A 144179-nucleotide genomic window follows, 5' to 3' on the forward strand; every position below is an offset into this window, starting at 1 on the left:
TGAATGAGGTAGAAAACCATTGGCAGGATTCTCAGAAGAGTGACATCATCTGCCTCCCATCTTGAAAGGAATACTTTACCTGCAGTTTTAAGAAAAGCAGGTGGACAGAGAGTGAAGAGACACACCAGTCAGAAGGCTGTTACATCATCTAGGAGGGAGTGGTCTATGGCTAAGATTAGGATTAGAGCAGTGTAGAGCAGTGAGTTTTTGTTTTTTTTTTTTTTTTTCAGATTCTCAATATATTTGGAAAATACAGCCAACGTGACTTGTTGATAGATTGAATATGTGGAATGGAGAGAGAGAAAAAAAAAGAGTTGAATAAGATTCTAAACTGCAACACTCATAGTGATTGATCAGCAGCATTGGTCTTCTTTTCAGACTGATGGTCAAGTTTATTGGATACGTTTTATTAAGCATCACCTTTACTTGGCTTTAAGAAAGGATGCAGGGTAAGAGTCAATGTAGAATTCATGACAATTGTATTTCAGAGATCTACTGACTCATATAGCAATTTCTGAAACGCTTAAATCACTTTGCACTCTGCATGCACAAGTTCTTAAGAGAAGTTGAGTGGGACAGGTAGATGTCAGCTCAGGGAAACCATCAGCTCTGTGGCCCCTTCAGCTTTTATATTTTGTGCTCATTTTCTGCTGCAGGTGTATCTCTTAAATATCAGTTAGTCATTACTTGATAAACAGTTTCAATAATGAGGTACAGGTGCTTGGTCCTATACATAATAACCTTGGCCAGAAACTCACTCCGTTTAGATCTGCTATACTCCTATAAATTTCATGAGTTACTGTAGAGGGGGAAGATTTGATCAAGATTTGAATCATCAATTGTCCCTGAGAATAAAAGATGGCACTAATCAACCACTGGCACTTTCCTCCCATGAATGATTTGGCCTCAACACCCAGAAGGAAGGTGTTGCCATCCCATGGGAACAGTGGCTTTGGAAAGCATAGGAGGAAGAATATTAGGAATTCAGTTTTGCACACATTAAATTTGAGATGTATTTTATATATCTAAGTGGAGAAGATGAGTGGGAAATTTGAAACAAGAATCTGAATCCCCTAAGAGAAGGTTGATATAAACATGTATATTTGAGGGTTAACACCAGATAAATGGGTTTCCTTGGTGACTCAGATGGTAAAGAATCTGCGTGCAATGCAGGAGATGCAGGTTTGATCCCTGGGTCAGGAAGATTCCTTAGAGAAGGGAATGGCAACACACTCCAGTATACTTGCCTGGATATTTAAAGCCATGAGTTTAAAGGAGAACAATGAGATTCAAAGAGCTTTATATAGATATCTATTTATATAGATAAAGTCTTAGAGTATTAGAATATTTTGGTTGTTGAAGCAATAAAAGAAGATGAGCAAAGGACACTGAGATCAAAAGCTCACTAAAATAAGACAGAAATCAAGATTCTCCCATGCTCTATAAACCAAGGGAGGAAAGGTTGAAAAATTAAGGACATAGCAATCAGCTGCAAATTCTGATAACCAGATGGCTGGAATCAGGACTTAGCTTTAGTCACAAGAAGGACAGTGCCGACGTTTACAGATGCAGTTTTGTGAAGTGGTGTAGAAAAACTGATTAGAGGTGATTTAAGAGAGAATAAAAGAAAAAAGGAATTAGAAACAGTAGGTAGAGATAAGCAGGATCAGAGAATTATAGCAATAGATGAAGAGACAGGAATCAAATGAAAATTCTTTAATAGTTATTTTTATTTATTTTATCTGGTGGCACTGGCTGTTAGTTGCCACATGTGGGATCTAGGTTCTTGACCAGGGATCAAAACTGGGCCACCTGCATTGGGAACAGAGTCAGCCACTAGACCACCAGGGAAGTTTCTGAGGTTTTTGTTGTTATTGCCTTTCAGATGACAGATATTGCAGGCCTGGGAGAACAATCTGCTAGATAAGGAAACTGAATAGTGAAGGAGAGAAGGAGAATTACTGGGATGATGTTCTTAAATGGGTTGGAGAGGATGGGATCAATGCACAGGTGGAGATGCTGACCCAGTTAGGTGTGCACACAGTTCTTGCACATTAACAGGAGGAGAGGAAGAAATACATGGGCAAAGATGCCAGTTAGTGGGTGGAGATTCTTTTCTCAGTATCTATTTTCTCAGTGAAATATGAACACAAGGCAGGTGTCTGAGATGGAGGAGAGAAGAGGTGCTGAATGTTTAAGGAGAGAAGAGGTGAATGAGGTTCGTGGAAGAGTGAATGGGCAGAGAGATGCAGTTACGCTTGCTGGGCAGAAGGAAGTCCAGGGAGAACAGTGGCCAAGGGTTTACAGTGAGACAGAGAAGGTGGTTGTGTTTTTCTCCAGCTATGTTCAGTTGTGATGTTTAGTCCAGCTATGGGAAGAGTTAGAGATAATCAAGATTAGAAATTTGTCAGGTGAGTATATAAAGTGAGACAGGAAGCAAGATAATTGAGGGCGTGTGCAAAGTGATTGCAGTGATGGTCCATGACAGTCAAACTGTTCAAGGATCAAAATAAGGACACAGAAGGTAGGGGCAATGAAGGTCATTAAAAATGAGACAAAAATCAGAAGACTGAGGGTCCTGGTAAAGCAGAAAATTTCTTAGTCAAATGCTCCAAGGAGCAACTTAGGAAGGTAAGAGGCAATGGTCTAATTGCGGGATGCCTACAATTTAGGCTACAGAGAGACTGCCTTTATAGGTCATATCCTGACCTAGGATATGACTTTGGCAATAAGTGCTTAATATAGTGGAGGGCATGTTTATTGAATCGGAGAAAGTTAAGAATTTATAGCCCAATATAATAGAATGGCTGCAATACAGGAGGCCTGGGTTCAATTCCTGGGTCAGAAAGATCCCCTGGAGAAGGAAATGGCAACCCACTCCAGTATTCTTGTTTGGACAATCCTATGGACAGAAGAGCCTGGCAGGCTACAGTCCATGGGGGTCACAAGAGTCGGACACGACTTAGCGACTGAACCACCACCACCTAATGGAATGCTCATCCTGACAGACATTAAAATCACTAACAGTTATGATGAGATATTGTTGGAGACTGAAACAGTGAACCAAGAGCTAGAATATTCAGAGTTAAAGACTGACCCAAGAGACTGGAGGTGAGGACAACAAGGCTGGATAGTAGGACTGTGTGTAAAGGCCGGAGGAAGAATTGTCTGGAAACAGCAGTTGGGAGCAGAGGTTATATACTGCTGTTCCAGCCCAGAGGTGGGCTGCAGGGTATGCTGTGTCACATGGGAGCAAGCACATTACAGATTTAATGATCCAGAGACCACCCCATTCACAAGCAATTCCAAATTCTGGCAGAAAGAGGCATATTTGTCTGGTTTATGTTTGGTGATCACTCTTGATCCACAGAACTGTCACCGGGAGGCAGTCACAGAGGACTAATGTGGTTGCCAGGGGCTTCTTCTGTTACCTTATAAACAGAGACCAAACACCGAAGCATATTTCCTAGCTTCTTTCCACCACGGAAGAGGTGCCTCCTAAAAGATCATTAACCTTTCCATTATAGCCCCTCCCCTTTTTCTTTTCCTTTTCAAAATTCAGAACCAGCAATTTTCTATCCAGGAAGAGCTGTGTCAATGGTCAAGCAATGGTCCCAACAGTTGAGTTCCAGTTGAACATCACAACACACTATTTGGAATGACACCACTATCCCACAACTAGAAACTTCTCAGCTTGAAATGAGCTCAGAAAGACGCTGCAGCAACTTACCTGGCACTGCCCCTGTTTATAGTTGTGCAAGCAGCCCCGCTTGACACAGGACATCTTGATTTGTGTTAACATCCTAATGCACTAATCTTCCTAATACACCTTATATTTATGTATGACATAAATCAAATCCTTCTCAGAACTAAGCTGTTGCTGCCTCTTTTTTTTCTCCTACTTTCCTGCTGGGTGTATTTATGTTATGCAATGTTGTGTTGCTACCCTCGCTGCAAATTTATCTGAGCTTCGACTTTTACTGCTGATTTAGCAAACATTTTATATTCTGCAATGAACTGTAAACATTTTTTTTCCGACAGATCCATTATGACAAGTGTTATACACTCTTCACTGCAGACTGTATCTCTTCTATTGAGCTGCTCTTTATATCAATTTTACTATGCACAGAAAATGATGCTGGTAATATTGCACCTGTCTGAGCTCAGCCAGGACAGTCAGTGAGTCCTGCAGCAGACTGCATCTATATACTTAGTTTTATTACATCTGTTTCTCATTTATACAGTAGTTAGCGGGAATCAAGTTTTAGGAGTAGTCAAATGAGCTGAAATGACCCGTGAGCTCCCATTTCTTTCCATTTAAAAGTTTGTATATAAACATACACAATGTTTTTAAGTAGCTTATAAATTTCTCCATTTCCCATCAGGTCTAAAATGGCATAAGGTATCTACATTAAACTCAAGTTACACCTGAGAATACACATTGATCCCAAAGAAGAACCTTCATTCTGCCAAGTCATGCCCATAATTTGCTTAGCTTCTGTGATGGTGGTTGGGGTGTCTTTGATTTACCAGTAGCTTTCAATGGATAGGAATATCAGAATTCTATCCTCCCAAAGATGAGGAGGAAATAAGGAAGGGAACTCAAGTGTTGCGGGCTGAAATGTGTTCTCTCAAATGTCATGTGTTGAAGTCTTAATTCCCCAGTATCTCTGAATGCCACTCTACTTAGAGGTAGGATCTTTAAGGAGGTAATGAAGTTAAAAAGAGATCATTATAGTCAGTCCTAGTCTAATATGGAGGAGAAAACTAGAACACATACCTAAACACAGAGAGAAGACACTTGGAGACACACGGAGAAGACATCCATCTCAAGTCACAGAGATTGGGCCCAGAGGAAACCAACCCTACTGACACTTTGATCTTAGACTTCTAGCCTCCAGAACTGTGAGAAAATAAATCTCTGCTGTTTAATCCACCCAATCTGTGGTACATTGCTATGGTAGCCCTAGAAAATTAATATACCATATTTGATATCTCTAATCTTCATTGAAATTTTCACACATTATTTTATCTAACTTCCACTATAATCCTGAGATATATCTAAACCTTCATTTTTAAGGATGAAGAAACAAGCTCAGAAAGATTAGTCAATTTACTCTAAGTCACCCAGCTAGATGTTAAAAAGCTATGGGTAAAATCCACATTCTATGTGCCTGAATGCTCACTCAGTCATGTCGGACGCTTTGTGACCCCATGGATTGTAGCCCGCCAGGCTCTTCTGTCCAGGGAATTTTCTAGGCAAGAATACTGGAGTGGGTTGCCAAGTAATCCTCCAGGGGATCTTCCTGACCCAGCAATCAAACCCATGTCTTCTGCATTGCAGGTGGATTCTTTACCATTGAGCCACCAGAAAACCCACTTTGTTCTGACTCAAATCCATGTTCTTTTCCCTTTACATGTTGCCACTGTGTGTAGCTCTCCGGTTAATGTTCATCAATAAGACTGAAAGGAATGCCATGTCTGGGCTATATGCAAATCTTCAGAGAAGTTTTCCACCTGTAGTTGTCTCCTATTCTTGCTGAGTAAGTGAAATTTTCAAGTCTAAGGACAACTCATTTACACCAGACCAAATTACTAACATTCATGGAATTGCCTCTAAGGAAGGAGAGTAATCAGTATTTTATTTGAAAAAGGAATTTTGGTTCACAATACTACATACCTTGAGAATACTTTGAGAGTTTCACTTTTCATTCACTAAATTAAAATTGAACAAATAGCTGTTGATGGCTTCCTGCATTTTGGCCACGATGTGTGCACAGAAGACGAAAAGTGGATACAACAGACTTAGTCCCTGCCCTCACACAGATTTCATTATAATAGTCACACTGAATTTGGTGGGTGTGCCTGTTTGGTTCGCTTTTGTTTTTAAACATGTCTCTCTCCTGTCTAAACGGAAAGCCCCGAGGTCATGAACTGTGTGTTGTTTGCCTTGGTGGATCCAGTGCCTGGCAGAGTGCCTGGCACATATTAAGAGCTCAATAAATATTTTTAAATTAAATTGGGATTCTAAATTTGTAGCTGATGAAGATGAATGAATATCCTGTTACTTGACAGGAGTTCAAGTGACATTCTGAAAACTGCTGATGGCAGCTCAGCCTTTGTGCTCCACACATAAATACCAACTGTTCAAATGGTCCATAAAGCCGCGCTCACATGAAAAGGTAATCTTAAACCCCAGATCACTAATTGTTGACTTCTCTCTACTACTTCCTCCACTCCTATTTTTATACCATGATGTGGTTTTTACAATGTTTTTACTTTGATTTAAGAAGAAGAATTATAGAAATGATGAAACATACTAAATATAAGCTGATTCATCTTTGTGCCATAACCTAGATATAACCACTGTTACATTTTTTAAAAATTACCCTTCTAGTTTCCTATGCCTATAGTTATCCTAAATGTATTCTTTTACATGCGGGCATCAGACTATACAGGGAATTCTACAACATGCTGTGCGGTGCTTAGTCGCTCAGTCATGTCCGATTCTTTGCAACCCCACAGACCATAGCCTGCCAGGCTCCTCTGTTCGTGGGGATTCTCCAGGTAAGAATGCTGGTGTAGGTTGCCATGCTCTCCTACAGGGGATCTTTCCAACCCAGGGATCGAACCCACTGCAGGTGGATTCTTCACCATCTGAGCCATCAGGGAAGCCCAAGAATACTGGAGTGGGTAGCCTATTCCTTCTCCAGGGGATCTTCCGACCCCAGGAATCAAACCCGGGACTCCTGCCTTGCCGGCAGATTATTTACCAGTTGAGCTACCAGGGAAGCCCATGCTACAACATGCCTCTTTCACAAAATCTTTATTGAAAATATCCATATCATTAAACATTCAAGCATGATTTGATGGACTTAAATGGACTTAATGAATTTAATGAGTAGTACTTAGTTTTCATTCATTTACTCAGTGCATATCTACGGTTTACCAGACACTGTGGTAAATACCAGAGCTACAAAGGTTATAAGGCATAAGACCTACTCTTAAAGGTTGTGTTATGACCTTTGAATGTTTTCTCTTCATTGTATGAAGTTAGTGTTAGTCACTCAGTAGTGCCAAACTCTTTGAAACTCCATGGACTGTAGCCTGCCAGGCTCTTCTGCCCATGGATTTCTCCAGGCAAGAATACTGGAATGAGTTGCCATTTTCTACTCCAGGGGATCTTCCCAACCCAGGGATTGAACCTGGGTCTCCAGCAGAGAAAGGCAAATTCTTTACCATCTGAGCCACCAGGGAAGCCCTGAAGTTATGTTATCTAAAGTATGAAATTATGTTATCCGAGGTATGAAGTTATCCAGTACAAACTTATTTCTTTGCCTGTACTAATTTTTTCAGTATTATTTATTGACCATAACTTATTTGTTAGCTCTCACTCTTTCAATCCATTTTTTCATTCAATAATATTTATTGAGTATCTAAAGTAAATGAATATTTGAATTTGGACTTTAATGTATGAAAGTCTCTATTCTAAGCAATAGGAAGATATCAGTGAATAAGGCTATTCACATTTCTGTCCTCACAGGGTTCATTTTTTAGTGGGGGTATAGAAACAAATAAACAGGATAGCAAATATAGCCTGTGATAAGGGCATAGAGAAAAATAAATCAGATTTGAGGGGATATAAAACTGTGGATAGAAGATACAGCTCATACAGGATAGCCAGGGCAGACTTTAGACATAAGGAAGCAGTTCAGCTGTGACCTTAATGTTGTGAGAGAACAAAGTACTTCAGAGGATTGGGGAAAGAGTTTTGAGTCAGAGGAAGCAGTAAGTGCAAAAGCCCTGAGGCAGGAATATAGACTTGCTGATTGGAGGAACACTGAGGAGGGCTGCGTGCTGCGTCTGGAGTGAGTCTGGTAGCGGACAGAAGGGAATAAGGTCAGACAGGGGTCAAGGAGGGCTTCCCAGGTGGTGCTAGTGGTAAAGAACCTGCCTACCAATGCAGAAGATGTAATAGATGAGGGTTCGATCCCTGGGCTGGGAAGATCCCCGGGAGGAGGGCATGGCAACGCAGCCCAGTATGCTTGCCTGGAGAATCCCCATGGACAGAGGAGCCTGGTGGGTTATAGCCCACGGGTTGCCAAGAGTCGGAAATGACCGACGCGACTAGCACGCATGCACACATGGGGATCAAGGAGTGGCGGCGCAGTCGCTAGGTAAAATGGTAGAGGGACCTTCTGGAAGTTCTTTTATAGACACTTTTATTTTCTCAGTGAAATAGGAATTAAAGCCATCATTTGAAAGCGGGGAGAAAAATAAGAAAACGAGTCTTGGGGCGGGGGTGGGGGTTCGGGGGGGAGGAGCTTTCCTGATAGCTCAGAGTAAAGAATCTGACTGCAATGCAGCAGAAACAGGAGATTCAGTTCAATTCCTGGGTTGGAAAGATTCCCCTGGAGGAGGGCATTGCCTGGAGAACCCCAGGTACCGAGGAACCTCGCAGGCTACATTCCAGGGGTCGCAAAGAGTTGGACAAGACTGAGTGAGTATGGACAATGCAGGAATGCTGGAGAAGGAGTCTGTTGGATGACTGGGGAATGGAATAGGCCTGCAGAGAAGCACTAAGATCTCCCTTTGCAGCTATGAATCTGTTATCACTTCCTCAATGGAGCTTTCCTCCTGGTTTCTGCCACGATCAACTGATTCTCCCTGTTTTGTATGCAGGACTTTATGCATTACTTGTTTACAGGCCTGTTGCTGCAATTAGTCTTAGCTGCCTTCTTCCTCACTGAAGAGGCTGTGAGATTTCAGTGGCAAGGATAATGCTTGATTCACCATAGTAACCACAGCACAATTTTAAACACCCAGTAAATAACTAATAAATCTCTGTGGAATGAATGTGTGTGATGAATGAATGTTCTTAATGACCTGTTTTATTCCATTTTTTGTCAAGTGTCTCAGCAACCAAGACCAAGCATAAATACCAAGATTTACCATCATTGGAAAAAATCTTAACCTTTTTTAGAATTATCTAAAATGGCACAGTTTTGTCAGCGGCAGCTTTTTTATACTTCCAAAAAAGTAGTATTCATGTGACAATGTAGCACAAAAAAACATGAACCTAGGAGAGGTTTAAGAACTTTAAATCACTGGTTTTGATTTAGTCTGTATAATCAAGGACATGGGCGAAAAATAAATTATTTCCCAAATGGCAAATGCTGGGAGTTGGAAGTAGCTGCAAGTTTAGAGGAATTATAAAGTCTTACATGGATTGAGAATGAAGGAGTAGCATCATTGGTTAGGGACATATACATTGGTTGTGGCATTTATGGATGACGGCAGGCCTGCTGTGAAATATCAAACATGGATTAAGGTATTATTAGTCGTTTGCTAAACCTAAGACAGCGTTTGCTACCTTTCAGTTGCTTACTTATTCGATACTATTTATCGAGAACGTTTATGCTTCTTGTGCTTTGTCCTGAGACTACATTGATGAATGACTCTAGATTCTTCATATCTGTGGCACAGAAGCAAGTGAGCCTAATTATCATCCAGTCTGAGGGGAACCTCTTAGAGGAAGTTTACGGTGCAGCAGGAACACAGGCAGTGTGTGTGCAAGTAAATAAAAATCGGGTGAAACAAAGAGTATTTGTCTAAATAAGTAACTTCTTAGTTGTGGTGTTGTATGTAAAAGCTTGGAAGTCTCCACTCCATCTTAACAAGTGAAAAGCTGAACAGACTGAAAATCAACAACTCTTCTGGGATCATTAAGAGAGGGAGGGACTTCCCTGGAAGTCCGGGATTGAGTCATGAGTTCAATCCCTGGTCAGGGAACTAATAAGATCCCTTATGCTGTGACCAAAAAAAAAAAAGAGTGAAAGAGAGGGAAGGATACAGGGAAAATATCTGCCCCCTGAAACTGGAGAGACAGGTGACTACAGGAAGTCATGGCTTCCTGGAGCATAGACTTAGGAGCAGAGACTACCATGAGAAACCAGAATTGAAATTGATGAACTGGGGGATGCTCAGTGGCGGACAACTAAGAGAGTTAAAATGCAGGCGGACACAGTCATGGGGACTGTGAGGTTGTGAGACTTACCTTCAGGAGCTCAACCATATTCTCACAGTAAATATCTGAGAAAAATTCCTTCAGGCTTCTGGCAGGAGGAGGGAAAAGGACACATTTTGCAATATGCAATATGAACAGAGAAAATACTGTGTTCTTTTAACAAGGCTTATTCCAAGGAACTAGTTAACCAGAGACTAATCCACTGGGGTATTATCAGAGCCTAATTTACCTGAGGGAAGGGAAATTCCAGCTGCTCTAGCCTTCCTGTTCTACCTATGTGGGGAGAAAAACACTGACACTCGTGAAATTCACTGCCCAGAGTCATAAGGTCCCTTAAAGACTGAGTCCTAATTCAGAGGAATACAGACTGCTCCACCTGCCCCCCCACTCCCCGCCACATCTGACCAACACATTATTAAAGGACTATGCATGGCAACTCCTTTTACCCTGCTCTTCAAGAAAAAAAATTGCAAGGCATACCAAAATAGGCAATTTCTGAGAAAGAAAATAAATAATAAAGAGAAGTTAACCAATGAAAAGGTAGAGGCATGGTTCAAATGCAGATAAGAATGCTTTAGGGAGAGGGCAGACTATATTCAAAAACCCCAAGGTAGGAAGGAGCACGGTAAGTTTGAGGAAAACAAAGAAGGACACTGAGTCTAGAGTTAGAAGCAAGGGGAAGAACAGTGTGAAAAATAAGCAGAGATAAGCAAGTTCCATATTATAATTCTTCAAATTGGACTAATAACATCAGAACTGATTTTAAGAGCACTGGAAAGGCTTCAAAGAGTTTTAATAAGAAGAAAAACAAAATTAATTATGCAAGTTAAAATTACCTCCTGCCTACCTTAGGCAGGGTGAATTGTCAAGAATCGGGTTTGGGGATAGACAAGTAGATGTTACAAATATCAGAAAAGAGATAAGGGTGGCCTCAAATGAGATAATGTCAAGGAAGAGGTAAATGGAGTCGAATAGGATTTATTTAATAAAATCAACAAGACTTGATACACAATTAGAAGTTGGTATTACAAGAGGAGGACACATGACCTTTAGGCTACTTATCTGACCAACGAGATGAATTAAACTAACATCAATTGAGATAGGAGAATGAGAAGCAGGTCTGAAGAAGATAGATTAAAACTTGAATTTTACAGACTGAATTTCTGGAGTTTGTGGAACATTTAATGGGAGATGCCCTTCAGGCAGTTAGATATATATGTTTAAAGCTTATAACCACATATAGTAATTAAAATCATATATGATGATAAGATAATCCAAGGAAAGAATATAGGATGAAATGAACAACTGACATTGTTTCAGACATCTACCTGATTCTCCAAGTTCCACTGATGTTTTTGATTGTGGGGGGAAAAAAAAGTTCTAATCTGAATTGCCACTGTATTCCAAACCCATGGCTCCTTCCAGGCCCATGGCCTCTGTATTCCTCCTCATATCTAGTGCATTCTTAGCTCTGCTCATTATCAACAAACTTCAGCATTTTTTTTTTAACTTCATATGCAATCCCCATGCTCCTATAGCAAACCATAACATCTGTGCCGGCATCCAATATCTTTTTTCTGAATCTATTTATTATTTATTTTTGGCTGCTCTGGGTCTCTGTTGCTGCATACAGCCTTTCTCTAGTTGAGGTGATCTGGGACTACTCTTCATTGAGATGCAGGAACTTATTGCAATGACTTCTTTTGCTGCAGAGCTTGGGCCTTAGGTGCACAGGCTTCAGTAGTTGCAGCACTTGGGCTCAGCAGTTGCACCAGACTTAGCTGCTTCGTAGCATGTGGGATCTTTCCAGACCAGGGATTGAACTGCTATCCCCTGCACGGGTAGGTGGATTCTTAACCACTGGATCACCAGGGAAGTCCTGGTATCCACTATCTTCAATAGACCCTTGAATTAGGGTGACTAGCTGTGGAAAATAGGTGGACACTTTCAGAGAAGAGATTTGACTCGCAGAGTTTCTGGTAATTTCTTAGCCCTAACGTAACTGTTTATACCATGGGCAACAAGATCCTCTTCACTATTGAATGTTTTAGGTAGTTTTAAAAATTGCATTTCTGACCTCTTATCAACAGGCATTAGCATTGAGAATTCTCATCAACTTGAAACAATCTCTTCCTTTAATTTTATGCCAAAACATACTTTACAATTCATTGTGGCCTCTCTCGATATCATTATGGTTTTCACCCTCTCTACTTAAATATAGATCAAAATCATTCAAGGTTATTTACAAAATTTACTTTTCTCTTTTTCCATTTTATTTCAAAGTCATCTTATCAGTTTGTATGATTTCCTTCTCTTCCATCACCAGTCTTTGGTCATGTACCAAGTCCTGTTGATTTTTCCAAGGAAACCCTGACTCATCCCCATTTCTTTATCTTCCTCTTCCTTGACATGATCTCACTCTAGCCATCACCTTGTCTTGTCTTCTCACCGCAGTACCTGCTAGGTATGTCAGTGAGGCATAGGAAACAAGTCACTCCCGAATCCATACATAGTCAATTTAAAACAGCTACATTTTAGTCCTTTCTTTTTCAAATGCATTACTTAATTAATGAGTTAATATAATTCAAAATAAGTTAAATTTTTAGACTTTTCAATTGCCAATTGTTTTATATTTTCAAGGGAAATTATTTTACTAACAATATGTATCACACAAACAGCTCAGAAGTGCATTATGAGTAATTATATCTCAAGACAATTTATACTCTGGCATAAACAGTCTCTTGCTGCATTAAAGCCCCTTAGGAAATGATACTATTGTAATATCAATTCCATTTCATAAAACTCTAGTAGATGTCATTGAGATTATAGCCAATACTCTTCTTGTTAAACAGTAAGTCATATTAATGTGTGTATAAAGCATGTTTTGACAAGGCAGTATAATATTATTATTATTTATTATGTCCAAGGCACCTCTCAGCCTGTAGGAAATTAGCTTTAATATCACATTATAGCTCCTCTAGCTTCTGCTTTAATGGGCTTCAGACAACAGCCTGTTTCCACTCCTTCAAGATGGCTTAGAGTCTAACTGCTCCTGCTGAGCTGGTCTCTATGAACTGTGAAGTTTTTAATCTGATCTCTGCTCAGCCCCAAGCATTTAATTTGTAGTTCAGGAATTAGTAGAGGTCTGCTATGCAGATCGACAAGGGTAAAAATTGTTAAGCTTTATCGATACACATTGCAGGAAGTTGAGTAGGGAAGAGCAAACCAGTACACTGGAGGACACTGTAAAGACCTGAATGACTGAGTCTGAGTTTGAACTCTTCCTGCACTGCCCTGAGGCACGGCCCCATGCTCTCTTCACAGAGGAACCGAAAGTGGGGAGTTAGTGCAAGGACAGCTTGATTTCCTGCAGCTCAGGAAAAGAACAGGGCAATTCAAACCAAAAGAAAACAACTAGAGAACCAACCAACCAACCAAACGCCTAATAGTTACCCAAGTGTGCAAGCTGGCAACTTTATCATCATAAAATGAACACTCATGCACAACTGTTGCTGGTTCTTATCTTTTGACGAAGAAAGAAAGGTCAGATCATCTACACTGGGGATAGTGGCACCAACCCAACACAACAGCCAGTCTATTCACGATGCTCCACCTAATATCCCTTCCTACATCTCCCAGTTATTTAAATCCTACACACCACTGGCTCAAACTACATACGTCCATACTTATACCTTCTCAGGGCTTCCTTGGCTAGTCTAAAATTATACCACACTCATTTCTCATTTATTTCACATTTATATATGTTAGGTAAATTGTATATAAATTTAATTTCGTTATTATTTTACATATATACCAACACACATAAGATTAATTCAAAACAAACGATATGGTATGTGACACTGATTATAACTACATTGCATCACTTATTTTGAATTATCTCACATACATTGGTTCTTCCTCCACATTTGGGTTATAATTTCATAAAGAGTAAATACCTTCTCCAAGGTTGAGGTGTTCTGGATCTTAGCCCTCATTTTGATGCCAACTTGCTTTGAGATTTGGTCAAGGCTGTCACAAAATTAGATGGAAAATTCATATAATTATATAGAAAGGTTTGTTCCTATTACTTGGAACCTCCATTTCTTACCTTCATAAAGATAATGTTGGAGTAGATGGATTTATTTTTTTACAACACATTTTTGTTTGCTTTTTTTTCCCTCATATTTTCCACAGAATTTCCTATAATGCTGGATGTATTGTAATTATTCAACAAACGAATTTCATTGAGGTGGCTGGCTGGCTGGATATATGGCTCACTGAATAGCTATCTGGATGAATTTGTAGGAGAGAAAGTGGTCTCCCCGTCCTACTCCTCCGCCATCTTGGCTCCTCCCCTGGATGGGTGAATGGATGGATAAATAAGTGCGATGTGCTTAGTCACTCAGTCATGTATGACTCTTTGTGACCCCATGCACTGTAGCCCACCAGGCTCCTCTGTCCATGAGATTTTCCAAGCAAATACTGGAGTGGGTTGCCATGCCCTCCTCCAGGGGATCTTCTCAACCCAGGGATCAAACCCAGGTCTCCCACATTTCAGGCAGATTCTTTACTGTCTAAGTAACCAGGAAAGCCCAATAAGTGGAATAAGAGAGGCATATATTTATGAACTGGCTGTCTGGAAGAATTCTATTTCCTTTTGGTATCTAGTAGAAGGCATAGACTGATTTATAACTTGAGTGTTTGCTTTACCCAACATAGAATTGTTATGAGTAGAACTCTGAGACTCTTCTCTCCTGGAGACATCACAGGACAGAAACTATCTGCCTAAGAAATGAACTTCTCTCTGATCAATTTCCCTGGAGTACTAATCCCCAAGTGTTTCAAAGTAGTACCCAATACTGAAAATTCTTTGGATCCCTAGCTAGGGAATAGAAAAAGAACTATTCCGAGCCATTTATTTTTTTCAAAAGGAAAAAGGTGCCCACTTTTCCCCATTCAACTATTGTAATGAAAATGTCTCAGACATCATCAGAGTCAATTGAAACTCATAACCCGCAAGGTCATTTTTCACCTTGTTTCTGGCTGGTCTATTTTTCACTTTGCCTTAGCCTTTTGATAAGTCACATAAAAGAAAGGGTGAGAGAATGTCTCTGATGTCAAAGGCTGCTTCTGTCTCTCTCTGGAGCATATCATGTCATGTAGGCAGGTGAGAAATAACCCTATTACTATTGCTTCCAAGAACTAAGAATGACCAAGACTTTCCAAAGGAGCTATTTGCCCTGAACAAGAACATTCCACAGACGGACAGTGCCTACTTGGCCTGTTTATGTTGAAAGGCACATATGCCGTTTAATCACATTGCCTGATAGAGAAGAAATAACCAGGTAACCTTACACAGTTGCTAATTCCTAGACAATATAGTCATTTATATTTTATTAACTGGTTGAAGAACCACAGCTTAATTTTTGAGGAATCTAACTAAGCCTACATTGGAACTTTCTATACATACTGGCTGCATTCTTAACTTTTCATACTGAATGGAGTAGCATAAGGTAACACCAATTGGGATCACCTAATCGTTTCTAGATGACTTCATATCCCTTTTCTTAACAGCAATCTCATTTTTCTCTTAATAAGATAGATAAGACAAGCTACCTTGTAACTTCCTGTTCTTCCTGTTTACCCACTGACAAGACAATTGGACAGGACCAATTAGAATACCAAGCTTTCCAATTTAACAGAATCTGTTCCATTCTAGAACAGTGTTGGGTTCTGTGGTGGAAGCATTCTTACTTTGAGCATTAAGATGTCTGCACTAATAAGAATCAGAGTCATAGATTCTAAAAGCTAATAAGTGTAAATCTATGGCTGATTCATATCAATGTATGACAAAACCCACTGAAATGTTGTGAAGTAATTAGCCTCCAACTAATAAAAAAATTAAAAAAAAAATAATAAAATAAAATAAATGAAAAAAAAAAAAAAAAAAAAAAATAAAAGCTAATATGTCACCAGTAGGAGTTCAGATTAATGATACGTGGAATGACATCTAATTATGTCCTTTGGTTCCTAGATACATGTACACATACTAGACTGTACACATCTTATATCACACCATCCTCACATTATAAGGCACTATCTCCAAGCTAGAGCTTACATGAGATTCCCTTGATATTCTATCATTCTAAAAGTCTAGCTCCTTGAGTGATGAGGATATGGTAACTTTAGTGATTTCTATAGATATCATTGCTTCATTATTTATCTGAAAATTGAGTTCACTTTGCATGGGAAATACGATAAGGCATTCATTAAGTTTCAGATGGCATTTCAGGCAAAAAAGAATGATGAGCTAGAAGAAGCAAATATCAATTCAGGTATATTTCAAGTTAGGATAAATTGACATTTCCTACCTGATAAATGAGAGTTCACTAAATTCAAACTGTTTCTGTGTGGCTTCTTTACTTTGTTAAGTCATAATATTTAGGGGCCAAAGTTTAACTGCAATTGCTTACAAGTTGAACAATAGCAAAAGGGAAATCAGCCTTGTGAATGGAAGCTCATGTTATTGAATCCATGCAAGCTTTACTTGTTCATAAGCCCTTTGAGCAATCTCAGAATTGCTGAGGAAAGAAGCTATTATCTGGCAGACTCTTCTTAATTACCTTTTTCACTAGAAGGGTACTTCAGTTCAGTTCAGTCGCTCAGTCATGTCTGACTCTTTGCAACCCCATGAATCGCAGCACGCCAGGTCTCCCTGTCCATCACCAACTCCCGGAGTTCACCCAAATTCATGTCCATCGAGTCAGTGATGCCATCCAGCCATCTCATCCTCTGTCATCCCCTTCTCCTCCTGCCCCCAATCCCTCCCAGCATCAGGGTCTTTTCCAATGAGTCAACTCTTCGCATCAGGTGGCCAAAGTATTGGAGTTTCAGCTTCAGCATCAGTCCTTCCAATGAACACCCAGGACTGATCTCCTTTAGGATGGACTGGTTTGGATCTCCTTGCAGTCCAAGGGGCTCTCAAGAGTCTTCTCCAGCACCACACTTCAAAAGCATCAATTTTTCGGCACTCAGCTTTCTTTCACAGTCCAACTCTCACATCCATACATGACCACTGGAAAAACCATAGCCTTGACTAGATGGACCTTTGTTGGCAAAGTAATATCTCTGCTTTTTAATATGCTATCTAGGTTGGTCATCACTTTCCTTCCAAGGAGTAAGTGTCTTTTAATTTCATGGCTACAATCACCATCTGCAGTGAAGGGTACTTAGTAAACATTTATTTGAAAAACAGATATTATCATATACTGGACCTATTTCAAAAGATCCATCCATGTAAGTCTTCCACAGGTATCTTTGCCATGAACTCTAGCTTCTTCGTGGGCTTCCCAGGTGGCGCTAGTGATAAAGAACCCGCCTGCCAATGCAGGAGACATAAGAGATCGGGGTTCAATCCCTGGGTTGGGAAGATCTCCTGGAGAAGAGCGTGGCAACTCAGTCCAGTATTCTTGCCTGGAGAATCCCATGGACAGAGGAGCCTGGCGAGCTATGGTCCGTGGGGTCACACAGAGCCAGACACGACTGAAGTGACTTAGCATAGCACTAGCTTCTTCCAAGTTCTTCATTGTTTATCCAAATCATTATCTCACCGTTTATACATTACTAGAGGTATTTTCCTTTCCCACTATCTTTCAATACCTGATTAGGCTTAGAATGGATTAGCAGTCAATTTCCATTGGATGCCAATTTATCATGCAGATCTATATCTAACTGCTCTAGGTTTTTTCCTCCTTTGATAACTAGTCACAGGTAACTCCCCATAAGGCTATAATTACATAAGAGAAATGGCACTAAACTAGGAGTAGCCCATAGAGATGATGTGCAATCCTATATTTTAAATATCATCTTGATTTGGATCTATCATTTTCACAAGAGTTGTAAAGGTTAATAAAAACAACCAATGTGAAGAATCTATGGATCAAAAATTAAACATCTTATGATCGGCAGCTTGAGCTGCATGGTCATTGTTATCTCATAATTAGGTTTTAATTCTTTCTGTCTTAAGTTTCTTGTAGGAGAGAAAAGCTATTGTGTTAAATGATGGGAAGTTAAATTTAGATGATGGTAACATTTGTTCCCGAATCACAAAGGTTTCCACTGGGAAGCCACTACTGGAGCATGCCACAGATACAACATATTTCCACCTTCCCCAGACATTTCAAGCACTCCTGGGCCTCTCTATTCCTAAGGACCAACAAGCAGTACTGCTGCTGCTTGCTCATTTACCTACTGGAATATCTTTCCATATGCTAGGTTTCTATCCTCAAACTAGAAGCATTTCAGGTCATCTGGCAGATACATCCGAGTAGCGTACCAAAATGTGCTATATTTTGGTATCAAAACTGAAAGATGCATACCAATCATTGGGAATAACTCTTAATACAGGTTTCTAGACTTTCCATGCAACATCTGAACATGTCCCGGTTATTGGACCTACAGAAAGTTCACTGAGGTGACATGTATCTATAGTGAAGCTTATCTCTAAACTTATAGTGTATATATGTCACCCTGAAATATCTAGGATACCAGCTACTTCCTGCTAAGATCCTATCAACATGAAGTCAACACCGAAGTCACCCTCTGCAGCGTTGTATGGGTTGATGAGACACTCTAGGTATCAGCACGCTAAAGAGAAGAGCTGACTCATTAGAAAAGATCCAGATGTCGGGAATTAAAGGCAGGAGGAGAAGGCAATGACAGAGGATGAGATGGCTGGATAGCATCACCGACTCAATAAAAAAGAGTTTGAGCAAGCTCCAGGAGATGGTGAAGAACAGGGAAGCCTGCTGTGCTGCAGTCCATGGGGTTGCAAAAAGTCAGACACAACTTAGTGACTGAACAACAACAAAAGTGTGATATTAATACAAAGCCAAAAAATGACATGCTCCTGGTGCATTTTAGCAAAGGCGTACTGTCTTTTTAGCCAAATAACTACAGAATAGTGTTTTCAGTTTATCAGGATCAAGGAAAAATATCAGATCAATAGCTGCATCAAGATGCCAATGGCTGTTTGAATTTCTCAAACAAGATTATCTCTGCAACAGTAGTTTTAATCAGTTATCTTTGCAGAATGGAGGCAGCTATGGAGATGCTCCAGTTAGGGACGCCTTCAGAAAAATTCGCTGCACAGCTGCACGGGGTGTGCTTCCAGCTGGTAGCACCTTCGGGTTTCATCTTCACTGAGCTGAGATTGTATTCTACTCTTCACAGGGCGGCCCCAGTCAATGATTTACCAAGATGATGGGTGGCAAAATTGGACCATTTTTGTCCAATATGGAACTTCTCTAATGGACAGTTTTGCCCTGGAGCTTCCTGTTGGGTTGGTAAGGATTTTGTCAGATCTGTATTATGGCTCTATGGATTCCTTTTCAAAGTCCTGCTTCCCCCTCCTTTCTTTTCACAGATGTTACAAATCAGTAAACCTTAGCACTCTTAACTCCATCTCAGCCTCTGCTTCCAAAAGAATCTAATCTGCAACATGAAGTCTGCATTAATGTCCTGTGGTTTTTTTTTCCCTAGAAACTGTCTATCCTCTGCACCCAAGCTAGAAACTGAAAGAGGATTATTATTATTATTTTTAATAGAAATCATCATTTCCTCATTTTAACTTTTTCTTTGGTGGTGGTGGCACAAACTGTCAGGATTTTCAGAGGTGAGATACTGGTTCAAATGTACTCTTTTGGTAGGAAAGTTTAGCACTAGCGCTCCTTCCTTGACATTCCTGAGATAATTGTCACTCCATAGATTACAGCACCTCTCCCGATGCTGATAGATTCTGAGCCTGTACCAGATAGTAGATTCTATTCCTGTATTCAGGAACTTGGAAAGAGACAACAGGGTTACAATGGTTCAGTTTTAAGTATCCCCCTGCCCTGATTTCTGCATTGGCTATTTCCTTTATTTTTTTTTCTTTCTGTTTTTATTTGGTTTTTATCTTTAATGTTACAGGATTCTCTCAAATGTTTGGTGACCTTCAGCACTCTGCTCTTATTTAAGACTGAAACAGAGAGAAGATGGATTAGTCATGTTTTCCATGTATCCTGGGCTTCAGGATGGTCTTATTGAGTTGTTTCATAGGAAAGATACCTAGTTATCTATTTCTCTAGGTATTTGCTTTTGAACTAGTCAATTTACTAGAGAAGAAATATCTGTTTTTCTGCCTGAAAATTTTAAGCCAGGCTGCCAGTATTCTGGAAGCTGAGGGAGGAGGGGTGCTAATAATCTCACTTTTCACGTAGCTTTCTTAATTTAATTATGACAGCAGAGCTCTCAGCTCTGCCCAGTGCCACTAAAATCAGAGTTTCCCTGGCTCATCATTTTTCAGTTTCCTTTTTGGGTGGGGAAGAAGATATGAATGTCTAAATGATTTTTCCATGGGCCTCCAAGCAATCTTATGGCTTTCAACTACACCTCCAGCCTATTTTCAGAGGTATTTTCTACCTTGACTTCTTGATGCATTTTTTTGTGGTTCCACAGTGGTAATCCCTTGGCTGTGGGACTTCTCTCACACTGGGTTAAGGTTCCTTGTTATCTGGTATGCTAAGTCAGTTTCTGGGCTCCAAAATCACTGCAGATGGTGATTGCAGCCATGAAATTAAAAGACACTTACTCCTTGGAAGGAAAGTTATGACCAACCCAGACAGCATATTAAAAAGCAGAGACATTACTCTGCCAACAAACGTCTGTCTAGTCAAGGCTATGGTTTTTCCAGTGGTCATGTACGGATGTGAGAGTTGGACTATAAAGAAAGCTAAGCGCAGAAGAATTGATGCTTTTGAAGTGTGGTGCTGGAGAAGACTCTTGAGAGTCCCTTGGACTGCAAGGAGATCCAACCAGTCCATCCTAAAGGAGATCAGTCCTGGGTGTTCACTGGAAGGACTGATGTTGAAGCTGAAACACCAATACTTTGGCCACCTGATGTGAAGAGCTGACTCACTGGAAAGGACCCTGATGCTGGGAAAGATTGAGGGCAGGAGGCGAAGGGGACAGCAGAGGATGAGATGGTTGGATGGCATCACTGACTCAATGGACATGGGTTTGGGTGAACTCCGGGAGGTGATGATGGACAGGGAGGCCTGGTATGCTGTGGTTCATGGGGTCACAAAAAGTCTGACATGACTGAGTGACTGAACTGAACTGAACTGAAGTCAGTTACTAATCACCAGACATTATTCCTGTCATCTCCTCTCCTTTTAAAAATGCTTGTCCTTGTGGGTTAGAGCTTTCTGCTTTCTGTCAGGTTTCAGAGTGTAAAATAAGTTCATGATGAATAAGTGTCCAACAATATAGTATCCAATCCACTGTGTGAAGTAGAAATGTCCCCTGTTTATATCTGTTCTCAGTCCAGATATAAAGTTCCCTTCCCATCAAACTGGCCAACCCTAAGTGTATTCTTGAGCCCTAGCTGTTGGAATTCCCAGAAAACAAATTAGGGCGGACATGAAACAGGCTTCTCTCACCAAGACTGATGTAACAGAAGCTTTAAACATCTACGCTTTCAAATGCCAAGTAGGCAAAGAGTGTTGGGTGGGGAGGGGGTTGTATCTATTACACAGTCGGTGCTCCAATACTCTTAACCTACTCTGTCCCATGCAAGTTTGTCATTAAAGAGCAGTTTCTTCCTGAGCTTTCTCTCCATTAAACTATACCTGCTCAATATTCAGTCCTCAGGAAGCTGACCTTTAAAAAGTATAATTAATTAATAATGATGATGATAATGAAAATTACAATGACAACAAGAAGTGGGTTTTTATCATCAGACCTTGAACAATTCCTTTTGGTCTTGCTAATAAACAATACTAGGAAAGTGGCTCATTCTCAAATTAATTTGATAAACTCTCTGTAAATAAATGTAAACAGGCTTGTTTCTGGTAGGACTCCTTAAGTTTTATTAATATATGAGTGTATTAACATGGAAATGAAAGAATATTACAACAAATGACAGAATACTAGTGCTGAAAATGATATCAAGAGCTCTTTAGCCTAAAGCACAAAATTTCCAGTGATATAATTCAGGTCTACCATAAAAAATTGAGTTACCTTAGCAAACTCGGCAGATTTTGAAAATGTTAGACAGAGTATTCAGGCTTTTTTAAATTTATGTTTCCTGCTTGGCTTACCAGAAGACACTGTAGTAAAGAATCTGCCTGCCAAAGCAGGAGATGCAAGAGACTGTGAGTTTAATACCTGCATTAGGAAGATCCTTTAGAGTAGGAAATGGTTACCCACTCCAGTATTCTTGCCTGGAGAATTCCATGGACAGAGGAGCCTGGAGGGCTATAGTCCATGGGGTCGTAAAGACTCAGAGGACATGATTGAGCAAGCATGAACTTGCATTCCTTCTTGCCTTCCAGGAGCTAATTAAGGGATTATATGTGCATTGCTGAAGGTGGATATATTTTTATAATAATGCGTGCATATTTCCTAATATTTAGGAAATTAAGATAGATGATCAATTAAGACATGGGTTATGGTTCTGGAATGAGACCATTTTGAGTTAATTTAGGTTAAACTGCTTAATACCTAGTGACTCTGGACAAGTCATTTTTCCTCTTAAATGCAAATTTCTTCCTCTGTAAAATAAAAATATTTCATAAGTTTGCTATTGAGTTGACATGAAGTAAACTTACTTAGATATAATACCTAGGACACGATGATCATTTAATAAATTATATATTTCTCACTAGCATTATTTTGGTTACTAGCATTCATGAAACAATGATAAATAGTTCAAGCCAGATTATATAATAAAGCATTTTATTTGGAGGTCCAGTGGATTAATCAGGCTCTATGCCCATATCAAAATAACTTATCAATGTCTAAGATATCAATTTATATTTATAGCTAAGCTTCTTGATAAGGGACGGACATATAGTCTACATTTATATACTCTTATTTGCTTTTCAACCAGCCTCAAACAGCTCTTAACTGTATCATTCTCCCAAAAGAATATTTGCTGTCAAATTATGACCTTCATGTTGACAAATCAGGTAGACACTTTGTTTTTCTCTTGCCATCTCCCTTGATTTTTTAGCAGAATGCAACACAGCTGACCCATTCTTTGTGTCATGTTTTGGATTTTTTTCCCTCACCTCATCCCCAGCCCTAAGCAGTGTCTGTCAGAATGCTGTGGTGTTTAGGAGCCAAATGGGGTTAGTAAGGAGAGATTGGACTTGGAATAAAACAGACTTGGGTTCACATCTACCTACTTCTTCATTTGACAAACAGTTACTACTCATCTACCTAGTGCCAGGCACTGTGGTCAACACCCAGAGGTTTGCCCTCAGCCTCTTTCTCATTTTCTCATTCTACAGGCCAAGTGATCTTATTCATTCTAACACAGGGGTCTCCAACCTCCAGGCCCAAATTGGTACCTCCTGTCAGATCAATGGCAGCATTAGATTAGATATAAAGTGCACAATAAAGGCAATATGCTTGAATCATTCTGAAATCATCTCCCCACCCCTGGTCCTTGGAAAAATCATCTTCCGCGAAATTGGTGAAAGTGAAAGTCGCTCAGTCATGTTCTACTCTTTGTGACCCCATGGACTATAGATTCCATGGAATTCTCCAGGCCAGAATACTGGAGTGGGTAGTCTTTCCCTTTCTCCAGGGACTCTTCCCAACCCAGGGATCGAACCCAGGTCTCCTGCATTGCAGATGGAGTCTTTACCAGCTGAGCCCAAAAGGGTTGGGAACCCCTGTTCTAATGGCCACAACTCTGAAAGCTACACCTCCAGCCCAGACTGTTTCCTGAGTTTCTAACCCCTATATCTAACTGCTTCCTGGACATCTCCATTTGGCTATGTTATTGATAACCTCAACATCAAACTGTTCAAAAATAAATTAATCATCTGTAAACACACTGTGAATCTGCTCCTCTTCTGGTGTTTCCAGTTTTAGGGAATGGCATCAGCAATCTCCCAGGAACTGAATATAAACACCTGGGAGTTTTCCCTGTCTCCACCTCCTTCTCTCCCCACACATCAATCCAATGCAGCACCAAATTCTATCTTTTCTATTATCTTAGACCTTTTCAAATTTGCCAGCTGCATTCATGTATTGATTTATCATGCATTTATTCAGTAATTCTTTCTGCCAGAACCTGTCCTGGATTCTGAAAAAATAAAGATAAACGTGTGCTTCTCAAACTGTCAGGGCCATTTTTTTTTCTTTTCTTTTCTATTTTATTTCCAGTTGGTCATGGGTATTCTTTTGTAAAATACAGTGAAAATCAATCCATAGACAAATAAAATGAAAAAGGACATACAAAATTCAGGCCCCAGTTTTTCATTATTAGATTGAATAAACATAAAATTACTCACCAAACTGCCATAAAATTACTAAATGCTTCTCTCAATTTCTGTACCTATCATTTTACAGACTGATAAATTTTACAAATTGGTGTATCACCCACCCATAGACCATACTTTGAGTAACACTGAAGAAAGAGAATCTGATTGTTTTTTAACTAAAAAAAAAAAAAAAGTTATACCATTAATTTGTGCTTAAACTGAGGAATCAAACAGTAGAAAAATATGCAAATATGTAAATAGAGAAAATAGGATCTCCGTTCTCCTCATTCCCTAGCCTGAGTTTCCCCTATTCCCTCATCTCATCCTGAAATTTCCCATATATTTTTGAGCATATTTATTTCTATAGGAAATAAAATGAATGAAATCAAATAGGGTGTATTCTTTTGTAATTTGCTTTTCTATTAAATTAAACATAGTTTGAGGATGTCTTTCTTTACAAATACATGGACTTCTTTCTTTTAAACTGCTTAATAATAATAATAAGTGAAAAAATAACAATAAGTGGATCATATGAAATTGCTTATATTCAATTGTTTTTTATTTTCAAAATGCCAAATTTAAATGGTTCAGTGTCATATTTTATTGTAAGGCCACACCATAATTGACTTGAGCAATCCTCCATTGATGGACATTAAGGTTGATCCCACTGTTTTATGTGTAACATCTTTACAGACTTTAATGGAAGTGACCAAGGAAATATTATTTCTCCTCAAACTTTACAGTTTTTTTAGAAACATTAATAGAATGGATTTTTTTAAAAAGGTGTGTCATGCCTAGGTTGATTAGCCATAAGGAATCTGGATCTTATTACCATCAAAAAGATAGCATCAATAATTTGGAATTCTAAAGCACATTTTTATAACAAACTAATAATTATATATGTATAAATGCAAATGACTTCAAATGGCAGGGGAAAGTATTTATAAAATTTGTCGCTGTCAGCTCATATAGATGAAATACTAAAAATATCTCTGCAGGCAGCAAAATTACTGGTAAATAACCAGCAATAAAGGTTATCTGTAGTAAAAGCTTTGATATTCATTTTCCACCAATGAAATGCTCTAAAGGAAATATCTGAAATAATGTCAAAATCTGATATTTCCCATTTAAAAACAGCAGCTAGAAGAATATATTTATTACATTAACAAAATGGAATAGAAGAAATTAATAAAGTATATGTCTTCCTGATTATGAAACCTAGATCTCAGGCACTTTAGAAACACATGGCTAATCAGAACTTAGTTGTTACTGTTATAACTTTTTCCTTTACTTCATAGTGATGTATTGTATTTTCCTCTCCATAGAACAAGGGGAAAATATGAGCTTTTAGTGAAAGTAACTGAAAGCTAAGCAAACTTCATGACTGTTTCAGCTTGTTTTCTTTTCTTCCCCCCCCCCCCCCTTTTCTGAAACTGAATAAGTAATGGAATGTGAGAGTCTTAAGAGGAAAGGATTGTTGAATCCATTTGGAACCTGAGTGGATAGGTTCCATTCAGGAACTCTACTGGTAGGTGAATTTTAAGTCAAACTGAAAGACATTTAAAGAAACCAGTTTTTCCCATTTATGCTATAGATAAGTAATAAAGAGAGTCCGTTTTGAAATTGTTAAGTGTGTGCTGAAAGTCTTTGGTCTTATTGTTTACAATCTGAGCCCAGTCAGGTGTGAACCTCAGGGGTAGAGAAGATGCTCTCAATAGCTTGTTATCATTCAAGCTATTTAAGACATTTAAGGCTGATTTTTTTTTTTAATATCATGGCTAACTTTCTTACTCATGTTTCTAATGATCAGAAGACAGTTGGTTTATGAAAGCTTGGTTAAGTAAAGAAACTTAGTAACTACACTGTTATCCAGAGTGGTCAAAATTATTTTAAGTATAAGAAAATCAATTGATCCAGGCAAATAAAGGAGTTTATGAAATTGTTCTGTATTTAGGATATTATTGCTTAATCATATATGAGGACTGGACGGGATAGTGAGAGTCATGGTCTGAGTGAGTGGGTCTCTTGCCTAGATTAAACAGTAAATGCAGGGGCAGACCCTCTACCTTTTACCCTCACTGGCTGGGAAGAAACGAGCTTCAATAGTGGGCGAGGACCCTCAGGGAGGGCCATGCCATGCTGCAAGGAACTACAGTGTCCCCTAGAGGCTGAGTTCAGTTCACTTCAGTTGCTCAGTCATGTCAGACTCTCTGTGACCCCATGGACTGCAGTACTCCAGGCTTCCCTGTCCATCACCAACTCCTGGAGTTTACTCAAACTCATGTCCATTGAGTCGGTGATGCCATCCAGCCATCTCATCCTCTGTCGTCCTCTTCTCCCACCTTCAATCATTCCCAGCATCAGGGTCTTTTCCAATGAGTCAGCTCTTAGCATCAGCTGGCCAAAGTATTGGAGCTTCAGATTCAGCATCAGTCCTTCCACTGAATATTCAGGATTGATTTCCTTTAGGATGGACTGGTTGGATCTCCTTGCTCTCCAAGGGACTCTCAAGAGCCTTCTCCAGTACCACACTTCAAAAGCATCAATTCTTTGGCACTCAGCTTTCTTTATAGTCTAACTCTCACATTCATACATGACTAGCAGAAAAACCAAAGCTTTGACTAGATGAACCATTGTTGGCAAAGTAATATCTCTGCTTTTTAATATGCTGTCTAGGTTGGTCATAACTTTCCTTCCGAGGAGCAAACGTCTTTTACTTTCATGGCTGTAGTCACCATCTGCAGAGATTTTGGAGCCCCCCCAAAATGAAGTCTCTCACTGTTTCCACTGTTTCTCCATCTATTTGCCATGAAATGATGGGACCAGATGCCATGATCTTAGTTTTCTGAATGCTGAGTTTTAAGCCAACTTTTTCATACTCCTCTTTCACATTCATCAAGAGGCTCTTTAGTTCTTTGCTTTCTGCCATAAGGGTGGTGTCGTCTGCATAGCTGAGGTTATTGATATTTCTCCCAGCAATCTTGATTCCAGTTTGTGCTTCTTCCAGTCCAGTCTTTCTCATGATGTACTCTGCATATAAGTTAAATAAGCAGGGTGACAATACACAGCCTTGACGTACTCCTTCCCCGATTTGGAACCAGTCTGTTGTTCCATGTCCAGTTCTAACTGTTGCTTCCTGACCTGCATACAGGTTTCTCAAGAGGCAGGTCAGGTGGTCTGGTATTCCCATCTCTTGAAGAATTTTCCAGTTTGTTTTGAATCACACAGTCAAAGGCTTTGACATAGTCAATAAAGCAGAAGTAGATGTTTTTCTGGAACTCTCTTGCGTTTTCGATGATCCAATGGATGTTGGCAACTTGATCTCTGGTTCCTCTGCCTTTTCGAAAGCCAGCTTGAATATCTGGAAGTTGACGGTTCACATGCTATTGAAGCCTGGCTTGGAGAATTTTGAGCATTACTTTGCTAGCGTGTGAGATGAGTGCAATTGTGTAGTAGTTTGAGCAATCTTTGGCATTGGCTTTCTTTGGGATTGGAATGAAAACTGACGTTTTCCAGTCCTGTGGCCACTGCTGAGTTTTCCACATTTGCTGACATATTGAGTGCAGCACTTTCACAGCATCATCTTTTAGAATTTGAAATAGCTCAACTGGAATTCCGTCACCTCTACTAGCTTTGTTCGTACTGATGCTTCCTAAGGCCCACTTGACTTCACATTTCAGGAAGTCTGGCTCTAGGTGAGTGATCACGCCATTGTGATTATCTGGGTCATGAAGATCTTTTTTGTACAGTTCTTCTGTGTATTCTTGCCACCTCTTCTTAATATCTTCTGCTTCTCTAAGGTCCCTGCCATTTCTATCCTTTATTGTGCCCATCTTTGCATGAAATGTTCCCTTGGTTTCTCTAATTTTAAGAGATCTCTAGTCTTTCCAATTCTATTGTTTTCCTGTATTTCTTTGCATTGATCACTGAGGAAGGCTTTCTTATCTCTCCTTGCTATTCTTTGGAACTGTGCATTCAAATGGGTATGTGTTTCCTTTTCTCCTTTGCCTTTCGCTTCTCTTCTAGAGGCTGAAGGTGGCTTGTAAAAGCTGTGAGCAGCCTCTGGCCACTACCCAGTACGAAGCCAGGGCCATCAGTCTTACAGTCCTAATGAAGTGAATTCTGCTAAAAATCTGAGTGGATTTAGAAGTGGATCCATTGCCAGATGAACCTCTAGGTTAGAACCTGAACACAACCGTAATTACTGCCTTACGTTGGACTTCCCTGGTGGCTCAGTGGGTAAAGAACCTGCCTGCCAATGCAGGAGACACAGGTTCAATCCCTGGGTGGGGAAGATCCACTGAGGAAGGAAATAGCTACCCACTCCAGTATTCTTGCCTGGTAAATCTCATGGACTGAGGAGTCTGAAGGGCTACAGTCCATGAGTTACAATAGAGTTGGACACAATTCATTGACTAAACAACAACAGGGACCTGGACACTGGACACTTGACCCACAGAAACTGTGTGATAAGAAACATGTGTTTTAAGCTGTACATTTATATCAACTTATTATAGAGCAATAGAACACTTCTAAGTTTACTTAAAGAAAAATATTATGGGAAAATAACCTAGGTCATGGACTTATAGGGTTTACCAGGTGACTCAGTGGTAAAGAATCTGCTTCCCAATGCATGAATTATGGGTGGAATTATGGCAGAAATTAAGAAAAAGGGACACTTAAGTTTGAGAAACACTGATTTAATGCAACCCCTAATTTCACACAGGGCTTCCCTGATGACTCAGATGGTAAAGAATCTGCCTGCAATGCAGGAGACCTGGGTTCAAACCCTGGATCAGGGAAGATCCCCTGGAGATGGAACTGGCTACCCATTCCAGTATTCTTGCCTGGAGAATTTCATGGACAGAGAAGCCTAATAGGTCCATGGGGGTCACAAAGAGCTGGACATGACTGAGCAACTAACACCACACACATACACAATTTTATATAGTCATAAAATATCTGAGGCCGATGAAAGGTGTTACCTGTCATGACATATGAATACCTAGCAGCAGAGTTAGAAATGAAAGGAAAAGTGTGCCATCTTTGACTGTCAGCTTTCTGTAGGGAGGACTGTTAACTATCTTTTATAGGACCCAAAAGCATTACACTTATGATCATCATTTATTGTTTTTTCTACTTTTTTCAGTCAACAACGGTACATCCCATACTTGAAGTTTAGATTATTCAAGGAATTCATGAGGCAATAAATATTTAATATATTTCAGACTTTAGGATTAGGACTGGAGGAAAGCAAGAACAGTGCTCATTGGTTCCTTTGTTTCTAGTTAGAAAGAAAAACAGTTCTAGGAAGACCATACCTGGAGCTTCACTTGGGGCATAGCTCTATGTTAATCTTTACATTTTTCCTAGGCCTAGAATAAACACAATGAAGGTAGGAGTGACGGAAGGTGGCAGAGCTGGGGTTAAAACAAAAGGAATAAAAGTCAATTATATTTGATGTAAAGCTGATTCTAATGAGCTGGACAAATTTACTCAGAATCTCAATTTCATTTACTCTTACATTAGAAGGGAAAGAGGAATGAGAAATAGGAAGCTTCCATCCCTCCTTCCTGCCTTAGAACCTTTATCTATCAGGAAGATACACAGTGTAATATTTTTTCTCTCTTAGTTTTGAACCCTAAATTATTGAAACAGCACCAGATGCACAAACAAGTGGCCTTAAGACCTACAATCTATCAACACATTGCAATAACCACATCAGCTCTAAATGAATCATGGTGACATTGAGATTTTTCTATCATTTAATGGGAGCATCTAGAAGTCTCTGGTGACTGGGTAAAGAATAAGTCACGTTGCTGACCATAAGCTGAGATTAGTCTTCAAAGTACCTTGAGTCTGATCCAAAATATTTTTTTGATCAGAATGCTTGATCCTTTCTTTTCGTTGACACCACATAAAGGCTGATTTCCAAAATTTACGTATTATGCGGGACTTTAAGTTTAGACTACATCCCTGAAGGACTCATGTTTGAGACTCTACCTGAGAAGATTCTGGTAGTCATGGGTTCTCATGGCATGATTTTTCTTCCTGTTTAGAGTTTCATTGTTTAGCACTTCATATCACTTTCCTAGCTAAAAGTCCTTGCTTATTTCTAGGTTTATGATTTGAATGATCCCTCTGGCTATGCATTTGTTTTCTTTAGTTGCATTTTTCCATTTTCTCTAAATTGTAAACATAAATGATTTGACCCATCATCCAAGTCCTGGTAGCTTAGTGACATCCACGCTTCCACACAAACATATGCCTACATAGGCAGCATGCATATCTTATCTTCTGGTGAAGAAATACAGGGAGACAGGAAGAAGAGCAAGGGGAAGGGGAAGGGAGGAGGGAAGGATGGGAAAATAGGAAGGCGTATTGAAGAGAGAAGAGGGCGGCAGGGAAAGAGAAAGGATAAGAGGGAAAGTGAAGTTAGATGGGGCAGATGTCGCTGCTGCACAGTGATCTTGTATTCTCCTCTTCCTCAGTGTACACAGAAGGACTTGACTTACCCGTTCTCAAAATTAAAGTGTGCCTGTGGTTTAACATGACCAATGAAATGTGAACCAAGCTAAAGCTGGACACTTCAAAGCCACTGCTCAGTGGTTCCTGATTTCTTCTCCAGCCATTGTCATTGTGCTTATAGAGGTTATAAGATTTAAAGAGCCTGGAATTCTGCTGAGAGCTTCTCAGAGCTACTGTAGACTTTGAATAAAGGACAAATACGCTGTTATTGTGTTAAACCACTGAGATCTTCAGACTTTTTCCCACCAGATTAGTTCTTCCCAGGCAGCACTTGTGGTAGAGAACCCTTCTGCCAATGCAGGAGACTTATGAGATATGGGTTAAATCCTTGGATCAGGAAGACATCCTGGAGGAGGGCATGACAACCCACTCCAGTGTTCTTGCATGGAGAATCGCATAAACAGAGGAGCCAGGCAGGCTATAGTTCATAGGATCACAAAGAGTTGGACACAACTTAAGTGACTTAGCACAGAGACATGTCTACCATAATCAGTACATGGATACAAGAGAAGAGAGAGAGGAGAAAATTTAAGAATGAAAGAGACAAACGGTAGGGTTAGAGGAGAAAATCATTCTAACTTGGTTAAATGTATGTATTAATAAGAAGTCCACTTTAATCACTTTTACTATGTATTAATGCAACAAATGAAGTTTGGGGCATAAAACAATAACTGTATTATACTTATAAATTCTGTTGATCAAGAGTTTGAAAATAACTCAGAAGATGTGACTTATCAATTGATGTGGTCTTATAGATCCTCATTTAATCATAAAGAAAATCTTGGAAGATAGATATTTTTCCAGGCATTTATATATGAAACTGATTTTGAGATATGTTACATAATAAGTAAGTGACAAGATTGTATAGAAGTTCAGACCAGCTCTTTGTTAAAATACCCTTTTATTAAAATATATTAAATGTATAACCCTCAGCTAGTGCCTACCTCTTAAGCAATTTATTCTAATTTCTACAAAGATGTCACCTCCCTGAAGTCCAATCCATCATTTTATTTCTTTTAACAATCCCTATGGTTAAATATCATATAATACTTAGAACATTTTGAACCTCTCTTATGCCATGCCAATTTAAACTTCTAGGGGAATTCATCTCTATAACCTTTCTGCTTTATTCTGCTTTGTTTGTGGTTAGCACATTATTTTAACTAGTAATAGCAATAAATACAGGTTGCTTTCATAATTTCATAATTACAAGGTCAGAGCTCTTTAGAAACAGGAAAGTTACAGATTCCTACTCATTATGAAGACAAAGTTTTCTTATAATTGCCCGTAAACTACTTTCTCTTTGCTTAAGCAGGCATATTCCAATATTTATGTCTTGTCTAAAGCACTGGTTTTTGAACAAGATTCTGTGCAGCCTCAGGAAGCCCCTAGAAGGATCACAGGGGCTTTGAAAGGAAATGAGACGCAGGACAAGGAGGGGGCCACCTGGTCTCGAAGATTGCTTCATCCTGAGAAGTCTACACTTTTATGGGGAGAGGAAGGTAGGGCATGTCTACCAGAGAAGATTCTAGGAAGCCTAACGAGGAGTAAGAAAACAAATGAAGAGGAACGATAGTAAGAATAAATGACTGATAATATAAAGGTGAGTATTTTAATTTTTGAAACAATCATTTAAAACATAATGACAAGAGTCGCAGCTAGAAAATCCATAGATGAAATAAAATGGGTTCTTAAAAAAGTGCTTGATTAATCCAAAAGAATTCAAGGAAAGAGGAACAGAGTAGGGGAAATGACACAGTTAGAAAATACACAGCAAGATTTTATACTCAAAACCATTCTACTAAAAATCACATTGCATATAAATAAATTTTTAAAAATGAATAAAAGGCAGAGATTGTCAAATTGGATTTTTAATAAAAGACAATTCTATGTTTTTAATAGACATATTATAAATAAAAATGAGAGATCAGTTAAAATATGGTTAAATACACATACACACACACACACACACACACACACACACACACTATACCTATACCTATAGTAAGCAAAAGAAAAGTGGAAACAGATGTGTTAGATGAGAAACCTCACCAGACAGAATGAATATATTTCATAATGATGAAAGCCCATTAGAAAGATAATTAAAAAGTTATAAGCAACTGATAACACTATTTGAAAATATATAGAGAAAAACTGACAGAAAATTAAAGGCAAAAATTGACAAATCTGCAGTTTAATTGAGGATTTTAACATTTCTTTGTAAGTATTAGTAGCAGAACTACAGAAAAATTCAAAGTTATAAAATATTTCAAAAAATGCTATCAATCATCTTGATCTATAGAGCATTATAAACAAAAGCTGGAGTATATATTTTTAAAGTACACATAGAGTGGAAACAAAGGTACACTATATGATTGCTGATAAAATGGCCGAATAAATTTCATATAAGCAAAATTGTAGAATATTTCTGAAAACAATAGAATTATATTAGAAATGAAGAGCAATACTCAGAAAGCCCACAAACGTTTGAAAAATAAACAACACAATTGCACATAATTTTCATGTCAAGAAAAAAAATCTAAAGGGGAAATCAGAAGCCAAAATCTCAACTAGAAGACAAAAAATAACAGTATATCAAAATTTAAGGGATGAAATAGAAACAGTGACTACAGACTAGTGTGTAGCTTTAGATCTTGATATTAGTAAAGAAGAAAGACTCAAAATTAATTCTCTAATTTCCAGATTTTAAAGGATCCATCCAGAAAAATCTGGAAAAGGACCTATGAAATTCTTCTAGGACTAATAAGTGAATTTAGCCATGGAACAGAATACAAGATACCAAAAAATAAAAAAAGTCGTATCCTTATAAACTGATAAAACCAAATTTGGACTATGCAGAGTAACTACAATTCTCAAACATTTTTGGTGGGAGTATAAATAACACAAGCATTTCGAAAAACTAAAACTTACTTAAAAATTTCATGTACATGCACCCTATATTATGTAACACTTCTACTCTTGAGTATTTACTAGAGGGAAATAAAAAATTGTGCATGAAATTTTAGTTATAATACCCCAAGACATGAAAAAAACCCATGATAGTGATGTTGTGGATGCCTCTGGGAGTGAGGACTGACTGCAAGTGAATGAGAAGAAAACATCCTGGAGTTATGGAAATTCTCTGTATCTTGATTGGAATATCTTATTATATGGATATATATGTATATACTTTTATCAATACATTTCATTTCACTCTCAATGTCAATGACTTTCATTGCATGTACATTTTACTTCAAATAAGCAAATGAAAGATCCATTTCTTAGTCTCGTCCAACACAGATTGGCTGGAATCTCTAGTCTATGTCATTTCACTTTGGAATTCAAGCTGACAGAAGAGACACCATGTGCAATATTGCTGGTTTATTGCTAGAGTATTGCAAGTTTATCTTTTCTGTGAAAAGATTCACAGAAAATCTTTCATAACTCTTAAAGTTAACTCCATGAGATAAAACATATCATCTCAGTTCATATGTTATTAAGCATGTTAGGCAGAAGTGGGTTATGTAGAATTTTAAGCATCCTCCGCCAAGATACCCCCTGTGAATCTCTGGGACTATAAGTAAAATCATATATAACACCCATAATTGTATTAAATTACATGGAAAAAAAGAGATTTTCCATAGACTATACAATCCTACTACATGCTTAGAAATAGGAGAACCAGAATACTTTTCAAGTATACTTGTGATAATTAAATCCTTTTATATAAAATATCTTCTCTAGATGACAACATCCTTATACTTTCTCTGCTTTTCTGGGTTAAGCATTACTTTCTCCTTGAAAATCCCTTTTGTTGTTCCTAACTGCAATTTAGTGTCACTACCCTCTCTTGAGGGAATTTGGTGTTCAAGTGCTTGGAAAGGGCAGTCAGTGCTTCTCAGCAGCAGCCAAATTAATGAAGCAGAGCTGAGACTCCCTAGGGCCATGCAAGTGAATGCAGAATTAGGACACTGGGGATAGTTTACAGAGGTTCACTTTTCATTCAGATAAGCCAAAGAGTTGATGAACTTTTCCTATAAACACAGATAGTTAATATTTTGGCTTTGAAGGTCATATGACCTTTGTTGTCACAATTTGACTCTGCCATTTCAGCTTGCAAGAAGCCATAGACAATATGTTAATAAGTGAGCATGGCTGTGTTTTAATAAAACTTTATTTATAACAGTGGACCATGGAGCAGATTTGGCCCTCAGCCATAGTTTACTGACTCTTGGATTAAGCATCAATTGCATAGACTCTGAGAGCCATATGAGCCAAAAGATTCATCTCCAAATACATCATCTGTAGAAGAAGAAACTGGGGTATAGAAGGTAAAAATCACCCTAATCCAAGTTCACCCAAATAACCAGGGAATAAGTCTGGACTAGAGCCAACTCAGTCCAGTGAGTTTCTATTTCAGTGTGTGGAATCAATAACGGCCCTGGTTTAAAAAAAAAAAAAAAAACCTGCCTTAGTCTTATTTTTCTATTTCTTCTTTATGCCAGTTTTGAATGTTTAAATTCCTTTTCTTAACTATAGGAATAAATATTTTCAGGACTTTTGGTATCTGAATGTAGGAATTAAAAAAACCCTCAAAACTTCTTTTTTCAAATGAAAACTAAGGTTTCAATTCTTTTAACTTGCCTATTTCATGGGTGATTGCTTAAAACAGGTCAAGAAGCAAGAGTTAGAACTGGACATGGAACAACAGACTGGTTCCAAATAGGGAAAGGAGGACGTCAAGGCTGTATATTGTCACCCTGCTTATTTAACTTCTATGCAGAGTACATCATGAGAAGTGCTGGACTGGATGAAGCACAAGATGGAATCAAGATTGCCTGGAGAAATATCAATAACCTCAGATATGCAGAAGACACCACCTTTATGGCAGAAAGTGAAGAAGAACTAAAGAGCCTCTTGATGAAAGTGAAAGAGGAATGTGAAAAAGTTGGCTTAAAACTCAACATTCAGAAAACTAAGATCATGGCATCCAGTCCCATCACTTCATGGCAAATAGATGGGGAAACAGTGACAGACTTCATTTTTGGGGGCTCCAATATCATTGCAGATGGTGACTGCAGCCATGAAATTAAAAGACGCTTACTCCTTGGAAGGAAAGTTATGAACAATCTAGACAGCATATTAAAAAGCAGAGACATTACTTTGCCAACAAAGATCCATCTAGTTAAAGCTATGGTTTTTCCAGTAGTTATGTATGGATGTGAGAGTTGGACTATAAAGAAAACTGAACACCGAAGAATTGATGCTTTTGAACTGTGGTGTTGGAGAAGACTCTTGAGAGTCCCTTGGACAGCAAGGAGATCTAACCAGGTCATCCTAAAGGAAATCAGTCCTGAATATTCATTGGATGGACTGATGCTGAAGCTGAAACTCCAAGACTTTGGCCACCTGATGTGAAGAACTGACTCATTGGAAAAGACCCTGATGCTGGGAAAGATTGAGGGCGGGAAGAGAATGGGATGACAGAGGATGAGATGGTTGGATGGCATCACTGACTCGATGGACCTGAGTTTGAGTAAGCTCTGAGAGTTGGTGATGGACAGGGAAACCTGGTGTGCTGCAGTCCATGGGGTCACAAAGAGTCAGACATGACTGAGTGACTGAACTGGACTGAACTGAATTAGATAAAGTGTTGGAGATTCATACATATGAAGCTGTGAGCAAAACTATTGCACACTTTTTTGTCCTTCCTGAACTCCAATTACACATATATTGGACTGCTTGTCATTTTTCAAATGGTTATTTATATTATTTTTTAAATGTTTTAGTTAGTTAATACTTACTGATATATTTTCAAGTTTATTGACTTTTCTAAGGGCAGTGTCCATTCATTTACTAAGTTTCTCTAGTGTTTATTGTTTTCTTTTATGCTTTGTTTTTCTTTATTTTTCATTTTAGATATTGTACTTTTGATTCTAGAATTTTGACTCAATTATTTTTATAGATTCTCTTTCTTTGTGGAAAATCCATATCCATTTACCTATTCACTCTACCTTTTCATCTAAGTCTTTAAACATATTTAAAATCATTATTATAGATTCTTGCCTGCTAAATCTAATATCTGTTACATATTTTGCATTTTTATTGTCAATGAGGTATTTTAAGTAGAATAATGGTGGAGTTTGAAGTATACTACCATTTTATTCAGTTTTTCTCAGAAATGGCGGGTCTTTTTTATATCTGGCAATGAAGATAAAGTGTCAAGTGAATCTGCAGCTGAACTTCAGCTTTAATAAAATCGTATGTACTTTTGGTTAGTCCAACCCACCAACCAGTGTGTTACTGTGGTCCCTTTTAGTCCCTATGACTAATCTCTCTTATTAGATTTGGCCCAAGGAGCGTTGGTTCACACTTTCTCCTTCAGAGTCAGTAGCAGGGGTCACTTTGTTCCAAGAACAGTGAGAGTACTCGAGACTGCAGATATTTTGTATATTCCAGTCCTGTCTTCACTGTCATTTACTCAGATACATTGGGTGAAACTGTGAATTACAAGGCTTAATGATTGCTTTTACATTTGGGGGGGCTTGTGACTTTAAATCTCCCTACCACCATTACCAAGAGTTCACTCCTCTTAGGGGTCTCTCCTTAACTCTGCAAATTTTCTAGAAGGCATTCTCTTGCCCACGTCTAAGTGTGAAATTTCCCCCCAGGAAAGAGCCAGGACTCTCTCTTCACTTGTGAAAGAATGTTTTCTTCTGAAATGAATTTTCCTGGACGCTTTTGAACACACCCTTCTTTAGTAGTCTCAAATATAATTTTTATTAAAGTGTATTTTTGTGTTTTAATATCCTTTTACACTGTAACTTGAGATAAAGGTCTCTTTATCGACTTGCACATGATTCTCTTGACTGCCTGCTTCTGCTGCGAGTTAATAGTTCAAATTAGTCTCCAGTCTGATGCATTTACTAATGACTTACAAGCATCTGACTGATCTCACCCCAGTTTGTTTGTTAGTTAGTTGTAATCAGTATGCTACAAAACTAGAGAATTGGATTTTCTTTGGTTCTTAGATCCTTAAAGTTCTGAGGGCGCACGTCTTTGCTCCTCCTTTGCTTACTGGTTACTATTTGACATCTATATTAAGGTACATTCTTTAAATCAGAGCCTGATGTTGACATTTGTGTACATGTGACTTATGGTGAGAAATGTCTCAAGAAAAACTAGTTAGGGTGAGAGGACTGGGATAGTAATGCTGAAGGGGCAAAGCCAGAATGTGGGTTCAGATGAAGTTTAAATTCAACACGATCCCTCAGGGAATTGAAGTCTAAACTGCATCAGAGGCTATCTGTTGAGGCAAGGGAAGTAGAGGGCCACAGAGCCCCCAAAAGTCTCTAGGTTGGTCAGTGTTCATCTCTAAAGGACAGTCTTCAAGGAAAGAATGCAGATGTGAGCTCTCAGTCTAAGAACTTTCAGCAGCTAGAGGATGGATGCCACGTCACAGTTGAAGGGAATATTAGGGAACGGGGTGGGCAAAAATAGCATTCCACTGTTTCTAATTCTCCTTAAATTACACATTGCTCCTACATTAGATCCCCCTGGGAATGACCCAGGAACAGAAATAGCCTCACAATAGAGGGGCTATTAAAAGATCTGGCATGCTAAAAATTAATTACCTAAGACAGAAGTCGTCCATCCCTACCTTCTCACAGGTGAAATTTTATGACAGGAAAAAAAAAAAAAAAGAACAGAAGCATCATTCTATTGCAGACAGAAATTCAAGTGGCGTGCTATCTTCAAACAATAGTTGGTGAACCCAAAGAGAGGTCAGAACATAGGTCCCATGTTTCATTAAGCAACTTTACCTATTTAATTATCTGGGATCAAAAAGAATCAAATTATTGGCCCATTTGGGAAGACTTGGGTTAAACTAATGTGTCAAGTATCTTTATGGATTGTGACTGCTGCTTCCAATTTTTAGAACTCTCACTTTTAAAGGAAGAGACCACCTTGGAAGACTATTCAAAAATAAATCTTTTTTTTTTTCTTTCATAATAGACCTTTATTTTACTTTCCTAAACATGTCTATGTGTAGTCTAATAGCAATTTCTTGTCAAACATTAATCACATGAAGACTCAGGGTTCAGGAGACAACCCATCATGCAGTTTCTCTCTTTAAAGTCTGTGGCCTAGTTTTGATGGAAGATAAGGTTATAGAATGGATTTTCTGTCTGGGAATATGGGTACATAGTCTTTATAATTAGAACACTAAGTAATAAACTGTTCTGTTCATTATGTATAATTCTGTTCAGGATAAAATAACACGTATTTTTCTTAACTGTTCCTGTGTAAATCAGTGTGTGGGCTGATTTTGGATAATTTATTAATGCATTTTCTTAGGTGTGTTTTGTGAGACTATATGAAATATCTCACAGGAAAAAGCAAAAGAATTCCATGGTTGGTAATCGTCCCTCTACGTTACCAGATTAAAGGCAAACACATGTTCTATAACAAAGAAATTTTCTTACTTTTGATTATTTTAGCATTGGTCAAAAGACAATTTTTGTTAGTGCTATATTTATTTCTTAATTCTTTTGCTATTTCAAAAAAACTGAAACACAGTTGGAAATTGTTCCTTTAAAGTCTTAAGGACTTCCAGTATAAGGAATCTAGGTGAAATTAAAATTTGGAATTTCTTACCTCATTTTTCTTTCCTTTTCCCTCAGCATTCTTTGCATTCCTACTTAGTTTCTTGGGTACTGGAATGAACACTCAATTTGACCTTAAAGCTCTGAGTTTGAAAAACAGATCTGCTATTGATTTTGCAATGAGATCAAACCAGTCAATCTTAAAGGAAATCAGTCCTGAATATTCATTGGAAGGACTGATGCCGAAGCTGAAGCTCCAGTACTTTGGCCACCTGATGCGAAGAGCTGACTCATTAGAAAAGACCCTGATGCTGGGAAAGATTGAAGGCAGGAGGAGAAGGGGACAGGACAAGAGAAGATGAGATGGTTGGATGGCATTACCGATTTGATGTACATGAGTTTGAGCAGGCTCTGGGAATTGGTGATGGACAAGGAAGCCTGGCGTGCTATAGTCCATGGGGTCACAGAGAGTCAGACATGACTAAGGACTGAACTGAACTGGACTGACTAGCCATGTAACTTGGACAAGTTAACCTTCAGATTTCTGTACTACAAAAAAGGAAACAATAATGTCTCCATCTACCTCATGGTGTTAATATGATGAAAAATGAGAGATATATTAATTAGTAAGTGCTCATTTGTTGGTATTGGTCTTTTTGGACACTAGAATACTATGCAAATTTAGAACAATTGTTAAATGTATGTAATTAGTATTTACATAAATATATATATATATATATATATATATATATATATATATAGTTGTCCTATGGTATGGGGGATACATGGGGGATTGGTTCAAGAATGCACTGGGGATATTAAAATCCATGGGGGCCCAATTCCCTTATATAAATGAGCTAGTACAGTTGCCCTCCATATCCACAGGATTCATGGGGGCATCATTAAATTTAAGTTTGCTAGTCATTGAAAAAGTAAATATGGAAAATATTTGGCTTCCATTGCTTTAGAGCCTAAAGATTTTTATCTAAGCATTACCCAAGATAAATGCTTTAAATTTTTAACACAGTATTTAAGACAGGATCTACCTTTTAAAAATGTTTTACTCTGTTCCCTTTTTTCATAGCATTTGCATATTTTAAGTTATTTATTAGATTTGTAAAACTTATTACTAATTCTCCAGCCTATAGCTTGAAATCTCCCTGCAGGAAAGACCACGATTTCTTTAATTGCTATATTTTGTCCTTTGACCAGCACACTTTGCTCTCAATAACTAAATGTCAAATAAAATGATGGAAAAGTCTTTCTCTAACAAATACCTGGTTAGCAGAAATTCTTATAATGATTATCATAAGCCAATGAGTATGAGTGAACTGAAACAAAATAATATTGAGTGAAAAGCACCAGACTAAAACAAAATGCTGCTATCTGACTCCATTTCTACACAGTTTACAAATAAGCAAACTTTCAATATTAGAAACCAGGATATTGCTAATTCTTGGGGAAAATAGTTTTCGGAAGGGAACTATTTTACTGGATGGGAACATTATGGGGCTTCTGGGATGCTAGGAATGTTCTGTTTCTTGAACTGGTGCTGACTATACAAGTATCTTCAAATTTGTGTAAAATACAATGAAGTCTGATGTGTGCACTTTTCTATATGCATGCTTTCTACATGTATCCTTTACAGAAATGTGTTCAGAAATAATACATAATCACCTGGAGTAAAAATAGATCATTCGATAGTTTTATTTTTTTTTTTCCTGATGGAAACTACTAAGTGAATATTCTGTCAAAAGTCTTAAAGACACTTTGTTCCTCTCTTCAGCTTAGTTTTTATGAGACATTTGCAGGAGGAAGAGTCACATCACCAATGATCATCAAATCACAGATTCTACTGAACAGACATGCACTTGAGCATGACAACCTTCACAGCAGACTTATTTTCTATTTTCCCAATACTCACTCTTTCCTCACATTCCTATTGTGTTACTAGATTTAAATGGGATTTCTCTGTTCTCTCATCTAGATGCCATGAATTATATCATATCTTCCTTTCTACATGATCTTATGCCCAAAAGATGATGAACAAATCCCCAGATACAGGAGTAATGGAAATATCCAGTAGGTGTAATGAAAAGACTTATCTATCATTCTTTTTCAAATTTTCCTCTTGTAGCTGAGAATCATGCTGGTTGATTCAGAGACTGAGTGTTGTTTTATATATATTTTTTCAATCTCTGATCAAGCCACAATCTTGGATCCTCTTCTCCACTGGAAAACATCCATATCATTGGCCTTCAAACCACCGAAAAAAATCTGCCCAGAATCACTCCTAAAGAGAGATGTCCTATAAAAGCATTCTGAGCTCAATCCCATGATGAAGAGTTTGTTACTTCCACATGGACAAGTTCAAAAATCTATAGCTTGGATGTGTGTCCTGAATGAAGAATGCACATAACACAAAATCACAAAATGAATCCCAAGACTCTGCATTTACATGCTAGCCAGAAACACTGGCATCAGCAACACAACTGTGGGTGTCTAGTCTTCCTACTTTCATATTTGCAATTCTTTTTGAATTATGCTATATCACACTCATCAGATGCTATTTACCAAAGCAAGTTTTATTTGACATCTGCCCACCCTTCCCCTACAGACCTTAAAAATGATAAAGAGAGACAAATGATGAGACCTGTATTTTCAAACCACGCCATCCTTTGAAAGACAAAAGAGTAGGTTAAGAAGCTGATGGAGATTTGGCTATTTCCCTGTAGTTTTAAACCAATAACACATCATGAAAACTTAAGATTAAAGACTCAGGTTTCGATCTTTGTTCTAATACTTTTTACATATCATGTATCCATTGTTAATGTTAGTTTCCTTATTTGTGAAGTGACAATAATAGTAAAAATTATTATTATCATGTAAAATTTTATGTGGATTTTTAAAGAAACAAATAAATTAGATTAATTAAAAGCATGTTGAAGACACAGTACAAATAAATATTGAATTATGTAATATTTAGTATACTCCAAACTCTAACAGAAGGGAATATGAAGCACCTCCTCAGGCTATTTTTTGCATTTTCTCCCAAAATATTCATTGTTCTCTACTTTTTATAGAACAACTTCATTACATTTTTCCATTTTTTGTTTTAATCTATTCACATAGTTGAGAACAGAGTTATAGAAATATTACTAGCACTCAATTAAAAAAAAAAGTATTGAATGACATCATTCTGAACAAACCTGACCCTAATTCCACACACAAACACACACAGATTTGATTCTCTTGAAGTATAAATTGTATTTGTCCCTTTTATTAACTGACATATATTTGTATATCACAATATTCAAAAAGTAGTTTTGCCAAATAGTATTACTAAAATTTTTAGTTTTCTCTGTGAAAACTTAGAAATATATTTATCTTTATTTATCTTATTTTTAAACACATAAAAGTTTTATAAATTGACAAAGAAAAGGGTCCAATGGGAAAGCTTTCCCAAAAGTGAGATTTAGACATATCCCTCAAAATATGGATGATAGCTCAGAACACAAAATAAACATTACCTTTTGTCTTGTTACAAAATATTGTCTTGTTACAAAATATTCAAAATATTGTCTTGTTACAAAATATTCAAAAAATGGCACATAAATTATGAACAAAGTCTTTGCTATAACAATAAAATTTATAGAATATCAAAAAGCATACACTTATCTTCAGGCACAAACAAGCACTAAATTTAAGGTCATATGCCATTTTAGGGTAACCAGCTGCTCTGGTTTACAAGCTTACTCACAGTGGTCAGGAGACAAAATGCTAGATTTACAAAGATGGAGGGCTGCATAGATCTGGGAACCAGTTAAATCTACAATCTCTCATAAAATTTAAACAAAAAAAGGCAAATCTTCCCTTCAAAGAGAGATGGGGGAAAATAATTGACTTAGTTTTGGCTCTGTATAAAGAGTAAAATATATAAATCTAGTTTTCCTTGAGATTTAATATCTACAAGAAAGGTTAGGATTCAGGCCCAAATTAAGGCTACTTTTGTAAATTAAAAAGAGGGAAAGCAAAAAATTAGATTTTTCCCCCCAATGGGTGTCCAATTTGAGGTAGACAAAGTTGACTTTAAACATGGACATCACCAAATGGCCAATACAGAAATCAAATTGATTACATTCTTTGTAGCTGAAGATGGAGAAACTATATACAGTCCACAAAAACAAGACCTAGAGCTGACTGTGGCTCAGATCATCAGCTTCTCATAGCAAAATACAGCCTTAGGTTAAAGAAAATGGGGAAAACCACTAGGCTAACCAGATACAATTTAAATCAAATTCCCTATGAATATGCATTGGAGATAACAAATCGATTCAAGGGATTAGAACTTGTAAACAGAATGTCTGAAGAACTATGGGTGGAGGTCCGTAATACTCTACAGGAGGCAGTGAACAAAACCATCCCAAAGAAAAAGAAAAGCAAGAAGGCAAAGTGGTTATCTGAAGAGGCCTCACTAAAGGCCTCTAGCTAAAGAAAGAAGGGAAGTGAAAAGCAAGGGAGAAAGGGTAAGACTAAACAAAACTAAACACAGATTTCCAAAGGACAGCACAGGGAGACAAGAAGGTCTTCTTCAATGAACAGTGTATAAAACTAGAAGAAAACAACAGAAAGGGAAAGACAAGAGATCTCTTCAGGAAAATTGGAGATGTCAGGAGAACAGTTTGCCCAAGGATGGGCACAATAAAGGACATAAACAGTTGATACTAGTAGACACTGAAGAGATCAAGAAGAGATGGAAAGCATACACAGAAGAACTATACAGAAAAGATCCAAATGAACCAGATTACTGCAATGGTGTGGTCAGCCACCCAGAGCCAGACAATTTAGAAAGTGAAGTCAAGTGGGCCTTAGGAAGCACAATTAGATTCCTCTTAATTTTAGATTCTACATTTATTACATATAGCTTTATTAATATAACATGAAAAATCACATCCTGACTCAGTGGTTCAATGTGAAATTCAGAAAATGGTATTGAAAGATTTTAACAAAACCTAGACTATCTTGGGTATGGTGACAATTTTTTAAACACAAAACCAAAGGCATAATTCATGAAAGAAATAGTTAATAAGATAGACTTAATTAGAATCAGAAATTTCTGTTCTGTAAAAGACAGTATCAAGAGAATTAGAAGATCAATAAGAGACTGGGAGAAAATATCTGCAAAAGACACATCTGATAAAGAGAGTTACTTCAAACATACAAAGAACCCTTTATCCCAGCGTATGCTTGCATGCTAAATGTTTCAGTCGTCTCAGACTCTTTGCACCCCGTGGACTGTAGCCCACCAGGTGCTCTATCTGTGGGATTCTCCAGGCAAGAATATTGGAGTGGGTTGCCATGCCTTCTTTAAGGGATCTTTCCAACCCAGGGATCAAACTCGCATCTCTTATGACTCCTGCATTGGCAGGTGGGTTCTTTACCATTAGTGCCATTGAAAGGTTGCTGCTGAACGATAAGATGCGGGATTCTTGGCCTCCGGAGGAGACGAATTCAATCCAGGGCCAGAGACGAGGCTGGATCGCTCAGAGCTTTTGTGTAATAAAGTTTTATTAAAGTATAAAGGAGATAGAGAAAGCTTCTGACATAGGCATCAGAAGGGGGCAAAAGAGTACCCCTTTGCTAGTATTAGCAATGGAGTTATATACTCTCCAATGAATCCAAAGAATGTCTGGAGGTTGTAAAGACCACACCAGACCTACTCCCATAATTTACATTTTAAGATAACAGAGTTGGCCAGAAGGTTTAATCCAAAAATTGTCCTCAGGCAGGATACATCCTTGTAAGGACCAGACCTACTCCCATAATTTATGTTTTAAGATAACAGAATTAGCCAGAGGGTTTAATCCAAAGACTGTCCTCAGGCAGGATACATTATTGTTATATAGTCACTCACAAACTGAGTGAGTAGGTTGGGCCATTTGGCGGAACCAACTTGAAGATAGAGTCATAGCTGAAGACAACATTTCCATAAGAAAAAGAAATGTATTGGTTAACTCAAGGTTTGAGAGTAGTTAGCTTCAGGTGAAACCAGGTGTCATGGCAACACAGCATTTTAAGAGAAACCTCCTTTTAAATTTGTATAGAGAAGAAAACATATCGCTGGTTTGTTTCCTCCTGCCGCTTAAGAGAGATAAAAATGTCTGGCACTTGCAGCCTCTTTCCTCTGTTTGGACACCCCTGGCCTTCCTGCCTGTTACCCTCTCACCATCTGAGAAGCCCCTTAATCCCAGTTTGTTGTTGTTCAGTAGCTCAGTCGTGTTGGACTCTGTGACCCCACGAACTGCAGCACATCAGGCTTTCCTGTCCTTCACTGTCTCCCTGAGCTTGCTCAAACTCATGTCCACTGAGTCGATGATGCCATCCAACCATTACATCCTCTGTTGCCCCCTTGTCCTCTCGCCCTCAATCTTTCCCAGCATCAGGGTCTTTTCCAACGAGTTGCTTCTTCTGTCCTGCCATATCGATGGGCAAGAAATGACACAGCCACCAGCGATTTCTGACCTCCAAATGTAAATGAGGGCTCCCAAAAGGGGACACAATGCCTGCAACCCAACAGATGTCACTACCCCTCATGGTGATTGCGAAGAGCTGGGGTACCCAAGAAGCAGCCATCTGCCACATCCGCCACCTTTTACGATCAACAAGGGATTAAGGATGTAAACAATCAAGAAACAGGTTTTGACCCCAGACAGCTGAGGTGCATATGAAAGGAATGAATTCAGTGAGCCCAGAGGCTTGCATCTTCCATACATAATACAGTGTTAGTGGTTCAGTCATGTCCGACTCATTGTGACCCCCATGGACTGTAGCCCACCAAGTTCCTCTGCTCATGGGATTCTCCAGGCAAGAACACTGGAGTGGACAGCCATTCCCTTCTCCAGGAGGTCTTCTCAACCCAGGGGTCAAACCCATGTCTCCTGCATTTACAGGTGGACATTTTACCACCGAGCGATCTGAGAACTAAGATAGGTGGCCATTGAAATGAGAGGGGATGAGTGGACATAACCATGTGGAAAATTTGCAAAACTTTTTTGCAGAGTGCCTACTTTTATGGAATGAGGGTTAAGGCAGTTCAAACCAATTTTCTTTAAATATCAAAGTCCTGTGTAACCTTTGATACTCTAGTTGCTATATAACTAGAGGGCAAAATAAGAAGTAGGAGCAAATGACCTCTAAGGCCTCCTCAAACTCTGAAATGCTATGATTCTAAGAGAAGCATATGACTGTTTAGTAATATATCAAAGTCTTGCCAGTGTCACTGTGGTTGGGGCCAATTACTACATTTATTTATGGTTTGGGAACTTCATTTAGGGCTTGAGGTACAAAACTAAAATAACTCAAGTTCAAAGAAATAACAGTGACATTGACATTTCACAGGATCAGCAAGTCTTTCCGGGAGTTACAGAATGGCAACATTTATAAGCCACAGTTGCTGCTACTCAAGAGGAGTAAGAGATTAGTAGAGAAAACTGTCCCTAAAGCCTCATTATAGAGTAAATCAAACCTGACCTACTGGCCCAATGTTGCTGTCACGTCAGGAGAGGCTAAGCCACTAAAAATGGCAAACGCAGTCAACCCCTTATTGCCTCTTTGGGGGAAACAGAGGGGAAAAAAGCTGAACCTAGGCATTCTGCAAGCTCTTCTTAAAAGTGGGAGGCCATAGATGCTGCCAGCTTTTGGACTGGATTACTGAAGATACTTCAGAGTTAATTATCAAAGAGAAAAATCGATGCTTGCTTTTCAACTCTGGATGAAACTTTGAGAGTCTGCCATAAAAATCACAGCTTAGCTTCCTTAACCACAGAAGTTCAGTGATAAGCAAATATCATCACTGTCAAGCTTGTTAACTCTTTATACGCTGACATTTTTAGATAGCAGAGAAAGGTGATATGTTAACCATGATGGTAATCTGAATAGTAGAGGAACTTCTGAGTTCTAATACTTTGACTTACCAATAGTACCCTAATGAAAAACATTCTGTAATTTTAAAAAGGACTGACTAGGTTGAGCAAGATTATATGAAGTCTATGAAAAGGAAAATGTATATGTATCAATACAATCATGTCTGAACTCTGGAGAAATGGCAATAATTAAAAACCAATAGGCTTTTTTTTTTTTTTTTAATATGTTGTTGGATTCTGTTTGCTAGAATTTTGTTAAGGATTTTTGCATCTATGTTCATCAGTAATATTGGCCTGTAGTTTTCTTTTTTTGTGGCATCTTTGTCTGGTTTTGGAATTAGGGTGATGGTGGCCTCATAGAATGAGTTTGGAAGCTTACCTTCATCTGCAATTTTCTGGAAGAGTTTGAGTAAGATAGGTGTTAGCTCTTCTCTAAATTTTTTGGTAGAATTCAGCTGTGAAGCCATCTGGTCCTGGGCTTTTGTTTGCTGGAAGATTTTTTATTACAGTTTTGATTTCCTTGCTTGTGATGGGTCTGTTAAGATCTTCTATTTCTTCCTGGTTCAGTTTTGGAAAGTTATACTTTTCTAAGAATTTGTCCATTTCATCCAAGTTGTCCATTTTATTGGCATAGAGCTGCTGGTAGTAGTCTCTTATGATCCTTTGTATTTCAGTGTTGTCTGTTGTGATCTCTCCATTTTCATTTCTAATTTTGTTAATTTGGTTCTTCTCTCTTTGTTTCTTAATGAGTCTTGCTAATGGTTTGTCAATTTTGTTTATTTTTTCAAAAAACCAGCTTTTAGCTTTGTTGATTTTTGCTATGGTCTCTTTAGTTTCTTTTGCATTTATTTCTGCCCTGATTTTTAAGATTTCTTTCCTTCTGCTAACCCTGGGGTTCCTCATTTCTTCCTTCTCTAATTGCTTTAGGTGTAGAGTTAGGTTATTTATTTGGCTTTTATCTTGTTTCTTGATGTAAGCCTGTAATGCTATGAACCTTCCCCTTAGCACTGCTTTTACAGTGTCCCATAGGTTTTGGGTTGTTGTGTTTTCATTTTCATTCATTTCTATACATATTTTGATTTCTTTTTTGATTTCTTCTATGGTTGAGCAAGATTATATGAAGTCTATGGTTGGTTATTCAGAAGCGTGTTATTTAGCCTCCATATGTTTGAATTTTTAACAATTTTTTTCCTGTAATTGAGATCTCATCTTACTGCACTGTGGTCCGAAAAGATGACTGGAATGATTTCAATTTTTTTGAATTTTCCAAGACCAGATTTATGGCCCAGGATGTGATCTATTCTGGAGACGGTTCCGTGTGCACTTGAGAAAAAGGTGAAGTTGATTGTTTTGGGGTGAAATGTCCTATAGATATCAATTAGGTCTAGCTGGTCCATTGTGTCATTTAAGGTTTGTGTTTCCTTGTTAATTTTCTGTTTAGTTGATCTATCCATAGTTGTGAGTGGGGTATTAAAGTCTCCCACTATTATTGTGTTATTATTAATTTCCTCTTTCATACTCGTTAGCACTTGCCTTACATATTGCGGTGCTCCTATGTTGGGTGCATATATATTTATAATTGTTACATCTTCTTCTTGGATTGATCCTTTGATCATTATGTAGTGTCCTTCTTTGTCTCTTTTCACATCCTTTATTTGAAAGTCTATTTTATCTGATATGAGTATTGCGACTCCTGCTTTCTTTTCGTCTCTGCTTGCGTGAAATATTTTTTTCCAGCCCTTCACTTTTAGTCTGTATGGGTCTCTTGCTTTGAGGTGGGTCTCTTGTAGACAGCATATATAGGGGTCTTGTTTTTGTATCCATTCAGCCAATCTTTGTCTTTTGGTTGGGGCATTCAACCCATTTACATTTAAGGTAATTATTGATAGGTATGGTCCCGTTGCCATTTACTTTGTTGTTTTGGGTTCACGTTTATACAACCTTTCTGCATTTCCTGTCTAGAGAAGATCCTTTAGCATTTGTTGAAGAGCTGGTTTGGTGGTGCTGAATTCTCTCAGCTTTTGCTTGTCTGTAAAGCTTTTGAATTCTCCTTCATATCTGAATGAGATCCTTGCTGGATACAGTAATCTAGGTTGTAGGTTAAAATTGCAGATGAAGGTAAGCTTCCAAACTCATTCTATGAGGCCATCATCACCCTAATTCCAAAACCAGACAAAGATGCCACAAAAAAAGAAAACTACAGGCCAATATCACTGATGAACATAGATGCAAAAATCCTTAACAAAATTCTAGCAAACAGAATCCAACAACATATTAAAAAAATCATACACCATGACCAAGTGGGCTTTATCCCAGGAATGCAAGGATTCTTTAATATCTGCAAATCAATCAATGTAATACACCACATTAACAAATTGAAAGATAAAAACCATATGATTATCTCAATAGATGCAGAGAAAGCCTTTGACAAAATTCAACACTCATTTATGATTAAAACTCTCCAAAAAGCAGGAATAGAAGGAACATACCTCAACATAATAAAAGCTATATATGACAAACCCACAGCAAGCATCACCCTCAATGGTGAAAAATTGAAAGCATTTCCCCTGAAATCAGGAACAAGACAAGGGTGCCCACTCTCACCACTACTATTCAACATAGTGTTGGAAGTTTTGGCCACAGCAATCAGAGCAGAAAAAGAAGTAAAAGAATCCAGATAGGAAAAGAAGAAGTGAAACTCTCACTGTTTGCAGATGACATGATCCTCTACATAGAAAACCCTAAAGACTCTTCCAGAAAATTACTAGAGCTAATCAATGAATATAGTAAAGTTGCAGGATATAAAATTAACACACAGAAATCCCTTGCATTCCTATACTAACAATGAAAAAACAGAAAGAGAAATTAAGGAAACAATACCATTCACCATTGCAACAAAAAGAATAAAATACTTAGGAGTATATCTACCTAAAGAAACAAAAGACCTATACATAGAAAACTATAAAACACTGATGAAAGAAATCAAAGAGGACACAAACAGATGGAGAAACATACCGTGTTCATGGATTGGAAGAATCAATATTGTCAAAATGGCTATTCTACCCAAAGCAATCTATAGATTCAATGCAATCTCTATCAAGCTACCAACGGTATTTTTCACAGAACTAGAACAAATAATTTCACAATTTGTATGGAAATATAAAAAACCTCGAATAGCCAAAGTAATCTTGAAAAAGAAGAATGGAACTGGAGGAATCAACCTGCCTGACTTCAGACTATACTACAAAGCCACAGTCATCAAGACAGTATGGTACTGGCACAAAGACAGAAATATAGATCAATGGAACAGAATAGAAAGCCCAGAGATAAATCCACGAACCTATGGACACCTTATCTTTGACAAAGGAGGCAAGGATATACAATGGAAAAAAGACAACCTCTTTAACAAGTGGTGCTGGGAAAACTGGTCAACCACTTGTAAAAGAATGAAACTAGAACACTTTCTAACACCATACACAAAAATAAACTCAAAATGGATTAAAGATCTAAATGTAAGACCAGAAACTATAAAACTCCTAGAGGAGAACATAGGCAAAACACTCTCCGACATAAATCACAGCAAGATCCTCTATGACCCACCTCCCAGAATATTGGAAATAAAAGCAAAAATAAACAAATGGGACCTAATGAAACTTAAAAGCTTTTGCACTACAAAGGAAACTATAAGTAAGGTGAAAAGACAGCCCTCAGATTGGGAGAAAATAATAGCAAATGAAGAAACAGACAAAGGATTAATCTCAAAAATATACAAGCAACTCCTGCAGCTCAATTCCAGAAAAATAAATGACCCAATCAAAAAATGGGCCAAAGAACTAAACAGACATTTCTCCAAAGAAGACATACAGATGGCTAACAAACACATGAAAAGATGCTCAACATCACTCATTATTAGAGAAATGCAAATCAAAACCACAATGAGGTATCATTACACACCAGTCAGGATGGCTGCTATCCAAAAGTCTACAAGCAATAAATGCTGGAGAGGGTGTGGAGAAAAGGGAACCCTCTTACACTGTTGGTGGGAATGCAAACTAGTACAGCCACTATGGAAAGCAGTGTGGAGATTTCTTAAAAAACTGGAAATAGAACTGCCATATGACCCAGCGGTCCCACTTCTGGGCATACACACTGAGGAAACCAGATCTGAAAGAGACACGTGCACCCCAATGTTCATCGCAGCACTGTTTATAATAGCCAGGACATGGAAGCAACCTAGATGCCCATCAGCAGATGAATGGATAAGGAAGCTGTGGTACATATACACCATGGAATATTACTCAGCCGTTAAAAAGAATTCATTTGAACCAGTCCTAATGAGATGGATGAAACTGGAGCCCCTTATACAGAGTGAAGTAAGCCAGAAAGATAAAGAACATTACAGCATACTAACACATATATATGGAATTTAGAAAGATGGTAACGATAACCCTATATGCAAAACAGAAAAAGAGACACAGAAATACAGAACAGACTTTTGAACTCTGTGGGAGAATGTGAGGGTGGGGTATTTCAAAAGAACAGCATGTATACTATCTATGGTGAAACAGATCACCAGCCCAGGTGGGATGCATGAGACAAGTGCTCGGGCCTGGTGCACTGGGAAGACCCAGAGGAATCGGGTGGAGAGGGAGGTGGGAGGGGGGATCGGGATGGGGAATACGTGTAAATCTATGGCTGATTCATATCAATGTATGACAAAACCCACTGAAATGTTGTGAAGTAATTAGCCTCCAACTAATAAAAAAAAAAAAGTAAAATAAAATAAAATTATTAATGCAAAAAAAACACCAAAAACCAATAGGCATTATACATTAAGCTAGAATATTTCACTGTGGAAAAGGTAAGTGTTGGTTGCTTAGTCATGTCCTACTCTTCGCGATCCTATGTACTGTTTTGTCCATGGAATTCTCTAGGCAAGAATACTGGAATGGGTTGATATTTCCTTGTCCAGGGGATATTTCCAACCCAGGGATCAAATCCGGGCCTCCCACATTGCAGGCAGATTCTTTACCATCTGAGTTACAAGGGGAAAGGCAAGCACCTCATTAATAGATTCAACACCAAAGTTATGGAACTAGAATTCAAACCCATCTCTTATCTCCGCATTCAAACCTCTATAATATTACTTGGTAGAACAAAATGCTTAAGGCCAAGATTTAGGATTCAAGGTCTAATTTTAGCTCTGCCACTAACTAGCTGGGTGACATTCAGCAAGTCACTTCGCCTCTCTGATTGCATTTTTCTCATCCATAAAATGAAGGTGATCAGCTTTGTGACCTCCCTTTCAGATGATAAACTTTAGGATTAATTTGCTACCTTTTCATTACTTCTACATTATGATATAGAATTTCATTTTGAATAATCAGAGGAGGTACTTTTATGTGTCTAGAGACCTAAAGCGTACACAACCATTCATCTATATCTTGCAGAAACATTCCTATCTCTCTTTATCCAACTTTAAATGCCCCATTGGACTCATTTAATTTGAAGAAGTGTTCTCACTGAGCTCTGTATGAAAAGAGACTGCTATCATATGAATATTTACCCATCCACATTAAACTAGACATGAAAATATTCCAACTACTCTACTCATTCTATTAATATTTCCATCTAATAGATATGGAAGACTCACCAACTCATGATCTCTTTCTCAGCTGGTCTTTGCAGAAAGAACTGGAACAATGTGTACATACATTTCACTTACCAATTGCATAACTGGATGTTTCAAGATCACTCTGACCCTCAACAGAGCAAGATACTTTATAATAAAAGATTTCTGTGTGGCAGAGCCTACTGCAATTTTTCAAGATCCCAAGGATTTATTAGATAGAATCTTCTTAATTACAAAAGGTGCCATACCAATTTCTGATGGCCTCAAAAAAGAGTGAGGATGTATGTATGTTTTAGCTCATATATATGAGAAGTTACAGGGTATTCAATTTGACTTTGTGCAAATTGTTCTTTTTGCCCCGTTTCTCATGTACTATCCACTTTTCTTTAGTCTTCCCTATGACACTGGAGGCTGATTTCTCTTAATTGCCTCACTAACTCTGCTAGCTCTCTTCCAGTTGGGTGATGACCGGGGAGTTACTGGCCTGAGATGAGAAGGCTGGATGAGAAAAATATCAGAACACTTCTTTTCTTCTCACTCTATCCTTCAGGGCTGAGTTTCCATCTTTCCACTTCTAATATCCCCTATAAAGCACTTCTCCACTAGTCCAACTTTACTGAGCTAAAATAACACTATTTCTTCTCCTTGTCTCTTTATATCCAGAGATGAAAACAAGTTCATTTTTGTCTAGATTTGAGTGCCACAGCTTTCCTTGTTTGTTTTTTTTTTTTTTACCCCCTTAACTTTGCTCAATCCTCTGAAAATAATTGTTTCATTAAAGTACTTTCATATAAACATCTAGAGTGAATTCTACTTTCTCCTGGACCTGATTGATACAGGCTAAGGGCTGCTTGAGATGGAACTCAAACCATGCTGTTAAATCCTATGCTTTCTCTATTTCTCAGCTTCATGCTCCTCCATTTTGGTTCATATTTAGGCTCCATGTGGTAGCAAGAAAGTTGCTAGTAATTCTAGACTTATAGTCTTCCATGTTGGAATTTGGGGAAAACAGTTTTGTTTTGCTTTTACTCAAACATTGGAAGGGATATCTTGACATAGTGGTCACCAGCCCAAGTTGGATTACATGGCCAAAGCTGAAACAAACTTTGTGGCCAGAGTAATGAGATGCCATAAGTAGTCAGGCAACGATCACAAATGCCATCCTCTCCACAGTCCCAGGAACATGACAAGGAGTCAACACCATTTGAAATCCTTGGACTGCGAGTGGGGGTGAAGTGATTCCCAAGGGTGATGTCTTTGTGCTACTTGCAAAAGTTGGAGAGGCGGATGCTGGTGGTCACAAATCAAGAATGCTCACAGGAAATGAATTCACTTCATTGGCATGAAGACTGAGCCTTAGAAAAATGTTTATATCATCCTCTATTGTAGCACATTTTACTCCTTCTCACCCAGACCCCAGGCTCATCTTTATATCCCTTCCTATCTGTACAGCTCTCTGTACAACTGGGATGCCATAATTGGATCAGTATTTCCACTGATGAAATATTTTCATAACCTCATTCTTATACGATGTTTGGAAAATTCTTTCAACTTTCACTTGTTTTTGCATTGAATGCTTATTATAGTTAGCATTCTTGGAATCAAGTCCGAAGACCTTAACATGGCCCAGGAAATTCTACTATCCGTTTCCTTCCTCCCTATATGATCTCATTTCATATCATACATCCTTATTTCTCTACACTGCAGCTTCATTGATCTACTTAAATTTCTGGAATACAGCTTGCTTTCTCCTCAGAGATTTTACATTTGCCTCCACCTATTCTTGGGATACTCTTTCCCACACTTTCACGGGCTGTGTCCTTTCACGGGCTGCTCCCATTCAGGTCTCAGCTCAGATGTCATCCCTTAACTGAGACCATCTTATTACCCCCTTATTTTAAATCTATTATGCCATTTTATGGTCCTTTCATAAAATTTATCTTTATTCAAAATTATTGTATTAATTTGTTATTTTTCTCCCTCTCCCCAGATTATGTACTGCTTCTGTCTAACACATGGTAGGAACTCAGTAAATATCAACTGAATGAATAAGCATGGTATTAAAGTGACCCAAAGTAATCATCTCTTTTTACTAAAAAGGAATGATAGAATTTCAGATGCTAGAGGGAAAGCCATTAGGAAAATTTCTCTTGATGCATTGCAAATGTTATAAATGTTTCTAGATTCAGTATTGAAATGTGCAAGTAAATAAAAATTTTAGAAATGGAAATAGATATAAATATACTTAATGGGGTATAAAGTTTGTTGGTCAAGGTTTTTTTGTTTTTTTTTTTCTTTCTGATTAAGAAATTGAATAGTAGAAGCACACAATTGTTGATGCCAATTTTGGAAACTACTGTTACTCTGAATACTTAATACGCATAGTTTTTGGTGAATTGGGATATGGCTCAGGAAAAGGCCACACAATGATTATGGCAGACCACCTATCTCCAGATGAAGACATTTGTAGTGTAAACTTTTATTCCACCCCGCCCTACTCCCACATGCAGTACTGAGGACATGTACAGTCAGATATAAAACAGAGCTTGATGATTATTATGGCATGAATGATAGTATACATGAGGACAGAGGGCTGAGATGAATATGGTATTTTGGTGTCATGTTGCTCTATCAATGTTACATTTTCAATTGAAAATACACAATAGAAAATCTTGAGTCAGTGTAACACTGTGCCAGACTGTATGGAATTCTGGCACCTCTACTTTCTGCTCGACATTGGGAAATTTTCTTTGTTCACCTGAGCCTCAGCTTTCTCATGGTGCAAATGGTGATAATGTTATTTACATGGTAGAATGATATCATGCATAAAGTATACATTTTAGTGTGATTATGAGGAACTAAGGTATAACTTATTTAAAGATAGCACAGTGTCTGATACAGATTGAAAACTCCCAGTAAATGTTGCCTTCTACTAATAATATTACCATTACTGCATGCGTTACTCTAGGAATTCAAGGAAGTTATTAATATCTATTTTAAGAGTTTAGTGTTAAGCAAGACAAAATTTCTCCATCTTCAGGATTCCTACCCCCAAAAATCATGATCCAAAAAATGAAGATTTACTAATAAGTATAAATATTGCTGGCATTCATATTTGTATGTGTTATTGAGTTTATCTATTTGAAATTTAGTTTCACTATTTACAAATTAGAAAAGTAAGAAATATCAATTTATTAGGGGTAATTAAGATGATTAAATGAAACAACAAGAGAAACGTAGGGGGAAGATGTAACAGATACTCAGAAAATGGTCATTATTATTCTATGACTTTATATCAATTTTTATTTTATATGAAGACTAACTTATTAGTAGTTTTGACAAACTGTATTAACTCTAAAATATGTATGAGGAAACTGAGACTCAGAGAAACTAAAGTCTCACTGAGGCAGAAGCTAGAAAATAAGACCTTGACCTCAAGTTATTCTCATGTCGATAGCCTCACTCTTCCCATCACACCATGTCACTTCTGATTTGTGGTTTTCATTGAAAGCCTCTGGCACAGTAAAGCCGATGAATCTATTATCTGTCCATGGCTTCACTAGCGGATAAAAGCAAAGACGTGCCTCTACAAGTGGCACTAACATAACTCAGACACGTTGCCTGAGCTACAAACTGGGGAAGTCAGATTTAGACCGCAGAGAAAGAAATTCGGCAAAGGCCGAGAGCAAAGCAAGCTTCTAAGCAGTAGTCCTTGGTCCACCTCCCACTTTAAATGCACCTGTTTCAGGTCTTGAGAGTGTTTAAACATGATCTCTCTATTATATGGATATGCCAGGTCTTTGAATTCCTAGTTCAAAGAGCGGTGGCACAGTTCTGGAAGCCCTTGACATAAGATCAGGCTTTGTATTAACTGGAGCTGAACTTAACCTGAAGAAGCTGTCAAATTTCACTAGTTCTCTGCAGTAAGAGTCATTCTCCTTACTCCCTTTATGGGGCTCCCAACCTTCTTAGCATAAGTTGCTTTTATATCCTTCTCTTCCATTTTCTGTAAGACATATTCTTTTCGACTGTCTCTTTCTGTCCTATTTTACAATGCCAAGCCTTTGCATGCTTTGTTTCCTGTGCCTGGAAAGTTCCTTCCTCTCAATTCCCAGCCTCTTTTATCCATTTTACACCTTCCAACAAGGTATCTAGACCCTTCAAAACACAGACTTTTCCTGCTTCTATGAAGTCTTCTCCCAGGCCCAGCCTCTCTTTCACAACAAAGTGCATTAGAATATGGTGCCTTGAACATACCCTTGCTTTTTATATATACTAGCCCATATTGTTTTCAATTTGCTTAACAAAATGTATAGAGTCATACTGTCCCAGGGACTATCCCAAGCTCTTAAAGAGGGAACAAATCAAACACACTCCCTGCCCTAATGGTTCTGCCAGAATAGTATATTTGTTTAACAATCTGTCTCACCTTAACTTACTGGGTCCCCTGAAAGCAAAGAATGTGTCTCATTCGTCATCAAACCTACAGTGCCCAGTACAATACCTGATAAACATTAGTTACTAATTAAATATTTGTTGTATCATGGAGTTTTAATGAGTTGTGTTCTTCATTATCATACGAAGGTGAGCTTCAGAGTTATACAAATCAGACTAAGATGTCACTTGAGCTTCTTCCCTGCAGATTCCCAAAGGACTGTTTTCTTATACTAGAGGCAACTGAAGGTGCCCTTTAGCACAATTTGTTGACTTTGACGAGTTATTCCCTCCAGTACTGAACCAGGCTTTGCTTAATGAGATGCCAGAGGTGAGATTATTGTAGACAATATTTAGTTACATGATCACTAGAAGGATATATGAGGGATATTACAAATAAGAGAAGCTATGTTATTATTATTTTTTTAAAAAAACAAGGATAAACCTCTGTTTCAGAAAGTATTTTGGCACAAGGCTTCCTTTTGCAAAAGGCAACTGGAATTGAGCAGAGAAATTTTTAAATTTTCTGATTGTCTTCAGAAGTCTACCAGGGCACTTTTATTTATGGTCATATCTGAATTCCTTCTAATCCTGTCCTTTCTCTCTTTTTCTGTGAACATATCTTTGAACACATAAATAGTATAACCTAGATAAATACAAATAGTCCTTGTTATTTATTCACTCAATCAACATTTACTGAGAATACACTAGATGCCAGAGCCTCTGACAGGCATAGAGGTTATATGGATAAATTAGACATAGTCACAAACTCATTAATATTTGGGGTGGGGGGGTAGAATCCAGAGCAGAAAAAATATAATGTCAATGCAACAGATGCCACATTAAAGGTACAATCACATGCCTAGACACGTCAGGGGGGGCAGTAATTCAGTTTTGCCCTTGAATTCAATGAAACATCCAGAGGTGGTAACATTTAGCTGAGATTCAAAAAATAAGAAGAGTGGTACTATGGACTGAATGTTTGTGTCTCTCCTCTGTGCCTACCCCCCCCCCCAAATTTTTCATATATCGAAGTCCTAACTATTAATAGTTGAGGACTTTGGAAGGTAATTAGGTTTAGATAAGATTCTATCCTCATGATAGGATCCATCTGCTAAAGAAAAAAAGACATAGAGAAATGACCTCTCCTCCACGTGAGCACACAGCAAGAAGGTGGTGGTATGTAACCTACAAGTAGGGCCCTCAAAAGATATAAAATATGCTGGCACCATGATCTCAGATGACCAGCCTCCGCAACTGAGAAGTGAATGTGTGTTGTTTAAGATGCCAGTCTATGGTATATGTTACTAGGCAGACTAAATCTTAGTTTGAGCAAATTGAGACTGAAAATGGTGCTAAAAATAGCATTCTGCTGTAACAAATATCTAAATGTGCAGAAGCAGCTTTGGAATCGGGCAATAGGTAGAGACTGGAAGAGTTTCAAGATGCATGCTTTAAAAAAGCCTACTTTGCCATGAGTAGAAATTTAAAAGCAATTCTGAATATAGTAAAGTTGCAGGATATAAAGTTAACACACAGAAATCCCTTGCATTCCTATACACTAACAATGAGAAAACAGAAAGAGAAATTAAGGAAACAATACCATTCACCATTGCAACAAAAAGAATAAAATACTTAGGAGTATATCAACCACAAGAAACAAAAGACCTATACATAGAAAAATATAAAACACTGATGAAAGAAATCAAAGAGGACACAAACAGATGGAGAAATATACTGTGTTCATGGATTGGAAGAATCAATATTGTCAAAATGACTATACTACCCAAAGCAATCTATAGATTCAATGCAATCTCTATCAAGCTACCAACGGTATTTTTCACAGAACTAGACCAAAGAATTTCACAATTTGTATGGAAATACAAAAAACCTCGAATAGCCAAAGTAATCTTCAGAAAGAAGAATGGAACTGGAGGAATCAACCTGCCTGACTTCAGACTCTACTACAAAGCCACAGTCATCAAGACAGTATGGTACTGGCACAAAGACAGAAATATAGATCAATGGAACAGAATAGAAAGCCCAGAGATAAATCCACGAACCTATGGACACCTTATCTTTGACAAAGGAGGCAACGATATACAATGGAAAAAAGACAACCTCTTTAACAAGTGGTGCTGGGAAAACTGGTCAACCACTTGTAAAAGAATGAAACTAGAACACTTTCTAACACCATACACAAAAATAAACTCAAAATGGATTAAAGATCTAAATGTAAGACCAGAAACTATAAAACTCCTAGAGGAGAACATAGGCAAAACACTCTCTGACATAAATCACAGCAAGATCCTCTATGACCCACCTCCCAGAATATTGGAAATAAAAGCAAAAATAAACAAATGGGACCTAATGAAACTTAAAAGCTTTTGCACTACAAAGGAAACTATAAGTAAGGTGAAAAGACAGCCCTCAGATTGGGAGAAAATAATAGCAAATGAAGAAACAGACAAAGGATTAATCTCAAAAATATACAAGCAACTCCTGCAGCTCAATTCCAGAAAAATAAATGACCCAATCAAAAAATGGGCCAAAGAACTAAACAGACATTTCTCCAAAGAAGACATACAGATGGCTAACAAACACATGAAAAGATGCTCAACATCACTCATTATTAGAGAAATGCAAATCAAAACCACAATGAGGTACCATTACACGCCAGTCAGGATGGCTGCTATCCAAAAGTCCACAAGCAATAAATGCTGGAGAGGGTGTGGAGAAAAGGGAACCCTCTTACACTTTTGGTAGGAATGCAAACTAGTACAGCCACTATGGAAAACAGTGTGGAGATTTCTTAAAAAACTGGAAATAGAACTGCCATATGACCCAGCAATCCCACTCCTGGGCATACATACCGAGGAAACCAGATCTGAAAGAGACACGTGCACCCCAATGTTCATCACAGCACTGTTTATAATAGCCAGGACATGGAAGCAACCTAGAGGCCCATCAGCAGATGAATGGATAAGGAAGCTGTGGTACATATACACCATGGAATATTACTCAGCCATCAAAAAGAATTCATTTGAATCAGTTCTAATGAGATGGATGAAACTGGAACCCATTATGCAGAGTGAAGTAAGCCAGAAAGATAAAGACCACTACAGTGCATATATAGACTACTAATGCATATATTGGAATTTAGAAAGATGGTAATGATAACCCTATATGCAAAACAGAAAAAGAGACACAGATGTACAGAACAGACTTTTGGACTCTGTGGGAGAAGGCGAGGGTGGGATGTTTAGAGAGAACAGCATTGAAACATGTATATTATCTAGGGTGAAACAGATCACCAGCCCAGGTTGGATGCATGAGACAGGTGCTCGGGGCTGGTGCACTGGGAAGACCCAGAGGGATCAGATGAGGAGGGAGGTGGGAGGGGGGATCGGGATGGGGAACACATGTAAATCCATGGCTGATTCATGTCAATGTATGGCAAAAACCACTACAATATTGTAAAGTAATTAGCCTCCAACTAATAAAAATAAATGGAAAAAAAATAAATAAAAGCACTTCTGATGACAGATCAGCAAAAAGAAAAAGAAGAGAAATGTAGAGGCAGTATCCATATTGGAGAATACATACATAATCATGAATAGAATATTGGTAGAAATAGGAATGGTAAAGGCCATTTTCATGAGGTCTCAGATGGAAAAGAGGAACATGTCATAGGCCAAGGAGAATAATATAATCATCTTTATACAGTAGCAAAATACTTGGTTAACTTGTGTTTGTATTTTAGGGTTTTGTAGATGAAAGAACTTTCAAGCAATGAAACTGGCTGTTTAGCTGAGATTTCTAAGCCAAGAATTGAAGCTGTGGCTTGGTTCTTCCTGACTTACAGTGAAATATGAGAGGGAGAAATAAATTGGGGAAGAAATTATTAAGAAAAAAGAACCAGAAACAAATGATTTTGGAAATTCTGCCTGTTCATGTTGCCAAAAAGTGAGAAGAACCTGTTCAAGAGAGAAAAATAAGACCATGGCAAGACCGAGCATTTGATAAGGAGATGGTTGTAGATATGAACCATGGACTGAACTAGTCACTCCAGCAGGGGTACTACCAGTTTGGACTAAAAGGGGTGGAGACAGAGTGGAAGGAAGAAAGGCTATCCCACTTCTTGGATTTTATAGGAATGGATCATAGTTTCTATTGCAGCTTCCCAGGTGGTGCAGTGGTAAAGAATCCACCTGCCAATGCAGGAGATGTGGGTTCGAACCCTGGGTCAGGAAGATCCCCTGGAGAAGGAAATGGCAACCCACTCCAATATTCTTGCCTGGAGAATCCCATGGACAGAGGAGCCTAGGGGGTTATAATCCATGGGGTCACAAAGAGTTGGACACAACTGAGCAAGCAGCATGCATGTGCTACACACTTTGCATAGTTTCTATTGCTTCAAGCATGCAAAATTCTTTATGAATCTGTACAGACAACAGTGATCTGAAATTTGTCTATTCAGAAATCATCAGGGCTACATTCTCAGTTCCCAAAGGGACATGGGGGGCATTTCCTCAGTTTCAACAGGCCAATCAGGTTCTTTCCAAAGCCTCAGCTTGACTCTTCTTTTTTGACAAGCATTTGAGGTTTATTCTCCACAACAACAGAAAAAAAAGCTATAAAAATTGAAGACATGTTATGTTAGTGCAATAGCACAAAAGTAAAATTTTTTTCTCTTGAGTTAGCAATTATTAAGAATTAAAAGCACCAACTTTTTCATAGCTAAGTAGTTAGCACCACAGAACAATCAGCTGAAGGTCCTATTGGAAAATTAAATTTGTTATTAAGACACTGGGATTCTCTGGGTTTCCCTGGTGGCTCGGACAGTAAAGAATCCACCTGCAATGCAGGAGATCCAGGTTCAATCCCTGAGTTGGAAAGATCCCTTGGAGAAGGGAATGGTTACCCACTCTGGTATTCTTGACTGGAGAATTCCATGGACAGAGGAGCCTGGCAGCCTACAGTCCACAGGGTCGCAAAGCTCCCAGTCTTTTTCGCTTCACTAAACCAACACCCCCACCACCACCCATAGGTTGCATTGTCAAAGTCAGTAAGCAGTAAAGTGTTGTTGAAGCCCCGGCCTTCCTAACCACCCACTGTTGGGTGTTTTTGTTTGTTTGTTTACTTGTTTTAAATATTGTCTTTACCCATTTTTCCCACCCCTCACTGCCCACCTCTGGTCTCATCAGTTGGCTCCATCAATCTGTTTTCTTGTCTATGGGGTTGCTTTGGAAGCTTGTTTTCATCTTGTTTGTTTTCACATATAAAAGAGATTGTATGGTATTTGTCTTTCTCTGAGTGACTTGTTCTACTTAGGATAAAGCATTCAAGGTCCATACATGTTGTAGCAAATGGCAACAGTTCATTCTTTTCATGGCTAAATTATATTCCATTGTGCATATAAACCACAATTTCTTTATCCATTCATTCATCAGTGGACACAGGTTGTTTCTGTACTTTGGCTTTTATAAACAGTGCTGTATTAGATATGAGGGCATATATATCTTTTTGGCTTAGTGTTTTTATTTTCTTTGGATAAATATCCAGAAGAGGAATCCCTGGATTATATGGTAGTTCTATATATAAATATCCAGAAGAGGAATCCCTGGATTATATGGTAGTTATATATATATATATATATATATATATTTTTTTTTTTTTTTTTCCCCCAAGACTGTCCATACTGTTTTCCCTAGTGGCTGTACCAGTTTACATTTCTACTAACACTGCACAAGGGTTCCCCTTTCCCCACAGCCTCTCCAATATTTGCTATTTCCAGTTTATTTTGATCATAGCCATACAAATAGGTGTGGGTGATATCTCATTGTAGCTTTAATTTGCATTCCTCTGGTGATAAATGATGCTTAACATCTTTTTGTGTACCTGTTGGCTATCTGTATGACTTCTTTGGAAAAAAGTCTATTCAGACGCATCTATTTTTAATGGGGTTGTTTGTGGGTTTTTGTGATTGGACTGTATGAGTTCTTTATTATTTTGAATATTAAATACACATCATTATATATTTACATTACAATATAGAGTGAAAGTCGCTCAGTCCTGTCCAATTCTTTGCAACCCCATGGTCTGTAGTCCATGGAATTCTCCATGCCAAAATACTGGAGTGGGTAGCCTTTCTCTTCTCCAGGGGATCTTCCCAACCGGAATCAAACCCAAGTCTCTCACGTTGCACACAGATTCTTTACCAGCTGAGCCACAAGGGAAGCCCAAGAATACTGGAGTGGGTAGTCTATCCCTTCTCCAGTGGATCTTCCTGACCCAGGAATCAAAACTTGGGTCTCCAGCATGGCAGGCAGATTCTTTACCAACTGAGCTATCAGGGAAGCCCATTACAATATTATGTATTTTAAAACATTAGTTATATATTTCACACATATTTTCTACCATTCAGTATATTGCCTTTGCATTGTGTTGACTGGTGCCTTAGCTGTGCAGAGGTTTTTAATTCCAGGTAGTACCACTTGTTTATCTTGGCTTTTGTATCCATTGCTGTTGGTGTCAGATTTTTTAAGAAAAAGTATCACCAAGGCCTACAACAGGGAACTTACTGCACATGTTCTCTTCTAGGAGCTTCAGAATTTTAGGTCTTATATCTGAGTTTTTAATTCATTTTGAGTTAATTTTTGTGTATGGTATAAATAATGATCCAGTTTCATTCCTTTGCATGTGGCTGTCCTGTTTTCCCAGCACCATTTCTTGTTGAAGAGACTGCCCTGACCCTTTGTATATTCTTGTCTCCTTTGTCATAAATTATTTGACCATATACATGTGGGCTTATTTTAGGGCTCTCTATTCTGTTCTGTTGGTCTATGTCTTTTTTAAAGCCAATACTATTTTAATTTCTGTAGCTATGCAACTTATTTTGAAATCAGAGAGATCGATGCCTTCAGCTTTTTTCTTTCTCAAACTTGCTTCGGCTATTATGGTCTTTTCATGGTTTCTGTCAACCTTCAGGATTGTTCTATTTCTGTGAAGAATACCACTGGAATTTTTATAGGGATTTCATTGAATCTGTAGATTGCATTTCTTCCTTTAGGTTTGCTAATGTTCGCTTTATATATTTAGGTGATCCTCTATTGTGTTGTTGTTGTTGTTCAATTGCTCAGTGGTGACAAACCCTTTGTGACCCCATGGATTGCAGGACGCCAGGTTTCCCTGTCCTTCACCATCTCCTGGAGTTTGCTCAAACTCATGTCCATTGAGTCAGTGACGTCATCCAGCTATCTCATCCTCTGCCACTCCCTTCTCCTGCCTTCAATCTTTGCCAGCATCAGGTGACTTTTTTAAAGAGTCAGTTCTTCACATCAGGTGGCCAAAGTAATGGAGTTTCAGCTTCAGCATCAGTCCTTCCAATGAATATTCAGGATTGATTTCCTTTAGGATTCACTGGTTTGATCTCCTTGCAACCCCAGGGACTGTCAAGAGTCTTCTCCAACACCACACTTCAAAAGCATCAATTCTCCAGTGTTCAGTCTTCCTTATGGTCCAACTCTCACATCCATACATGACTACTGGAAATACCATAGCTTTGACAATGGACCTTTATCAGTAAAGTATGCTGTCTAGTTGTTTTTTTTTTTTTTGTCATAGATTTTCTTCCAAGGAGCAAGTGTCTTTAAATTCCATGGCTGCAGTCACCATCTGCAGTGATTTTGAAGTCCAAGAAAATAAAGTCTGTCACTGTTTCCATTGTTTCCCCATCTATTTGCCATGAAGTGATGGGACCAGATGCCATGATCTTAGTTTTCTGACTGTTGAGTTTTAAGCCAGCTTTTTCACTTTCCTCTTTCACTTTCATCAAGAGTCTCTTTAGTTCCTCTTCACTTTCTGCCATAAGGATGGTGTCATCTGCATATCTGAGGTTATTGATATTTCTCATGGCAATCGTGATTCCAGCTTGTGCTTCATCTAGCCTGCATTTCACATGATGTGCTCTGCATAGAAGTTAAATAAGCAGGGTGACAATATACAGCCTTGATGTACTCCTTTCCCAATTTGGAATCAGTCCATTCTTCCATGTCCAGTTCTAAGTTTTGCTTCTTGACTTGCCTATATTGGATGCATAAATACAAATGCAATATTCTCTTGTTGAATGTATCCCTTAGTCACTATGTAATGACCTTCTTTGTCTTTTAGTATAGTCTTTGTTTAAAAGTCTTTTTTGTCTGATATAAGTATAGCTATCCCAGCTTTCTTTTGGTTTCCATTTCCATTTCTTCACTTTCAGTCTGTATGTGTCCTTATACCTAAAGATAGTCTCTTGTAGATGGTACATAGATGGCTCTTGTTTCTTTCGTTTGTTTTTGTTTTGTTTTTCTATTTTAAAAAGTTATAATATATGAATTTTAGGTGATACATTTGACCTATAATGCCATGTAGTGTATCACCATGAATTTACTAGAAAATATAGAGGTTACTATATATAGGCCACCTGATACGAAGAGCTGACTCATTTGAAAAGACCCTGATGCTGGGAAAGATTGAGGGTAGGAGGAGAAGGGGACAACAGAGGATGAGATGGTTGGATGGCATCACTGACTCAACAGACATGGGTTTGGGTGGACTCCAGGAGTTGGTGATGGACAGGGAGGCCTGGCGTGCTGTGGTTCATGGGGTCACAAAGAGTCGGACACAACTGAGCAACTGAACTGAACTGAACTGATATAGAATCACATGTAATTCATAAAGCTTTCTTGATTAAGAATATGGATTTTGATGTTCATTTCAGTAAACACTGATCTAGTAAGATATATACTAAGCTCCTATAATAAAGATACCTCAAACACAGTGACTTAAGCAGAATAAATATATATTCCTCTCTCAGTTCAGAAGTTGGCAGAGTTGACAGTAGGTGGGCAGTTTGGCCCCACAAGATTTTCCAGGAGCCCAGTTGCCTTCCATCTTGTCATTCTACTAGTCACTAAGGGGGCTGTCTCGTGTCTTCATGGCTGAGTCTATCTTCCTGGCACAACTTTCTCTTTAGACACAAAGAAAGGGGTAGAGAAGGAATGGAATACAAGCAGTTGTCATTTAATTCATGTCATTGAATTAAGCCCTTCACTTTCTCTCATGTTCCATGTAATTGACTTACATAATATTATTTGCAAGAGGAGTTTGGAAATGTGGCGTTTATCTGAGTGATCATACGATCATGTGAACCGTCATGTGAACAAAGCCATGTGTGGTGGTTGAGGTGTTCTATTACTAAAAAGGAAGAAGCTACTGTATACTGAGAGAAAATTAATCTTTGCCACAGTGGCTTATAGTAGTATTTTACACAGAAAATAAGGCATGGTCTTTGCTGTTTGTGTAATATTCTTATTTAAAAGTTTAAATTTAGCTCAATCTGTTGTGATTATCATTGGGACCTGGGATTATTTTCCCAGGCTTGACATAAATTCTACTTACTTCGGCCATATTTTCTGACCATCCTAGGATTATCTATGATAGAGATTTAAACCCAAATATTTCATATAATTTCATACCATTTAACACAAATTAGAAGTATAAGAAACTTCCCTGTTAGTTCAGTCGGTAAAGAATCCACCTGCAATAAAGGAGATCTGGGTTCCATCTCTGGGTTGGGAAGATCCCCTTGAGAAGGGAATGGCAACCCACTCCAGTATTCTTGCCTGGAAAATTTCATGGAGAGAGGAGCCTGGTGGACTACAGTTCATGGGGTCACAAAGAGTTGTATGCGACTGAGCGACTAACAGTCTCACACCTTCAGAGGCATAAGAGAAAGTCAGACAAAAAAAAGAAAAACTTGATAAGCAAAAGATAGAGATAACATGATACCCTTTACTTTTTTTTAATTAGAGGATAATTGCTTTACAATGTTGTGGTGGTCTCTGTCATAAATCAATGCAGGTCAGTCATAATTTTATATATATATATAAAATTCCGATTCCACCCTTCTAGGTCAGGTCATCAGAGTGCCAGGCTGGGCCCCCTGTGATATTCAGCAGCTTCTCAGCTATTTTACACATGTTAGGATATATATGTCATTGTTACTTTCTCAATCTGTCCTACCCTCTCCTTCTCTTGATGTGTCCACCAGTCCATTCTCTACATTTGCATCTCCATTTCTTCTCTGTAAATAGGTTCACAGGTACTATTTTTATAGATTCCATACACATGCGTTAATATACGATATTCGTTTCTTCTCTTTCTGACTTACTTTACCCTGTATAACAGGCTCAGGTTTCGACCACCTCACTGCAACTGACTCATATTTGTTCCTTTTTGTGACTGAGTAATGTTTCATTGCACATATAGTCCACAGTTCCTTTATCCACGAAATGGCGGGAGCATGATACCCTTTAAAGGACGCTGTTTTGGAAGTGGTGGCACTGAATGTGCAAGCATTTCCCAGTCACCAGAAGAATGACTGTGGGCGAGGTATCTCACCTCTCTGAGGCTCAATGTCCATGTCTCCACACTTACATGCTTACATGTATTGCTTACAATACTTATCTTGAGGGCTGTCGTAAAAATTTAGAGCAATGTGAAAATAAACCCGTGGAATCTCTACAAGCCCTGATAGAGTCTGGTGTTTTCCTTCACTGATGGGCATGATTTCTAGATGAGACTGCCTGATGCCTGCTTTACATTTGGACAATTCTCCTAACTCTCCTGAGTTCTAGTTTTTCCGACTATAGAATGAAGACGACAATAGTACCAGATTCATAGTGTTGCTATGTTTGTAAACTGCCTACCGAGCTTTGGTTCATCCCAAGTGTCCAATAAATATTATTGCCATGATTTTTTCTCTGCTGGATTTTGTAGCTAAGGTCACTAGACAGGTTCTTCCTTCAGCTTCATCTGACACCCTAGCTCTCTAAAAATTGGCTGTATTTCTGAAGAAAAAGTGAAGATGCAGAGAACATCTGTTTTCCATTTAGGAAGCCTTTGGGCTGGATGTCTTATGAAATAAACTACATGATTGTCATTATCTATCTGAAGCCTTCTTTTCACGGTGAAGCGGTTTATACTTCCAAAACTGTCTCCCCAGGGTAAATCTAATGTTTTTTTTTTAATTTGGTGTCTCTCATAAATGATCCCTACCAAATGAAGAAATCCGATTAAAGTCATGGAAACTTTTCGATAGACAGTGACAGAAAAACTGTGGTACATGCCATAGCCATTTTTATTGTCTCGTCTTCTTTTGACCCATCAATTCAATAAGACTATTTAGTTGCCCTTTTTTTTTTTTATCACAATGGAAGCACAAAAATGTTAGAAAATTTCTGACTGCAAATAATTGCCCATTTGGGGAGAACAAGGTCAGGTCATAAGAATAACCACCAGGAGACACCATTTAGCTCCAGGAACATTCAGAGTTGACATCCTCCAATCTCATAAGACTTACCCTTTTCTATAGCAGACATGCTTTCAGGATACAACCTAAAAGCACACTTCCATTAAGCCCTGAGACATAGTAATCTTTTTTGAGTAATGCTACCTGGGCCCTCCCTGCTGGTTCCCATGTCAATTCTAGAAGTCATAATGGAACCAGTTAAAGTAACTATTTAAGAAAAGAGAATTTAATTTGCCACCTTATAGCCTTCTTGGTCCTTCATCAGCTGAATAGATAGTCATATAGGTGACTTGTATAGCCTATGGAAGGAAGAAGCATCTAAAATAAGCTAATGTTCAAAGTAATAGGTACCCTTGAAGACTGGTTTAAGACCACTGAATCACAAGCATTTGTTGTAGGAGAGTGGAAAACATAATAAAAGTGTTCTCCTTAACATGGGGACTTACAACTCGGATATCAGTTCTTTTCACATTCTGATTTTGCGTGTTTTTTCATCACTAGAGTCAAGTTAAACAGTTCTGGTAGGAATACTACATAGAGATGTTGCTTACTTCTTTTTGCATCACAAAAGGAGGGGTATATAGTAAGGTGTTCCCATTGTTAATGACGCCAAGATTGATAAATTGGTTATGTCTAGTGAATCATTTCATGGAAAGGTATATTTATTCCTTAGCAGTATCAGGTTAACTATGGGAAGATACTTCAAGACCATATGAATAGCCTGATTCCTGAAAGTAGTTTAGTTAATAAGTTTAACAATATTTGATAATGCTTATCTAAATCAATTATTACCTCGGTTACTGGAAAATGGTGATTTGGGAATTTTAACATTTCTTGCTTCAGCTGAGCTCTGGCTCTTGTCATCTGTACACATATTGGGCATCTTCTAACTTAACTTTGGTTGTTAGCAGCTCATAGCAAAATTTTAGCTGAGTTCTAATGATTTTTCAAAAACTTACATCATAGTACTAAAATTTCCAACCCTTCTTGCAACTCACTTTACTTTGTAACAGCACTCTGGCTTCTTCTTATTTTATTATGATTTATCCCATGTCTTTCCATTTTGCCTCAAAATCTTCTTGGAAGAGGTTTGCTATAAAGAAATGCATACTTCCAGAATCTGAGTAACACCTTTCTATTCCTGAATGGCCAGATAAGGAGAGAAGAGGGGTCCTTTATACTTGTGTTTTTTGCGCTTTGAGATAGTCTAAAACCATATTAAGAAACTGCTATCCAGTTTTTAGAAAATGTCTTCTGTTTATCCAAAGAGGAGTGTAAGATTAAAGAAACTAAAAATCGCTGCAGAAACATACATTACACTGATTTCTCATCATTGAGACTTGGCCCTGAAATTTGTCAATTTTATATATAAACCAAGTCCTGGCTTTATGATTTGTTTAGAAACATTACATCTAAAAGATTAGAAGTGTTATTTCTTCTCAGTCGATTGTGAGGAAAGGGACAGTGTACGTATTTTAAAATATAATTCAGTAGCTATATTCTTCCTTAATTACTCAATGTATTGCTTGTAAAGTAAAAGGAAAAGTGAGTAAGCTCTCATCACTCATCTATAGGTCTGTGAATCTTTTCTCAAAATCAGTTTGCCATTTTTCCCTGCAAAATACATTCAATGCCTGGAAGATGGTCCCATATTAATGTGTCATTTTGTTCGATGTTAAGCCAAATTGCCTCACACTCCAAGAATGATTTTGTGAAGCACTGGAGTGGAGCTTTCCAGCTGTGCTCCTTTAATATAGTGCAACAAGTTCCCTGAGCAATGGCTGAGAGAACCCATTACCAATTGGCCAGCCATAGTTATTATCCTCCAATCTAGAAGTCTGATCTATTGATCAAATGGTTCAGTGGTTTACAGGACAATGTTAATAGGACTAACCATTTTGACCATCCTGACTAGTTTTATCTTCACTCTTTAATCAAAGCATTGATCACTTCAATTTAGAACAGCCTGTCTGTAACAGCGAGATATGGAACGACTGTCAGCTGTCACTCTGCCAAGCTGAACGGCTGGGGCAAAAATGTGGAAGCCACTTCAGATATTTGTTTCATAAATGTCATCTCACTCACCTGACAGGTAACCCTGAATGGCTTTTGCAAGGCACCCGAAGCCCCCTCACACAGCTTCCACAGTCTCACACCACAGATATTCAGGGTCAATTACTCTATGAAGGACCTGGGAACACTTTGCTTCCTATAAAATTCTAATGGCTCAAGAAGCTGGCACATTGAGGCGATGAATTGAATGTCCATTTCAAATGGACATTCTGAATTTCAAAAAATTCAGAAATGATTAATCTAAGACTTGCTCAACAATAGAATGATGGAAATAAAAATAATACGAAGCTGCATGTTGGTCATTGCCAGCTCTTAGTTCTCTGTGCCCTCACCTCCCTGAGAAGTGTACAACCTTCAGGAAAGTTGCTCTAATGAAGAAAGCTACACTGGATTCCTTTAGAAAAAAAATTTTTTTGCATGCTAACTTGATGTGGTAGAAACAACTAGAAGTCAGGATTCAAAAAACTTAATATCTTGGTTGAACTGATACTCTCATGTGTAAAATCACTTAACAGTTTCCATCATACCTATTCTGTGATGACTGTGCAAATAAAATATATAAGATACATCTCATAGAGTCAAGGTGAATCATGACATTGGTAATTTTATGTAAAACAACACATGAAATATAACCCATCAGTGTCTCCCTCAGCAACCACCAGGTTTCTAATTACTATTCATTCCTTCCATATTCATCCATTCAACATATATTGAGTACCTATATGTGTTAAGTGTTGTGGTAAGGACAAGATAAATGCAATCATAGTTCTCAAAAATAATTCATTTCTTCGTGAGTTGCACAGACAAGTTGAAAGATGACCTCCGTGTGGTAGAGCTGTGGGTAATGGGAACTTTATTTCAAGAGTTGACTTCAACTTTCTTTATCAATTCCAGTATATTATGAATTGACTTCATGAAAATACCCAAGTCTCATTTAGGAACTTAGAAGTCATACATTAAAATCCAAGTCTTATTCTTCTACTTTGTTATTGCTGTTATTTAGTCACTAAGTAGTGTGTGACTCTTTTGCAACACCATGGACTGTAGCCCACCAGGCTCCTCGGCCCAGGCTCCTCTTCCCAGGCAAGAATTCTGGAGTGAGTTGCCATTTCCTTCTCCAGGGGATCATCTCAACCCAGGGATTGAGCCTGCATCTCCTGCATTGTAGGATTTTTTACCACTGAATCACCTGGGAAGTCCATTCTTCAGCTAGTCTTCAGTAATTATATTACATGACCTTGAAATAGTTATCTAGCATCTTTTTGTATCACTTCTTCATCTGTAATATGAGGTAATAACAGTACTGACTTTATTGATTCATTGGGAAAATTTAAGGTCATACTCTAGAACAGTGTGTGACATTTAAATCCCAAAAAAATGGTAGCTATTATAATAAAGTCATTGATACATGCATGTAAGAACTATTTATTGAGAGTCTTTTGTACTGAAATTAATTAGGTTATGGGAAAATAATGGGACAAATATAGTCTTAGGCTATGGAACTTTCATTAGGAGAAAAAAAATAACAGGACTTGGGCGGATCATTTAGTCCAATTGTTTTATTTTGTAGAAAATAAAACAGAGTCCCAGAAAGCCACAAATAAGACAGAAAGCTAATAGTTACAGAAATGTTACCATACACATGCCTGGTACTTTTATAAGTGCTTTAGATATTTTGTCATGTTTAATTAGCAGAACTGGTTTACAGGATATTTACTATGGACATCTACATTTTACTAGTAGGAAAACAGAAGAATCGAGATTTTAAAGGCAATTGCCTAAGGTCACACAACTAACAAACAGCAGAGATATCATTCAAATTAGGCAGTTTGATTCCAAGATTCAGGCTTTTAATCACTAGGTAATGCAGTCTTATAATGACTTATCTAAAGACCCCATCAAGATGACAGTGACAAAGGAAGGGTTTTCAGATGTAGAGCAGTAGGAGGTCATCATACCTACCGCACTGTGTATTTTTTTTTTCATTTATTTATATTTGTTGGAGGCTAACTACTTTACAATATTATAGTGGTTTTTGCCATACATTGACATGAATCAGCCATGGATTTACATCTGTTCCCCATCCTGAACCCTCCTCCCACCTCCCTCCCCATCCCATCCCTCTGGGTCTTCCCAGTGCACCAGCCCCGAGCACTTGTCTCATGCATCCAACCTGGACTGGAGATCTGTTTCACAATTGATAATATACATGTTTCAATACTATTCTCTCAGATCATCCCACCCTCGCCTTCTCCCACAGAGTCCAAAAGTCTGTTCTATACATCTGTGTCTCTTTTTCTGTCTTGCATATGGGTTATTGTTACCATCTTTCTAAATTCCATACAGATGCGTTAGTATACTGTATTGGTGTTTTTCTTTCTGGCTTACTTCACTCTGTATAATGGGCACTGTGTATTAAAATGTCTGTTAAAGAGAAAGTAACTTCAATTCCAATCTCCACTAGATTGTTGGTTTGGGGAGTTTTTTTGGCTTTGATTTATTTGTTTGTGTTTTGATCACCATTCGAAACAGCCAACTAGTCTCTGCATTAATAAACAAGCACCCCCCCACACACACACACATGAACACAAAGGAATTCCTTTAAATCGGAAGCATCAGCCTTTCTTCAAGTAAGAGAAGAGACCATCTGAACTCAATTTTATCCATAATAATCTATTCAAAATACCTGAACTCTTTATCAGATAGTCTTACAATGATACTGCCTGTCATGTTTCCAGGGTTCACAGAAGAAATATTTCTTTTTTGCTACTGAAGTATTATCATTGCCTTAATTTGATGTCAGTCACTAGGGAGTTGTTGTCCACAAAGACCTTCCAAGAGAAGAACGGATTAGAATCGTTCTTGTTCTGAAAATCACAATGAACTATTCTTAAATGTACTAGTCATTATAAGTCAGGCAATGTTGTAGTGACAAATAGCCCCCGTTTTCACTAGCTTATCACATTGCAAGTGTATTTATTTCTTACATATTATGCACTTAGGTTGTCTGGAGTTCCATTCCACTCAGGATCTAAGTTGGTGGAAATTTAATTATATTGTAATTGTTCCATCTGGAGTAGGGCCTCACTCAGGGAAGAGAGAATAGAAGGGTCACCTGCTGGCCCTTTGTACTTCTGCCTCAATATGAAATACATAGATTCTATGCCTAGTTTATTGGCTAAAACTAGCACTTTGTCCTGCCTAGTCACAAGGGGTTGTTGTTCAGTTGCTAACTTGTGTCTGACTCATTTGCCTTCCCATGGACTGTAACCCACCAGGTTCCTCTGTCCGTGACATTTCCCAGGCAGGAATACTGGAGCAGGTTGCCATTTCCTTCTCCAGGGGATCCGCCTGACTCAGAGATCAAACCCACATCTCTTGCATTGCAGGTGGATTCTTTACCACTGAGCCGCCTGAGGTTGGGAATGTGTAATATTACTCCAGAAGCACAGGAGGAAAAGGAACAAGATTTGGATAAGCAATAGCATTCTCTACCATGATGCATCTGTACAGACCTCCTGCTGTACAGATAATGATGTTAAACATTTCAAGGTAATGCAGCCACTATTACTACTGCTTCTACTACTAGTACTACCGCTGCTGTTGTTATACTACTTTTTACTACAGTTACTACTACTACTGCTGTACTACTATGTCATATTATCCACCAAGCACAGGCAGCAAGTTCTATGTAACAGCTAACTCCATAAAACCACCCTCTGAAATAAGTACTATTATTTCCAGTCTACAAGTAAGAAATCTGAAGTTCAGAAAGTCTAGCATCTTGTTCAAGGTAAAGAAGTGATGGATATGTTGTTCACACATAGTTTGTCCTTACTTCGAAGCATTTGCTATTCTCACTATGAAATATGACCTTTCCGCAAATCTGGAAAACCAGCTAGAAGTCTAAAGCAAAGTAGATGGGATAAAGCTTCCATATGCTAAGCAGAAGCAAGAAGCATCTCTCTCCCTCAAGGAACTTAACATTTTATTAGATAATTAAAAACATGTAAAAGTAACTTAAGCATATTTTCTTAGTATTCTGTACTTAGAACTAAAGCATGAGGAACAGTTTTCTAAATATGATATGATTTTCTTCCTTCTGTACCTTTGCATAGTCTTCCATTTTCATCATTGTTTCCTGTTAATGACAACTACACTCATACTATATTTAGTGCATGTACTTTGGACAAAGTGTTAGAGCCTATACATCTATCATAGTAATGCTTAAATAAACCCTAGAGAGTATATATTTTTGCCTATGTCCTATAGAAGAGGAAAGAGAGACTTAAAATACTCAAGTTACTTGGTCTAGGCTACAAGTTATAAATGGAAGATCTGAGATTAGAATTTAGACATTTTTTGTACAGAACTCACATATTTCGAGCTATATTAGACCACTTTAACCTAAGAAATGTCTCATTATCATAGTCTCAGCTAAAGGATTAACTTGTCTCGTGAAGCACTGTCTGTATCCCCAGTTAGAGGTAGGCGTGCTTTCTTCTCTATCCTTACAGAGTTCTGAGGAAAAGCCACAATTTTAGCAACTATCACATTCTATTGTAACTGTGTACTTAATGACTGTCTCACAGAAAGACTGCAAGTTCCCTGAAGAAAGCCCAGGAAAAAGTCTTTCGAGTGAAGTGGAAGGATTTACACAGAGGCGCCCTGCCCGAACAACCACAAAGGGACACCAGCCTCAGTGTAAATGGACCATCCCAGACTTTGGCTGCAGGTCAGTTTCAGGCTGTTCATGCTGGGTCTCCTTTTCTGAATAGGCTCGGGCCATGAGCACAACCGGTCCTGAGAGACTTAAAGAGCAAGTCATGAGAAGAATAGAAAAGATATCTATTTATTGCAGATGTATGTGTGTATTTGCTACATGCAGGAGCTAAGCTAGGTAGGTAATGATGCAACAATAAATAAGATAGTAATGGTCTGGGCCTAACAGGGTTTATAGCATTGTGAGAGGGTAGATAATAAACTAGGAAGCAAAACGTGTGTGGTAAGTTTGAAGAAACTGAAGAGAAACCAACAGCGATTACAAGGCAAAAACACAACAAAAAGATAGACAGATAGATGTAAACAAGGTTATGTAAGAGGAAAAGGTGGTCACTTTGGAAGGTTTGGTAAGGGAAGACACCTCTAAGAAGGTGGAATTTAAGCTAAAATCTGAGGGATGACAAACGACCAAATAGATAAGATCCAGAAAAGGGACATTCCAGGCAGAGTAAAAGGCCTCAAGGTGGGAAGATCAGATTTAGTCTGAGAACTCCCATATACAGGTACTCAATGCCACTATGAATTCTAGATAGCTTATTGACATTAGCATTTGCATGTCTAATAAAAATTTCTAATTTCACAAATTCTTGATGTTCACCAAAAATTTGTTTCTCCTCCCGTATTGGCAAAAATTCTACAATTCACCCACTTGTTATAGCCAAAAAGATTGAATGATTCTTTTTTAAGCAAAGTAAGAAAAAAAGTCGTCTTGGTTCTATCTTCAAAATACTTCCCAAATCCTTATACTTCCCCTCTCTATAAAACCACACCACCGTCATATCTCATATGGACAAGAGTAAATGTCTCATCTGGTTTTTCTGCATCTATGCTTGAATTCCTACATTTTATTCTTTGCAAAGCATCCAGTGAGTGTATATCCATTTTCTGACCCAAATATCCATTGCCTCTATACATCACTTAGAAAAAAATTCAAAATCCTTACCATTGGCAGTCCCTTGCTCCCTTTATACCTTATTTCTTACCATGCTTTTCTCTTACTTTGCTCCAGTAATTCTGATTCCTTGATGTTCCTTAAACATACTAAAAATATTTTTGTTCATTGTATAAGATTGTAACATATACAAAGTCAGCATTTTCCATTTTGTCCATTCTGCAACCTTTAACATCTCTTATCTGGAACATAAAAGTTCTCAAAAAATATTTGTTAAAAGAAGATGATCAAGGGAAATGGAAGGAAGGAGGGAAGAAGAAGGTAAAAAACGAAAGAAGGGAGGAGAGAAGGACAAAGCAGGAAAAGGAAGAAAGAAATACATGCAGGCGGTCAGTAAATCTTCTTGAATATTCTAGAATCTCTGGAAGGTCCTGAGCTTAGAATACAAGAAGGAAGAAGAGTGGTATGAGGGGCTGAGAATGGGATTATGTAGACATGCCCTGTCTCTTGGAGTTTAATGGCATCAGGAAGAAGTTCAGGTTTTATTCTAAGTATAGTGGGAAATCCAGAAAGCCAGTTCAAAATAAACATAAGTGAAGTACAATGAGGATGTAGCTACACATACAAATTATTTTCAGGTACTTTCATTCTTTTTTTTTTGCTCTACTGACAGCCTTGAATTTCCTGGCAACTTGACTGAACTAATCAGTTTCATTCAAATGGTCAAATGATTAGGTCCAACACCTTCCCCAACAAATATAACTGATACAAGTACACATACATGACCCATGTGAACTGCACTAAGCTATACATGCACCAGAAGGATTCACTGAACAGGACCTCATGCAAACAGGTGTAGTACAGCTCTTTCTTGCATTAGGAAGACCTGTGGGCTTAGCAAGACAGGAGCACAGAGTCCAGCCCATCTCTAACTGGGTGACATTAGTCATATACCTGTAGCTCCGAACTTCAGCACATTTATCATTAAAGAGGGAGCGATCAAACTTGCATTTCAACCTTACTTTGACTATTACATAAAATAGCATACAAAAGAACTTGGAACATGGTATGTCTCTTATTATTCCACAGCCAGAGAAGGATGAGAGAGGGGTCTTAATCACTGAGTCCCTACTTAAAGAACAAATTGTACCTATTGACCTACTTCTGCTTGGCGAACTTCCACCATCTCCTATTGACAAGCCATAGAAAGAGAGTGTTCTTTTTCATTACAGTTATTGGAAGGATGTTATATAAGAAGATAGGAAAAAATCTAATGTTTGGTGACATTGTTTGGTGCCGAGACATGACAATGTTTGGTGCCGAGACCAGATTCCCTGCATTCAGAGAGTTTGTTGAATAGGAGTATGTTATATAAGGAACCAGACTTGTTTGGAATTTTTTTTTTTTTTTTTTGAGAATTAGAGAGCCTAGGGACTAGCCTGTTGTCTGCCTATAATTATGATTTCTGCAGTGTTCAAATAAACACACCAAGTCATATTCTCAGTGTCTACGGGCTCCTTTACACGGAGCCAAGTTGTTCATGCTTGCTTCTTTTCGGTGCCAGGGGGCAGTGTCTAGAGTCTCAGCGGCCACGTTTTCAAAGGAAAATTGCCACATTGTGTCCTACAGCTTTAAGAGCCTTAACAAAGCCAATTAACAGAGTTTTGTATGACACCTCCAGAACTTTCAAATTCATTATCCTAACAAGCATTAAGTTTACTTACATGTAAAATCTGGTCACAACTACTTCAGAAATAATAAGAAATGGTTCCATTGGACAGATACAAATATTTATTGGACAGAACTAAATGTCTTTCAAGACTATCAGGTGTTGCCAGTGTTCATGCCCAGAGAGATGTAATCATTTTATTTTCATCACCTCTTGCTTTTTAATTTCCTCTCTCATTGTGAATCGTATTGCTGCACAGACAATAACGTCGCTTTCTAAGTATACGTGTATATGTATATATGTATATATATATATATATAAACAACATATATATAACTGTGTGTATGTATGTATACATATATATATAAACTGTACGAGAGCTTGCTGTTGGGACAAGATATCCTAAAATAACAAAGGAAAACAGATTACGCCTTCCAAAGAGCTGTTTGGAAATACTGAAGATGTGCTCTCATTGGCCATATTTACACAACGGAAATTGTGAGGAAAAAATCATATGTTTTCTAAAATGTATTTGAATATCTCTTAAGAATAAATTAAAATTGTTTACTAAAATCCTCATTATTGCTCAGGAGGGAAGGGATATAAATATATAATTATGATTGATTTGCTTTGTTGTATGGTAGAAACCAACATGAAACTGTAAAGCAATTTTCCACCAATTGAAAAATAAAAAAAAAAATTAATGGAATAAAAATCCTCATTATTCTTTGTTTTTTTTTTATGGATTGCTCCAAAGAAATATGTGACTGTGGAGGAATAAAGGAATTCGGGTTAAAGATTTAAGATGTTGACTGTAGAGGAATAAAGGAATTTGGGTTAAGGATTTAAGATGTTAACCACAACGTTGCTATATGACTGGCATTGAGCTAATTGATTATTTGACATAAACTCCATTCTTGTTTGAAAATGGGGTAGCAAGTACTTGCTCACAGGTCTGTGATAGACATAACATGAAATCACTTAGGTGCATGCTCTAGGTACATCGTACATTAGTGCGCAAACTACTATTGCTGAATATTATGCAATAATATACAGTAACAATAATGATGGGCTTCCCTTGTGGCTCAGCTGGTAAAGAATCTGCCTGCAATGCGGGAGACCTGGGTTCGATCCTCTGGAGAAGGGAACAGCTGCCCACTCCAGTATTCTGGGCTGGAGAATTCCATGGACTATATAATCCATGGGGTCACAAAGGGTCGGACACAACTGAATGACTTTCACTTGCACTTATTTCCTGCTGGTGAGAGTGTAGATTAGCACAACAACCATACAATAACAATAACAATAATAATAATAACATCTGTGGAGAAAACCAGTGGGTATTTTGAGATCCTCCACTGCTTGGAAAAAAAAAAATGTTTCCATTATGTTTGTTTTCTAGACTTCATATCATCAAGTTGTAGTACTGTCAGGAATGTATGAATCTTCAGTTGACCCTAAAATAGGACGGCATGAGGCCAGACCTAAGACTTGAGTAGGAAACTCCAGTGCAAGTTTTCCTTAGAGAGCAAAGGATCAAAGATCTGGACAGATTTAAAGTAGAAACAAAAACCTTTTCAACCCCTCTTCCACAGGAAAACTGATGAATAAACATGGTATAATAATTTAACCTCCCATCCCTTCCAGAGCTTTCTGGTGCTGGAAAGGCAATCAAAGGGATAGGCAGACTTTGGGGCTATGTCTGTGGGGTCCCCTTTGGAAAAAAATAGAATTAAGTTGGAAATTATGACCCAAACTTAAATTTAAAAGGGTAATTTCAGGCTGCAGATAAGAGGTTTAATGAGGGAAAACATAGATTAATATTATCTGAGCTGATTTTCTAATCCTTTGATGAAGGCAGGCTATCAGATACCATACCCATGGAATGTCTTTCATATTCCAGTCCACCAAGTAATTGGTATCTTTCCTTCAGAAAGAGGCAGCAACTTCTCAAGAAAGATTTTCCTGACCTCATCTATCTCCAGCTCATCCTGGTTTTAGGTATTTCTTCTCTAATTCACATTTGGAAATTATTATTTTCTATTAACCTGTATCTCTTCCCAACTGAACTACCACTAACTCATTGAGGACATAGGACACAGAAGGATCTATTTAGTTCCTTTTATTACCACTGGCCTGTTATCCTGCAAATATAAAGTATTCAGTAAAAATGCTGGAAGAATAAATAGCTGATAGGAATCTGATGAATGAAGTACCAGACTTGAAGTCTTCAGAAGTGTGATTTTACTATGTTATTGATCAGAGCAGAAGAGGAAGATTTTCCCTATCGAAAACACATAACCAAAAGCAAGACAATAACATATATGCACAGATTTTCTACTCTAGTCTAATGGACTACCCATCTATTATTCTAATAGTACTATCTTGACTTAATTTGCATGTGTCAGCATTTAATTTTATTGTTGCTTGAGAGTAGGTTTTACATCTCCTATCAAATTACTTATGCATTTCAAATCATGTTGTTGTTTAGTTGCTAAGTTGTGTCTGACTTTTTGCAACCACATGGACTGTAGCCCACCAGGATCCTTTGTCTATGGGATTTCCCAGGAAAGAATATTGAAGTGGCTAGCCATTTCATTCACCAAGGGATCTTCCTGACCCAGGGATCGAACCCACATCTCCTGCATTGGCAGGTGGATTTTTTACCACTGAGTCACAAGGGAAGCCCTTCAAATCATTTATATGCTTAATAATACCATTTTCTGCTTGACCAGGTTCCCAAGGAATGTATTTAGTCCTAACTATATCTGTAAATTTATCCTCATATGGTCATTATCTGTTTTTTTATATTTATTTGATATTGTTAAGTGTGTACATGTGCATGATCATTTCTGGGTTATGCATTCTTTTTAACAGTAGAAAATAGTGTTCCTTATACAAAATAAATTTCCCTTAAATTTTATTTGATCTGTTATTAATATTGTTATAACATTTGTCTTGGTTATAATTTTCCTGGCATATTTTTCTTCAAACCTTTGTTTTCAACATACTTGGGTTATATGTTTGCAATATATTAGTATGTCCTACCAAATTGCTCTCATACTATTTCATAGAATTTATTCTATATGCCTGTGCTATTTCAACTTGCCTGGCACATATTGGGCGTGTGAACGATGCAAGATAAGAAAAGAAATGATCATTACGTGACTGTTTGTTAAAGCTCAAGAAGGAGTTCAGTTTGGGTCTGAGACAGATCATGATGGGAGAACATAATACCTTGTACCATGCTGAGTCATTAGGTCACTTCAGCTGGTATGACTTGTTAGGCTGCTATCTTTCTCTTTCTTCACTTCTCCACGGGTTTCTCTCCCAATTCTGAGCTCTCCACAAAGGAAGATATGAACAGTCCTAAGCTTGGTCACTGTAATCCATTTCTGGTTTTGTAATTATGCATAGGCTGCGTAAGATAACACTCTGAGCTTCAACTCCCTCACTGATCAAATGGAACGTCTCCCACTACTTTATGACATTGCTCTATAGATTAAATGGAATACCACGTTTTGAGTACCTCAAGAGGCACAAGGCATGGAGTTGATATTCCATGTAGCATCTTTTACACAGCAGATAGTAATTAAATGCACGTGAAATGATGTTGAGCTCCTCGGCCAAAAAAACTATTTCTAAAAGCACATAAGGGGCTTCCCTGCTGGCTCAGTGGTAAAGAATCCACCTGCTAATGAAGGAGTCACGGGTTCGATTCCTGGTCTGGGAAGATCCCACATGCTATGGGGAAACTAAGCCTGTGCCGAGCCGTAACTACCGAGCCCACCGGCCCTAGAGCCCATGCTGTGACGAGAGACCACCAAATGAGAAGTCCACGCACCTCAGCTAGAGAGTGGCCCCCGCTCACCACAACTAGAGAAAGCCCACACAGTAACGAAGACCAGCACAGTCAAAATAAGTAAATAAATTAAATTATATATAAAAAAGCATAAAATGTTTAATATTAATTACATGAACATCTTAGACCTCTTTCTTTCTCTTTTTATCCTTAGGGAATAGATTTCATAAACATAAATCTCTTCAGTCAGATCAAAGATAGAGTAAGGAAGAAAATAACTCAAAATAATTTTTTTTTCTTCTCAAGTGATACAGCTAATTCCACAAAGGCATCATCATTTCTCCAAACAAACAAACAAACAAACAAAAGAGATGTTTAATTAGTCTAGGACAGGCTCTGTCCTGTCCATCATCCACAAATATCACTTACAGCACAATCCCTTACTGTCTGTATCATTCATAGAAACGTCCCAGAGGAAAAACAAAGCAATAGAAATATAATATTAATGAAGAAGGCAGATCATAGATCTCCTTCTTTCTTTCTTTCTTTCCTTCTCTCTTTCCTTTTCTCCCTCTCTCTCATTTTCTTACTTTCCTACTGACAGTCATACATGCCAAGACCATTGCTAGAATGGGTGCAGGAAAAGTTGAATACTTGTGCCACTGTGGTGGCCTAGAACTTAAAATGTATAGACAGTGGGAAGAATATGACCCTGAAATATTTCTTAGACTATTCATTAGGGCCAACAATTGGCAAAATCACATATTCAACAAATGTGTGTTTTCAACGGTCTCACACTTCCCTGCTGGTAATTACCATCTGACACATATTCTCAGCCATGTCCAAAATTCCTGTACATACAACATGTGTTCTAAAGTCAAGAAACTTAGACGTATTGACATATATACCCTGCTGATACTATGTATAAAATAGCTAACTAATGAGAACCTACCGTATAACTCGGAGAACTCTCCCAGTGCTCTGTGGTAACCTAAATGGGAAGGAAATCCAAAAAAGAGGAGCGACATGCATACGTATAGCTGATTCGCTTTGCTGTATGGTAGAAACTAACAGAGTATCATTTTGTACTTCAGAGTAAATTTTGTACTTCAACAAAAATTAATTTTAACAAGAGACTTAGACTTGAAACCTGCCATCACAGTGCACTCTGAAAACCTTGTGTTGGGTTAATTCAAACTTCTTAAGCCTTAGTTTCTCATCTATAAAATTAGGATAGGTACTTTTTTCCCACCTCACATTAAGGACTGAGAAAGTATAATTTCCAAAATATGAAAAAATATGCCTCCCATATAAACATATAATGAGTACATGTCAAAGATATGTTTCACTCATTAGTGAGGGCAACAGCAGGATGCTAAAACTAGTTCAAAGGCAGAAATAGAGAAACTGAGTAAATATAGACACTGAAAGAGGGAATGTTGGAGTGACATGGACACGCGGCATTAAATTCATGAGCTTTATAGATCTCTCTTCTACTGGGCAGAAGCGATTTGCATGTCTACCAGAAAAACCCATCTCAAAACATGTAATTTTACAGAGTCATAGTTCTAATAAATAGTAAATAGTATGTCAATCAGAAGTGCATTCACTGAAGGGAACTAAATGATTCTTAGACAGACCTGTGAGACAATACTCCAATATAATTTTGAAAAGCCATTGTATTATCCTTTTCCAAATCTTTTCCACATTTTGGATAATATTTCTTAATAGCATAAAATATTTTGTTAAAGTTCTTTAATGTTGTAATGTTTTTCAGATTCATGATTGCTACAATTGCTGCAACTACTATCAACACAACCATTATTTATTTTGAAGGAGCTTATATGCCCAGTGAAAGTGAAAGTGTTAGTCACTCAGTTGTGTCTGACTCTTTGCCATCCTATGGACTATATGGCCAGAAGCAAATAGCATATATTATAAATTTGCAAATTTATAATATCTAAGTGTTAGTTGCTCGGTTGTGTCTGACTCTTTGCCATCCTATGGACTATATGCCCAGAAGCATATAGCAAATTATAAATTTGTAAATTTACAACATCTTCCTTCTTTTTTTTTTTCCTCATTGTTCTAAGTCATACAGATACAACAGTGAGGGGAAAGCTTTTCAAGGCCTTAAGAAATGTTAAGCTAGAATGGGAAGATGCAGGAAAACAGAAACTATTCTATAAGTTACATATGTTGTGAAAATATAAAGGAGCAGACAGATTTGTCTAACTCTGCCCAGGGGAGTCAAGCATCTCTCTGGATAGATTCTTGCTTCCCATGTGTAGCCAGGCAACCAATGGGCTGGTGACTAAGATGCTAACTGAAGAATACTGAGGAGTGAAGTAACTCATCACCCACATGTGGAGAACTGAAAACAGTAGTTGACCGTGGCTAAATCACAGAGGGTGAGGAGAGATGGCGATGGGAGGGAAGATGTGGTCAACTTGAAAAGTCCTCTTTTCAATTCACAGCTGTTGCAAACAGATGGCAATGTTTGCATCACAGGGAAAGCGGAATGAACAAAGGGCCAAGATACCTGCACTCTAGAACATATTCATGACTAACAGTAATCACTTGAAAAGTTACTTTACTTGGTGGTCTGAACTATCTATTTGTAAAATGAGGGTTGCTAGCCTGTGTACTTGGAGAAGGAAATGGCAACCCACTCCAGTGTTCTTGCCTGGAGAATCCCAGGGATGGCGGAGCCTGGTGGGCTGCCGTCTATGGGGTCGCACAGAGTCAGACACGACTGAAGCGACTCAGCAGCAGCAGCAGCAGCCTGTGTACTGAGATAAATCCCATAGATTTGATGATGTCCATAGCAGGCTGAAAACTCTGGGAAGTGGACTGTGAGACAGGGCTATTAAACAGTGCCCTCAAGATCAATACCTTCACAAGGGAGATGAAGGAAGCAAGAGGTGACTGAGGGAGAGGGGAAAGGAAGCAAGAGGGGGAGAAGCTGAGTTATGAAGCAGGGCCAAGAGACATACCAGCCAACCTCATGGGGAGATTCGAAGCTAGGATGGTCCTTTCAAAGTAGCCTCAAGTTGGGTGGTAAGCATGCCTGCTAAGTTGATTTAGTCGTGTCTGACTCTTTGTGACCCCATGGACTGCAGCACAGCAGGCTTCCCTGTCCTTCACCATCTCTTGGAGTTTGCTCAAATTCATGCCCATTGAGTCGGTGATGTCATCCAACCATCTCATTCTCTGTCATCCCCTTCTCCTCCTGCCTTCAATCTTCTGCAGCATCAGTGTCTTTACAGGACATAATTTACAGATTCTCAAGCTGGCCCTAAAAGCACACTCTATCCCCAGCACCACTACTCCGACTTACTTACCCCCATGTCCTCAACTTAGACATCACTTCTTTCTGGATGTCTTCTGTGACATCCTGGGTGCAGGCTAAGTTCCTTACTTGTGGGCCATTGTTCCAGGCATTCTTTGTCCATGAGTTGGACTGCCTTTTCAACTCTAAGTGACTTGAAGCTGTTCAATGGGACTTCCAATACCTCACAGCTCACAGGAGTTACATAATGGTAAAGATATGGAATGGATCTTTGATGGAAAAAAATGTTTAACTGAATACACGAATTTCAGAAATAGTAAATTAGAGTCAGAATATGAGTATTTCAACCCATGGAAATAGTCTTGAAAAATTAGAAGATAAAATTTACCATGAGAAACTGGGATGAGAAGATGTGGTTTGACATAGAAGGCTTTCTTTGTCATGAGATCCTCTGTCAAAACTGAAGGCATTCAACTACCTTCACAGATCTCTGGAGAGAAAGACAGAGTACCATGACTCATGGTTGTTTTCAGAACTCTCTTAGTAGAATTTTCTAACCTTAAGGTACGATTTCTTGTACCCTTTGATTGTTGGTCTCTTTAGGCTTCAGAAGTCAAAGAAAAGGAGAAAAATAAAAGCCTTCCTGCATGTGTCCACCATTTCCCAACCTTATCAGCAGCGTTTAAATCAGTACTCTCTGCAAAGCTGTTAAAATGTCTCTATTTCTGGTCCTTCAGATTTTCTGACCACTAAGGCTTACTTGTGGGATAATGGCTAACAGCATTTTACAGCACTGCATCTTTCAGTCAAATGCTTTCTTTCACATTTTTAATCCCCTTTATCATTAAAACAACACAGTGTGGGATCTCTCAGTGCCCATACTTTTCAGAAAGTGCAAGAGGCTCAGAGAGGCCAAAAAGTTGCTTAAGGTCACACAGTAGGGTAGAATCAGGTGGCAAACCCAGTTCTTTGAAGTCTTGAAAGTGTTCTTTCAATACCTTCCTTAACGTGTGGTCTCTAATCCCATCATTAGAGATATATTTACTTGGTATTTAAAGGCTTTTGGTGTACCAAGAATCAAATGATAAATATCTCTAAGAGGAAAACATGTATCTAGTGCCTTAAGTGGAAAAAAAGAAAGCAGCATAGTGCTTACTGGTTTAAAATTGCCATCTCCTATACTTTTTTTAAAAAATGCAAAAGATCCATTATTATCCCTGTTTTACAGATAAGAAAAACCAAAGCTCCAAGGGGTCCAGCTACTTGTTCAAGGTCCACAAGCAATTTTGGAAAAACTGTCATTTGAACTCAGTTCTTTCTGGCTCCAAAGTCTCTCATCTTAATATCATACCCTCCATTACATTCACATAACCTCCAAATTTCAGACTTTCATCCTCCTTCACTCTTAGAAAACAGCATCAACATGTTTAAATCTGTCTAAATTGCTCTGGTCCCTTGTGAGAACCAAAGCGTTAGTCCCCACCTGCCATTCTGAGTGAGACTGCTAGATCCAGAGCTATGCATCATTTAAGATCATTAGTGTAAAATCAATAGCTGCAGGAAATAATTGTAGCTATCCCTGCGACCTTGCCCCCTGTGGTTCTTCATCCTTGAAGGTTATTTAATTAAAGTCCAAGCGAGATGGGTTAGCTCCGGAGTTGTGCATAAAGTGGAATTGACACGACACCAGAGGGAAATAGCCTTCACGCCCAGCATGGCAATGTGTGGCTGTGACTGAGAAGGTCTCCTGATACTTAGAGCCAGAGTGCAAGGTTCTGCGAAAAGGCACTGCCTTGCAAGTGATTCAAATATCCTTGCCTTGGGGAGAAATGAGCTGTATAGTACACTTGCAGAGCTACTATTTAGTAACTATCTATGGGGATATCTACTGGAAAGCTGTGTGTTAGTTGCTCAGTCATGTCCAACTCTTTGCGACCCCATGGACTGTAGCTGGCCAGGCTCTTCTGTCCATGGAATCTTCCAGGCAAGAATACTGGAGAGGTTTGCTGTTTCCTTCTCCAGGGGATCTTTCTGACCCAGGGATTAAACCCAGGTCTCCTGAATTGCAGGGAGTTTCTTTACTGTCTGAGCCACAAGGGAAGCCTGTATGTTAAATAACAAATAACAGTGTTGAATATGCTACCAACCCTAAACCTTCAGAAGATCACATTTGAGTGGCAATAAATGGCTCAATAACTAAGCCAAACGTCTCCTGGATTGATAGCTCCATAAGCACATTAGCAGAATCTGTCTTTCAGTTACCTGGATTCTGCAAAATCGGGTAAACCAGGGGACAGGGAGAAGTTAAACCTGAGTTTTTGTCCCATGTTGCCTCCCTTCTGGATTCAGGTCATAGCCCTTGCCATTTAGCATCACCAGTTCCCAGACTGCCATGGTCCACACTTCCTCTGGCAATTCTTGATGTCTCTTGTATTTCCAGACCAAACCCCACCTTAAATTTATGCTGCTAATGCCTTTAAAAATATTTTATCCCATAACATGATGGTACCTTTGTTTTTCTGATAGATACTCATATTGATCCTAGAAATAGAGCCAGAAGAACAGAATTTTAAGGATGGTGTTGTAGCCACGTGTTCTAGGAAACTCACTCAGAAGGACAGTGCAGATAGTGGAGTGCAGTTTATTACACCAGTGGGCCCAAGGCAGAGACTCCTCTTAGCCAAGGACCCCAGCCAGTTTTTTTGAGAACTTTATATACTCTAAGTGTACGTGCCCAAACCCACCTCCCCAAATTCCCTGAAACTAGTCTGAACAAAGGAAAAGAAAGATACACTCAAAGTTAACCTGTGACTCATATGCCTTAAGCCTAGGTAGTTAACAGTGGACAATTATCAATAGGCCTGTGGTCATACCCCAATAAGCATAATAGGATGTATGATTCTATTTGGTTATACAGATAATTAGGGTATTCTTTTAGGCCATCCGGGGGCCTGGTTTTCCAGTTGGTATGTCGTTTCCATAGATACTGGGCATATAGCTCAAAGTCCACAGTCTGGCCCAAGATGGGGTCCAGTTCTCAAGATGAAGCCTGTTCTGTCTGTTTCCTCCTTCAATGGGAATCCATAATTGGTTCTCTGATGGGTTAGATTTAAAGGCATAACACGGGTGCTAGAAGTAAATGAAGTGTTGGGAGTTGATTGCAAACAAAACAGTCGTTTTAATTATTCACCTGTAGCTACCTGGAATCAAACGTCTATAAAAGAAAAGACTTTGAGAGACCTTAAAACAATTCAGTACAAATAAAAAGTATAAAATCTAAGAAGCTGATTTACTTGTGGGTTTGCCAGACCAGGTTTAAATTCTCAGCTCAGTTTTTGGGTTTTTGTTTGTTTGTTTGTTTGTTTTCAGAAACCAGAAAGCTTTTATAGCTAGAGGTAAGGATTTGGGGAATGGTGGAACAAGAAACTCTATAAACCTGTTTCTCCATAGAAGCAAAAACAAAATGCTGGCAAAATTGTCCAAATCAACTTTATGAGAACTCTGGGAATTAACAAAAAGATTGCAACAATCTAAAGAGCATTTATTCTAAAAAACCTGCTGAACTGTAGTCAGAACAGTGGAGGTTTGGGACATTCTAATCTGGCCTAATGTCATCCCTCTATCCCCAGCTCCATGGCATTCTCAAAAACAGGAGACTCGCAGGCACAGACTGGGTTTGGATCACCTCAGAAAGTTTCAGCTTCAAAGCATCATTACTATTTTATACATCTCACGGCTTCCTAGCAGAGCCCCATTCACAAGGCATTGTCATTATTTGACCTCACTCAAAGTTCACTCAGTAGGAAAGATATTCTACCCCCTAGCCATATTGCAGAATGCAGAGCAAAAAGCAAATCCTAATGGGAAGGAATAAAAACCCATGGCTTTGTTTTTATTTATTTGATTTGAGCTGGGCAGTTGGTAGCTGGTTTAACACACAGGATGCAAAATTAAACTTCAGAAGAACTTATCAAGTTGGAAATTCAAGCAGGCAAGAGGTGCCAGAAAAAAGAAGCCATGCATGGAGAAGTTCTATGTAGAAAGGAGAAAGGAATTCTGTTCTGGCCCATGTTTTTTTGAGATACGGATGCTAGGATTTGGGATTTAAGATTGTAGTCTGAGGATAATAGTGTCTAGAGAACTGAGTTTAGGCCTCAGGGTTAAGAGAGAGGGATTGCCAGATTCCTGGGCATAAAGAAAGGATGATGGCAGGGAGGTACCCAGGGAGCCTGGGCTGATGCTCTGTAACACTTGTCACTATGGCCGGGGAAATGGAAAAGGGCAGTTGCCCAACCTCCGAGGCAAACCGGGTAAAGACAATGGAAGTTTCCTAGGAGGCGATTCAGTCTTCGTAGGCTTGAGATATTTATGTGAAAGATGGACGAGCAGTTATAGAAGTAGTCAGCAGGTGCCTGGGCTTCCCAGGTGACTCAGCTGGTAAAGAATCTGCAATGTGGGAGACCTGGGTTCCATCCCTGGGTGGGGAAGATCTCCTGCCTGGAGAAGGGAACAGCTACCCACTCCAGTCTTCTGGCCTGGAGAATTCCATGGACTGTATAGTCCACGGGGTCACAAAGAGTAGGACACAACTGTGCGACTTTCACTTTCACTTATTCACTGCGTATTCTTTATAGTTAACCACAATGGAAATAGAACAAGACTGAGACAGAGATTATGATACGAAAAAAAGATGTGCATGTGTGCTTAATTTGCTTCAGTCCTGTCTGACTCTTTGCAAGCCCATAGACTGTAGCCCGCTGGGCTCCTCTGTGCATGGGATTCTCCAGGCAAGAATACTGGAGTGGGTTGGAAGCCCTTCTCCAGCGGATCTTCCCAACCTGCAGTCTCTTATGTCTCCTGCATTGGCAGGCGGATTCTTTACTTCTAGCGCCACCTGGGAAGCCCATAAAAGAGGTGGTGAATGCTACTCATCAAATGATAGAAAAGTATACAGGTTCAGCAGAGCCAACTGGTGAGACTGCATTTAGATGCTGACTGCCTGAAGGCTTTTTGTTTTGCTTTAGGTTTGCTATCATTCAGACAAAATAAATGTCAGTTGGTCAGCGTGGTCTGTGTGGCTAAATAACTACAATCATTGTGGATTTTTAAATTTCTAGTGTGTTTTTTGTAAGAACTAAGCTATAGATTTGCAATCTCCTTGGACCCACTTCAGATTAGGTCTTTGGGTGCTGCGAGTGAGCTTCCTCTGGGATTTTAATTGACCACAAAATGTACCATCCCTTCCAATGCTAATGGGACTCGGCTGTGTCTACACAGTATCATTTATCCATGCTCAAAAATCCAGGTTTAGGAAGTTTCATAATTATGTGCTAATATATCCGGGTTTTGTTTTAACCTTAGTGATTTTTCATTTTAAGATAAATTTGCATGTTTTATAGAATAGATAGCAGATTCAGAGGAAAGAGTATTAAAACCTTACATATAGTCCACAATCAGAATGAGCTCAGAGTATGTTCCATACTTGCAATTTGTCTTATTCCCTTTATTCTATTCTTAATGTATATTTGCAATAGCTTTATAAATATCATATATAAGGGGATAAGTGGATAATAGGATGAATGATTTATAAATGGATGAGTCAATATTTTGGCCAATTTTGTTCATACTACATTTTCTGCAGAATAATGGTTTTCCTTTAATTTTTATTGTTTTACATAGTTGCAATTATACTATGTAAACAATATTGCTTCCTTCCTTTTCCACTTAAAAACGAATACCCGATTGTATAATACCAACACGTGCTCAAGCCCATCTCTTTGCAACCCCAGGGACTATAGCCCATCAAGTTCCTCTGTCTATGGAATTTTCCAGGCAAGACTACTGGAGTGGGTTGCCATTTTCTACTCCAAGGGGTCATCCAGGCCCAGGGATTGAACCCACATCTCCTGTGTCTCCTGCACTGCAGGTAGATTTGTTACCACTGAGCCACCTGGGAAGAGTATATTGTACAACATACTTCTATAAATATGAGTTTAAATAGCTGTATAATTGTTAGTTGAGAGATTGGTTAGTTTAATTCACCAGTATTCTCTTTTCAGGCCTTGAGGATATTTTCCATTATTTCTTATAACAAATAGCCTTACCAAGAACATTTTTATTCATAAGCACAAATACCATAGTGAATATGTGACATAATGTTGTGAACATATTTGTCCCTTCAAGCACACTCTTCACACTCCACCTGTAGACACAATACCTTTTTCTAAATCTAAGTTTTCTTGTGGTGGAAAAACGATGAAGTCTTAACTTTCGCCTCAAGGAGCATTTTATTTTGTTTGGTTTGTTTTTTGTGTATATTTGAGGGAAGTGTTCAACTGTTTTTGCATGTAAAACGCCCAGAGGCCATTAACATGCTCTAGACACTGCTATAGGGCTGAACTTTAGACAAACAGCTTTTCCAATATGCCTGACTGACTTCTGGAGAGAAAATGACTCGATCAGGTGAGAGACAAGGTAAAAGGCAGGCATTATTCCAGTCAGCACATTTCATACGTGCATCGGTATGCTCATCTGCCAAGTAAGGAATAAGTGCCGGACACCGTCCCTTTCAACCAATATTTCAAAAAGTTCACCCTCTCAACAAAAGTCTGAAAAACTTATTTTCACTGACGCCCATGTTTTTATGCCACTTGCAGTAAACCACTCTTCATAGTAAAGAGACTTTTAAGCACTGATCACGCAACACAGCCTGATCGCAGGCAGCTCATCTACTGGTGTTGTATCTTTTTGCCTTTTCATACTGTAGGGTTCTTGTGGCAAAAAAAAAAACGGGAATGGTTTGGCATTCCCTCCTCCAGCGTACCACATTTTTTCAGAACTCTCCACTATGACCTGTCCATCTTGGGAGGCCCTGCATGGCATGGCTTATAGCTACATTGAGTTACACAAGCCCCTTCACCATGACAAGGCTATGATCCATGAAGGGGACTATTTGATCCTCAACCAAACATTGCCTTTATATCTGACTCCCAAAATAGGCACAAAGTAGCTGAGTTTAAATATTTTGGATTAGTATAACCCACATGACTTCATATTTATTTTTGTTATTAGATACAATTAAATGTGCATAATGTGTTAACCAATATTATTTTTACAATAAAATTGACTGGTTTGTGATAAAAAATGTAATCAAGATTTTGATATAAATCTAAAGCAACTGGCCAATAAGTCACATGAAGGAGTGGGATGCAAACTGAGCAAATTTGATGCAACGTTTCAGAAAATTTCTAAACTCACCACTCTTCTGTTTCTCACGTATATAGCTTGTGCTTTTATTGTAACACATTACATGGTTTTCTGAAGCCTTATTTTACTTGTCTGTCTGTCCCAGTAGACAGTGAGCTCCATAAAGAAAATAGTTTTGCATTTTTTATTTCTATACCTGCATGATTTAGCCCAAAGTTAAAAAAAAAAAAAAACCTTGATAAATCTAGTCCTATTAAAGAAATTTAACATTGACTGATATCAACAGTGCAAAACAGCTTACAAAAAGAGTAGATGGCATTCAGGTACAAACATCAATTTGGTGCAAAACTGAGGTGCGGCCATTCGATGATCAGGCGGAGGAAAAGCATTACGCTGGATAAATCCCCCTGGAAGCAGTGGGACACTTTACCATCTTACTTTCAAAAATGAAACAGAAAATCAAATATAGCAACATACATTAATTACAATATTAGGAGTACAAAATTAAACAGCAACTAAATTATGAAGTGCAAAAAATATGTAAGATTTCCCTTTAATTATCAACCCATCCACATTAAGCAAATGTTAGATTTTAATTAGTAGTCAAGTTCTAGAATGAATGCCTTCTTTAATTAAATGAAAAACCTCCTTTAATACAAATTATATTTCCACATTTAAGGAACTAAAATGAGAAAAACCCAAAGCTAAGCTTCTTGCAAGAGCATAGAGTACATAAAAGACAATGAGAAAGGAGCATCTTATAATAGACGTATATAAAAGGAGCAAATACTGTTGTAAGCAGCTTAGAGTCTGTCTCCATTTAACTACTTTGTTGCTTTCATTTGCAAGATTATCTTCCTTCCAAGGCTAATGCTTTCTTATAGAGGTTATTTTACTTTTCTTTTTTTTTTTTCTTTTCTTTTTACGAGGGGTTGTGGTGGATTAGCTGGGGTTTAGGGTTGGTTGTGCTTTATTGGAACTGAAATTTAACAGTCTTATTCTTAAACTAGACCTCTCAAAGACTACCCATCTAGTTCTTTACAGCCGTGCAGCCAAGCCATAAACCTTCCCCAACTTCAAAGAGCATTTGCAAACTCTATCTCTGTTCTTGGCAAATACCATGGGTCCTCATATTTTGAAGCCATCTTTCTTCCTCACTAACTCTTTCATTACTCCATCTAAGATTAACTTACCCTTTGAACTCGGCCTTTCAGCCAATCAATCACCAACTTCCAAGGCCTCACTTAGGCTTGAATCTGAATCTCCAACTTCTCCTCTATGACTTTTTTTTTTAAGTTTCCACAGGTGGGAACCAGAGATAAACTAGCAAAATGGTACAAATTTCAAGAGAAGAAGTTGTTGTTGTTGTTTTTAATATTCCATAAAAATTTTATTTCATCTTGAAATACTTGTGATAGTCTGAAAACTTTCCCTCTGGAAGTAAATAAAGATACAATATCATAAGTGGGCCCTAGGAAGCATCACTATGAACAAAGCTAGTGGAGGGGATGGAATTTCAGTTGAGCTATCTCAAATCCTAAAAGATGATGCTCTGAAAGTGCTGCACTCAATATGACAGCAAATTTGGAAAACTCAGCAGTGGCCACAGGACTGGAAAAGGTCAATTTTCATTCCAATCCCAAAGAAAGGCAATGCCAAAGAATGTTCAAACTACTGCACAATTGCACTCATCTCAAGCACTAGCAAAGTAATGCTCAATTCTCCAAGCCAGGCTTTAGCAATACGTGAACCGTGAGCTTCCAGATATTCAAGCTGGTTTTAGAAAAGGCAGGGGAACCAGCGATCAAATTGCCAACATCCATTGGATCATCAAAAAAGCAAGAAAGATCCAACATCCATTTGATCATCAAAAAGACATCCACTTCTACTTCTTAATATGCTCTCTAGGTTGGTCATAGCCTTTCTTTCAAGGAACAAACGTCTTTTAATTTCATGGCTACAGTCACCATCGCAGTGATTTTGGAACGCTTGGTGGCTTAGAGGGTAAAGCGTCTGCCTGCAATACTGGAGACTGGGGTTCAATCCCTGGGCCGGGAAGATCCCCCTGAGAAGGAAATGGCACCCCACTCCAGTACTCTTGCCTGGAAAACCCCATGAATGGAGGAGCTTGGCAGGCTACAGTCCATGGGGTTGCAAAGAGTCAGACACGACTGAGCGACTTCACTTTCTTTTTTCTGCTTTATTGACTATGCCAAAACCTTTGACTGTGTGGATCAAAACAAACTGTGGAAAATTCTTAGAGAGATGGAAATACCAGACCACCTGACTTGCCTCCTGAAAAATCTGTATGCAGATCAAGAAGCAACAGTTAGAACTGGACACAGAACAACACGTTGGTTCCAAATAGCGAAAGGAGTACGTCAAGGCTGTATATTGTCACCCTGCTTATTTAACTTATATGCAGAGTACATCATGAGATACGCTGGGCTGAATGAAGCACAAGATGGAATCAAGACTGCTGGGAGAAAAACAATAACCTCAGGTATGCAGATGACACCACTCTTATGGCAGAAAGTGAAGAAGAACTAAAGAGTCTCTTGATGAAAGTGAAAGAGGAGAGTGAAAAATTTGGCTTCAGGATGGCTGCTATCCAAAAGTCTACAAGCAATAAATGCTGGAGAGGGTGTGGAGAAAAGGGAACCCTCTTACACTGTTGGTGGGAATGCAAACTAGTACAGCCACTATGGAAAACAGTGTGGAGATTTCTTAAAAAACTGGAAATAGAACTGCCATATGACCCAGCAATCCCACTTCTGGGCGTACACACTGAGGAAACCAGATCTGAAAGAGACACATGCACCCCAATGTTCATCGCAGCACTGTTTATAATAGCCAGGACATGGAAGCAACCTAGATGCCCATCAGTAGATGAATGGATAAGGAAGCTGTGGTACATATACACCATGGAATATTACTCAGCCGTTAAAAAGAATTCATTTGAATCAGTTCCAATGAGATGGATGAAACTGGAGCCCATTATACAGAGTGAAGTAAGCCAGAAAGATAAAGAACATTACAGCATACTAACACATATATATGGAATTTAGAAAGATGGTAACGATAACCCTATATGCAAAACAGAAAAAGAGACACAGAAATACAGAACAGACTTTTGAACTCTGTGGGAGAAAGTGAGGGTGGGATGTTTCGAAAGAACAGCATGTATACTATCTATGGTGAAACAGATCACCAGCCCAGGTGGGATGCATGAGACAAGTGCTCGGGCCTGGTGCACTGGGAAGACCCAGAGGAATCGGGTGGAGGGAGGTGGGAAGGGGGATCGGGATGGGGAATACGTGTAAATCTATGGCTGATTCATATCAATGTATGACAAAACCCACTGAAATGTTGTGAAGTAATTAGCCTCCAACTAATAAAAAAATAAATAAATAAATAAAAGAAAAAAAAAAAGTTGGCTTAAAACTCATCATTCCAAAAACTAAGATGATAGCATCCAGTCCCATCACTTCATGGCAAATAGATGGGGAAACAATGGAAACAGTGACAGACTATATTTTGGGCTCCAAAATCATTGTGATGGTGACTGCAGCCATGTAATTAAAAGACACTTGTTCCTTGGAAGAAAAGCTATGACCAACCAAGACAGCATGTTAAAAAGCAGAGACATTACTTTGCCAACAAAGTCAGTCTAGTCAAAGCTATGGTTTTTCCAGTAGTCATGTATGAATATGAGAGTGACTATAAAGAAAGCTGAACACCGAAGAGTTGATGCTTTTGAACTGTGGTGTGGGAGAAGACTCTTGAGAGTCCCTTGGATAGCAAGGAGATCCAACCAGTCCATCCTAAAGGAAATCAGTCCTGAATATTCATTGGAAGGACTGATGCTGAAGCTAAAACTCCAATACTTAGGCCACCTGATGCAAAGAACTGACACATTGGAAAAGACCCTGATGCTGGGAAAGATTGAAGGCAGGAGGAGAAGGGGACGACAGAGTATGAGATGGTTTTATGGTATCACTGACTCTATGGATATGAGTTTGAGTAAGCTCTGGGAGTTGGTGATGGGCAGGGAATCCTGGCATGCTGCAGTCCATGGGTTCACAAAGAGTCAAACACAACTGAGCGACTGAACTGAACTGATGATTATAGAAATATTCATGCATATTAATGTATTTCTTATACATATATAATTTATAAAAGCAATCTATAAAGACATTTAAGGAAACACATCAATTAGTGTAAGTACATAAATTAGTGTAAGTATGTGAAAGTGAAAGTCCCTCAGTTGAGTCCAACTCTTTGTTACCCCATGAACTATACAGTCCATGGAATTCTCTAGGCCAGAATACTGGAGTGGGTAGCCTTTCCCTTCTGCAGGGGATCTTCCCAACCCAGAGACTGAACCCAGGTCTCCTGCACTGCAGGCAGATTCTTTACCAACTGAGCTATCAGGGAAGCCCAGGGTAAGTACATACTTCAAAACAATCTTGATAAAGATTTTTTTTTTTAATCTCACCAAGTCTTCCAGCAAGTCCCAAAGTCCCAAACGTTTAGCATTCAAATCTGTGAATGCTTATCTACTTTTAATTATTTAATAATGATCATTCACAGAAACTGGGCTTCCCTACTGGCTCAGACAGTAAATATTCCACTTGCAATGCAGGAGACGTGGGTTCGATCCCTTGGTTAGGAAGGTTCCCTGGAGTGGGAAATGACAGCCCACTCTAGTACTCTTGCCTGGAGAATCCCCATGGACAGAGGAGCCTAGTGGGCTACAGTCCATGGGGTCACAAAGCGTTGGACACGACTGAGCGACTAAGCACAACATTCACAGAAAGTAGGCAGCAGAAATCAAAACAAGGCATGTAAGACCGACACCAAAGATTAGGGGTAGATGCTAGCCTTTATTTCCCTTTTTTTTTGAAACAGATTTGTGGATACTCAACAAATGAATTTGGCTTTCTCTTGCTAGGATGCTTAATAAATTCAATTATATAAAATTAAGATTTTTTTTTTTACAGACTCTATTCAATCCCAGGAATGGATATAGAAATAAATAAAAGTCTTGCAATTACTCCAGAAGATGTTTTCAGAATAGTCTTCCTCTAAAAAAAAAAATCCATCACCTAGTCAAGTCCCTTTAAATTGCTTTTGGGGAATACCCTTAGAATTGCCTTCATTCTAAGCATCTCTTCTGGTTAATTAAGGATTCCAGTGAGGGGACGAGGGGAATTTTACCTTAGAAAAGTTAATTTTAGTTGTCACAAACTATGTTTAAAATGCAAAAAATAATAATAATAATAGTGAAGGCTTGAAAAACATGAGTGGTTTTGTAGGGAGAGTGGGGTCATTAAGACGAAATCCTATCTCACCATTTATAAACTGCTCAATTATAGGCCAGTCAATTTACCTCTTATAATCTTAGATTCCTCATCTAAAATGGAGACAATGATGGTGTGTATTTCATATATATAATTAAATGTACAATTTAAATGAATGCATTAATATAAAATATGGCTGGCATAGCAGCTGACACATAGTAACATCTTTAAAATGGTAATATAGTTGCTTTATTGTCATTATTTTTACTTACAGTGTTGGCGCTGCAACGGAACTGTTTAATGGCTAAAGAAAAGAGAATATTTGTAATATTTAAAAGTTAAGTAAGTGGATAGATTTTATAAAATTTAAGCCTCTTACCCTTGAACACATTGCTTATCTTCCTGAACACTAAGGGCCTGCTACCTTTTTCTGCAAATGAGTGTCAGAATATGATAAAAATAAATATATGAAAAAGAAATCACAACCCCAAAAAGAATTAATAACCCAAACAATTTCTCTTCCTAAACACCCACATGATTGAGTTTAATATTTAATCTTACCAATTAAATTTTTTTCTAGAGCAAGAAAACATGACCATAGTGAAGAGAAGTACAAAAATCTTGAGCCAGACTTCCTTAATGGTCTGCTAACTTTGTGACCTTAAGCAAGTTACCACCTAACCTCTTAATTTTGGGTTTCTCATTACTGTTCAGTTGCTAAATCGTGTCTGACTCTTTGTGACCCTGTAAGCTGCAGCATGCCAGCCTTCCCGGTCCTTCACTATATCCTGAAGTTTCACTCAAACTCATATCCACTGAGTTGGTGATGGCATCCAACAATCTCATCCTCTATCACCCCCTTCTCCTCCTGCCCTCTATCTTTCCCAGCATCAGAGTTTTTTCCAATGAGTCAGTTCTTCACATCAGGTGGCCAAAGTTTTGGGGCTTCAGATTCAGCATCAGTCCTGCCAATGAATATTCAGGACTGATTTCCTTTACGATTGACTGGTTTGATCTCTTCTGCTATCCAAGGGACTCTGACGAGTGTTCTCCAGCACCACAATTCAAAGCCATCAATTCTTTGGTGCTCTACCTTCTTTATGGTCCAACTCTCACATCCATACATGACTACTGGAAAAAACCATAGCTTTGACAATGTGGACTTCTGTTGGCAAAGTGATATCTCTGCTTTTTAATATGCTGTCTAGGTTTGTCATAGCTTTTCTTCCAAGAAGCAAGCATCTTTTAATTTCATGGCTGCAGTCAACTGCCCACAGTGATTTTGGAGCCCAGGAAAGTAAAATCTGTCACCGTTTCTACTTTTGCCTCATCTATTTGCCATGAAGTGATGGGACCGGATACCATCATCTCAGTTTTGTGAATGTTGAGTTTTAAATCAGCTTTTTCACTCTCCTCTTTCACCCTCCTCAAGAGGCTCTTTAGTTCCTTTTTTATTTCTCTCATTAGAGTGATATCATTTGCATATCTGAGGTTGTTGATATTTCTCCTGGCAATCTTGATTCCAGCTTGTAATTCATTCATCCCAGCATTTCACATGATGTATTCTGTATGTAAGTTAAATAAGCAGGCTGACAATATTCAGCCTTGATGTACTCCTTTGCCAATTTGGAACCAGTTGGAGAGATAATGTTAGTACCACTTCCTAGGCATTTTGCAATAACTAATTAGTTAGTATTCTTAAAGAGTTTACAGAGTCTAATCATAAAAGAATCAACCACAACAAATAAACATGATGGAATTCATATCCTAGAACAGTATTGGGATTTTCTGTGCTGTATTTCCAAGGTAAAATTGAAATCTTCTATTAGGAAAAGTTGGGAAGAAAGGAGGAGGACCTTAGCCATCAGTCATATCAATCCTACATTATTTTAAAAAGTATGCCAAGTACTAGCTGGATGTAGACATGAAAACTACATTCAGTCAGCTCAAATGCAGATCTGGATGCTTTAAGTCACATTAATTTGAAGCACTCTCAAATTGCCTGGTGGGCTTGATTTCATCTGTCCCAATTAAAATGATCTATCCCAATTATCCCAATTTTCTGTCAAGAACTCTATTACACAAGCAGCTTCTTTATGGGTTAAGCCTGAGTGCCCAGCAGGGTGAGAGGTGTTTATGTCTCACACAGACTTAGATAGCAGAGACTGTAGACGCAGTTAACTCCAGACCGGGGCTGGAGCTCTATCGCGTAGCACAACTGACACTTGGGGGCCAGTAACACACAGGTGTGTTCCGTGCACTGCGAGACATTTAGTGGCATCTCTTGTTTCTACTTATGTGCAGAGTACATCATGAGAAACGCTGGGCTGGAAGAAGCACAAGCTGGAATCAAGATTGCCAGGAGAAATATCAATAACCTCAGATATGCAGATGACACCACCTTTATGGCAGAAAGTGAAGAGGAACTAAAAAGCCTCTTGATGAAAGTGAAAGAGGAGAGTGAAAAAGTTGGCTTAAAGCTCAACATTCATAAGATCATGGCATCTGATCCCATCACCTCATAGGAAATAGATGGGGAGACAGTGGAAACAGTATCAGACTTTATTTTTTGGGGCTCCAAAATCACTGCAGATGGTGATTGCAGCCATGAAATTAAAAGATGCTTACTCCTTGGAAGGAAAATTATGACCAACCTAGATAGCATATTAAAAAGCAGAGACATTACTTTGCCAACAGAGGTCCGTCTGGTCAAGGCTATGGTTTTTCCAGTGGTCATGTATGGATGTGAGAGTTGGACTGTGAAGAAAGCTGAGCACCAAAGAATTGATGCTTTTGAACTGTGGTGTTGGAGAAGACTCTTGAGAGTCCCTTGGACTGCAAGGAGATCCAACCAGTCCATCCTAAAGGAGATCAGTCCTGGGTGATTACTGGAAGGACTGATGCTGAAGGTGAAACTCCAGTACTTTGGCCACCTCATGCAAAGAGCTGACTCATTGGAAAAGACCCTGATGCTGGGAGGGATTGGGGGCAGGAGGAGAAGGGGACGACAGAGGATGAGATGGCTGGATGGCATCACCGACTCTATGGGCATGAGTTTGAGTAAACTCCTGGAGTTGGTGATGGACAGGGAGGCCTGGCGTGCTGTGATTCATGGGGTCGCAAAGAGTCGGACACGACTGAGTGACTGAACTGAACTGAACTGAACTGAACTTGTTTCTACTCACTAGATTCCAGTAGCAGCTGTTCCCACAGTTATGACAACAACAAAAAATCCCAGATATTGGCAAATGTCACTGTGAAGGCATAATCTTACTTAGTTGAGAACCACTGCTCTAGTGATATAAGAAGTGGCCTCATGAGTAATAAAAACAAACCATAAGGTGCTATGAAATTATTTTTTGCCTCCATAGTTTTGCCTTTTCCAGAATGTCCTATGTTAATGTTTGGAATCATGCAGTATGCAGCCTTTCTACACTGGCTTCTTGCACTCAGTAATATGCATCAAAGTTACCTCTGTCTTTTCACAATTTGGTAGCTCATTTCTTGTTAATACTGAATAATATTTCACTGTCTGAAAGGATCATAATCTGTTTATTCTTTTACCTCCAAAGGATATCTTGGTTGCTTCCAAATTTTGGCAATTATAAATAAAGCCAATGTAAACACTTATATGCAGGTTTTGTGTGGACACAGCTTGTCAACTCCTTTGGGTAAATACCAAGGAGTGCTTTGGCCAAAGCATATGGTAAGCGTATGTTTAGTTTTATGAAAAAAATCTTTGAACTGTCTTCCAACATGGCTGTACCATTTTGTACTCCCACCAGCAATGAATGGGAGTTCCTTTTTCTTCCACACCATTGTCAGTATTCGGTGTTACCACTTTTCCAGATTTTGGCCATTCTAACATGTGTGTACTTATACCTTAAAACAAACCAAAAAAATGTTGTTTTAATTTGTGTTTTCCTGATGACATATGATTTGGAGCATTTCTTCATATGCTTATTTTCCATTTGTGTATCTTTTTGGAGAGGTATCTGTTAAGGTCTCTAGGCCATTTTTTAATTAGGTTGCTTGTGTATTTATCACTGACTTTTAAGAGTTCTTTGTAAATTTTATATGGTGGTACTTAATTAGATAAAACAATTTTATTCTTAAGTTACAGTCTTCCTACTATTTCTGAAAGACAGGGAAGTCTGGCGTGCTGTAGGCCATGGGGTTGCAAAGAGTCAGACATGACTTAGTGACTAAACAACAACCATCTCATGTTCATAGAAGTCTGCTCTTGTATTACAAGCCCTTGAGTCTCTCTAAGGATAAATAATTTATTTAAAAGTAAAGATTTTCATTATTTACTAACTTTCATTGGACATCACATTTTTTTTTTCTGGGAATTAGTTCTTTTGTTTTTTCATTTATTTTTATTAGTTGGAGGCTAATTACTTTACAATATTGTAGTGGTTTTTGTCATACATTGACATGAATTAGCCATGGATTTACACGTATTCCCCATCCCGATCCCCTCTCCCACCTCCCTCTCTACCCGATCCCTCTGGGTCTTCCCAGTGCACCAGGTCCGAGCACTTGTCTCATGCATCCCACCTGGGCTGGTGATCTGTTTCACCATAGATAATATACATGCTGTTCTTTCAAAACATCCCACCCTCACCTTCTCCCACAGAGTTCAAAAGTCTGTTCTGTACTTCTGTGTCTCTTTTTCTGTTTTGCATAAAGGGTTGTCGTTACCATCTTTCTAAATTCCATATATATGTGTTAGTATGCTGTAATGTTCTTTATCTTTCTGGCTTACTTCACTCTGTATAATGGGCTCCAGTTTCATCCATCTCATTAGGACTGGTTCAAATGAATTCTTTTTAACGGCTGAGTAATATTCCATGGTGTATATGTACCACAGCTTCCTTATCCATTCATCTGCTGATGGGCATCTAAGTTGCTTCCATGTCCTGGCTATTATAAACAGTGCTGCGATGAACATTGGGGTGCACGTGTCTCTTTCAGATCTGGTTTCCTCAGTGTGTATGCCCAGAAGTGGGATTGCTGGGTCATATGGCAGTTCTATTTCCAGTTTTTAAAGAAATCTCCACACTGTTCTCCATAGCGGCTGTACTAGTTTGCATTCCCACCAACAGTGTGGACATCACATTTTTAAACTTTATTTTATGATTTATTTTGGCTGTCTTCATTGCTGCTCACAGGCTTTCTTTAGCTGCAGTGACGAGGGGCTACTCTCTAGCTGCGGTGCGGGGCCTTCTCATCGTGGCGGTTCCTCTCCTCGTGGAGCAAGGGTTCTAGGGCACCCAGGCTCAGTGTTGGGGCTCATGGGCTTAGTTGCCCAGAAGCAGGTGGGACCTTCCTGGACCAAGGAACGAACCTGTGTCCCCTGCATCGGCAGGTGGCCCCTTAACTGCCAGACCACCAGCGAAGTCCTGACATGACATTTTTATGGTTGTCCTGTTTCTTTTCTTCTTTAATGGTCTTCCTCACACGCAGGTTTTGGACATCCATTTATTTCTGTTATTGAAATGGAGGAAAATCTTTGTGTACCTGCTGAAAATATATAACCTAGGTCATCAGAATCTGGCAGTAAATTAGGGTGGGCACGGACAGACCCTCACTTCCTGGAGGATCCTCCTATCTCCTGGCCTCAGAACTCCTGGGCAGCAGATGAATGTGCCACCTTAACCAGAGGCCAAAAGCCTGCATCAGCTTCCTCACGGCCTTTCCCTCCCTCTGCTATGCATGTGGTCCATGATTCTGATTCTTCCTGCATCCCAGCAGTCCTGCTGAGATTCCTCCCCAGGCAGATGCATTATTGCTTTCCAGACCATTTGAATAAACTCACAGGAGGGAGAGAAGAGAACAAAGGAAATATAGCCAGCGAAGGGAGGTGAGTAACTTCCTTCATTTTACTCCATACTTCATGCCACAATCTTTATTCACCGAGCTGATCCATAAGAGCTCTCCAAGATAACTAAGTCCATTTTGCAGATAAAAAAAATGATGCATATAAGTCAAATAAATTGATAAAGTCAAAGGGAGATCAAAATTAGCAGTTTATTTGACTTTTACTTTGAGCCCAGTCTTTGGCCTCAAGAAGCTGTAATATAGTTTACCTCAGCTATGCTTAGGGTGACTCTCTGATACCTAATAACCATCCTACTTATTCCTGTCTAGGCTTATGCAACCTCTGCTAAATTTTCTCAAGGGTTTCCAGCTCAGAACACTGGTTCAGGCAGATAGAATAGGTCATGCTTTTAAAAAGGACAAGGGAAAGTCCTCTATTTTGTAAATTGAAAGGTATTTCTCAACATAGATCCATATATTTGAATTAAGCCTCTTCACCACAGGCAGAATGTAAGCGATATGATTGTGACTTTGGTCACATCAGTGACTGCGACAGCTTATTCCTCTGTTCATACTGGCGAGTCTGTGTCCTTTGCCTCCCTCACCAGCCCTTCTCTGCCCCTGGGGACTCATTCTCTGGGCACAATGGGGAGAATCATTCTTGAATTAAGATTTCATCCTCAAAGATTTCAAAGGTTACTGAGGGGAGAAGAGAAGTGTCTAAGAAGACAAGTAGCGACATCTAAGACAGTAGACGGGGAGATGGCATGATCCAGGTAAAAAGGTTATGAATAATAAAAATCACTTTATAGGTCTGAGACCCAGGTGGATAAAAAGCATTATTGCTTTCAGCAATATTTACTGACAAACACCCATAGGGTATCATGAGGAAAAAAAGAAGCTCTTAGCACTAAATGAAGGGAATGAAGACCCAGTTTTATTTGCACTGTTAACTAACTTCTTGCTCTTCAAGTTGGTTATCCTCCTTTGGGTCAAAAGAGGCGACTGCACTAATTTCTAAGGCTCCTTCCAACTCTTAGACACTATGAATCTAAGACACATATTCCACAAGCTAGAATATCAGACTGTATGTGTGTGTCTGGGCTCAGTCACTCAGTTGTTTCCCTCTCTTTGCAACACTGTGGACTGTAACTTGCCAGGCTACTCGGCTCATGGGATTTTTCCAGGCAAGAATACTGGAGTGGGTTGCCATGCCCTCCTCCAGGGGATCTTCCTGACCCAGGGATTGAACCTGAGTCTCTTGTAAATCTCCTGCATTGGCAGGCAGATTCTTTATCACTTTGTCACTTGGGAAGCCACAGTATCAGTTTGCATCCAGGAAAACAGAAGTAGGCCAACCAGATAGCCCAGATGAATGTCAGGAGGGGGTGATGCTGAAAACAAGTGTTTCACGAACCAAAGGAAGGAGTAAAGTTCACGGGAACCTCTTCTAAGGTTCCGATAAGAGTTTCAGAAGTCCTTCCCAGTTCTGTACAAATGTGAGGTCTGATTTTTTTACAGACACTTACAGGTCTCCTAGCTGGTTCCAGCCACTATTTTAGGCCCCAAAAATGCTCAAGTGCTTTGCTTAACAACGTAGAAGGTAGGCTTTATCATGGGCAGGAAACATTCCTGTGGATAATATACTTGACTAGAGCTTTTCCCCACTACATGTTGGAGTCAAGCAGAGATTTTTGGATGTTTTAATCTGGGGTGAGGGCTGAAGGGACAAACTGCAAGGGCCTTGTCTTAGGGATCATGAAGTGACTACTGTAACGAGCAGTGGGATGAATGAAGACTGAAGTCTGATAAGGTCCTAGAAGGTGAACAAAATGATAGTCTCTGTTTTCTAAACCATCCTGGACTATTTCTGCAATAAGCTAAATTATAAATGAGCTATTTTGGAAGCTAATAAATAAAAATGTGAAGGCTTACTTGTGTGTATGAAAACCTTTGCCCTCCTTTACATATTTCACAGCACCAGAGAGTTCCCATCATCAATGATGTTTCTGTGCCCTGGAGAGGGATGGGGGTCATAAAACATTCAGAGCAGAGGGAGGATCTGTAGCAAGCAAACAGCCCATCTACAAATGCCTAAGGCCTGGCCACTCTACGTATTCTGAAGGAATAAAGCATGGTGCAATCAGAGAGTTAAACAAAGGAGACAGAAATTAAACGGGGTGGCCGATCTGAAGAAGCAAGTTTTAAGCCAGATCAGGATGCGTGAAGGTTCAGTCTCAGTCTTAGGGAGGAGAGACTAGCAGCCTTGAAAGATAACATGGGTGGAAGAAGCCAAGGCATGGAAGGACTTGGTGCATTTGAGGTGAATCCATCTTTAGAATCTCATTTATCTGACTTGGGAAATACCAGATCCACTAAGGAAGCCTTAATAAAATTACCCTTTTTGTTTTCTCAACTACTTCCTAATTAGAAAATTTTTGTGTATCTATGAACTCATTATCAAAAAAAGAAAAAGAAAGAAAAATAAAATAGCTGCCATAGCAAATCTGTAAAGGAGACGTGAAAGTAAAAGTCGCTCAGTTGTGTCCGACTCTTTGTGACCCCATGGGCTGTAGCCTGCCAGGCTCCTCTGTCCACGGGATTCCCCAGGCAAGAATATTAGAGTGGGTAGCTGTTCCCTTCTCCAGGGGATCTTCCCAACCCAGGCATCAAATCCAGATCTCCTGCATTGCAGGTGGATTCTTTACACTCTGAGCCACCAGGGAAGCCCATAAAGGAGACATAGTGGATTAATATTAGCTCAAAGTTCCACTATTGCTCAAAATGCTTTATCTGCAAACACATACAGAAATCCCCCAAATATTGATACTCAAAGCTGTATTTGTCTGACTAACAGAAAGTCTAGGCTTTCCTCAAAACTTCCTGCCCAAATACTCTTTAAGAATTAGGAGGTGGTTACCAGCCTGCCTGTCAGAGGTGAGGTCCCTTTTATCCTTGGGGTCCACTGGGTGGATGGATGGATTGGCCAACCCTTTACTTCAGTGTCTATCATACTTTTAATTCATCTTTCTGGTGGTTCCCTTCTATCTTAATTTCCTAGGGTGGCTGTAACAAATTACCACAAATTTGGTGACTTAAAACAGCAGAAATGTATTCTTTCACAGGCCTGGAGGCCAGAAGTCTAAAATCAGTTTCACTGGACAAATCACGATGTCAGCAGGGCGGTGAAGCCGGTCTCTAGGGGAGAGCTGGTTCTGTGCCTCGTCCAGCCTCTAGGGGGCGCTGTCATTCCTCGGCTGCGGCTGCCTTGCTTCTATCTCTACCTTGGAGATCAGTGTCTCCTGCTCAAATCCCGCTCTCTGCCTCTCTCTTAAAAATACACCGCCAAAAAAAAAAAAAAATACACCGCCACTCCTTTGGTACTCAGTCGCTCAGTTGTGTCCAACTCTTTGTGACCCCATGAATTGTAGCCTGCCAGGCTCCTCTGTCCCTGGAATTTCCCAGGCAAGAATACTGGAGTGGGTTGCAATTCCCTTCTCCAGGGGATCTTCCCCACCCAGGGATTGACCCAGGTCTTTTTTGCGTCTCCTGCATTGGCAGGTTGGATTCTTTACCACTAGCGCCACCTGGGAAGCCTGTGACTCCTTTTAGAGTCACTCAGATAATCCAAGCTAACATTCCCATCTCAAAATCCTTAATATAGTTACATCTGCAAAGATACTTTTTATCTGTTAAGTAGCCATCACAGATTCCAGAAGTTAGGACCTGGTATCTTTGGGAGGCAGTTTTCTGCACCACACTCTCCTCCCAAATCAATCCACTGTTCTGCTGCCCATGCCTATATAACGCAAAAATCTCCAGGCCTCTGACCTCCCCAGGCCACTCCATATCTCTTCCAGGCCTCTGGAGCTCTTCTCCTTTCCCAACTGTATGGAAATGATTTGGCTTCTCACCTCCATCTTTCTTACAAGGCGTTCCACAGAAAAGCTGCTGAGCCCGGAGAGAGCTTCTTCCTTTAATACCAGAGTCCTGGCCTTGTACTCTGTGAGATGTATAGTGGAGTTAGGGTGGGATTCCCACTGTTCTAGAATCACTCATCTGTCCACCATTCAGATCCTACTTCTGAGTCATGGCCTATTCTGCTATGATCTTTAGTTGTACATAATTGTTTTCTTACAGGTGTGCTGTGATGATTAATTTTACATGTCAACTACAGTGGGCTAAAGGATGCTCATATAGCTGGTAAAACATTATTATTTCTGGATTAGTTCCTTATAGAAAGGAGTTTCTAGAAAAGATTAACATTTGATTCAGGAGATTGGCTAAAAAGACCTAGCCTTACCAGCATGGCCCAACATTCTATCTATTGGGAGCCCAGACAGATCAAAATGGCAAAGGAAGGGCAGGTTCCCCCTTCTCTCTCTTCTTGAGTTGGGACATCCATCTTTTTTTGCTCCTGGACATTGAAGCTCCTGGTCCTCAGGCCTTTAGACTCATGGACTTATACTGGCAGACTTCCCGGTTCTAGGCTTTCAGCCTCCCACTGACTTTCCCCATTGGCCAGCTGGAAGAGGGCAGACCATGGGCCTCTCAGCCTCCATAACTGCTTGAGCCAATTCTCATCATAAACATCCTCATATCCAGTTGTCCTTCCATATCATGGCTTCTGCATCTACAGAGTCAGCTAATAGCAAAATGATAATACTCAGAAAAAAATTTCAGAAAGTCCCACAAAGCAAAACTTGAATTTGCCACAGGCAGGCAACTATTTATAGAATTTACATTTAGTACCATATTATAAGAAATATGAGATGATTTAAATTATACAGGAGGACATGCCTAAATTGTATATAAATATTATGCCATTGTATATAAGGCACTTGAGAATCCACAGTGGTCTGGAACCAGCCCCCTATGGACACCAAGGGATGAGGGTACATCTGTATCCTACAGGTTCTGTTTCTTTGGAGAACTGTAATATATGCCTGACTGTCCTTATCAGTATCAGGCTTTGTTCAATGGGTCAATTTATCAGAAATATATGAAAGTAGAGAAATCCCATTTGTCAACAGGATTATTTACTATCTCATAATAGAGATCTATTATCACACTTATTCCCCCCAAAAATGATGTTACAAGAAAAAAATGGGTCCTGGGTGATTAAACATCACCTTGAATCTCTAAAGACCCTTTGAAGGAACATTGTGGTTTATATGTTGTTCTCAGCTGTATCTTCTCACGTATATTTTTTTTATCAGGTTAATTAGATGGTTACCTGACAGTTACTCAAGCCACTCAAGCAATGGATATTTACTGAAAGGTAACACATACCCTACAGCAAAATTGTTGTATGCAGTCAGCAGAAATAATTAAGATAGAAACTTAGCTGTTCCTTTAAGCCTCATAAAAACTGAAGATAACCTATTGCTCTTAAGCTTACAAAATCTCAAGAAAAGGTGTATAATTAGAAGTATAAAAATATAGGAAAAGTCATATAGTCATACATCTTACATTGATAAAAACCCAGTTGAAGGATGGGGGAGAAGGGATATATACATACGGCTATATTTATATACATACTGGAATGTACATACACATCCTGCTATATTTAAAACGGTTACCCAACAAGGAGCTACTGTATAGCCCAGGGAGCCCTGCTCAATGTTATGTGGCAGCCTGGATGGGAGGGGAGTTTGGGGGAGGATGGAAACACATACGTGTATGGCTGAATCCCTTCGCTGTTGACTTGAAACTATCACAACATTGGTTGCTAATCAGCAATGAAGCCATGAACTTTTCACATAGCGTGTGTGCACAGTCACTTAGTCATGTCTGACTCTTTTGCGACCCCATGGACTGCCAGATTCCTCTGTCCATGGGATTCTCCAAGCAAGAATACCAGAGTGGGTTGCAACTCCCTTCTCCAGGGGATTTTCCTGACCCTGGGATCAAACCCACATCTCTGGCGTCTCCTCCATTGGCAGGCAGATTCTTTACCACTGAGCCACCTAGACCCCAATACAAAGTTAAAAGGTTTAAAACAACAACAACAAACAATGGAGCAACCAAAAGGATGGTCCATATTCAATAAATATCTTATGACCTCATCGACTCTTCCACATTTTTTTCAACTAGAGTTTGTTAATACTCATCTGGTGCTATCATTACCCTAAATAACCTATCCATTGGATAGCTTGTCATATCTACTTTTGATCCTTCTACTAATCTTCCAATTACCTTTATAATTCCTCCAGGAAGGCTATCTGATGAATTCAGTATGTCTCCATTGGACCTCGTCAACAGAGTTTTTATTGACGTTCACTCCACAGACTTGCAAATTGACTTCCTTTGGGGCAAAAATCCACTTATGGACCATTCATCTGTGGATGGTGGGGTCATGTAGAACCAGCTGGACATCAGATGTAATTGAAAACCACTAGAAAGGAGCTGGAGGTGGGGATTTCAAGAATGTAGTTTTGGGATATTGTTGTTGTTGTTCATTTGCTAAATTGTGTCCAACTCTGTCACTTCAAGAACTAGAGCATGCCAGGCTCCCCTGTCCTCCACTGTTTCCTGGAGTTAGCTCAAATTCATGTCCATTGAGTCAGTGATGCTATTTAATCATCTCATCCTCTGCCTCCCTCTTCTCCTTTTGCTTTCAGTTTTTCCCAGCATCAGGTTCTCTTCCAATGAGTCCGGTTCTTCATGACAGGTGGCAGTATTGGATTTGGGATAGAAGGTACTTAAGTCTTGGCCTATCCAGGGTACCTACTTGCTCAGAGACCATGGTCATCAGCCCCACATCTCTGCAGCTGGGGCTTAACACAAAGCTTTCCTTCCCTTTTAGAGTGGAAGCAGGAGCTCAGTTGCGTAACAGGATGTATGTGGAGACTGGCGACCTGGTATACACAGCATGCTCCTGCCCAGAACGTGATACCAAGAGAGAAGGCTAGGTAACGTGTTAAACCTTTACCATAAGCTGATTGCAGTGTCAGCACTGAGCTAGCCGCTCTCTTTGGTGCTGTTAGATGCACATGGCAAGACTCCATTCCCATCATGTTTACTGCTCCGGCATTGCCTAAGGGGGGTATAAAAACTAGTAGCAGCCTGTGTAATTTTTCTGGCGTGGCTAAGAGAATAGCCTTGCACTTGGAGACTGATCTCTGGGTGTAAAGTCGTAATGGGCTATCATTCACACCATTCCTTCCCGGCTGCATTAAATAACACTTTGGTATTTAGCTATAATTCACAATCTGCAGCGGCTGTGTTGGAGGAGAGGAGGAAGTTCACTCAGTTTGACTGCAATTCCAAACACAAATGCCGTGAAGAATAGCCTGGCTGAGCCTACGGAAATTATTATTCTAGGCACAGCTTTCATAATTTGTGTAAATGCTGGATCCTGTACTTACAGAAGAAAAGAAAAAAGTGACTGTGACTAGGGAGATGGTAATGTCATAGAGGAGTGGGGAGAAGGCACAATTTTCTTAATGAGATGATTTTTTTTTTCCCCTGCTAAAGTCTTAGACACTGAAAGAGAAAACTCTGTTTGAATATATAAAAGGGCTGAGGATGAAATGCCCTGCATGATGTGTGCTAAGCTGCTCAGTCTTGTCCAGCTCTTTGTGACCCCATGCACTGTAGCCTGCCTGGCTCCTCTGTCCATGGGGATTCTCCAGGCAAGAATACTGGAGTGGGTGGCCATTTCCTTCTCCAGGGGACCTTCCTGACCCAGTGATCGAACCTGCATCTCTTAGATCTCCTACACTGGCAGGTGGGCTCTTTACCACTAATGCCACCTAGGAAGCCCTGAGTGACGTGTTAAAACACAAAGTTATTCCAGTTCAGGCAGGTATAACCTGTGAATTCACAATCCCTAGATGGTGGCAAAGTCTCTGGGGGTGGGAGGGGCTGAGGCCCTCGCTAAGGGCCCATCCTGTCCCTGGACACCTGAGTCCAGGAGCACTGGATGTTTGCTGCATGGCAGAGGACACATCTCTCTCTCTCTCTATAGAGAGAGAGAGAGAGAGGTATAGATATAGATAGATAGATAGATAGATAGATAGATGGATATAGATATAGACAGATAGATAGATTCTCCAGAGCAGCCCCATTCTGATAAGCCACACAAAGTTAAAGGAAGAGAAACCAGATGCCCCATGAGATAGGTAAATAGAATTTTCCTTTCTTGGTTCTTGGGAGTTGAAGTTCAAGACAAGTGAAAACTACTAATGTCTTAGATGCATACATGCAGCATAATATAGTTTAATAATAATAGGAATAAGGGATAATAAGAATAAAGGGATGGAGGAAAAAGAAGAAGAGGAGGAGGAGGAAAAAGAAGAAAATTTACAATCAGTTAGACTTCGATTCAGAGAAGGCAATGGCACCCCACTCCAGTACTCTTGCCTGGAAAATCCCATGGACAGAGGAGCCTGGTAGGCTGCAGTCCATGGCGTCGAGAAGAGTCGGACATGACTGAGCGACTTCAGTTTCACTTTTCACTTTCATGTATTGGAGAAGGAAATGGCAACCCACTCCAGTGTTCTTGCCTGGAGAATCCCAGAGACGGGGGAGCCTGGTGGGCTGCCATCTATTGGGTCACACAGAGTTGGACACAACTTAGCAGCAGCAGCAGCAGCAGACTTTGATTAGAATCCCAGTCTCTCACTTCTTAGGGAAAAGACCTCAGACCAGTCTCATTAGCTGCCTAAATGTTGGTTCATCCAAAGAAAACTATCAGTGTGTACAAGGAGTGATGACTGAGTGAGTGTATCCAAGCAGCACTGAGCACAGAGCCGTAAGAATGGACCAGCAGAGTCTGTCTCCTGATTTCCTGCCAGCATCATTGTGGACCAGTTTCCAAGTCTGTCTCTGCCCTTCCAAAACCCTGGCCTTGTTTTAGTTTCTCAAACTTTCTAGGCTTTTTCTCATTACTAAGCATTTACCTGTAATATTTCCACTGTCTAGAAGGCCCTCTCAGTCTCCAAGTCTTCTTCCTCCTGGGCAATGTTTTTCAACATTTAGCTTTCACCTTTTTTAAATGCAATTTCTCAAATAAGCACATTAGTCTTTCAATATCCACAGAATAGGTGAGATTTCGGGAGGGTATGTGTTTTGTTTTTCTTAGTGCCTTGCAATTATTTGTGCACTTTTTTAAAGCTGTGGTTAAATATATATTTTACAAATTAATTTTTTTTTTTAATTTTTTTATTAGTTGGAGGCTAATTACTTCACAACATTTCAGTGGGTTTTGTCATACATTGATATGAATCAGCCATAGATTTACACTTATTCCCCATCCCGATCCCCCCTCCCATCTCCCTCTCCACCCGATTTTAACTGTTACTCTCCCATACTGAAATGAAAGCTTTATGATGGGAAAACTTATTGTCTTGTTCACCAAGTACCTCCAGCCCCGAGCACAGTGACTATACCCAGCACTTACTGAATAAACCTTTGCGGATTAAATTAGACTTCCATTTCCTGAGAGGTGGTACATGGAAAGAAAAATCAATGACATTACTCAGCTGAAAGGACAATGTCTGCAGAGCAAATAAGAAACATGATCTGGGTCCACACCACTGCTCCTAGTCCCCCTAAGAAGGTATTAGTTTCTTCATTGTCTTGTACCTTTTTCCTGCATTCCTGAACTATATACAAAGCATGAGAGAGCCCACAGCGATGCAGACAGTCATTATGGGCCCTTTAGGGATGGGCCAGCTCTCCTGATAGAGTGTGACGTTCCCTCAGCTCAATTTTGATTAGGCTCATGGGTTTGGTAAGAACACTGTCAGAATGACCTCAGCAAAGATTCAACATGTTTCATGAGCAGATAAGTTCTAGAGTAGATCTTTTCATGGTAAACTATGTTTAACAGTGAAATTGAGCTTCTCTGGCCCCAAAAGGTACTTCACTGAACGTAACAAAGTCAACCATGAAGGCTTATACATGTGCCGCACTTTCCATGATTACATGAACCTTTGAAAGCGGGTTGTGTTTAATTGTTTCTGTGTTGCTGGTACCTGAGAACGTACTTAATTCATGGTAGCATTTTATTTGTATTTTGAATGAACGCATGACTCAAACATAAGCTGGTAGCCTACATTGTAAATATATATGGGGAATGGATTTGTTGAGTATCTGTTAAAGATATTTTTTCATTTAATACTTACTTTGTACAACAATCTTATCAAGAAGCATCCTCTATTTACAGATAATAATACTGATTAAAATCTACCTTTTATTAAACACAGTGTGAGCCAGCCCTGGATTTTGTGAAGCTGACTGTAAAGTAAAAGAAAAACAATTACGGGACTGCATGATAGGTTTTAATGTAGAAGTTTTAGCCAGAAATATATTATATATGAGGTGACATAAGAACACATGGAATGACACTTAAAATCTCCATGGTAAAAAGAAATTTTAGAAAATGAGTAACTTTTTCTAATCCTGAAAAAAATGAGAAGCAGATACCTAGGCAATGAGCTGCGGTTGAGATTTCCAGCAAAAAGAAACAGCTAATGTGAAGGTGTGCTGTAAATGTGGGCTTGGCACATCAAAGGAAAGCAGAGAAGACTGGTGTGACTGGGAGACGGGCTTAGGCAAGGGGGTGTGAGGGGTGAGACTGGGGAACAGCAGGGGCTGAGCCAGCGACAGGCCCTTAAATCTAAGGCTCAGAGGAACCTTCACATGGTTTTAAGTCATTGGAAGCATACCGAATTTTTAAAAATTCAGTTATAGTCTATAAAATGGACCGGGGCAGAGCACAACTAGAGAGATGAGTGAGAGGAGCAGGAAGAATGCATTCCTCAGGAAAGGCTGAGAGCAGCCTGCACAAGAGGATAAGTGATGGCTGGGACGGGAGATGTGGATACATTTTGAGATATTCAGAGAGAATCAACATCTCAGGTACATGTGATTTATGGGTAAAAGATTCGAAGGTTAATACAGGGATGCACAGAGTCTTTATGGGTCCTTTAGGGATGGGCCAGCTCTCTTGACAGAACATGACATGTTTTGTCAGCTCAATTTTGATTAGGCTCACTGATTTAGTAAGAACACGGTCCAAGAGACCCCTGTAAAGATTTGACATGATTGATAAGGTAGATATGTTCTAGAGTAGATCTTTTAATGTCAAGCCACATTTAACAGTGAAAGCTTCCCCAATGCAAAAAGGTACGTCGTAGATCTCGACAAAATCAACCAGGAAGAGTTGCACTTTTTCGTGAAAGAAGGGTTGTGTTTAATTCTTTCTGTGTCTCTGGTGCCTGAAAAAGCACCAAGTCCATGGTAGCATTTTGTACATAGGTTGATTTAATGAATGCCCCACATATAAGCCGGTAACCTACATTGTAGGTATATATGGGAAACAGATTTGTTGACATGTGGATACATTTTGAGATACTCAGGAGAGAATCGACATCGCACGTGGTGGGTATCATTATGTCTGACTTACAGGTGAAGGATGCTAAGATTGATACAGGGAAAGTCATTTGCCTAAGAGCAGAGCAAGAACTCAAAACCAGACAGACCCCCAGCTTTACCCTTTCCACCACATGACACCACCACCCCAAAGTTGGATGCCCCAGACATTTGAAGCTGTGGTCTCTGATGGAGACACAAAGTCTGTACAGCATTCATACCACCTTCTGTTTCCTCCCCCAAACACCAGCTTTTGTGCAAAACACCTTAAATGATAAAATGCAAATTCTCTTTGAAAATCAATTTGGGAATGCTTAGCCAGAGACTTTGTTAAGCAGTTATTGATTGAAAGCAGGAAAGTTAACATGCAAATCAAATCTAGATCACCTATGTCTCTAACACAGGTAACATCATCTTCCACTGACATAGGATGCAGCTGCTTGAAAAAAAAAAAAAAGATAAGAAAAAAGAAATCCTCTTTGTTGGCATCTCAGAAGCAAGCACCCCTCTGCTTATTTGCTTCCTCTTTTGACAAGAACAAACAGATCTTTAAAAATATAATGAGTCAGGCCATTCTCTCTGCGGTATATAAGTGGCTTCTAGGCCCTCCAGAAGGCCCCTGTAGAGGGTCATTACCTCTTTCAGGCCCTCTGGGAAGCGTTCTGTAAATAATTGCTTCCCCATATTACATGGATACCCTGGTGTTCCAAGCAGGAGCCTGAGCCAGGGAGTAACTTCTGAACTGGGAGGATTTGGCTGATTAACTTTCCATTAAATGCTTCCCGACTCCATGCTGAAACTTTAGGGATCAAGCTGAGAGTTGGGAAAAAAGAAACAATCTGAATGCCTGGCTGGTAATTAACATCACCAGGTGACAAATCACTACCTGGCCATTCCCATAAACAATGATAACAGGGAGAACCTAGGCTTCCAGCCCAAACGCTCTTGGATATGTGTTGGTGGCTCCTGTCACTTTAAAGACAGAAAGGTGAAAGAGGGCTGGATGGTTTTCTTCAGCCACAGGTAGTAGGGAGGCCTCAAGATGCAAACGGATCTTTCAAAAAGAAGAGAGCAGGCAAAAAAAAAAAGATAATCTGAAATTTGGACACAAATGTGCATTTGAGTGAGTTATTTTTAAACTCCAGTGTGTATAAAGATTAACCAGAGAAACTCATCAGAAATGCAGATTCCAGAAATCCTGTGGCGGGAGTATTCACGGCAAGTTTCCCTAGATCATGCCAGCGCAGGTGGGTCATAAATCATAGTTGAAAGATCACTGCTAAATATCCAGGAGTTCTGTTTATTAGGCAGTTAAATTCAAACAGGGCCTCCCTGATGAATTAGCGGGTAAAGGGTCCACCCACAATGCCAGAGACACAGGAGACAAGACAGGTTCGATCCCTGAGTCAGGAAGAGCCCCTGGAGGAGGAAATGGCAACCAATTCCAGTATTCTTGTCTGGAAAAAAAAATCCCATGGACAGAGGAACCTGGCGGACTATAGTCCATGGGGTCACAAAAACCGGGATACAACTGAGTAACTAAACATGCACATAGATCTAAACAACTTAAGAAGCATTTAGGTCCTGACAGCTTAGCAGCTCTTTGAAAAAGTGATGCATAACCATTGAAAGAACAATGAACAATCTCCCTCATTCAGTTCAGTTCAGCTCAGTCACTCAGTCGTGTCCGACTCTGCAACCCCAAGAATCACAGCACGCCAGGCCTCCCTGTCCATCACCAACTCCCGGAGTCCACCCAAACCCATATCCATCAAGTCGGTGATGCCATCCAGCCATCTCATCCTCTGCCGTCCCCTTCTCCTCCTCCCCAATCCCTCCCAGCATCAGGGTCTTTTCCAATGAGTTAACTCTTTGCATGAGGTGGCCAAAGTATTGGAGCTTCAGCTTCAGCATCAGTCCTTCCAATGAACACCCAGGACTGATCTCCTTTAGGATGGACTGGTTGGATCTCCTTGCAGTCCAAGGGACTCTCAAGAGTCTTCTCCAGCACCACAGCTCAAAAGCATCAATTCTTCGGCATTCAGCTTTCTTCACAGTCCAACTCTCACATCCATACATGACCACTGGAAAAACCATAGCCTTGACTAGACAGACCTTTGTTGGCAAAGTAATGTCTCTGCTTTTTAATATGCTATCTAGGTTGGTCATAAGTTTCCTTCCAAGGAGTAAGCATCTTTTAATTTCATGGCTGCAGTTATCAACTGCAGTGATTTTGGAGCCCAAAAAAATAAAGTCAGCCACTGTTTCCACTGTTTCCTCATCTATTTCCCATGAGGTGATGGGACTGGATGCCATGATCTTAGTTTTCTGAATGTTGAGCTTTAAGCCAACTTTTTCACTCTCCTCTTTCACTTTCATCAAGAGGCTCTTTAGTTCCTCTTCACTTTCTGCTATAAGGTGGTGTCATCTGCATATCTGAGGTTATTGATATTCCTCCCGGAAATCTTGATTCTAGCTTGTGCTTCTTCCAGACCAGCGTTTCTCATGATGTACTCTGCATATAAGTTAAATAAACAGGGTGACAACATACAGCCTTGACGTACTCCTTTTCCTATTTGGAACCAGTCTGTTGTTCCATGTCTAGTTCTAACTGTTGCTTCCTGACCTGCATACAGGTTTCTCAAGAGGCAGGTCAGGTGGTCTGGTATTCCCAGCTCTTTCAGAATTTTCCACAGTTTATTGTGATCCACACAGTCAAAGGCTTTGGCATGGTCAATAAAGCAGAAATAGATGTTTTTCCTGGAACTCTCTTGCTTTTTCGATGATCCAGCGGATGTTGGCAATTTGATCTCTGGTTCCTCTGCCTCTTCTAAAACTTACCACAAGTGATGGTGGCCAATGGGAAATGCACACTGATGGGGCCCAACTTTTCTCAGCTTGGAAACAGCTTGCCACTCTCATCTCCTGTCCACACGGATTTTCACATGAGGCTTGCTTTTTAATCCAGCAGCTGCTGGAAACCCAGCTTCCCAAAGATATGACACCACTGAAAGAACTATAGTGATTATTGTGCAAAATGTGATCCACTTTGAGTCATCCCTACAGTGTCTGACAAAAGTCAGGTATCCCTATGTTTTCCTAATGATTTAAACTGTCCTAGTGTGTCCCTGTGAGCTTGGCATGGCACCACAAGGTGCCTTGGCAAATACTCTGGGAATCATGGGCATGAGCAGCAGTAAAACAGGCGGTCAGACAGACTCAGACTCCCAGTGTCTCATTATTGGAAGAAAACAATTATACAGAGGTGTGGGAATAAGGAATTGCTCGTCATTTGGAGATGGCCTCTAGCCACACAGCTTTAAGTTTCTCAGTGAACCTAATTAGGACAATTTGTTAGTAAATGGAATGGTTTATTTAAGTCTAAACAACTTTAAACTTAGAAATGCCTTTTATTTTTGCATATCTACTATGATGTTCCAGGAAAATAGTCAGTAAAATAAATATATTAGTTCACTGACTCTGCCCAACAAATCTGTGAGGTATTATTACCCTCATTTCTCCAGTTGGGGAAGCTAGGGATCCAACTGAACAAGATACTGCTCCAATATCCTACAGGCAGTAAGGGTGGCCGGCCAGGTTTGGAGCTCAGGGTCGACTGGCTCTAAAACACAAGCTCTTTGCTCTGTAAGCCAGGGCTTCAGTTCTGAGAGTGAGTCCCTCAGGGGGGTCACCACCTAGGTCAACAGGTTCAGTGTGAGATGTTCAGCTTATTCCCTCTTCTCTATTTAGTACTTATATAACCTTGGGTCGATAACTTCACCTACAGTTTCATCACCCAAAGACAGTAACTATTTCATCGTTACTGAGAACAAACTAACATAAAGTCTTTTGAGCAGTTTCTGGAACATAAGACACATTCCATCAGTGATAGCTATTATTACTGCTATATATAAAGGTAACATGAACAAATATATGTTCCTTTTATGTTAAGAATTTAGAAAAAAGAAGTTATATCAAATTATAGGCTGTGTTTATTGTACATTAAGTAGAAGGACTGATTGTTCAGAAAGGTGACAATGTTTTGGAAAATAAGGTCTCTTATAGAGCCCCATTGTAAGCTTTGGGTGTCTTTTCCCAGTGGTTCTGCAGTCAAGAAACCACCTGCTAATGTAAGACACCCAAGTTCAACCCCTGGGTCAGGAAGATCCCCTGAAGAAGGAGATGGCAACTCAGTCCAGTATTCTTGCCTGGGGAAATCCCATGGACAGAGGAGCCTGGCAGGCTACAGTCCATGGGGTCACAAGAGTGGGACATGACTTCGCGACTGAACAACAATAAAACAAAGCTTTGTGTGTATATATTTTTCACCCCTTAGTACTTCACTCGCCTTTTGGTGCCAAATGGAGATTTTCACTGGCCATTATAATACTATTTAAAAACCAAATATGAATAAATGAAAGATTTCTCAAGGAGACTCCCACGTCAGCCTACCACACAGAGGGCCAGTATACGTCCTTCTCCTCGTGCCTGTACATCTAACGAGAGGAAAAGTGGGAACGTGAGAGTTTGTGCCTGTCTCCTCCCTTCCCATTAATTCCAGGTAAAGATGAATGAGTTCCATGCACGTGAATGCTGTTGCTTCAGTCACGTCCCACTCTTGTGACCCCATGGACGGTAGCCTGCCAGGCTCCTCTGTCCATAGGATTCTCCAGGCAAGAATACTGGAGTGGGTTGCTGTACCTTCCTCCAGGGGATCTTCCTGACCCAGGGACCGAGCCCACATCTCCTGCATTGCAGGCAGAGTCTTTACCACCGAGTCACCAGGAAAGCTCAAAGGTAAATTCACACTAACATCAAACTGTTCCCCCTTGCTGTGTCATTTGGGCAAATCATCAAACCCCCTAATTTCTTTTGATCCAGTTCTCTTATCTTTTTATAATGTATATGAAAAATGTTATCTATGTTATTCTAGCATTAACACAGTTCACTCAAAAGCAACAGATAATTTTTAATTGATCCTTAAACATGTGTCAGGCACTGAACTATAGGAGATAATGTAATTAAAAAACACTCTACACACCAGATGTTTACAATTGTGTGTGTCTGTTGTGTGTGAGAAACAGACAGTGACACACACACAGAGATATAGTTCCATTATACCAGGACCAAAAGAAAAGGATTATTCTGCTTTTTCTATTTTGGAACTTATTCTAAAACTGTGACATCCTTCTTCATGCCATCTGTGCTTTTATTGGTCCAGGGTGAACAATTTTCTTGAGACCCATTACAAGCAAAATATAGCAATTAACTTTATATTCCTCCATATTTTAAAAAAATTTTGGTTTCAGAGCATTAATCATATGTCAGCAGCTGAAGAAAAGGTGAAAAGTGAACACCCATAAAGCTCTAACATAAGTAAAGGTTAAAGAATCTAGGAAAACCTTACTTTCAAACATAATTATTATACTTAAGCACACACAAAACTTATTTGCATTGATTTTCAGGGTTTATGATTGTCCTTAATATTATTCAATATTAGGTATGTTTATAAGGTATTATCTTATTAAAGAAGTGAAAATGAAGTCGCTCAGTCATGTCCAACTCTTTGCGACCCCATGGACTGTAGCCTACCAGGTTCTTCTGTCCATGGAATTTTCCAGACAAGAGTACTGGAGTGGGTTGCCATTTCCTCTCCAATTCTTATTAAAGTCTATTATAATCTCTAACTTGAAATACAGAGATATGCTACCGATACAGATATAAACAGTAATAGATATATATACAGATCTACGTATCCATTTATATCCACCTGTTCTCCTCTTCACACACTGAGATTTCCTGAGTGTTTTAATCATCCTCACGTGTCAGGTTCAAAAGAAAGAAAAGGCAAGGAAAACAGTGCTTTTTCATTTTTTCCCCTCTATTTTCCTGATCTCAATCACTGAAACTTGGGGTTACCATGAAATATTTATTCATTCATTTGTATATATATACACATATACATATACATATATATATATATATATATATATATATATATACACTTTAATTGAAGGTGGTTTATATGGAGTGGGGAAAGAGAAGAGGAGAGGTATTGATTGTTTTTGGTGATTTTAATTCCAGTTCCCTTTTGACTATACATAAAGGCTCACGGTGAGCTGAGAAAATGAGTGACATGATTCTCATTCGTGTTACAGGGCTTCACTGTTTAACATTTACTTGGCTGTGTTTATAGCTCCGTGGATGAATGGGTGAGTGGTTAACAAAGTAGATATAGGATTGAAAACACATAAACACATTCCCATGGCACATTAAAACCAGAGAAGAGGAAAACAATTACTGGCACTGCTTTAACAGGTGAGTATGATATTCTCTAAATATAATGATCATGTTAATAAAAGTCAGGGTCTTCAGCCCCTGTTATGTGTCTGACATGGTGTTTGCGGTGGGGGTAAGGGATAGGGGAGGTCAGTCATAAACAAGAAAGATTCATTCAGTGTCTTGGAGTTTATAGCGTCATTAGTTCCATGCAGTCCTCACAGCAGCCTTTTTTAGGTAGGTCTTATCAGCTCTGTTTTATAAATGTGCAAACAACATTTCAGAGAGGGACGGGACTTGTCTATAACAGGTAGGAAGTACTGGAGTCAGAATCTAAAGTCAAGTCTTTTCTGACTCCAAAATTCAGTCCTTTTCCCTTCTCTGGGCTGCCTCCTACCCCAGGTACACTGATGATACAGAACTAATTAATTAATTAATATACTCAATTTTTTTTTGTTTAACACAGACTGGTTTCATAAATAGTTTTATACTCTCTGGCTAAGTAGTGATGATTTTAATTTTAAATGCATTGCAACACATATGGTATTATCAATCATTAAACCTAACAGCGTTTTCACAAACCACAGGACTCCATCTAAATTTTCATGCCAAAATTTAGCTGTATCACCATAGGTTGGCCATAGTAAGGATGATGCTAGAACACGTTCCATTTACATCCCCAGTTCAAATGATAAATGGCTCATAACCATCCTTTCCAAATTTCAACCGTCTCACCATCACCTGAACTTATTAAAAAACAGATTCCACACTCTATTGAATCTAGAGTGGGGGGAACTGGGAAATCTATAATTTCAAGCCATTTTGTCTAAGTCATTTCAGTCTATAATAAGTATGGGAACTGCTCCACTACAGATGGAGTAAGAAGTCAAATTTCATCTGTTTTATTGCTAAAAACGGAATTGTTGAAAGCTCAAAACCACATCAAGAATAGTAGCAAATCCAGCCCTCTTCTCTAAGTGAGGAGTGGACTCCCAACCACCAATGCCAAAACATACAAGAGGACAGACAAAGGCTGATGCAATCAACTGACTGTATTTCAGAACCAATCAGAGAGAGTCCTAGACTATAGTTGATTCACTAAAGCTATTGCTTCTGTTGCTCTCCCTGATCCATTGTTGCTATAGAAAGTAGTTTTTGTTTTTGTTTTTTTTTTAATTAGGCCTCCTGGACCATTGAGGAAAGGCGGCACTAGTGGTAAAGAACCTGCCTGCCAATACAGGAAACATAAGAGACACGGGTTTGATCCCTTGGGCAGGAAGATCCCCTGGAAGAGGGCATGGTGACCCCTTCCAGAATTCTTGCCTGGAGAATCACCATGGACAGAGGAGCCTGGGAAGCTACAGTCCATAGCATCGCACGGAGTCAGACATGACTGAAGTAACTTAACACGCACGTAACTACCTTACATGCCTTCTCATTCAGTCCTTTCAAATGTTTCCTGAACTCCTGTGACTGCAACAGAGCATGCAGACTGTAAAGTCCTTCAATGACCTTCTTTCTTTGTATTTAAAAAGTTTAAAACTTCTTTTTTGTGAGTACACAAATATAAATGTATAGAAATGCAAATGTGCAATCACATGTATTGTGATGGTTTTTAATCAATTAATTAATTAATATTTTTCACACTATTTTTTTTCCCCAGAAGCTTTCAGTTCAGTTCAGTTCAGTTCAGTCGCTCAGTCGTGTCCGACTCTTTACGACCCCATGAATCGCAGCACGCCAGGCCTCCCTGTCCATCACCAATTTCCAGAGTTTACTCAAACTCATGCCCATCGAGTCCGTGATGCCATCCAGCCATCTCATCCTCTGTCGTCCCCTTCTCCTCCTGTCCTCAATCCCTCCCAACATCAGGGTATTTTCCAATGAATCAACTCTTTGCATGAGGTGGCCAAAGTATTGGAGTTTCAGCTTCAGCATCAGTCCTTCCAGTGAACACCTAGGATTGATCTCCTTTAGGATGGACTGGTTGGATCTCCTTGCAGTCCAAGGGACTCTCAAGAGTCTTCTCCAACACCACAGCTCAAAAGCATCAATTCTTCGGCATTCAGCTTTCTTCACAGTCCAACTCTCACATCCATACATGACCACTGGAAAAACCATAGCCTTGACCAGCCGGACCTTTGTTGGCAAAGTAATGTCTCTGCTTTTTAATATGCTATCCAGGTTGGTCATAACTTTCCTTCCAAGGAATAAGCGTCTTTTAATTTCATGGTTGCAGTCGAAGGTTTAGGGTCACCACAAAACTGAGGGGAAGATAGATATTTCCCACATCCTACCCCAAATATATATATATATATAGCCTCCACCATTATCCACATTCCTCAACAGAGAGCTACATTTGCTGCAATTGATGAACCTATATTGACACATCTTGATCACCCAGAGTCCTAGTTCATATTGGGTTTACTCTTGGTATTGTACATTCTGTGTTTGGAAAATATATAATGTCATGTATCTACTATCACAGAACACAGTTTCACTGCCTTAAAAGTCCTGTGTGCTCTCTTTACCTCTCCACTTACCTCACCTCACCTCTGACAACCACTGATCTTTTTACTGCCATATAGTTGGAATCACACAATATGTAGCTATTTCAGATTGGCTTCTTTCGCTTAGTAAGATTGGCTTCTTTTGCTTAGTAAGATGTATGTAAAGTTATCCGTGTCTTTTCATGGCTTGACAGCTAATTTCTCTTTAATACTGAATAATATTGCATTGTCTGGATGTACCACAGTTTATTTATCCATTCACCTCCAGAAGAAAATATAATCTGGCAATTATAAATAAAGCTGCTATAAACATTCATAAGCATCTTTTCATTATGTTTATTTGCCATCTGTTTGTCTTTCTTGGTGACATGACTGTTAAAGTTTTTGCACCATTTTTAACATTTTTTGTTTGCTTTCTTATTGTTAAATTTTAACTGTACTTTGTATACTTTGGTTAAGAGTGATTTATCAGATGTGCCTTTTGCAAATATTTTCTCCCAGTCTGTGGCTTGTCTTATCATTCTTTTGATATTATCTTTCACAGAGCATGCATTTTTAATACAAATAAAGTCCTACTTATCAATTAGGTCTTCCCCAGGTGGCTCAGAGGGACTTCCCTGCGGCTCAGATGGTAAGGAATCCACGTGCAGCGTGGGAGACCTGGGTTCAGTCTCTGGGTTCGAAAGATCTCCTGGAGTAGGAAATGGCAACATACTTCAGTATTCTTGCCTGGAAAATTCCATGGACAGAGAAGCCTGGTGGGTTACAGTCCATGGGGTCACAAAGAGTCAGACAGGACTGAGCAACTGAGCACACACGCACTTATCAATTATTTATTACATGCATTGTGGCTTTCCTGTTGTATCTAAAAAGGGATCACTATACCCAAGGTGATCTAGGTTTTCTCCTACATCACCTTTCAGGATTTTTACAGTTTTTGTCTTACAATGAGTTTTATGATCCATTTTGAGTTAATTTTTGTGAAGGGTGTAAAATTTGTACCTGGATTCTTTTTCTTTATTTTTTCATGTAGATGTCCAGTGCCCTGTGTTGAGAAGGCTTATTATTTGCTCTATTGTGTTACCTTTGCTCCTTTATAAAAGACCAGTTGCCTGTATGTATGTGAGCCTATTTTGGGACTTTCTCTTCTGTTTTATTTATCCATTTGGTTATTGTTTGGCCGATACTCCATCTTGATTGCTATAGCTTTACAGTAAGTCCTGAATTTAAGAAGTTATCAGTCCTCTTAACTTTGTCCTTCTCCTTCAGTATTGTGTTGGGTGACTGCTTTTAGCACAGTAATTTTTCCCTTACTGATGGACTTTTTTTCAATCTCCTCTGCACACATCATCTACCGGCTCAACCACACATACCATGTGTTAACAGCCTTACATGTTTTCTACTGTAGCTTTCTCCATCATCATATAATCATATAATCACTTAACACAAGCATATATATATTTCATCAATTCTACGATGCATCTTTGTCATATTTTAATGTCTCTGAAATTAAGATACATTTGATGATTACTGCAGAACACCCAAATGGTGACATAGTTGCTACTATCTATTACTGGCACATACTTATCTAAAGAACGAGGATTTGGGTCTCAGAAAAAGAACAAACCTGTAGTCAATGCTGGATTTCTCATTTTTAAAATGCTAATAATCGTGATTGCAGAGGAAGACATTGGTGGAAATGAAATTATCTATGACTGCATTTTGGAAGGGACTCAGAAAAATTATACTGTGGATGTTATATTTTAATAAAACTGATCAATTTGCTTTGCTTACATGCTCCTCTTTATGTATAACAAAGTTATATAAGACAAGCATTGATGTTTAGTTAACTCTAAAATGTCTCTTTAAATGAAAGTTAAACTTCTAAGTGATAAAAAATTCTTCTGTCAGAGTTTAATCTGAGCACTTTTCTTCTTTATATTATATGAAATGATGATGTGTTTCACAATCACTAGTACTTCAGATTCAGTAAAATATAGTACTTAAACACATACACATAAAGTTTTTCATTTTTTATACAAAGAGAATCATATTTTATACAATTTACTTTTGTTTGTCTCACTCAGTGATAGCTTATAAAAATTTCTCCAAATCCAAGAGACACATTTCAAATTCATTCACTTTATTGGCTAAATAATATTCCACAGTGACTAAGAATGTCATTTTGAGGCATATTCGCTTATTTTTATACAATCTAACGTTCGATGTCTGGCCTGTTATTCCCAAATCAGTACATGTTTTTTCACTGACTATCTAAATATTAACATTCCACTTTATATTCCTTGTATCCTTAGGAAAATCAGCATCAGTGGCTTTTGTCACTAATCTGGGCATTGCACCCAATTTTGACTAATGGCAAACCTAAAGGCCAGCATACAGTCTTGACAACACAGTGGGAATCAGAGGCCTTTTGCATCAAATCCTAGGATTCAAATATTGAAACCTAGGTCATGCTGCCTCAGTGGAGTAGTCCAAAATTCAGTACGACTGTCTCCTGTAAAATCTGACCAATAGGATCCTTGACACGATTCATATCCTCATAACCAGGCAATCACACACTCTTGTTTGCCTAGAACAGTCCCAATTTTGTCTGTGGCCCCAGGGTAATTTTATAAGAAAGTCGCCTTCACTCTCAAAATCATCTCACGGTTATGCTCTTCAAAAGAGTCAAGGGCAGCCTGACAGATCTACCTGGTGGTACAGAGCTGATCTAGCTCCCCACTGGTAAGGTTCAAGGGATTATGAGTGCAGAGCTGGAGGGAAAAGACCTTAGGACCAAAAAACTGTCACCTCTGTTGCCAGTCATGTTATAGAGCTGTTTTATCTGGGAAAAGTGAATGTGCTAATGTTTGAAAATTTTCCTAATCAAAATGGCCTGCATGACTAAGTGAAGAAAGAGACAACTTAGAGATAGGTTTATAGTTCCTGTCCTCTGAAAACAAGACTCTAGGATGGTAGACCTGACATCCTCCTGAGATTGTGTATCTCAGACACATTGTGATGCCAAGACCCCTCACACCCAACCTTCAGAGAGGAGACCTGACAGATCTCAAAGGGAAGCTCAGACAGATTCAATTCAGCGTTGGCTTCAACTCTTTCCATCATATTACTACATTCAGAAAACCAACAAGCTGGTTTAAGTTAGTAAAGCAAATATTTTACTACCTGGGGTCATGTAACTATCATATAAATATATTGTTCTTCTTCAGCCACCCAGTTGTATCTGACTCTTTAGGACCCCATGGACTGCAGCATGCCAAGCCTCCCTGTCCCCCACCATCTCCCAAAGTTTGCCCAAGTTCACGTCCATTGCATTGGTGATGCCATCCAGCCATCTCATCTTCTGATGCCCTCTCCTCCTTCTGCCCACAATCTTTCCCAGCATCAGGGACTTTTCCGCTGAGTCAGCTGTCCACATTAGGTGACCAAAATACTAGATATAAAAAAACCATACATGTATGTATATATATACATACATAGACATGGGTTTCCCTGGTGGTTCAGATGGGAGAAAATCTGCCTGCAATGTGGGACACCCGGGTTTGATCCCTGTGTCAGGATGATCCCTTGGAGAAGGAAATGGCAACCCGCTCCAGTATTTTTGCCTGGGAAATCCTGTGGACAGAGGAATCTGCTGGTCTAAAGTCCTTGAGGTTGCTAATGATTCTGACACAATTTAGCAATTAAGTAACAATAGTAACAGGTAAGCTCTATCTAACTTTTATTACTTCCCTACATAAAAACAACTCTGTGCAGGTTTTCCAGTAACAGTTCTAACTGAGGTCTCAGCTTACAGTCCACATCAACTGCTAAGTTTGTAAAGGAAGAAATATTCATTGTGATTCTAGCCTGACTCCTCATCTGTCACCAACTACATAAAACTGATTAAGAACCACTTGGCAGAGCACAATCAATTCCCAGAATCATGAAAAATTAATGAAGAAATCACCATTGTTGCTTTAAGCCTCAGAGTTTTGGGGTTCTCCTTTGCATGGTAGCAGATAGATAAAAATAAATACACACACACACATACACATGCATAAGCATAGTCTAGAAGAAAGATTGTATTATGGAGGAAGAAGTAGATGCCAGACCAGAGCAGTGTATAGTTGTTTATAAATTCAAGTAATTCATTCACTAGGCATTTTATCTAATATACAAAAGGCCAGGTCATAGACACTGAAGAGATAAACATGAGTACTGAATAGTTTCTGCTCAGGGGAAGTCACAACTTAAGGAAGAAGAAAGGCATTATCTATAGCAAGCAAAAATAAGATGACACATGCCCTCCAGAAAAAAGATATGGGAGCAAGAAAGAGGAAATCACAAATTCTGAATAGAGACAAGGAAAGGAAGAAACTTTCAAAACAAAAAGGTGAATGCATTCTAAAAAGTAGAAAATAAAAAATAAAACCTTCTGATAAAAAGTAGAAAAGAATAAAGTAGAGAAGCGTTAAACTGAATGACTTATTTAGGGGCTGCATGAAGTCAGATATGGCTTGAGTATAGGGGACAAGTAGGGGTGATGAGAAATAGTGGAGGATGAAGTGGACAACATTTTAAAAGCAGTTGGGGTTAATCTGTAGGCTGAAAGAAGACAGTCACTGAGATGAGGAAAAGCCTAACTCACTGACCAAAGACCAAGAAGACAATCCTGATGGCTTCAGAGTTTTTGCAGAAGAATCAGAAAAGTTGATTAGCATCAATCAACTCAAATAGCATCACTACAGTTTACACATCTTTCTTAGAAAGTAATAGGCTGTCACCCTAAGTGTTCTCTGGGAAGGGATCGGCCACTCAAGTTCAGTCCTAATAAGCACTTGAGTTTATTAAATGAAAGTAACTTATGTTACATGTCAGTGTCCTTTCTGATTTTCCGTTCCTGTCTCCATATTCTTCTTTACTACTATACTCACAACTTTTAAGTGAAGAGAATCATTGTTTATATATCCTCACATACTGGAAAAAATTTCACTTCAAAACTGAATGAAATGATCTTTACAAATAAAAATGAAATTGCTAACAAGTGAAGGCATTAGTGTATGGCTATAACTCAGTCACCACATTGAGACTTGGAGACACAGTTCTAATAGCACCCAAATTATCTTATTTCTCTAATGACGGGATTGCATTTGCTAAATGCTAAGTTGCTTCAGTCGTGTCTGACTCTTTGTGACCCTATGGACCATAGCCCAGGCTCTTCTGTCCATGAGATTCTCCAGTCAAGAATACTGGAGTGGGTTGCCATGGCCTTCTCCAAATGGTATTAGGTTGGTGCTAAAGTAATTGTGGTTTTGTATTGTTGAATTTTGTTATATGATATTAGAATACAGGGGCTTCCCAGGTGGTGCTATTTGTAAGAGATGTGGGTTTGATCCCTGGGTCAGGAAGATGCCCTAGAGGAGGGCATGTCAACTCATTGCAGTTTTCTTACCTGGAGAATCCCAAGAACGGAGGAGTTTGGCAGGCTATAGTCCATAGGGCCGCAAAGAGTTGGACACGACTGAAGCAACATAGCAGGCATACATACACTGGAATGCATTCTTACATAAATTTAGTTACATCATTTTGATCACTTATTATTATACATCATTTCTCAATCAGACTGTGATGTGCAATGTAAAGTGGATAATATATGACAACCAGAGATGACCAGCTCAGTGGTTGGGCTGAGATGCTCCAAATCACCTCCCAAAACCAAACTTGCACTAAAAGAAGGTCTTGGTCACTGTTTGGTGGTCTGCTGCTGGTCTGATCCACCACAGTTTTCAGAATCCTGGTGAAATCATTACAACTGAGAAGTACGCTCAGCAAATTGTTGAGATGCACAGAAAACTGCAATGACCACAGCCGGCATCGGTCAACAGAATGGGCCCAATTCTTCTCCACGACGGTGCCTGACCACACTTCACATAACCAACACTTCAAAAGTTGAGTGAATTTGGCTACTAAGTTTTGTCTCATTCACCATATTCACCTGACCTCTTGCCAACCAACTACCACTTCTTCAAGCATCTTAATGACTTTTTGCAGGGAAAATGCAGGAGGCAGAAAAATGCTTTCCAAGAACTTGTCAAATCCTGAAGCACAGATTTTTACGCTACAGGAATAAACAAACTTATGTCTCGTTGGCAAAAATATGTTGATTGTAATGGCTCCTATTTTTATTAATAAAGTTGTGTTTGAGCCTAGTTATAATGAGTTAAAATTCATAGTCCGAAACTGCAGTCACTTTTTCACCAGCCTAACAGTACTCTTGATCATCCTTCCTGGCAGCTTTCTCTCACTGGAACTCAAACCTTGTCCTAATCCTCTTGGGTCATACAGCTCAGTTCTTTCAATGTCAGCTCAAATCTCAGCTCTTTTTAACATCAGGTAAAATTTCATGGACCAGTAGTAAGAAATAGGGGTACAACCTCCATATATACAACTGATTTTTTTGAAGAGTTAACTAGAAACTTGATAAACGCACCCCCATCTACCTCGATGCATTAGAAAGGAATTACATTGAATGTAAAATACTGTAACTAACATATTTGTTAGTTACAGTATTTTACATTCAATGCAGAGTTGCAAAGAATAGCAAGGAGAGATAAGAAAGCCTTCCAGAGTGACCAATGCAAAGAAATAGAGGAAAACAATAGAATTAGAAAGACTAGAGATCTCTTCAAGAAAATTAGAGATACCAAGGGAACATTTCATGCAAAGATGGGCTCAATAAAGGACAGAAATGGTATGGGCCTAACAGAAGCAGAAGATTTTAAGAAGACGTGGCAAGAATACACAGTAAAACTTTATAAAAAAAGATCTTCATGACCCAGATAATCATGATGGTGTGATCACTCACCTAGAGCCAGACATCCTGGAATGTGAAGTCAAGTGGGCCTTAGGAAGCATCACTACAAACAAAGCTAGTGAAGGTGATGGAATTCCAGCTGAGCTATTTCAAATCCTAAAAGATGATGCTGTGAAAGTGCTGCACTCAATATGTCAGCAAATTTGGGAAACTCAGCAGTGGCCACAGGACTGGAAAATGTCAGTTTTCATTTCAATCCCAAAGAAAGGCATTGCCAAAGAATGCTCAAACTACCGCACAATTGTACTCATCTCACATGCTAGTAAAGTAATGCTCAAAATTCTTCAAGCCATGCTTCAACAATACATTAACTGAGAACTTCCAGATGTTCAAGCTGGCTTTAGAAAAGGCAGAGGAACCAGAGATCAAATTGCCAACATTTGCCGGATCATCAAAAAGCAAGAGAGTTCCAGATAAACATCCATTTCTGCTTTATTGACTATGCCAAAGCCTCTGACTATGTGAATCACAATAAACTGTGGAAAATTCTGAAAGAGATGGGAATACCAGACCACCTGATCTGCCTCTTGAGAAACCTGTATGCAGGTCAGGAAGCAACAGTTAGAACTGGACATGGAACAACAGACTGGTTCCAAATAGGCAAAGGAGTACATCAAGGCTGTATGTTGTCACCCTGCTTATTTAACTTATATACAGAGTACATCATGAGAAACACTGGACTGGAAGAAGCACAAACTGGAATTAAGATTGCTGGGAGAAATATCAATAACCTCAGATATGCAGACGACACCACCCTTATGGCAAAAAGTGAAGAAGAACTAAAGAGTCTTGGACGAAAGTGAAAGAGGAGAGTGAAAAAGTTGGCTTAAAGCTTAACATTCAGAAAACTAAGATCATGGCATCCGGTCCCATCACTTCATGGCAAATAGATGGGGAAACAGTGGAAACAGTGGCTGACTTTATTTTTGGGGCTCCAAAACCACTGCAGATGGTGGTTGCAGCCATGAAAGTAAAGACGCTTACTCATTGGAAGGAAAGTTATGACCAACCTAGACAGCATATTAAAAAGCAGAGACATTACTTTGTCAACAAAGGTCCATCTAGTCAAGGCTACGGTTTTCCCAGTGGTCATGTATGGATGTGAGAGTTGGACTATAAAGAAAGCTGAGCACTGAAGTACTGATACTTTTGAACTGTGGTGTTGGAGAAGACTGTTGAGAGTCCCTTGGACTGCAAGGAGATCCAACCAGTCCATCCTAAAGGAGATCAGTTTTGGGTTTTCTTTAGAAGGATTGATGTTAAAGCTGAAACTCCAATACTTTGGCCACCTCATGCGAAGATGCTGGGAAAGATTGAAGGCAGGAGGGAAAGGGGACAACAGAAGATGAGATGGTTGGATGGCATCACTGACTCAATGGACATGAATTTGGGTGGGCTCCAGGAGTTGGTGACGGACAGGGAGGCCTGGCGTGCTGCAGTCCATGGGGTCGCAAAGACTGAGCAACTGAACTGAACTGAACTGAACATACTTTATATTCATAGTTACTGTTAATAATAATATTATTATTATTATCAATACTAATAATAGCTAACTCTCATTAAGCACTGAGGTCCAGATAAAGATCTTAGCCTTTTATATCAGTTAATTGATTTAATCGTCACTCTAGCTCTATGGTCCAGGTGGTGCTAGTGGTAAAGAACCTGCCTGCCAATGCAGGTGACATAAGAGACATGGGTTCAATCCCTGGGTTGGGAAAATTTTCCTGGAGAAGGAAATGACAAGCCACTTCAGTATTCTTACTTGGAGAATCCCAGGGATAAAGGAGCCTAGTGGGCTACAGTCCACAGGGTCACGAAGAGTTGGACACGAGTAAAACAATTTAGCACGTGGCACATAGCACTATGAGATAGTTCTCTCTCACTTGGGATGCTTGTTCTTGGAACCCAGCCACCATGTTGTGAGGAAGTCCAGGCCACATGCAATGTCGCACATGAATATTCTAGCCAACAACTCCAGATAAGTCCACAGCAAGCAACCAGCATTGCTGCCAGGCATGTGTGCAAACAGGCCTTGAGGTGATATGAGCCTCTGAGTCTTCCAGTTGAGGTCCTAAAACCCTGGAGGGAAGACAAGCAACCACACTCTGCTCTGCCTTAATTCTCAATCCACAGAAACTGGGAGAGAGTTTTAACACAATCTGTTATGCAGAAATAGATAACTAATAGTTAAAAAATGCAGTAATGTGACCCACATTACAGGTGAGGAAACCCCGCTGTAACTATTTGTCAAAATATCTGTGTCCTCCAATAAGCTCCCTGGTCACAGCATTTACTGCTTGAAGCACTGGTCCTGGCACTAATGCACAGCAGTGAATGTTTGCTTAATGAAGAGATAACGAGAACCATAGAGGGAGAGAAGAGAGAGAGCTGTTCTCCTAAGTGTACTTTTCCTCTTTAACCAATTCCCCTGGAGAATAGTCAGTGTTCACATAGGCAGGCAGACCTAAATTGTTCATTTATTACAAAGAATGAGACCTGTGAAAACTACATAAAGCAGGTGAATTACAATCTGGAACTGATTTAAGAGTCATTTTTGCAGGAAGATTGTCAAGCGAAAGTACCTTTTTACCGACTACTGAGACAGAAGAATGTTCTTCTTTCCTGACATCACGTTTCTCAAGGCTACTCAACCAACTGATGGTAATGTCGCCTAGTGATGAAAGAACCCAGAGTCCAGAATCCTTCCCATCTTTAAACTTTCATCTACTCTCACATCAGGGCCTTCTCAGATCCTGTTCCCTACTCCCTGGTTCCGAGTGAACAAGCAGAGAAACACATACGCCCACAGAGATTCTCATAGCCTTCTTTTTCTGTCTATGGATTTCCCTTCCCTGGCTTCTGTGTGTGCTTTGCAACTACTGGTCTACCTTCTGTGACATTCTGCAACAGGAGTCTGCTCTTTTGCTATTAAGGTGATTTGCCAAAAGTGGTTGGGAGTCCATGCTATGTTATGGGTTGACCCTAAGTTAATGACTAATGGGTCTGAGCCTATGAAAGCTTAGCTCCTTCTCTTGAAGTTGGAACAAATTCTTCAGTATAATTCACACTTAAGGATACACCTGAGGTCAGGATTTGAGATCTTTTCTGTCCAGCTGCCCCCACTATCTTAAAGACTTTTCCTGAGTGCACATCTTTAATAAATCAACTTTTCAGAAATCCTCATCTCAGGATCTGTTTTTGGAGAACTAACCCCAAGGCAAAGAGCATTAACAGCGTTATTGAGGAGGAGTAAGCATGCTATTAACAGTCAATCACAAGGCAAGGCACTGGTTTAACTCCTGAGCTATTTAACTTCCTAACTACATTCAAATTTCCCCCAGGGGACTCCAACAATGCAGAGAAAAGAGAGATGATCAGGTACAACAAAAATGTGAGAAATCATAGTGACTTTATAATTTTCACTGTCATCTTAGGTACAGCTTTATGATATTGTGCTAAGTTGCTTCAGTTCTGTCCTACTTTCTGCACCTCCATGGACTGTAGCCCACCAGGCTCCTCTGTCCATGGGATTCTCCAAACAAAAATGCTGAAGTGGTTTCTCCAGTATTCTCCTTCTCCAGTGGCTTCCCGACCCAGGGATCAAATCCTCCTCTCTTACGTATCCTGCATTGGCAGGCAGGTTCTTTACCACTAGCGCCACCTGGGAAGCCCATATCATATGACCAACCTTTATGATAAAGCCCAACCTTTATGATATTAAGGTTGGTATAAATGTAATTGCAATTTTGCATTGTTGAAATTTGCCATTTGATATTGGAATATATTCTTAAATAAATGTGGCTATGTTATACATGATTTTAACATGCATTTCTTGCTCTATTTTTTTCTAAGACTTATTATTTGCTGTGTATTTTATATTTATCTTAGACTATGGAAATGATGTTAAACAAAAAGCAAATTCAAGTGATTTTCTTATTCGAGCTCAAAATGGGTCATAAAGCAGTGGAGACAACTTGCAACATCAACAAGGTATTTGGCCCAGGAACTGATATTGAACATACAGTGCAGTGGCAGTTTAGGAAGTCTTGTAAAGGAGAAGAGAGCCTTGAAGATGAGGAGTGCAGTGGCCGGCCATCGGAAGTTAAAAGCGACCAGTTGAGAGCATCATTAAAGCTGATCCTCTTACAACTACATGAGAAGTTGCCAAAGAACTCAGTGTTGACCATTCTACCATCTTCTGGCATTTGAAGCAAACTGGAAAAGTGAAAAGGATCGATTGGTGGATACCTCATGAGCTGATCGAAAATCAAAACAATTTTTGTTTTAAAGTGTCATCTTCTCTTATTTTATGTGACAACAAGGAACCATTTCTCAATCAGATTTTGATGTGCAATGACAAGTGGATTTTATATGACAACTGGCAATGACCAGCTCAGTGGCTGGACTGAGAAGAAGCTCCAAAGCACTTCCCAAAGCCAAACTTGGACCCAAAAAAGGCCATGGTCACTGTTTGGTGGCCTGCTGCCAGCATGATCCACTACAGTTTTCTGAATCTCAGTGAAGCCATTACATCTGAGAAGTATATTCATCAAACAGATGAGATGCACAAAAACTGCAACACCTACAGCTGGTGTTGGTCAACAGGATGGGCCTGATTCTTCTCCATGGCAATGCCTAACTGCACAACCAATGCATCAAAAGTTGAGCAAATTGGACGATGAAGTTTTGCCCCATCCACCATACTCATCTGACCTCTGGCCAACCAACTTCTTCAAGTATCTTGACAAATTTTTGCAGGGAAAATGCTTCTATAACCAGCGGGAGACAGAAAATGCTTTCTAAGAGTTCAATGAATCCCAAAGATGGATCTTTATGCTACAGGAATAAACAAACATTTCTCACTGGCAAAAATGTGTTGATTGCAATGGTTCCTACTTTGATTAATAAAGATGTGTTTCAGCTTAGTTGTAATGATTTAAAATTCACTGTCTGATACTGCAATTATGTTTGCACCAACCAAATAGCTCAAGCATTCAGGTGTATCAAATTATACATATATGTGTAAATTATATATAATAGTGCAACATACATTTATAATGCATACAATACATTAGATATCTAATAATAAATAATAGAATATAGGAAAATCTATTCAGGTAAAGAATAAGTGCCAGTTCTCTTACAAGCTAGACCCTTTGGTAATGATGCTGATCTTGTGCTCAAAGGGCTAAGGGCAGAGAAAAATTAACTGTGACCACAAGATTGGCGCATCCAGCAGATGCAGACACACATCTGTGTTAAAGCCAAATATTGCAAACTGTAGGACATACATAGTATAAAACCACACTCAATCTGGAGAACTATTCAAGAGAGTCTTGTTTTAAGTAGAATCTGAATGTTCTGCAGCATGCCACACTGGGGTTTTAAGCAGCAACACATGGTGTTAAATAAGAATCAGAATTTTCAAAATACACTGATTTTTGTGAGGATGACTGTAATCAAGATGTGAGTCCCTGGAAAAGAAGCTGTTATGAACTAGATGGGGGATGCAGATTCAAAGCTAGCTTCCAGATTGTTGAACAGAAATAAGTCGGCCAGAGACTTGTGGATAGTGGCCAATTTTGCAGCACAATGAAATGAGTAAAAAGACTGCAGTGCAGTTACTGTGTAAGGGGCTGGTATACTGAACTTCTCTCCGCTTTCACCCAGATATCAGAGGACAAGGTTTAAAGTATTTATAGATCCTACTGTTCACGAGGAGCAGGCGGGAGCACCCAGCTGTACATCGATCTAATGGGTGCTGGGATGATGGTGATGGTCATCATCTTCTCCTTCTCCTTCTCACTCCCTCCCTCCTCTTCTCCCTCCCTCCCCTTGCCCCCTCTTCTCCTCTTCCTTCCCTTCTCCTCCTCTTCTCCTCCTCCTTCTTCACTCTGATTTCTACCAGCAGCATTTATTGAAATGATTACCATGTGCCTGGTACTACTGTGAATCATATGAATATAATCACTCACAATCTTTGCAACAGCCCTATGAGAAAGATATTATAAAGTTCCCAGTTCACAAATGTTAAAACTGAAACATAGAGACATATATAATTTGCCCACGTCTCCAATTCAGTAATGGTAGAGCCAGGAGGCTCTACCAGAAGGCTTGAATCCAGGTAAGGTATCAGAGTCCACACTCTAGGAAAATGCATTTTGATGGGTAATGACTGCTATACAGGCAATTAAGGTCACTCTGCGGTTCTATCCGAATTAGTTTGTTAATAATAGTTTCTTGAAGGAAGTAAAAGTGTATTTATAATAAAAATGTTTAATAAGTTGAGTTTTCATTCTACAGATTTAGATTCTTCTCAACAAATTATATATATATACTTTCAAGAGAGCCAATATAGAAAAAAATCTCTTAAATTTGTTAAGGGTAGAAAACTCAACAAAATTTCTAGTCAAAATCTTGCTTCCCATAATTGCTTCCAAAGAGTTTATAAACTTTATCTTCTCAGTGATAAAAGATCCTATGAGCATAAAATATAAACTATATACATATATATATATAACCATTTGTGTGAGTGTGCACACACATATACACTTATGTTATAGTTTTAAGAATACCTTATGGGATAAAAATTCATTTCAACATTACATAACTTAAAAAACAAAGAAGTTAATTCAGGATTCACTGATTTTTTTAATCTAAACACTTTTATACTAGAATAATCTTCTCAGGGAACTAATGTCATCAATCATCCAAAATAAATATGAATGATCTCCATATAAAGATCATAAATGCTAGAAATATTTGTACATATTTAACATAGGTAGGAATTTTAGTTGGGGGTTATATGAATGAAATTCATTTAAATTTTGCATTCAAATGTCTCTTGAATTGGCATTTAATAGCAATTATAAATTTAACTTGTATACACAGGCAAATTATGCAATCCAAGTTTAAATTAATTTTCATTAATAAATACAATATAGTACATTGAGAACATCCAAATGCATTCAATTGCATTTGATTTAGCAACTAAAATCCATCTGAAATAAGCAGTAATTTGCTATCTGCAATATTAATTCTAAATTCAAATGATATACTAATTACAGACTTTTCAGAGAGCTAATTATTTCAGTTTGAAATACAGAATTGCCTTCATTTTTAAACACTTACTTAACTTTGAGCACTACACACTTGAAACTTGGATATTTCTCCATTTGTGTGATGAACATCTATAATTTTGTGGGTCAAAGACCGTAAATTAATATATGATTACTTCAACCATAAATGCTTGATTGAAGTCACTCATAGCAAATGGTTAAACAAAGAGGATATCTAGAACCATTTCATGTCTACTACAAAATTCTAGGTTCTCTAAAGTAAGAAACGTTACCATCATTAACTTATTGGGCCCATCAGAACCTGCTACATAATAGGTGCTCTGCATATGTGATTAATGAAATTACAGACATAATTCCGTGGGGATTTGGATATTACTCATTAATACACGTTTTCTACCCATAACATTTGTTAGTCACTCTACAATAAAACATATGCTTTGGTAGTGGGATGAGGAGGGCCAGAATACACTATATCAAATATGGTGACAGACTGAATATAAAATGAATAATGCCCAGACCATATATAAAACTGAAACTCTGGCCCACAATCAGCAACCATGCCAGGAAACCAGACTCCTTATCTACAAGTCAGATTGGTAAGGTCAGAATGTCTCTGGCAAAAAGCAACAACAGCAAACCGGGAAGCCAAGCAATAACCCCTGTAACAATCATAATTGGCTTTAAAAATGGCTAAGATGGGACTAAGAGCTGACAGCTTCCCTAATTTTTGCCCCCGCTTCCACCTTAGGACCAACCAGGGAAAAGCCAATCCCATAAAGCACCCTACTTCTACTTAGCCTGAGACAGTTTCCCCATGCCAAAAGCCCCCCTTCAAGGCATACTTGAAGCCTTCTCCATGTTTAACTATTAAGCTTTTCCACCCCTCTGTCTGTCTTTGAGTCTCTATTAACACAAGTGACAATGGCCATTTCCCTTGCTATAACAAGCTCTGAATAAACAACCTTTGTTTGTTCTCATTTAGGTGGTCTCTTTTTTCCACAACAGAAAATTTTGAATAGTAGGTTAATGGATAATTTTTTTTCTTTGTGTTTTTTTCTGTGTATTACATATAGTCTAGGGGATAGTGAACTTTCATAATCAGAAAATGTAAATGTTATTTAGCCAGATAGAGAAAATATGCCTTTAATATTGACATCTCCATATACTCTGGATATACGTATGTGTGCTTAGAAAGGGATAAGAGGTCAGGAGACATCTAGAAGAAAGGCTTGGATAGATGACGTATTATGAATCCTCAACTGGAATGTTTATTACTTTCCTTAGCAGAAGCCACTTTGAAAGGCTGCATGTAACAATTACATAGTTTTCTTTCTAACTCAAGAACAAGCAACCCAAATTTATTATCTTTCAGCTATTGATATCCAAGGTTAGAAATGCCCTTTGCAAAGAACTGTTCATTTTGGCAGCAAATTGCTGACAATCAGAAGACACTACTAACATTACTTTTAGTGCATGGAAATGACACACATACTTTAAGCATGACAATCTTTTATTGCCCTGAGAACTTATTTTGTTATCCACCCTTTGCCCAGAATAGATAACACAGCATTAAAGTGCTATGGAAGGAAAAATATCAGCTATTCATGAGTAAATAAGAGGTGACAAGTATGAAATATTTTATATGTATCCTATCATTTCATTTCACAAGAATTCAATATTGCAAGTACTATATTTCAGGAAATTTTCAAATTAAGAATTTGAGACCTAAATGCATAAGTAGTCTGTCCAGGGTACAATGTTTACTGCTGACAACTCAGATACTTTTACCCCAGAGCTTACGCTTTTAACCATGAACTATAATCTCTCCCTCTACCCACTCTCAAAAGAAGATATACATATGCACCTACATACCTAACAATAAAATATGGGTCAAACACAAATAAGAGGAGGAAGTGTATCATATTTTCTTTTTCAGAAACTACCAGGCTCCTCTGTCCATGGAATTTTCCAGGCAAGAGTACTGGAGTGGGTTGCCATTTATCTTACTGACTTGGGGATCGAACCCAGGTCTTCAGCATTGCAGGCAGATGCTTTACCCTCTGAGCCACCCGGGAAGCCCCTTATATCTCATAGTCGACTATTCATATTTTTTCTCACATATCCAGATGTAGTAAGAAAGTCATTTATCTATATCTAAGCAGTTAGCAATACAAAATTTAAGAAGCAAACAGATAAATTGCATTTTTAATAGCTTAACATATAAAAATATATTACTTATTGCCTATTTAAGAAGGATATTGTTTACTTTCCCATTTTCTGAGATGGTATTACAAATTGCATAATATACAGACATGAAATATGTACTATAAAAAGACAATGACAAGTATAATTCATAGATTTAGGCTACTAAAGTTTACCTTTAAGGCTATGTGGTCTCTGTCAGGTAAATTAACTTCTTCATGACACATTTTCTACATATAACAAACAGGAATAATCCATGCAACAATTCTTTGGTGTTGTTACAAATAGTGAAACATATAATAAATTTAAACACTGTATCAATGAGTGGAAGCATCCTCAACGATTCACATTAAAATTTCTCTAGAGCAAAACAACATAAGATGCTGGAAAAACTGCTAAGATGGTACATCTGTGATTGCTTGATTTCATGCATTCATGAGAGGCTCTTTAGAAGCAAAGCAAAGAGGTTTGCAGAGAAAGGATACCTTTATGGGCAAAGAGGAGGAGACAGGGAGGAGGGCAGAAGAAAGGAAGTAAAAATCAAGGAAGAAAACACAGTAAACATGAAGGCCAATGTACCCACTATGTATTAATTGTTTTGCTTTCCATTCCAAAAGCAGAGCTTCCCAACACCTTACCTTTCCAGATAACCTTCAAAAACTCTCCCCATAGTTCCCTTTTCAATGGCTTCCAACTTATTTCTTAGTTGCTCAGAAAGTGGAGAGGCAGTTGATTGTTTTCTGATGTAATGAGATGCTGTATGTTAATTAAATTAACAATGAAACTAATGCCTTTTAAGTTTCTGACTTTGTTGCCAAGGTAAAATAGTAATTGAAAACAAAATGGTTAGAAGCAGGCAAAATAGGTTATAGGTTGAGCTGATGCCAAGTTGTCCTCGGTGAATAATCAAAGAGGCACAACAAAGTCCTTCCTAACTCTATTCTCTACTGCTTGGCCTCTCACTTTGTAAACCGGAAGGGAATATTTAGTGTAGGACCCTTATCTCTCCTAAGCCTAGACAATGCATAAGCAGGAGCAGGAGAGAGAAGAAAGACAGTGAGAGAGAAAGATGGAAGGCAGGAGGGATGGAGAAAGAGAGAGAGAGAGATTGAGCAAAGTCTAAGAAGATAGAGCCAAAGCCGACATCACAGAAAAATTCATAGTGAAATAATGACACAATGACAAGGTCATCACTTTAAATTGAAAAATACTAAGTTCTAATCTCCTATCAGTTACTTTTCATCTCTCTGGTTTGAGGAAGCTATTTAATTCCTCTAACACTTTTCACATCTTCATCCTGAGACTAATAATGCCAACATTAAAGGTGTGATTTGGAGATAAAAGGTATGTGTCTCAACTACTCAACACATACTAGATGTTCTATATAGGTTAACTCATATTATCGAACTAAATTTCTCATAGCAGGTGTTGTTCCCTGGTAGCTCAGCTGGTAAAGAATCCACCTGCAATGCAGGAGACCTGGGTTCGATCCCTAGGTCGGGACGATCCCCTGGAGGAGGGCATGGCAACGCACTCCAGTATTCTTGCCTGGAGAATCCCATGAACAGAGGAGCCTGATGGCCTACAGTCCATGGGGTTGCAAAAACTCAGACATGACTAAGCGACTAAGTACAGCACTCATAGTTGCATAACTTTACACTTCTGCTCTTGATGTTCCAAAGCTCACGATGCCTCCTCGTGGGAACATGTATCAGTTTGCTTTGTTGCTGTTCTTTAGTTGATAAGTTGTGACCCCATGGTCTATAGCCCGCCAGGCTTCTCTGTCCCTTGGATTTGCCAGGCAAGAATACTGGAGTGGGTTGCCATTTCCTTCTCCAGGGAATCTTCCTGATCCAGGGATGGAACCCGCCTCTCCTGCATTGGCAAGTGGATTTCCCACTCATTTCCCACTGAGCCACCTAGGAGAAGCCCATTAGCTTGCCAAGGATGCCATAATAAAACACCACAGACTGAAAAAAAAAATACCACAGACTGGAAAACTTAAACAACATAAACATATTTTCTCACAACTCTGGAGGCTGAAAGTCCAAGATCAAAGTGCTAATAGGGTCGGTGTCTTCCAAGGCTTTTCTTCTTGGCTTGTAAATGACCACCTTTCTGCTGTGTCCTCACATGGCCCTTTCTCTGAGTATACACATGCCTGGGATCTCTTTTGTTTCATTTCTTTTCTTTGTTTTTCTTTACTTATTTTTAATTGGAGGATAATTGCTTCACAATATTGTGTTGGTTTCTGCCATATATCAACATGAATCAACCATAGGCAGACATATGTTCCTTCCCTTTTGAAGCTCCCTCCCTCATTTTTTTTTAAAGCATGCAAGTTACATTGAGTTAGTACCTCATTCTCTTTTAACCTTAATTACCTCTTCAAAGTTCATGTCTTAAATATAGGCGCATTGAGGGTTAGGGCTTCAACATACAAATTTGAAGTGAGAATAACCAGTCCATACCCTATGCTGGTATGTTCACACTGGTCATGTCAATGGAGATGGTTCAGCTTTGACTTGTAGGGATTCTTCCACATGTTCTTGAAGAATATCCAGTCTTGAGACAGAGCTTATTTTCAGTCCTATTTCATTATTCAAGTCCTATTTCCAAGATTCCTTTTGTTAACATGCCCTCAGTCTGTGTACTCTTAGAAAAACTTGAGATGATTGATTGGAACCATTGGGTTAAAATCTATTCCCCATGCCAAAGTCAGTGAAATACCATTTGGATGCTATCATTGATACTGTCTTCTTTAACAAATGTACAGGTTATTTTTACTTTTACAGGGAATTTTTGATGAACATGAAATATTCATAGTGGACAGATAATATTTAAATGACATCATTAAATAATTTAAAAATGTGAAAATCTCCACTGGGGATTACTACATTAAGACTGTGAATACATTCTCATTATCTGCTCTCAATTTCTGAGATATTGTGGAATAAAAGGAACTTCTGAGTAATTTTGCTATGCTATTATTAAGAGAGTAGAAATCCACCTTTAAAGAGACTTAAACTTTGCATTAGGTTTTCAGTAGAATGATTATTAAAATATTCTTGAATAAATTTAGGAACCCAAAAATCAAGTGCAATACGTAATAAATACAGGATATACCAAATGTTGGCGTGACTGAAGGCACAAGAAAAACTTTTGTGCAGCCAAAGGATTACATTTACTCTCAGCTACTATATTCACCAACTACATATTCTATTTGATTCCATATTTCCTTTAAACCAATTCAGAACTGGTTTATGGCTATATCTGCTTATGCACAGCATGGCAAAAAATATGAAAAAATATGAAAAGGTCAGATTTTTGAGCATTTGATTAATTCATTTAACTGTCTCAGTAAGTCTAGGAGGTAGACATAACTATTTTACAGGTGAAAAAATTAAAACTAGAAGTAGCTAAGTGAAATGACTAAGGTCATACAAACAGTGAAAAACAATGGAAGTTATCTAAATTCAAGGCAAATTAAAAACTTTATTAATATTACCTTCTCTGAAATTCAGTAATATTATACCCTGCTTCCTCATGGAGTTGCTATGAAATTCATTAAAACAATGAAAGTTAAGGTGCTCTACAAATTATACAAGGATTCACAAATGAGTTTTTGATTACTGTATACATTCTCAAACTATCTATGACTTTTTTTTCTGTTTACTAAACTGAGTTATCAACTTGTTATTCCTATAAATTTTAAGTATAATTTATCCATTATTTTTCAACAGAAATAGGACTACTATGGATGGCAAGAATAAGGGAACTGGAATACAGAATAATTAATATAATGAAATAAAATTATATGTGAAATAAATCATATGTATAAAAGTGTGTTGCACATTCAACATTGCTTAAGGCTGTGAAAGATAACAAAGACAACTTGAGCCATATACAATGCACATGTCATCACTTTGAAGCTTAAATTTATGTGTACACATATATGCATAATCATGAAGTAAAAAGAAAATTCTTTACTCAACCCATCAATTTCTAATGGCTCCTACTTACTAAATCTTGAGATCTGGGTGGTTTATTCCCATCATTCATGTGTTCTCTCAATATTCATCTTTGTCTTCCATATCAACAAATCTAGCAGCTTGCTCTTTATTATTCTCTGAAATATTCACTATTGAGGACCTCATTTTTGAAATGTTGTCCTCCCCAGATGCCATG

This window comes from Cervus canadensis, chromosome 11 (assembly GCF_019320065.1).
Source record: "Cervus canadensis isolate Bull #8, Minnesota chromosome 11, ASM1932006v1, whole genome shotgun sequence".
NCBI lineage: Eukaryota > Metazoa > Chordata > Mammalia > Artiodactyla > Cervidae > Cervus > Cervus canadensis.